General features: G+C 38.8%; 1 protein-coding gene across 6 annotated transcripts; it reads left to right on the top strand.

The window, feature by feature from the left end:
- The first annotated feature begins 28,647 nt into the window (after positions 1 to 28,647).
- HERC2 (HECT and RLD domain containing E3 ubiquitin protein ligase 2) lies at positions 28,648 to 139,052 on the top strand. Of its 6 annotated transcripts, none has more exons than XM_084303368.1 (93): positions 28,648 to 28,704; positions 29,109 to 29,219; positions 39,500 to 39,614; positions 46,660 to 46,797; positions 55,319 to 55,538; positions 56,909 to 57,009; positions 58,508 to 58,649; positions 59,459 to 59,569; positions 59,878 to 60,049; positions 60,653 to 60,826; positions 61,494 to 61,682; positions 62,284 to 62,435; positions 64,205 to 64,362; positions 64,804 to 64,917; positions 66,253 to 66,504; positions 67,346 to 67,539; positions 67,990 to 68,190; positions 68,916 to 69,144; positions 69,229 to 69,353; positions 70,628 to 70,806; positions 71,593 to 71,777; positions 72,135 to 72,290; positions 72,559 to 72,744; positions 73,855 to 74,025; positions 74,131 to 74,234; positions 74,345 to 74,495; positions 75,101 to 75,315; positions 75,904 to 76,036; positions 76,146 to 76,273; positions 76,397 to 76,592; positions 77,177 to 77,313; positions 77,783 to 77,956; positions 78,035 to 78,171; positions 78,261 to 78,412; positions 78,845 to 79,036; positions 79,805 to 79,992; positions 80,489 to 80,681; positions 81,325 to 81,507; positions 82,066 to 82,250; positions 83,917 to 84,064; positions 84,159 to 84,355; positions 84,577 to 84,807; positions 85,491 to 85,626; positions 86,194 to 86,337; positions 88,306 to 88,448; positions 88,648 to 88,915; positions 89,071 to 89,213; positions 90,320 to 90,418; positions 90,513 to 90,681; positions 90,799 to 90,924; positions 91,847 to 91,955; positions 92,105 to 92,244; positions 93,828 to 94,018; positions 94,780 to 94,885; positions 95,051 to 95,142; positions 95,721 to 95,896; positions 96,385 to 96,496; positions 98,260 to 98,341; positions 98,444 to 98,587; positions 99,145 to 99,235; positions 100,308 to 100,485; positions 101,286 to 101,367; positions 101,450 to 101,621; positions 103,434 to 103,578; positions 104,254 to 104,479; positions 105,545 to 105,716; positions 106,293 to 106,479; positions 107,269 to 107,409; positions 107,763 to 107,954; positions 109,469 to 109,622; positions 110,880 to 110,987; positions 112,072 to 112,203; positions 112,999 to 113,157; positions 113,248 to 113,366; positions 113,757 to 113,882; positions 114,836 to 114,991; positions 115,140 to 115,255; positions 115,384 to 115,582; positions 118,076 to 118,290; positions 119,008 to 119,185; positions 120,312 to 120,473; positions 122,106 to 122,197; positions 122,609 to 122,748; positions 123,590 to 123,777; positions 124,392 to 124,589; positions 126,488 to 126,571; positions 132,477 to 132,618; positions 133,456 to 133,650; positions 133,751 to 133,863; positions 134,713 to 134,903; positions 136,745 to 136,850; positions 137,552 to 137,764; positions 138,060 to 139,052. In XM_084303368.1, the coding sequence occupies exons 2-93, from the start codon at positions 29,148 to 29,150 to the stop codon at positions 138,330 to 138,332; spliced, it is 14,505 nt and encodes a 4,834-aa protein (XP_084159494.1). In that variant the 5' UTR covers positions 28,648 to 28,704; positions 29,109 to 29,147; the 3' UTR covers positions 138,333 to 139,052. The 6 variants fall into 6 exon arrangements, with proteins under 6 accessions (XP_084159494.1, XP_084159492.1, XP_084159495.1 ...); XM_084303366.1 differs by having other exon boundaries at positions 58,508 to 58,664; XM_084303367.1 differs by having other exon boundaries at positions 28,683 to 28,704; positions 29,112 to 29,219; positions 58,508 to 58,664.
- Positions 139,053 to 141,970: the final 2,918 nt, after the last annotated feature.

Genomic DNA, 141,970 nt, shown 5'->3' with positions numbered 1-141,970 from the left:
GGTTACCATGAGGAAGGCAGCCCTTGCTGTCAGCACTGGCTGTCTTCCAGGGCAGAACAACAGGCTGCAAATAAGCACAACCTGCTGTGGTCTGAAATTAGGTGGAAAAGCGAGGACGGGATATTTCCTTTGATCCTTTGTCCAAAGTTCATGCTGCGGCGCTGCTATCAGTGTGCAACAAAGTCTGGACTGAATGAGTAACAGAATTTTTTGCTTTCTCTTTCGCCTATGGAAAATAAATTCTCAGCTAAATGGCAGCTGCCTTCCCAGAGAGATGGTGCAAGACTGATGGCAGGTTATTGACAGAGGAAGCACGGCAGGCGTACTGCAGATAGATCGGGCACTTTCAGCTCTCCTGCAGGGAAACAGGTCTCTTCAGAGGAAATCTGTCTGTTGTGCAGCCAGCAGAAGCTAGGCAGCTAGTTCTGATGTATGTTCATTAACAGGCTGCAGAGAACCCAATTTAATTAACACCATGTCTGCTCCCACATGCTGTACAGAAATCAATTCTAGATCCCCTGTGACTGGGGAACACAGGAAAAAAGCACAGATTTTCCAGTTAATCTTGCAGCAGATGGTATAGTCCACCTACATTAGTTGCAAAGTCTGACTGGGGCATGGTCTCTGATGCTGACTTTCCACTAACGTAATGCATATAGTATATGTATATATGGCTCTTCGTGTATTAGAATGATGGTGAAAGTCTGGTATGTGTTAGCATTTTGGCATGAACATTTAGAACAAGTCTTCCAATGAAGGTATGATAATCACAATTATTAGAAAAGCAGGCTCTATCAAAGTCTTGGGTGCAAAGAAGCTGCCTGACTTTCCCATACCTTGGCTGTTAATTGGAGTTAACAGTTGGGAGTTCTGGACCGTGTTTCAGACTTATATATGTTGTTGTCAGCTTTGATGTGGTGACCTATACCACCACTTCATCAGCTGCATACCAAACTAGCATGTTATAATCGCTGAATTCCCTATAGTGATGATCTCTTCCTTTTAAACAGGTCAGCTGCAGAATTGAGCAAGTGGAGACCAAGTTTCAGGGTATACCTTGGAGAGTTGGGCAATTCAAATTCTCTCACAAGTGAAGAACCTCAGAGGCATTCCTCTCACTAACCAAGTAAACTCTGTCATAAGATTTGGTGAGTAGTTCCAACAGTATGCATCTGAATTTTCTACTACATTGCTGCTCAGAGAATCATCTTTTCTAGCAGACACCTCAGGGAACGTAACAGTCAACCGCCTGCTTGGAGATCAGTCTTTGTAAGGTAGAGTTCATCCTCCCTTGTAATCCTGCACTCCAAAGCCTGAATTTCACTGTTAAGTTTATTTTTATGTAGACGTTTTTGAACGGGATTTCAAGGCCATGTTGTTGCATGGCCACATATGCACTGCAACGTGTCAGAACTGGAATTTTTGGTTACCCAGCTAAACAATGGGGAACCAATTTCAATGAGAGAGTAAGGCTTGTATCCTAAACTACTTTCCACTTGAAGCTTGACTTTCAACCAACCATGCCTTTGCAAACTGTAAGCCACTGAGCTTGCAGTACCTATCTGGGACCCTGGGATTTAATTCCAGGTGTTTACCTAGGTGTTTATGCCACCATTCTAGTAAGACATTTTATCTACTAAATACCTGCCTTCTAAGCAGCAAAGCTGCATCTCCAAGTTCACTCACCATTGTCACCAGAGAAGGTCCCCCAGACCCTTATCTCCTCTGGGAGAACAGTACCCAGAAGCTGGGGTGCCCAGCTGATGGACTTGAGCAGGGTCTTAGCAGAAGAAAAGGTAAATAGCTGATGGGAGCTGTTTCCGCGGAGAATCTACCAAAACCATCACGGTGCAAGAAGGCTTTCCATGAAATTACTCTGCCCCAAACTGGAGCAGCTGCAGTGCCAGCTACTTTGATATTTAAAACTTTGTTTAATATTTAAAACAGAGCTGGTTTGAGAGTTGTAATGGAAGGTGGTTGTGGTTTCTACTTATCTAAGTTGGAAGGAAACCAGTTGGCATGAAGTTAGTCTCACTGTATTTGTCAGATGTTCAGTGCTATCACACAATCATCACACCTGCTGATTTGCACCTTTTAATAAGACAAGGCTATATTTATACTAAGTGTAACTTTTAAGATTTTAGGCAATGTCAGAAAGTCATTGTTACCTTCTAGGGAAATTCATTCGTCTTCTATAAATCCTGTTTATGTCTACACTGAAAAGTCATTTTTCTTAGTAGTCAAAGTGCCTATTATATGATAGATTGAGATTAATCCCCTGTTGTATGTCATGGTTCCTAACATAAAGTGAGTTTTAGTAATGACTAACATGCTTGGGATGAATTTGGTCTGAATGCACACAAAGCAGCAGAAAGGAGTGCTAGCTAACTTAAGTTAAATTGGAAGTCTTGTTTCATGTTCTTAGCAGATGAGGTAGCAGGGATGCAGGACAATTATTAGACTCACTGAGTTTCTTCTTACTTCAGCTATTCCACTTCTGTATTTTACATACACCTGTCTTACAGATTTCTCTGATGTTGCCTGCCCTTCAAATACTTAATTCAAAGGGGTCAGTCCCTTTTGTGATTCTACTACTAGCTGGCCCAGTGTTATGCTTGTAGTGGATATGTGAAGATGTATAACAATTGACCTGCACACACAATGTTTTAGAGTCACTACACTGTCAGAATGAGGTCTGAGAACAGGAATCCCTGTGTTTGGCTGTCACTGACTTGAAAGTACCTAAAAAGATTTACTGGCTACACATGATATCCAACAAATATTGTAGATTACGTCAACCTGCAGGGCAAGTCTTCCTGTGTACAGACTGCAGGCAGACTGCAGTTTTTGATGTACATCATGCTATCTCTAGTTTTAATGATAAAGACCATTTTAATGATGATTTTAGTGATAACCACGACTGAAATGAGATCTTGTGGCTCAGTCATGGCTGACTGTAACAAATAATAGTGTCTCTGGTCTAATGATCTAATCTTAAACTCAATGAAACGATGAGGTTCCTTTGTCAAATAAATGTGACTTAAAAAAAGAAGCAGAACAAAACAACACTTTAAAAAAGGAACCTGCAAACAAAAGAGTATTTTTAAATCTTTTGTCTCAGGATGTCTTTCTTTCAAACGATGCTGACTGCATAATAGCACCGTGCAAGGCAGATATGATAATTGCTACTTCAGCATGTCTAGCAATAGAACAGCAAGAACGTCTTCAGCCTCTTCCTCTCCGTGAGTGAGCAAGTATCTGAAACAGAATCATTCTCTGCCTTAATGTTTCTTTTGGACTCTGTTTGGCTGACTTCAGTTTTGCCAACCCCAAAAATTAATATTTGGGAGGCTTCCCTCCTTTGGCCCTTAAATAAATCATTGGGTTGTCTGTTTGTTTATTTGTCTCCTTTTTAACTTCTTCTGCCCCACTCTGAGCTCACAGAGAACAAGAGGTGTGTAATGCCTAACACAGAGTTAGAGCAGAGAAGGATTTCAACCTCCATGGTCAGAGTTCCCTTCCTCAAAAAGAAAAAAGCAAGCTTGGATCCAAAAAAGAAAAACCCAGCTGGATTTTGAGATGGGCATTGATCACATGCACAGGTGGGATAAAATGCACCAGATGTAGTATAAAGTCAGAAATCTCAGCTCAGGAACCAGAAATACGCTTCACTAATAGTGCACTGGACCCAGAGCTTGCTTTCTGCAGGTTCCTACACCCATGGCATTTCTTCCTCCTATAGGAACAGCTGAGGAGCACTGTGTATACAAGCTGTCCTGATGCGGGTCAAACAAAAATTATCTCATTAACCCTAACCTAATTCCTTCTGTCTTTGCAGTGAGAGTGTAGCCAAGTGGTTGCTGACTGTATAGTGGGGTGTGAAAGTGCTCTTCTCTGTAGAACCTGGGCACTTGTGTTGTAAAAACATAAACTCTTATCAAATGATCTAAGTAATGAGTAGCAGAATCAAAGCCACGGCCTGCTTTCTGCTGGAAGGTAGGCAGGCCACAGCCATGCAGTAGCTCGAGGAAATGGCCACTGTGCTGTGATTCTGAGATGAAGAGGATGAATTTTATTTCTGCTGTCAAGTAAGAACACAGCCTGCCATCTGCATTAGTGCTTAAAGCAAATGCAAGCAAGTGTTTCTTGCACATCTGAACTGTGAAATACACGTTCCATTTAGTCTCTGAGGTTTCCATACTGGGCCTTTCTCAGTATTAATTCTCAGCATATCAAGATTAAGTGTGCGGATCGACTAACATCACTGTGTGGAGCAAGAAGGGGAACACCTAAATGCCACTTGAGTGTCTGGGCTGTGATCCTCCTTTTCCAGTGGTTCACTAGCAACTGGGTGCAGGGTGATGTGTTGCCACACAGGTGGCCAGGCACGTTCGGAAACACTGGGCCTTGCTGCTGCTTGGAGCAGGCTAATCCTCTGTCTTGCTGAGTTCCTGCCTTCTAATCGTCTTTTTTATTTTTATTTTTTATTTTTTTTTTTTCCCCCACAGTTTTATAACTGTCACATTAGTGGTTTTCCCCCGAGGCCTTGATTTGATAACTAATATGAGTCAACAATTTCACTTTTGTGTGTGTTTGCTTTTTTATCTTGCCTGGCTCTCTCACTGCTCAAAACCAAATTTCTTCAGTAAAGCCACATATCTTAATTAATTAACTGGGCCCTGGGCTGTGGGCTACAGCTTATGACCTTCGGAGAGGACGTGGCATTTCAGTACAGCTGCTCTCCAACAGATGATGATTGCTGCATTATGGACCTGGGCAACGCATCTGCTAGCGCGGGGAGGTGGCTGGTCCCTGGGGAGCTGCTGAGGGATGGGGAGGGGAGGGAGGGAAAAAGATGGCCTGGGAATGGAGCCAGGAGATGAAGATGGGATCCTACTAATGTTTACAAGTATCTTAAGTGTGGGAGACTGAGGGATATGGCCAACCTCTTTTCAGTGGTTTGTGGGGATAGGACAAGGGGCAATGGCCACAAAATGGATGACAGGAAGTTCCGCACCAACATGTGAAAGAACTTCTTCATGGTGAGGATGGTGGAGCACTGGGACAGGCTGCCCAGGGAGGTTGTGGAGTCTCCTTCTCTGGAGATACTCAAGGCCCGTCTGGATGCCTACCTGGGCAGCCTGCTCTAGGGAACCTGCTTTGGCAGGGGGGTTGGACCCGATGATCTTTAGAGGTCCCTTACAACCCTTACAGTTCTGTGATTCTGTGATGTGCTTGTAAGGTTCCTTCTGGGTGAGGAGACAGGCAGCACCAAGAAGTATGGCTGAGGCAACCCATGGATTTTGAGAGCTGTTGGGAAAAGCCTTCTTCTCCTGTTGCCTCTGGTGTCCTAGCTGAGGAGCACTGTTTTGGCTCTGTGGCTTGCAGCAGTCACAGACTTCTTCCATTCTCAACCTGGCTGTCAGGAGCTCCTTTGCCCTCTGCATGCCACGTCCCCTGTTGCTCTCCAGTCAGCACTCCCCCTGCACCCATTCAAACCAAAATCATAGAATCATAGAATCATTAAGGTTGGAAAAGACCTTCAAGAGCATCTGGTCCAACCACTACCCTACTGCCAATGTCACCCACTAAACCATGTCTCTCATTACTGCACCTTGCACTGTGATCATCATCATCGAAGGACAAGTGTGGTCTACCACAGAAGCATGAGCATCAGGTAGAACCGAGAAAAGATTACTATAAAAGTTACAAAAAATAAAACAAAATGTGCTGTGCCGCCTGGCTGCAGGGTAACCTCAGCCAGCTCCATGTAGCAGAGGCACCTGCAGCAGCCCCCACCTGGTACTGGCAATTGTGACACCTGGGTGGCCTTGCCTTGATCTAGAAGTGCAGCAACAGGTTCTCATGTGAGCATCCTTTCTGTTTGTTAGTAAAAATGACAAATAGGGTTGTTTTCTTATAAGAAAATTCAGTAATAGCTCATATGAACAAAATGGTGTAACCTTTTCTACGGATGGGTCCTGCATGGTATGCTGCTCATGGTCCGGAGATCTGTTTGATGCTGCACAACTCAGGGTTCATATCATCTAAAGGGATGCAAGATTATCTATACTATTCCCTCTTTTTTTCACAGTATCATAGAATCACAGAATGGTTTGGGTTGGAAGGGACCTTAAAGACTACCCAGTTCTACCCCCTGCCATGGGCAGGGACACCTCCCACCAGACCAGGTCACCCACAGCCCCATCCAGCCTGGCCTTGAGCACCTCCAGGGATGGGGCATCCACAGCTTCTCTGGGCAGCCTGTGCCAGGGACTCACTACCCATACAGTGAAGAATTTCTTCTTAATGTTCCCTCTTTTAGGACCATTCTCCCTTGTTCTATCATTATCTACCGAAGTAGAGAGTCCCAATATGCCTTACCATCACTCTCTCAGGTGGGTGCAGTACCCAAACCATGGCTCTGCTGAACCTGGGGGCTTCTGTAGTTTTGTGCCCTCTGGGATTGTCCAGAATGCCCAGCCCCCTACAGAGCCCCAGCCTATCTAGTGGCAGTCATTGATGGAGAAAGGAAGAGCACCCAAGGTGGGCAGGGTATCAAAAATGAGACATCTTTTTAGAGTAACTGTGCACCTGGACGCCTTCCCATCACTCATGTGCTCTTTCCAGTCATCCTCAGGCTGTCCTGGTTATGGGACCACAACCTTATCATAGACTGGCTTCCTTCTGGGATCCAACTGGGATCCTTCTGCTCCTCCTCAGGAAGGGGACACTTGGAGTCTGAGGGCAAGAGCCAGCACCTGGGGCTGCCACCCCACCACAGGACACAGTATGGGGTGGTTCCCAGATTTCTCTCTGCCTGCCTTTCTGGGACCCCTATGCTTTTCTTCTCAAGAAGGATGGGATCTTAGTCCCAGTGTAAATTACAGGCGTCTATATTGGCATCACTGTGCAGAACTGGTCCCCTCTGTTTCTCCCCCTGAAGCTCTGAATGTCCACAGGAGACTTGCTGGTTCACAAAACTGGAACTGAGAGAGGCATATGGTTTGCTCCAAATCTGGCAGGGGAACAAGTAGGAAAAGCACTCTCTGCACTACATCCAGCCACAGAAAGCATCTTGTGATGCCATTTGATCTCTGTAATGCTCCAGCCACCTTCCAACGTTTTGTAAAAGACATCCTGAATTATTTTATAATTGCATTGTAGGATATATAGAGAGTATTTTTTAATTCTCCTCAATTCAAGACACACATAGACGATTCCTGAGAGGTTTTGAATCACTTGCACAACAACAACTATGCCAAATTCAAGAGATGCTCCTTCCACAGGGTGGAAGCATGGCGTGGAGGTCCTGTGGTGTTTGTAGGTACCCCGACAGATATTGAAACCATTGTGAGTGTAGGGTGGAATGTCTCTCAGGGTTTGCCAACATCATTGATAATTCATAAAAGGTTTTTCCTGGATTGTGGCTCCTGTAATGGCTCCTTGCCTTGCCCACTGAACCTCCACCATTTCATGTTTCCCCTTCACTTTCGTATGTGTCTGAGGAAACAGAATTTCAGGGCAGACAGCTTGCCGTGGAAGAACAACACAGATTTGGAGGCATGTCTTGTGCATGCAGCCCTGCACTCTTTTCACCAAGACACCTCATTCTCAAGCAGAGGTTGAACTTACTGAAGAAGTTCTCCGGGCCACTGCAAATGACCATTCTTGGCACAATGTCATGCTGTGGCGAGCAGCTCCACATCCCATAGGACCCACTGTGCATGCAGGTCCTCCACCAGCATCATGATGCACCTGCAGCTGGACATGGGGCCACTGGAAGACAAAACACCTGATTGCCTGGACCTATTGGTGGTCCATGGTACAGTCAGATGTAGCTGACTATATCTACTCATGTCATACCCGTGCTTATGCCAAACAACCTCTGCAAAGACATCAGCCACTTCCTAATCCCAACCAGCCATGGCAGTTTGGGACCATGGATTTCACAGCAGCCTGTGCCCTTTGCAGGGGAACATGGTTGTCCTAGTAGTGTAAAGTCACCTGGATGGGATGCTCTGTTTCCCTCAGGAAACTGCTTACAGCCCCATGGTCTGTCTGACTCTTTCTTCAGCATTTCTTTCAATTTCAGACAGCATCATTATTGGTCAGGGATCCCAGTCCATTACCAGACTTGGGAAAGAGCTCATGGCCTTCCTCCAAGTGCAAGATCACCACCTCTCTTCCTCCTGCCACCCCCAAGTTAAAGAGCTGTCCTGGTTTCAGTTAGGACAGAGTTAATTTTCTTCCTAGTAGCTGGTAGAATGCTATGTTTTGGCTTCAGATGAGAAGAGTGCTGATAACACCCCGATGTTTTAATTGTTGCAGAGCAGTGCTTATACTAAGCCAAGGACATCTCAGCTTCTTGCTCTGTCCTGCCAGCGGGCAGGCTGGGGGTGCAGCAAGAGCTGGGAGGGGACAGACCCAGGACAGGTGACCCAAACCAGCCAAAGGGGTATTCCATACCATCTGACGTCATGCTAAACAATATATAGGGGTGGCTAGCCGGGGGGAGGGGGCCGGACTGCTCGGGGTTAGGCTGGGCATCGGTCAGCAGGTGGTGAGCAATTGCATTGTGCATCACTTGTTTGTACACACTATTATTAGTAGTACTATAATATTGTTATTATTATAATGACATCATTATTGTTGTTATTATTATTGTTATTATTATTATTGTTATTATTATTTTCCTGTCTTAATAAACTGTCTTTATCTCAGCTCACGGGCTTCACTTTCCCGTTTCTCTCCCCCATCCCAGAGAAGGAGGGGAGAGGGTGAGCGAACGGCTGCGTGGTGTTTAGCTGCCAGCCGGGTTAAACCATGACAAGAGCAAATGAAGGGGGTAAAATTGATGCTGCAACAGCAATTCCAGTGGTACAGTAATTTTCCCCAAGATCCCTGAGTGAGAGGTTGTGAGAAGTGGTACATCTCCAAAATGGTTGGGACTGGAGCATGTGACACACAAAGAAAGGCTGAGAGAACTGTGTCTGTTCAAGACTTAAGAAAAGTCTAAAGGGGAGTTGTTCATGTCTACATCTACCTGATCAGAGGATACAGGGAAGACAGAAGACCTGGTCTGATGAGACCTTCTGTGAGCAGGAGCACAGATAACCTTTAGAGTCCTTTCCTTGTATGTTTCTATGGCCGGTAGGAGTACTAGACTAGATTAAATAGCTGTGAAAGTCATCTGTCTGGTTTGTGAATAGTTTTAAAGGTATCAGCCTTAGAGAATTTAGGGAGAAAATGTAACATTTAATAAAATTTCTCTTTTGTGCAGCCTAAGATGCAAACCTGCCTCGTACAAACCTCTTCTTTTGCTGAAGCCTCATCTTGTTTGTAAGATGCTGCCTCAGCATCTGTTTTTCACCATGTAAGCACACTGTGAAATGACAAGAGATGGGCCAAAGCTGCAGCGTCAGGGTGGGAAGGAAGATGGAAAAGGCTTAACATTTGCTAGGTTTTGATGGAGAACAAGCATGGAAGATTAAAGTTCAGTGAAAAGGGTGATGGCTGCCCTGTCGACTGTAAGGGAACAAGGGGATTGTGAGTAGGAAAAAGGTCACTAGACTGGCAACTGCAAAAGAAGTGAGACTCAAAGCCAGAGAGAAAATCAGAGAGAAAATGCATAGGTCAGCACAGGGTGATAAGAAGGGGCAATTCTGAGATTAAAAAGTGCTCACCATCCAGGGGTGGCAGAATTTGGCCGCAGGAGAACAGCTATCACAGGGAATAGGCTGGCCACTGTCCCTAACAGGGTGGAAGAAATTAGTGTTGCTTTTTTTTTTTTTTTTGCCAGGTACAAAATTGGCACAAGAAAATGTCACCCAATCACTGCACACAAACAAAATGCCACGGTGCTAAGCGACTTCATTTTTAAAGGTTATGGCACCCTGGTTCTCATATCCTGTATTTCAGTTAACTAATAGAAAGTGTCTCCTTTATTACCTTTTCTTTAAAATAAGGGAGGTAAACATGTCCCTTAGAATATGCCACTTCAGATCTTAATGTCTAAAATGGACAGAGGAACTAAACAGATATGAAAATGACAGCATAAAAAATCCTAGTACAAGCACTTTCTAAATAAATCATCACTTCAGTGAGATGAAAACATTTATTAGCTTCAGATTAAGTTGGTTTTTGATGCTGATCTGTGCCTTTGTTTCAAAATATCTAATCTTGCCTTCATTTTAGCTGGGTATCTGGTTAAATACCTGGTTGAACTGAGATCTCTGAATCACTCTCCACACATTTCTGTGCTATGTCTTTCTCTAAGAGCTGACATGCTTGGGAAAAGTGGAGTAAAACAATGTTTTTGCCAAAAGTCTATGCCCTTCAAGAGGTTAGAGCTTTGTTGGACACCCCCGCCATTAGAAAATGATGGGTGAAACAGCAGAGAAAATTTGATGCAATGCTCTGTCTTTTCAGCATGCCTTGGTTTTGTTGCTCATTGTGCACGTTCCTCCCACAACGTGGAGCTCTCTCACCAGGGAAATGGGAGGATGGGCTGCCAAATCCCAGACTTGCACTGAAGAGCAGCACTATGCTAAACTTTTGGGCAGTGGGCCATGGCTTGGGAAGGGAGGGTGGTTAATGAAGAGGAAAGCATCTGTGCTATATTTGATGACTTTGTTTAACGCCTTAAATGATTTTCTCTTCACTTAGTGAAGGAAATCTAATGCTTAAGGTAAGCAATCAGCTGCAAATCATCAGGTGAATATGTCCAGCTTTCAAGTTAGTAGCAGCCCTTCATCTGCGGGGTCTCCTTCCCTTCCTTACACAGCACTGAATGGAGCTTTATCAATATTTATCAATTACTCATGGGCAAGATGTCAGAAAGTTCAGCAGCTCAAAGACACAGGCAGCTCTTGCGAGATATGCAAGAAATAGGTTCCTAGGTGCATAACTGAGAGGAACGGTTCACATTTCTTTATGAAAGATAACTGATTTGAAATCCTTAGGAGCTAAGAACGGACCCCAAATCCTGACAAATCTCATTGTAAACCGTTCAGAATGGCTTTCATATGCCAGCATCTATCTGGGTCTGTACTGTTGTGTGTCTGTTCAATGTACCTGGACAGGCTGGTTACAACAGCATGTAGATTTCTACTCCTCCTTTATGGCAAAGAAGGGGAAATGTATCTGATAGATTTTGGATGTCTTACAAGTCTTGATATATTTTAATCCTGTGCTATGTGGCTACAAAAGTAGAGAATGCTAGTAAGAGTTTGAAGTTTTATCCCCATGACAGAATTATTTTTAACTTGCCATGAGGGGATATTGCACTTTGTAGAACTACTAAAAAGGCATGTCGGTGGGCAGCAGGGAGAAGAGCTGCCTGTTTGCCTTCTCTCCAGCTGCCGAGCTTTGGTGATGCTTATCCTTACAGAAAGGAGAGGGACCACAGTGCCTGAGGAAGGCCCAGCACAAGGTACTTGCTGGCAAAGCACGGAGGAGAGCAGTCAGCAAGAGGGTACAAAGGGGGGAGAAACTCTGGTTGAAACAGGGAACCTGTCTCTGCAGAAAGAAAGCCCACAGCCACATTTCAGAGGCTACATGAAAGAGTTTTCATGATGTCTTCTCTGGGTCCCTCTGTGCTTGATTTACACAAAATGTGACTGTGAATTGCTCCTAGACTTCAGAGGAATGGGGGTCTGCAACACCACTGTGCAAAGGCCACATTTTCAAACCTTTTGAACACGGCTCTCCCAGCAGATCTGAGGCTTCCTCATTTACGGTTTCCTTGCTCTATTATAACACACAAAGTTTGCATGGAAGCCCTTTGGCATGTTTTTACTTCAGGAGAAAGGGAGGAAGGAGGAAAATCCGGTGCTGCTGCTGGCTGAGTCACAGTCCCCTGAGCCATGGAGAAAGGTGTAGCCTCCAAACGGACTGTGCAAGATGCTCATGGTCTAGTCTGTGCTAAAAAAGAAAAAAAAAATCAACTACGCAATCTTTCATACAATTGCTAACATGCATACTAGGTAAGTACTTTTCACATTCTAGTATCTTTGGAATGATGCACTTTGGCTCAAGCCTTTCAATTCTGGTCTCAATACAATGGGGACTCAGTTAGGTCTAGGGGACACATTTTTGAAAACAGATTCCTGTAATGAGAATTTAACAACATGCAACATCACTGTCATGCTTTTTCTGCCTTAGAGAAAACTTAACAGAAGACCTGTATTGTTACAGAGTTAAGGTTCAAAATATTAATACATCAGACAGAAGACAGAAGCAAATACATACACTTCCTCATAGTGTTAACCTAAGTGCAAATACACATGCAGCCTGCTATCGTCTAAGCCTGACAGAAAGTTTTAAAGCAAGGAAGCCTCAGATGGGAATCCCCCCTCTCCAGGCTCCCTATGAGCCCTTCCCTGAAGTCTGGAGCATCATCAGTAGGAAGGAGACTGGAGGCTAAAGGCAGGCAGATGTTCCTAGATGATAATTAATCATCCCTATGCTGCTCAAGGATTCTTGGCTGCCAGTAACTGTAGAAGCTGAATTATTTTCTGGAGCACTCCCTTGCCTGTTGAGGAGCAAGATTTGTGGGAGGTTTGCTTTTAGTAAAGCAGCGGATGTGGCTGAGGCCATCGGACATGTGTTTGAGCAGCAGAGCCTATCTATAGCAGGAGCTAAAAACAGCACGGGCAGGTGAGCCCCTGACAGCACAGCGTGGTGCAGCCGCCCTGCCAGAAGGACAGCCAGCTACGGCCCTCGCTGCTTCTTGTGGGCAGGGAGTAGTCAGAAACGTACATCCCTAATAGCCCTGACTTCCTCGTGATCCCTGGGAAAAGTAAAGCTCGAGGATAATCCCTGTTAGCACAGGCAGGAGTCCTTTCCCTGCCCCTCACAGATACTCTCCCCCCATCCCAGCTCCAGTTTCTGACTGGATTCCAGGTAGAAGAGATGAAGATGAGACCTAGCTGGCCCTGAAGCATAAACTAAAAAGGGAAAATGTTCATATAATTCCTTTTCCCCTCAAATTCCAAGTATAAACAGAAGTTGAATTCTTTTTGCTTCTCTTCTTTTCTGGACCGGAAAAGGAGCTGGTAGTCTCTGAGAACACAGAGGTAAAAATGAACTCATCCCCCAATTTTAGTGAGACTAATGCTGGCAGAGGCACTGCAGCACTTGTTTTCCTGCTCGCAGTGGTATCCTACCTATAAATCAATAATTATAATTCTTGGCTTGATCTCTCTGGTGTGATGAAGTTGGAACGACATCTGATGCTGCTGACAATGTGCCGCATTAAAGCAGCAGCTGTAAAGTCACAGAGCATGAAGTGTGCACGAGATGCACCTGGGGGGCAGCTGGTGGGGAACAAAGGCCAAGTGCTGGCCTCTGCTCTGACCCTTCAAAAAGAAGGAGGCTAAAGCCAATTATCAGTCACAGGCCAGAGAAACAGGCACCTTCCTCCCCTTCTGGGAATAAAGGCTGGTCAGTCAGCTCCAGAGAGTTTGGGGGCAAATGTACACCACGGGTAGAGATGTTATGGTGCTAGTCAGTCAGAGCAGCAGGCACGATCTTGATGGAGCTTTCTGGCTGTTATACCAAAAGTGAATACAGCCATTTCCCCAATCAAAGGTTCAAGATAATTTTGAGTGTTATTAAGAATACTTAATCTACTACAAAACATGGTTTTAGGCTGAGGCTAACAAAGATTAAAACAATATCCAGTGCGAATTTTGCAATCTCAAAGTGCTGTTCCTTTTTGATTAACTCCCGAAGGCTGCTGCAGGAATAGCTGCAGGTAAGAGGCTAGGAAAACACGAACAATAGCTAGATTTAAAATCAGAGAGTGCAGAGCTCCCCAAACAATCCCAAATAAATTCATTCATCTGAAAAGCATGATGGAGAAATAAAAGCAGGAGGACGAGATGGGATATAGCTTAAATTTGCTTCCTTAGAGGGACAGCTGATACTGGCACCCATCCAGACATGTAGTTTAAAGAGGCTGAAAGACAATATTGAAAAATAAATCAGACTGAAGTATAGATGCGTTGGTGTGCTGAGAGTGTGTAAGGGATTCTGATGGGCAGGGGAAATGGGCAGAGCTTCTGACATTATGAAGGAAAAATTAAACCCATTCTTCACTGGCTGTGATTAAGAGTACAAGTCTAAGCTATGCTGGAAGACAAGTGCAGCTGAATCTATTAGCCTTGTCTCTATTCAGTAGGTAAGGCACTTTCCTGCCTATTTATTATGCTAATAAATCTGGGAATACTGTGAAAATTAAAGAAAAAATGGTTGGTGATGTTGGTCTGGCCTTAGGATACCTCACCCACCCTTTTTGGATAATTAGTTTTGTTGGATTGACATTGATCCTGGGCAAAATAATAGGGGGAAAAACTGATACAGCATTACACTACAGAAGTGTTAAAAGGGAAGGGATCAATGTAAGGTTTGGAAAGCTTCCTTGTTAAGCAAAACAGATCTTTGTTTTTGCTGACATGACAAATCTGATAAAGTATATGTTTAATAAACTTAGCTTTCCTAAGATGTTTGACTTTGTTATGACCAGAAAATACTTCTGTACAGCATTAGACAGGTACATACCAGGTAAAAAAACTGTGGTGCAGCTGAGAGATATGAAGATCACTAACGTACACTAATCTAGCTGTCCTTGTGGAGTCACTGAGTAGACGTGCTCCCACCGGGGCTCTGCACTATTCCCACAGGGCAGATAATGAAAGCTCTCACCATTCGGAGAAACCTGCACCATCAGGTAATCTGGGCTCTGTCAAATTTGGCCAAAGAGAAAGGATGGTGAATTACCACTTGGGTGGGAGCTGGGGAAGAAGAGGAAGGGGAAGTAGATCTTCAAAAGCAACTTGCTGTGAGCAGGGTTAGGCACCTTAGTGGGCAAGCACCTGCACGTGCAATCCTGATATGCCAGAGTAAAGAGGAGTTATGGAAGTAGGTAATGGGAGACCAAATAGCATCTCTGTATGAGGCACTGCATATAGCATACTGAAACGGGATGTGCAGTTCTGATCATAATGTTTTAAAAGCATGATGAAAAGCTAGTGATGTAGCTTGTAAATTACCTGAGAGATAAAAGAAAATGTCTAAGAAAGAACAACTTCAATAGCTTAGTTTCCATCTCAGCAGGCAATCAAGGGGTGACTTGTTCAAAACATGCTTTCCCTTCCTTCATGGGAAGGAGGTACTGGGGTTTTTCAGTTCAGTGGGGAAAAAACAAACAAAACAACAAAAACACAGCAAGACTGAGTAGTTCCTAGTTGGAAAGAAGAGCATTTCTTTGATTTTGCTTAGCAGTGGTGATGAACTGCTGAGTGAACTCCCAAGGGCAGTAATGGAAGAGCTGTTCAGGGAGCAGCAGCCATGAACAGCTCCATAAAGGAAAGGGAGCTGGGTGTGCCAGCAGGACAGGCAGGGTGGTCACCTCACTCAAAAGGGGTGCAGTCCCACGTAGGGTGAGCATGACCAGGTTCATCCAACAGTCCAGGTCACTAGACAAGTCCACAGCGGTGAGTCAGGTCTGAGGTCGAGCCTGGAAGTCAAGACAGAAATTCAGGGGGGGTACCTGATCCCATCATGCCAGACACTGTGGAACTGCTGCGAAGCTTAGACTGAAGGTGTCACCTAGAAATCACCTCCTTTGAGGGGTTTCTTACGCTTCTGATTAAAGGCTGAACAGCTGCAATACAGATTAGCCTGAAGCCCAAGCAGACAAATCCCCAGGAACTGAGGGAGGATTTTGATGACTTCACATCTAGGGTTCATATTTTATGGCATCCACATTCAATTCCCAAAGGACAAAATTTTGTGTGCTATATTGAAGAATAGGCTGGGCGATATAATCTGAAATTAAAAAAAAAAAGCAAGGTGAATATTTCAGCTTTTTTTTTTTTTTTTTTGGTTGTTGTTTTTCATGGAGAGGCAGAGAGGCAGAAGAACCCTTATATAAGAAGGGCATTAAATCAATCACTTAAGTGGGGTCCCCATCCCCAGACCTCTTACATGCTTGAAGTTAAGGAAGGCTTTTGTGATTATAGGGGAAACATCCCAATTTCAGCATGATGGGAAACCCCTCAGTGTCCTAGAAATAACAGGCCTTTAGCAGTTTATATTTATTTAATGTATTTGTCTTTTAACTACTGCAATGTAATTCCACCTCTAAATATGTAGGTAAGGTTCTGGAAATAAGAATCTGATTACTTGCAATGTGCCCAGCTGTTGCTGCAGCTCCCAACATCTTTCTTCTGTCCAGCTGTGGCAGAGCGGGCAATAACCACTCTCTCCTGTCCTTGATCTCTGCAATGCCCGGGGTCGAGCAAGTGGACGAGTTCCAAACTACGCAAAGCTGTTAACCCCAGTTGTTGAGCAGTTTCAAATGCAATGGTTGCATAAATCTCTGGCACTTCTCCCGGGCATCGATCCTGTACTCCAATAAGCCTATTTGAGAGCCAGAGAGGGCTTTTTTTTTTCTTTTTTTCTTTTTTTTTTCTTTTTTTTTCAAGTTCATTGAGATCATCTGGGATTTTTCTCATAACATTTTTGCTCACGGAGATAACATGGTGTTCTTAAAACTTCTAGCAGTCCAGATGTGGTCTCAGATTCGGCCATCTGGCTGCTGCAGCTCAGGAATCTTTAATTGATTCTTGTCAAAGTGCTCTGAAGGTCATTCATCTGCTTACGCAGGATACTGTAAATCCTGGCGAATATTTTTAGCGATCTAAGTAATTTATGAGAGGTTCTGTTCAAAATATGCAACGGTGAAACTGTTCCAGACCTAGCCGTGACACAGCAGTACCTGCAGGACGGGAGATGCAGTGTTTGAGTGATGTGATTTGTGAAAGCAAGGTCTGTAAGTATCTCTTCCAAGTAGGTAGTGGTCAAACAGCTGGCTACCACCCAGCTTTTCCTTCAGAAGTTTTGGCCGTGCTGTTTAGTTCCAATTTTCAGTTTTCCTTTGTGCTATTTTGATGGTCACTGCACTGAAACTGCTCTTCTGTACTTTTCTTAACCTTGTAGGTGCTTTCTGGCAATACATTAGCTCCTGAATGTAGTTCAGAATAAATGTTTACATTAATGTTCGTAAAACAAAATAGGGAAAAAAATAGCCACATTCTAGTTTGGAACTGCACCATATTAAATGAAAAAAAAATCTTATAGAAATCGGCTGATAGATTTGAAGTCTACAACAAAGTGTTATACATGATGCTAATAGTAAATAGTGGTGATAATAGTAAAGCTTGTGTGGTCTGCATAGTGTTCAAAAAGACTCAGGGGAAAAACAGAAGATCAGGGCTGCTCAAGAGTTGTGATCTTTAACTAATGGGGGAATCTTGTTATATACTTAAGATGGCTGTGCAAGATGCTTTCGTTATAAATGGTGCTGATCAGTCAAAAAATGGGTTGTTTGCTGCTTTATTTACCCGTTGGCTTGTTAATGGAGATTAACTGTAGACCATTTGTCATTTGTTTTTATGCACAGAGTAGATGTGTCAAGGAAATTCATGGGGTACTGCTGAGAGCTAACTTTGAATGTAATATTTGTGTAACACAGACAAAAATGCCTTACAATGCAAAATCATATTTACTCTGTATCACCGGCACAGTTCTGAAACAAGGCTCTGAAAGCCTAAATAGCAGAGTTGTATTAATACATGCAAAATAATTTTCATTTGCAGACTTAGTTGTTTTGTACTCTTTCCATTCCTATTCTTCTTTATTTTGCTGTTGTACTATTTTGGACATATTAAAATTAGTGAAGTGTTCGTTTTTATTGCTGCTATAGGATGGACATTTAATGCTTTAAGGGTTAATTCTGACTTAATTTAGCCCAGCATCAGCCCTTTCCAGATAAATGAACCTAACAAGACTGTCATTTAGATTTAATATCAGGAGCTATTTGCCAGTGAAGTAAGGCAAAGCATCACTCAGGGTCTATCCAAATTGTCTGTCTTCATGATCACTGTAATCTAAATTACATCCAAATTACTAGAGAATAGTTTAGTAATACAAAAGGAGCTGTAGAAGAACTGGGGCTAAAATTCTCTCTTTTTTGTGTTAGAGCAGTGAAATATTAAAGCTACATCAATGCCCTTGTCACTACTAAAATTTCAGTTGAACAGTGTAATGTCAGCAATCAGCAAACCTTTGCTGGATGCAGAGGCATCAGTGAAGTGTTAGCTGCTGAAATGGTATCTCTTAGTATAAATGCAAATCTTCAGAACTTCTGCCCTTAATTAGTTTTGACCACTCAAAGTATCATCTGTGAAGCCATTTATGCCACTTAGGCTTGTTAGCTGAAGGTCATTGATCTTATAAAGAGCTAAGATGTTGGCTGCTGTTGGCTGCATTGGCCTCTGTCAGGCACAGCAGCTCGCGGCTAAGTGTGTAACTCTTCCACAGGACAGCAAAGGATGCTAAAATCAGATGTAAAATACAAGTTTATTCAAAATGTTGATGATGATTAAAACTTGCACTCATTTCTGAGCCTGCATATTTATGTGCAGCACCTCCTACCTTACTATTCTTATTTTTGGTAGGGGATTGACAGAGAGGTGAGGATATTACTTCAGCATTGTCTCCACTACTCCTGACAATCCGTAAAGGCTGAAAAATCAGGGCATGAGTTGGTCGATGTGCAGCACCATGGGTGTGGATAAGCCTCTTAACTCTTGCCTTTTGCTTCCAGTTCAGTCCATTTGCCTTCACCCCGTGACATCTAAGCTTCATATCAACTTCTCTGAGCTGTGGTGTTTTTTCCCCACTGTGCCGTATGGTGAAGGAACGCCCTGGACTTCACAGCAGGACCTAAGGGGATGTTATCTGCTTGGACTGTGGTCTGAGCAACTCCTGCGTCTGGTACCCAGGAGGACAGATAGCAGGAAATTACTATTAATTTTGCAGTTAATGAATAACACAAATGGACACCAGGCTCTTTGCAGCCTCCTTTTGTATCCAAAGACAGAATGAAGTAAATACATAGAATAACTGCAAGGAACAAGCTGCACTGTTGTGGCTATAGGATTAAAGGATGTGTTTTTTTTTTCCCCAAGAGGATCCCAGATGGAGTGGATAACTGCTTTGTTATCCAGGCTGTCGTCTTATATTTTGGAATTAATTTTTTCTAACTTGCTTTTTAGGTACATATGAAATACCTTACCCTAGCTTGTTATTTTGCTATTAAACAATGAAGACTTACTGTGAGAAGGCACAATGCAATTGTTTTGCTATTTTTGTTGTGGTGGCTTAGGTTAATATATATATTTTTTTAAACTTGGGTAGCATAACTCTCTGCTGGAAAACTATTCTGATGCTTCAGGGAAGATTTACTGACAGTTTTGAGCTAGCATTTTCAGACAAGGAAATTCTACTGTGAAACAAACAAACAAACACATAAAATGTTAACTACGTCCAGTTTGTAATTTCCTGTGAGTAAGCCAGGCCTAACATAATGTAACAGGGCTGGCATAGCTGGAGTGAGTGGAGATGACATTATCACAATTGATTATAGAAATGAGATTGGAGTCCTGTGACCTTCCTTCTTTAAACAAACAAAAAAATGTGTATTTTTTTCTTAAAGATCATTGAGAGAGGCACATCAGGATTTTACTCTCTACACCATTGGTGTAAGTTTGTTCTTTCAGCCTGACACTCTTGCTCCACAACTCACTTTGCCATCTTTCTTTACTGTGGATGAGATGCCTGCACTTCTGAGTGTGATTCCTCCATCTTGCTGAGGGTGGAATGAGTTGCCTTTGAGGTGTTTATTCCTTGCCACTGGCAGCAGATTAGTTCAAAGATCTAGCCTAAAACAGCTGATATTAGCCTCAATCAGTGCTGTATTTTAAAATAGCATAAGTGGGAGGAGTATTGAGGGTCACTAATTATAATAGAGTATGCTCTACAGGGTTGTTTCTGATAGTTTTCTATTTTAGATGTGAAATTCCAGTGACCCCCCCTTTCAATTACACCTAGTATGTACCACTGTAAATCAGTTACATCTGATTTACTTGACATCAAACTTTTTGCTGTTGTATTACCCTGATGAGAAGTAAATGCCACCACAGATTTCAGATGGGACTGAAACTGCCTGTCCTCAAACAGGAAGGAAGCTTGTACGTCTTGGGTAACTCATAAAACTCAAGGGATCTTTTCATCTGCAAAAAGTTATTTATTAATAACATATCTATAAACAACTTCATTAATGTCAGCCTCCGAACTAGCTTGTTATAAACACGCCAGGCTGTAAACTAGATTTACCTTTTGGATCTGGTTTCAAGCATAGTATATTAGCTCCAAAGACAGCTCCCATTTTCTCAGCTCCTCTTGAGGCTATGTTAATAAATACCAATATAAAAGAGAAAAGAGGCTATAGAAGTGAAAAGAATTTAGATGCCATCAGTAATGGAGAAAGGTTGATGGTATGAGTGGCAAAGGCTAAAAACTTTATAAAACATTGGTATCTCAAATGTGTTATGTTGAAAGCTAGAATCCATCTGGGACAGATATAGGAACAAGAATCACACTCTGGGAGTGGTGGTGGGAAGATCTGCATTCATTGTTTTAAAATGCATGTGGGGCCAAAACTACACGCAGATACTAGGGGCTGTTGTATGAGGGGCAGAGATCCTATAGGAGAAGGTCCCTAAACTTTACGATTAAGCTAGAGTCTTACCGTCACAGCACAGACACCGCAGCTTTACATCATAACAGTCAGTCAACTTCAGAGAAAAGGTTTCATAAATATTTATTAAAATCTTATATACCTTCTGAAAATGGACTAGAAATTCAAAATTGGTAGGGAAGAGAAGATTCTTAACAGCTCATTTCCCAGTGTTGCAGTTTTCCTGGCTATAATATTCTTCAAAGTGTTATGAACAAGATAAGATGAAAAAGACTTTCAAGGTCTAATTTTTCAAAAATACTGATCATTGAGATTTTGAAATAACATGGTGTAGAGACAAATCTGCGATCTGGTTGAGAAGTAATGAAAACCTACTGCTCTGAAGAAAGCATTAAGAGCTGGGAACAACCACTACATAAGACTTAGCAGTGTTAATGCTCCCATCCCGAAGCAGAAGAAAACCGGGTGTGAATGCTGTTGGTTGCAACACTTGGTTGTGTTTGCTCCGAACATAAAATACCACAAATGCAACAGAGGTTAGTGTAGGAACAAGCTGAAGCACACACTGTCTTGGTGGACTGTTTTCCTTCCTATTTGAACTTCATTTTAGACCACTCACGCTGTTGGCATCCCCTTAGAGTGCAAACCATGTTAGCGTGTCTGAAATATCGCGTGATTCTCCCTCAAGGATAAAATACTTTCTGAAATTGTAATAAACGGGATGGGATTGGGAAAACAGATGAGAAGGAGCAAAAAGTTCCTGCAAAAAGACTGCTGGTGTTTTGGGTTGGTATTCATTTTACATATTAAGGACAGTCCCAATAAGTTGTTTTGATTCTCTTCCCTCCTGCCCTCCAACCTGGGCTTGTGCTTTGAGCAACCTGTCCTTGACCTTTCTATTTAGCTGTTAATACCTCGCCCAACACCAGGCAGCAAGGACAAAACATGGCATAAGTTCAACTCATTCAAACACTTTTTTAAGTAAGTTTTTTTTTTTCCCTTATGAAGCATTTTTGTATGGAAGGATACCATATGGCTCTAGGTTAACAAACCCTTTATAGAAATACTGCTTCCTTTCCTGTTTAAATGAGTAAAGATTCCCATCAGCATTCATAAAGTGTTTCCCTATACATTAAGCAATGTAAAAAAGCTAAAGTGTTTTGGCCACCTTCCAAGCATTAGGAGAAACTCAATACTTGGTAGTTTCTAAATGGAAAGAATTAAAATTAGCATCATGCTGTCTTCTTATATTGTAGGAGATTTTTCTCATGCTTTGATTATTGGCTAAAGGATACTGTTCCCCTCTCTGTCTAGTAAAATTTCATCCTTCTGCATCCACCTACACTATCTAAAGGGCATAGATTAAAAAAAGTCTAGATCTTTAAGAGATCTAATGCTTTTCTCATTTTGCCAAATAATTTCCATTTTGTTCCTAAGTGCATTCTAATTTGCATTCTAATTTGGGGAGGGAGCAACATTTTTGTTTATCTGCTTAAACTCAAAATTCAAAAGGCACTTGCTGTTCAAAATGAACACTGAACATCCCTCCATCACGTTATGTGATTGTGAAGTATATTGCAATGCCCACTGATAGGTTATTTTCTAAATCTTAACTGGGCAACTAGCCTCCTGTCAAGCAGAATAGGTTCAAATACTGCTAATCTATTTGCATATATAGACTACATATACTGATAAGCTATTCGCATAATGCAGACTCATTCTACCCTCAGTATATAGGTCAGTATAATAGTGAGGATATAATTCAATTTCTAGCTTTTCTAGCATAACTAGCATTATCTTGATGTTTGGGTGGATTTTAAGGTTTTATCTTGATGATTTAAAAATCTAATTTTTGTAGGTGAACTGTTTTATGAGCACAGCTTAGTACTGTAATCTTTAGATCCCATAATAGATGTCATTATTAGCAAATCTTATTTCCTGTATGGAATATTCCTGTAATCGAGAATCCCCTTTAAATTCAAACATATCCTGCTTGGCTTTAAGTCATTAATTGTATTTAATATGAAAATGATAAAGAGCTTATGGAGGTTGCTAATTTTAGTATGTGGAATGCATATATATTTCCTATCTGAATTTCTGACCTGTCCTTTGCTGTATACCAGATACTTTTCATTTCCATAGGTCTGTAATGGATATCTGAGTATTTATGCACTATTTATTTCCAAAGTCTTCTGAAGATCTGCTTAATGAGCATATTCAAGCTGTCATTTCCAAAGCTACTTTGCGAGTCAGAGAACAACATCCTCTCAAATATTTTATGAAATAATTATTTTGAATCTGTAATTTAAAGAAATATAAGGAAAGAATTAATTTATTCTTGGTGTTGAGTTCAGAGATGCAAATCAGATCAGACTGGTTTGGGCTGTAAAGCAAGAGCCTTCCTGGACAGAAAAACTGGGGCTGGCCTGGGGAAGCAAAACAATCCTTTTTCTCTGTAATGGAAACATTACCTGGAGAATGAGCTGTTGGGATAGCATTTTTCTGGGAGATTAGAAACACTCGTGGTTGGTGTTGGATGAGCAAAATAAAGGGTAGGTGAGGCTGAATTTTGAGCTTACTGAAGTCAATGAAAACTTCACTGCTTGCTTTAACAAGGGCAGGATTTACCCTCATTTTAAAAATAATTAACTATGCAAAATGTAATTAACAACGGAGTCTAATTAGCTACCTTTGCAAAGTGTGGCTTTATTGTGACAGGTTTTAGTTGCTCTGTCCTTCATTTTTCTTAACACTGTGAGTTGCTTTTCCAACACCACCTCTGCAATTGAGCTGTGTCAGCTGTACAATGCGCTGTGACTCACAGGTTGAAGACTCTTTCCACAAAGAAAAACTGTCATGAGAGAAGGACTTGTTGAAGCTCTGTGTGTAAGCAATATTCTTCATTTAAGATCAGGGCTAAGTGAAAAGGAGGGGCAGGGTTAATTTAGTTCTGTTTAATATTAGAACAATACAGTTTCCAAACTCAAATGGGTATGTGTCACTGCCTAATCAAGGTAGGAGTGAAATCACCTTGGAAGTGTGGATGAATGTGAAGGCTTGGGGTTAGAATAAAGATATGTAGAGAAAAAGATGAGAAACAGCAGGGCTGTGACCACTGCAGGTGAGAAAGGACCAGAAAGCCATGCATGGAGGCAGGAGATGTTTCATTGTCCTAAAGAGACATAAGGAAAGAAGTTTGGGATTTTGATGGCAAGGAGTTTGGGGTTTTGAATAAAAAAGCTGCTTCCATTGTTTGGTTGTTCTGCTTATGTAAATTTATTTTATTATTATTATTATTATTATTATTTTATTTTTTCCCCTCAGTAATTAAAATGGCTAGTAGAAAGCATCATTATGACTATTTAGAAATACTGGTGTGGGGGGGGGGGGAAGGAGAAGAATCCTTTTATGTCCTTGCTCTGTCCTGTTTTCCCTCTGAAGAAAGCACTGGTGTGGAATAAATGTACTGACCAATGTGAACTGATGGCATTCATTGCAAATAATATAATAAAGAAGTAATGGGCCTCATCATGATCTTTTAATTGCATAAAACTGAAATTTTGGCCAACAGTCCAGTTCAGAGTGTCTTAAAATAACAAAAGCTACTTGTAAAAATTTCTCACTTTCTTTGGGAAAGCTTTCAACACAGAGAATTAGCCAGGAAATTCTTTGTGACCTGTTTTAAACCCAGAGAGGACTGGATTTTGTATTTTGTGGATGATAACACACAAAGACTTCGAAACTCAGTGGGAGAGCTCAACACAAATGGCTCTTGAAAAAAATTACAAACAAAAAAAGCCATTGTCTCGCAGCGAACAGTTGGGCACTGCTCTTACAGAGATGGTTTTGTGTCCCTTTCACACGAGTAACAATTATTGAGAGAAAATGAGAGAAAAGGAATGTCCCACATTCTGCTGCTGATATAACAAGAACGGACTCCCTAGAGCTCACACATTTAAAATAATTATTAATTAGTAAAGATTTGACCGTTATACCTAGAACGCCTGCGGGTAGGGCAGGGTACTTGGTTATATGTAAACATATACTTTAATATTTGAGGTCCTTTATGAATAATAATAAAAACTTCTATTGTTTTGTTCATTGGTTCTTAAGGTTTTGGATTTAGGCACTTGAGAATGCAATTGTCTCATTTTTTTTTGGTGACTGATCCTGTCATTACTTATGATCTCATTTGCACAAGTGAAATAAAAACAAATATTGTGCTACCTAGATTGTTCAGAGACGCTTCTTTTCCTTCTGTCTGTTCTGCTTTAGATTATTAGTATTAGGTTATTAGTATTTAGCATTAGTTTATTCAGTTAGTTTCTGTTCTTTCCTGTCTCCTTAGACCTGTCTGACTGTAACTGCCAGTGCATGGAGGTGAGGGGAGGGCATCATCCATGCTAACAACCCTACGTTTTCCAGCCTTGCGTGTGTACCACTAACCTACTTTTCCTCTACCTCCTGTACTCCAAAAGTGCCTCTTCTCTGGTATGTCTCCTCCTCCACACTTACAGCAAAAGGGAGGTCTCCTGCCCAAAGCCAGGCATTTTTAGAACACACTCTATTGTTTGTAAGTGCTCTAATAAGTGCGACAGAGAATGAGATCCTGTTAGAAAGCATTCTGATATGTTTACTTATTGCTTTAGTCTGTTTTAATAGCGGTTTATACAATATACCTAGAAGCAGCTACATGTAAATGACTGACTTTGTCTGTCCATGGAAATTAGATTTTTTCATGTCCAGCCATTTTGCTGGAGGAAGCAAGAAAGAAGTGCGAGGGTTTTGACAGATTTGCAGTGAAAGCAAAGAGTTTTCGTCCACCTCACTAGCAGCCTGCCCTGCCATCCCGAGGATGTCGGTGTCTCTAAGGCAGGGACATCAGATCCACTTAATGATTTTCTTGGGTGTAAAGTAGGTTACTTGAGCAAGCTGGGCCACAAAGGATGACAGCTGGTGAACCGATTTTCAAGATCATATAATCTTGCTTTAAGGTGGAAATATGCATCAGAAGAGTAGAGTGCAAGAGTGGCTGTGGAGTCGTAGCACTTCACCTGTTTGGCTTGAACTTGCCTTCAGAAATCTGCCAGACATGTACATTACCACCCTCATTACGTTGGTCTGTCAGAAGTAAAACAACACATCATTGTTATTTAAACAACATCAGAATAACATAGTTATTGATGGATTTAATAGTGCGAATACTGTCTATAAAGATGAATTACAGGTTCCAGAGTCTTTGCATTTTCTGCTTATTAATGTAACTGAATTGTTTTTAATAATATCATCAAAATAATAATTTATGTTGTTTTACCAGGTATACTTTTATCTCTGAAAAATTTGGTGGGTACATAGTATTTTTGTAAATGAGAATGCCATTTTAGATTGCATCATGCTATTACAGTGCATTTGAAATGCAAATAAACATTATTCATCAGAAGTGAAATCTAAATCTGGAAAATACAAACTAATCCATAAATTCTTCAGAAGCATCACTATCTGTTGAATTTCCATGGTTACTGCACCCAAATATGTTTTGATTTTTGTGGAAGTGAGTGAGTACAGGAAGTTCCAGCTGAATATGAGAAGGCACTTCTTTACTATGAGCATTGGCACAGGTTGCCCTGAGAGGTTGTGGAGGCTCCTTCTCTGGAGATATTCAAAACCTGCCTGGACGCCATCCTGCACAATGTGCTCTAGGTGATCCTGCTTGGCAGGGGGGGTGGACTAGATGATCTTCAGAGGTCCCTTCCAACCTTGGCCATTCTGGAATTCTGTGGGTACCTGCTAATTGGGCCAATGATTCAAATCTAACAGGTTACCCAGTTATGCACTCTTCAAATTGTTCACATCAAGAGTTAAGAACAGAAGATTACTGCTGCTTGTTATTTAGTAAAAGTAAGAGATTTATCTGAAATAAATGCAAATGACCTTTCTGGAGAGCCAAACAAAAATGGCAAAGAATGCAGCACATGCAAAGCAGCTCTCTGATATCTGACTTGCAAATCAAGATCAATGGGCACCATGGTTTCAACCAAGTTTTACTAATGCCTTCTGGTTTGGACTCCATACATTGCAAAGTGTTTTTTATCACTACTCGCAATATGACAATATGACTACTTTGTTATATTTCCAGTCTACCAGGAAATAGGAGACTAAAACATTTCCCATCCTGGAGTGCTAGTTGCTGCTCAGACATGGACTAGCCAGAGTAGACATGACATGAAATGCATGACAAAACTTTCACTTCCCTGATATATAACATAAAGCTTTTGACATACAGGCATTTGGGCAGATTTTTCAAGGGAAACCACTTTTGTTTTTAAAGGTTCATATTTTGGAGTTTTGGAGAGTAACTTCTGGAAATACATTATTTCTGTATTTATTATATTCTATATTTTATATAAATTTTCAGGCAGATCAGAAACGTACAACTTTTCACTTAAGGTGACTGTGTCTTGATCCCATATTGGTCCATGGTGAGTCACAAGCTGAGCAGCTAGGTCATGGCAGCATTTTTCTGTTACTTGGAAAATGAACACCAAAAAAAAAAAATTCGCTCCACTTTACTGGTAATAATTACGACAATGTTTCTTAGAATCACAGAATGGTTTGGGTTGGAAGGGACCCTAAAGATCATCTAATTCCAGCCCCCTGCCATGGGCAGAGACACCTCCCACCAGATCAAGTTGCTCAAAGCCCCATCCAGCCTGGCCTTGAGCACCTCCAGGGATGGGGCAGCCACAGCTTCTCTGGGCAACCTGTGCCAGTGCCTCACCACCCTCTGAGTGAAGAATTTCCTCCTTATATCTAATCTAAATCTACTCTCTTTTAGTTTAAAGCCGTTAATCCTTGTCCTATCCCTACACTCCCTGACAGAGTCCCTCCCCATCTTTCCTGTAGGTCCCCTTTAGGTACTGGAAGGCCACTGTAAAGTCTCCTTGGAGCCTTCTCTTCTCCAGGCTGAACAACCCCAACTCCCTCAGTTTGTCTTCGTAGGAGAGGTGCTCCAGCCACCTGATCATCCTTGTAGCCCTCTGGATTGCTAAAACAAGTCCATGTCTTTTTTTTTTTTTTTTTTTTTTTTAATTCTTAATCATAATAAAATGATTTGCCTAAGTATGATAACCTTTGCCCAAATGCATGCAAATGGTCTTGGTTCTGTAGGAATTTTGTTGGTGTGCAGCCTGTGGTTGCACATGGGCCAAAACCCATTGTAGTCTCATCTGCCAAGCCCTTCTCCCACCTTTGGGCTCCATGAGTGCTGGAGAACTGCAGTCTACATGCTGCAAGATACTGTAATTTTGATTAATTTGCATTTTGCACTACTGATCCATTTTGTCATCCCCGGCACAGTTTCAGCTTCTCCCTTTGGCAAGGGGCGCGCCGCGTTGGCCTGCAGCCCCCCTCGGCCCCTGCCAATTCCCCACATCACCGCACCATAACAGCGGAACCTGCAGCTAAAATGACTGAAGGAAGTAAAGAGCAGAACAGCACTTTTTTATTTATTTATGTTTCTAAATCGATTTCTGGGTATAGTATGGTTTAGTGGAGGACTTGTTAGTGTTAGGTCAGAGGTTGGACTCGGTGATCTCGGAGGTCTCTTCCAACCTAGAAGATTCTGGGATGACGGAGGGCTGTGTTTTTGCTACTGTCTATTTGATTTTACTTTTTAATTTAATTTTATTTTGTTTTATTTTAAGCCGTGAGGCGGTGTCACACTTCAGGCCTTCACCATGCTGGGGGGGGGGGAGGTTGGGGGTCTGAGGGGGACCCCCTCCCTCTCCGCACTGCCCATCTATCTCCACTGCGCCGCTCCTCTCTATGGTGCGGCCCGCTCGGGGCAGGATGTCCCGCCTCCCTCTCCCCTCCTGATTGGCTGCGAGCCTCTCTGGCGTGCATAGGGGCCGGGCTGAGAAGGGGCCGAGCTCCCCCCCAGCTTCCAGTGTGGAGGGAGGGCGGGCGCGGGGAAGGCAGGGCCCGGCGCTGCCGGCGGACGAAGTGGGGGGGGGGGGGCGGGCGGGCGGGTAGCGGGAAGGAGGGGCGAGGATAACCCGGGGCCGAGCGGGGCGAGGCGAGGCGAGGAGCCGCCGGTGAGTGCGGGCAGCGCCTCCATCGGCTGCTGGGGGGCGGGACACACACACACACACACAGGGACCCCCCCGCACCCAGCCCCGGGATATGGCGGCGGCGGGGCGGGGGCCGTGCCCGGGCCTCCCTCGCTCCCTCCTCGGGCCCCTCTGGGTCCCCTCCCGGTGCCTCCGTCCCCGAGGGGCTCGGGGCCGCCCGGGGAGGCCTTCCTCGGGTGCAGGGGGAGGGGGTGGCCAAGGGTTTCCAACCCCCTGAGGCCCCCCCGGGGGGGTCGCTCGCACCCTAAATTATTCAGGGCCCCGGGGGAGCCGCCCCGAGATACCCCCTGGTTGGCTTTGTGCCGGGCTGTTATTTATTTTTCTGCTCGCTGCGTGCCGGGTTGCTATTTATTTGTCTCCTCCCGCAGCAGGTTGGGTCGCTCGGCCAGGAGGCTGGCGGAGGGAAGATGTCTTCTGAGGCGTTTTGTCTGGCTGCGCAGGCGAGGTTCGACTCCAAATGGTTGAAGACAGACCTACAGGTGAGGCGTTGGGAGACCTTCCAGGTGCTTTGCAGGCTGGGCTGCAAAAGTGAGGTGGCTTGCTGAAAGGAATATGTACCTGGTATCACACTGCACTTCACACACACAGGCGCACAGAATTTCTAGGTTGGAAGAGACCTCAAGATCATCGAGTCCAACCTCTGACCTAACACTAGCAGTCCCCACTAAACCATATCCCTAAGCTCTACATCTAAACGTCTTTTGAAGACTTCCAGGGATGGTGACTCCACCACTTCCCTGGGCAGCCTGTTCCAATGTCTAACAAAACTTGAGGGAACACTAAATTATTTTGAGCTGCAAATCTGTATTGTCAGTCCAGTCTCTTTTGCATAGAAACAAGCTGGACTACACGTGTGTGTTATCCTTGTGCAGTGCCAAAGCACACACCTGTGTACAGAGCGTTACTGCTAGAACAGAGTTCTTTAGGCTGCTGCCAAACTTCTGATCTTCAACCAAGTTCGTGGTTTTAATACACAAGAAAACTGACGTGAAAGACACTAGAAATCAACTTAAATTTTAAAGAGTTCAGATTAGCTGTTACCCCAATTGCTTGGGTAACAGGTGTAGGCTTCCTTTAGGCATCCTTTTCCAAGGGAGTAAATTTTGTATGGAGTCTGTCAAAGAGAGGTGGCTGAAATGGAACTGGTCTTTGTACTGGTATATGGTGAATTTTGCTATAGAGGATGACATGTTTACTTATCAAGATTGTGTGGTAGGGGAATGAGGATATTATCATGTTTGCCCAATTTGAGTTTGAAAGCAAAGAGGAAAATACAGAGAAGTTAGTGTTTTGGGTCAGTTACATTTGTTTTGGATGAAATGGGTAACTAGAGTAAGTCCTTGTGTTGTCTGTCTTCCTTCCTCCAGATGTAGCATAGAGATACCTTACTTTGAATAGGCTTTGCAAGTTCTTGCTCAAATCTCTGAAGTTCTTGTTGGGACAGGCCGGCTGGTGTTATTCCTTTGATAGATTTATTTATTTATTGCATCCTGAGTGACTTTACCCAAAAGTCCATCCTGCATAGGCTGGATGGTAGAGTTCAGCTGTCATTGTGTCTAGACAAAGGCCTGTTCTATGCACTTGTGACCCAAAAGCAAACTTTTTCCAGTATTTTACATCAAACAAGCTAAATCGGATTCTGAAGTGACAAGTTTAGTATGCAACCAACAGGGCTCTACTATACAATGTAAGGGCCATAAAATTACAGGGATCACCCTTGATCTGGCTAGATTAGTTCTGTCTCTTGTTTTTTATCCTTTCCAAAGGCCAAAGTTTCGGTTCAATGTTAGATGTTTTGGCTAAGGAGATGAATACACTTAGTACAAAACAATTGGAAGATGAATATATTAAGAGTTATAAAAATACTGTTTCTAGTCCCTGGATGCTTAGTTCTAGATGGCAAATAAGTTGCTTCGGCTGTTTTAAAATTGTAGCTGAAAAAATGGCCATCTGTCTGGAATGGCTGCTGAATATGGATTGCATACTTTTCTTCCGTATTATACAAGGTGAACAATGTGACTATTCATGTGATTTGTCATATTTTTCCTCTCTGTTGTAATGTTTTTTCTTCTGCATCCCGTTTTTTATGCTTACATGCACTTTTGACAGGAAGGTTTCGATTGCCATCCGTACCTTAAGGATTATTTTCAACTGAGTGCATAAAATGCAGTGAAACACTTGTCTTTTATGGGACAGTTTTATAGCTAATGGGTTATAATAATTCCACTAAATAATAAAAATCTTAATTTGTAACAAATCTCTATGAATAAGTTCTATGAGAGTTGTTTATGAGTAATAAGTTAAACTGTAATTGCCAGGGTTCTCCCTTTGTTTTCTTCTAATCGTGCTCTAGCCAAAATAATGAGATTAATGAAATAAGAGAACAGTAATCGTTTGTGATCTGCTGGACACAAACGTCGCTTCTCTGGAATGTGAAGCGTAGGCAGACCTCCCAGGTATCATACAGTTTTCTTACTAGGTTAGCAATTTTTGGCATTAGGCAGGTCCTCGTCACAGAACTCTGTGTAGATGTATCTGTTGGTTACTTTTTATTAATTAAAAAAAAAAAGGCATGTGGTTCTTGATTTGCTCTTTTTATTGTATTAAATGGCAGATGTCTTCTGTCAAGTAAAGGGGTTTTAGGCTCTGGGGAATTTTTGTATTGCCTGATTGACCAGCATGACCTAGCTACTTGTGAAATCTCTTTGTAGACATAAATCCTGTATCACTTTGTTCTTTTTGTACCAAGCATGCAGATTTCCTGCCTTGTATGTGTTTTTTTTTTTTTACCTGCTTACTGTAGAAGGGCCTTGTCAGTGTTCAAGAGATTATCGACAGAAACAGAAATTATGAGAATAATACCTAGGAGAGATTTGAACAAAGGCACACTGATTTAAGTGAACGAATCGAGCTGACTACATGTTACTGATTAGAATTGACTCTGAAACTCTTCACTTTGCACCTAGATTCATAATTTCTTGCTTTACAGTAGTCAAAGAGCATGTTGGTGGGATTCCTTGGAGAAGGGAAGTTGTACTGGGGAGTTCTTCACCTTAGGAGACATACAGAGATTAACCAGTCTCTAAAAGTAACTTTGTTGTTGTTGTTCTTGAATAACATTCTTTGCTGTTGCCTAATTTGAGGGTTATAGCTGGAAGTGGAAGGGAAGCATTTCTTCTGGTTGATGAGCAGTCTCCAAAGTCTGACTCCTCCGTTTTTCTTGCCTCTGTTGCCAGAGGCTCTTTATTTAGACTTGATGGCTGTGGCAGTCACTGTGGATTAGAGGCACTGAAATGTCTCTGATGATCATTGGATTCTTTTTTGACTTTAGCTCAAGACAATGTTGTGGTAATAATGTAATAAATGATACTCTAATGTTATGTGCATTAATAGCAGTCTGTAACGTAGTGGTATTAATGGAATAAAATCCATGTGTCATTCTTTTCTTAGCATGGATTGTGTTTAATCACCTGTGAGAGCCACTGTTTCAGCTGGCATTCAGGCCAAATTTAAGTATACTTACTGAGTTTTGGGGTGTTGGTGTTAAGAGACAAAGCCAGCATGGTGTAGCATATTATTATTGTTCTTAAGAAAGTATCTGAGCCCTTTGTAGTAACAGCGAGCCTTTAGCCTCCAGGAGCAATTGACGTGGTGTGAAAAGTTGGTGGACACTATATGTCTTGATGACAGAATTTTTGCTTCTGTTAATATTAATTAAATAAGCTTCAGAGAAATTATTATAGGAAGCCAAAATGCTGTAGACTTAGGTGCAGCCCACAACTATGTCAGATCTTTTTTTTACAAACTTTGTAATTAATTGACCCATTATTGTATGTTTAACAGCTGCTAGAAAAGTCTAAAAAAGTTTAGAAAAGTCTAAACACTCATCTTGTAAATTGTGTTTTATTTGTGTTGTTAATGATTGTTGTTAATTTGTGAATTCCTTCTGAACTTGGAGTTGCTTGAAAGGTTGGATTACCACTCATTTGATTTTATACATTTTATATTTTTGGTTTTGTTTTAATGCATATTAAAGCATATACCCATGCATGTCTATTACTAATAGAAACCATCACTTGTGTAACAAAATCTGTAATGGGAGATTGTGTTCTAATGGCTATTCTAACGAAGGCATCCCTCTTAAAAGGAAAACATAACAAACTACAAATGCTAGGGAAGATTAAAATTGTTTACTTAAACCTAGATAAGCAGTTTGCCAAGTCAATATGAGCTTTAAGTAGTTCCATTGAAGTGAAGGTACTGCACCAGTTATTTAGAACCTGGTGCAGAAAAGTTTAATTAGTGATGGCTGAATCATGAAAAAAACAGAATCAGTCAGCTAATGAGATGCATGCGTGTGTCTGGTGCTTATTGGACTGCCCATTCTGGATCCTGCAGAGGACTGTTGTGCTTAATAGCAGGGGATAAGGGAGAAAAGCTTTCATATTCCTGTAGCATGGGGAAAAAAAACCCACAACAAAACTTTAAGCAATAGTGAAAGGTGCAAGGGCTGTCTATGAAAAAGACTAGCATGGATTTTCATCAGTTTTCATTCAATTTATGGTTGGTAGGCTATTTCTGTCTTCTTTTGCCACAGGGATTTGGGAGATCCTTTTAAATTGAAGCAGCCGCCTATTAGAGTTGCATTTGTCTGAAATCTTTTCACCTTCCCCCAAAGTTAAATTTGGCCTCTGTATTTTTGTGGAAGGCCAGCTGTTCTAGCACCTAGGTCAGTATCTTTGCTGATGTAAGTAAAGGATGTCTTGACTGTTAAGAAGTTAGTGAAAGATGTTTTCTTTGTTTTGTTGATTTCCCAGTCGTTTTCTCCTTAGTTTCAGTATGCTGATCAAAAATGAAATGTAAAACTGCAAATGAGAACTCCTACCTTTTTAAATGTGGTGAAATTTGTAATGGAGAATTCTTAGTATCTAAGAAATGAGGTAATTCTCCCTCCAGAATAAAAAGGAAGGGTCCAGAGAAGAGGTGAGGACTGGACTTTACATGGAGTGATAGGCTGGAGAAATTAAGATCAATGTTTGTGTAGGTATTTGGGCTTAGAGCTGCTGTTCCTCAAATAGAGGAAGTTAGAGAACTTCCCTTTGAAGTTTGAGGGTAAGACTTAGTTTTTCTTTGCTTTTGAACTTTAAATGTTAGTAAAATTTTGCAACAAATGGAAGCCTGGTCAACAGGGGGACGTTTCTAGTTTGACCCCAAATCTGTTGAAGTGACACAGGACTGCTGAACTTCATGGTCTTTGTCACCAGAACTTTAGAGCAATATGTTAGACCTAATGATGCTCCTCTGTGCTTTGTATGGGTGTGATTAGCAGCTGGGGTTTGTGGCATGCTTTAACAGGGAAGGAAGGAGGCTAGGACAGAATATTGAAGACAAAAAATGAAACATAAATTGAAGGGATTTAAAACAGTGAAAAGAGTGGAAAGGCTTAGGAAAGCACTTACTGTTTCTCCTGTGATATTCTTCTGTTCATGTGTTGAAAAAATATTTTTCACCTATTTCTAAATAAAAATGTATTTTAATGTATCTTTTAAAATGCAACCTATAGCTAATGCAGAAGTAACTGAGTGGAAGAACAGATTTCTGTCCACATTGCCCCCCCACCCCAAGTGCTGACAATTCTGAGGTGAAGATTATTAAGTAGCTTATATTTTAAATCCATAATGACGTTTTGTGATTATCTTCTATTTCCAACGTAGCTGTATAATCAGGAATCCTACCTGAATCAGACCGTATGGCCTGTTTTTATGTTGTTTTCTTTCACTTGCATCATTTTCCTTGAGCTCTGTTTAAGTTTTACAGAGGCTTCTGTGCTTGTTACAGGACAGTTTATGAATCCACATCAAGAATGCGATCTGCTAGAGCACATGGAATAAGCATTGTCTGATTTTAAATAGTTGTCTTTAGAACCGAATCACAGCTTCTGATGGTTTTTAAAGTAACTTACTGAAAACAAACCTTGTAGTGGTGTTTTGAGGATTCCCAGAAGCTTATCCAGTTGTGGTTGCAATGTTTCATTTTGTAGAAATGTAAGGAAATGCTAATGCCTTGTTCTGTAGAGGTGATGGCAGGAAAGGGATATGTATGGGGGCAGAATTTCACTGCCAGCCCCATTGGAGAATAGGAATAACATATGCTAGCAACCAAACTAGAGATCCCTTTGACTGAATTAAGTCTTGTACTAGACAGAGTAAATTACAGTTTAACTGTAGAGATAAGATTAGCAAAAGATTAGAGTAGGGGCTGCTCAGTTTACAGTACAGTAAAAGTTTGCTTTGAAGTCTGTTTGGGCCCTTGCTTTTTTGACTTGGGTAAGTGATCAGGACTGAGATTTAGGTCTATGTGGGAAGTATAAATTTGGTGAGGTGCGTGCCTTAGAAGTGCAGAGATCAAGAAGATGTGGTCTAGAGATGAGAACGTGTAATAAATGGTGGAAGTAGGTTGTGTTTGTGAAGGTGAGGTGTAAAGGAGATGAAGATGTGTGGTTGTATCTGAAAGGAAGTTAGGAGCTATTATGGGAAAGATGAGGGAGATCTGGGGCATGGGGAATGCCACTTGATACGATGAAATGAGTAGGGAGGTTAAGAACAAGTGCCAGGGCTGTAGGGTACTGGTTAGTGGGGCTGGAGTTATGGCACTGCTGTTGTCTCAGACTTGGGAAGCAAGTGTCTGGGTGGTGGGGCAAGCAGGGACTTGGGGTCCTTGTGGTAAGTTTACAGAGCTTACATCTCTGCAACTGTCAACAGTTGGAAACATTCAGTGAAAACTTATTCTTTGTTAATTTAGTGAGTTTGTCAAATTAATCCCTTTAAACATTCACAAATGAAGTTACTAAATTATTAGAGGGAAAGATGATCGCGTAAATAAATAGTGGGTGGGTGTTAGACTTGTACTCTTGTACTTGCCATCCCAGTATGTCAGAAACAGTGAAGAGACAGTAAGATGTAACATACTCCTGCAGAATATTTGTGAGAAGTCATTGTGAACAGCACCCTCTTTTTTAATAAGTAATTTGCATATTTAAGTAACTGCATGGCACGCAGAGGTCCCACAATACATTGAAAGTACTAAATTCTGCTGGTTAATAATTCATTCGTATTAAAACATACTGGCTTTCCTGATACTATTATTCTGTCATTTTGTGCTTACATGTGCAGTGTGCTAGTTAGGGAATGAGGTGAGAAAACCTACTGATTGACAAGCCGGGAATGCATCACATTTCCTGACAAGTCTTAAAACACTAGAAAGAAAGAAGGCAGGATTGTGTAATCAAAGCAGAAATTTGACTTTTATGCTATAAAGTTGACTTATTGTTATCTTCAGCTGCTAGTTTCGCAGAAAAACAGAGGGGCTGAGGCTGTGGGGGCCCTCTGGAGGCCACCAGGCCCCAGCCCTGCCCCAGCAGGGCCACCCAGCGCAGGCTGCCCAGGCCCATCCCCAGGCGGCTTTTGGAGATCCCCAAGGAGGAGACCCCACAGCCTCTCTGGGCAGCCTGTGCCAGGGCTCCTCACCCGCACAGCACAGAAGTGCTCCTGGGGCTCAGGGGGAGCTTCCTGGGGGCCTGTTTGTGCCCAGGGCCTCTGCTCCTGGCTCTGGGCACCACTGAAGAGAACCTGGCTGTGTTGTCGCTGCGCTCTCCCTTCAGGTGTTTGACATTGATGAGGTCCCCCTGAGCTGCCTCCACTTCAGGATGAACAGCCCCAGTGCGCAGCCTTTCCTCATATACGAGCTACTCCAGTCCCTTAATTGTTTTCATGGTCCTTCACTGGACCCTCTCCAGTTCATGTCCCTCTTGTACTGGGGCCAGAACTGGGCCCAGTGCTCCAGATGTGGCCTCCCCGGTGCTGAGCAGTGGGGGAAAGATCACCTCCCTCAACCACTGTCAGTGCTTCACCTGATGCAGTGCAGGACACCACCAGCTTTCTGTGTGGCAGGGGCACATTGCTGGCTCGTGGTGAACTTTGTGTCCAACAGGACCCTCAGGGCCCTTCCTGCCAATCTGTTTCCCAGCTGGGTGGCCCTCAGCATATGTTGGTGTATGGGGTTGTTCTTCCCCAGGTGCAGCACTTGGCACTTCTTGTTGAACTTCATGAGGCTCCTTTCAGCCCGTCAAGGTCCCTCTGGATGGCAGCATGACCCTCTGGCATATCGGTCACTCCTCCCACTTTCTGTGGGTTAGCTGAAATGTGAAGGGCGTTGGGAAGCTTCTGTTACGGTTCTGGAATTTTTGGATTATGTCAATAAAACTACTTGAACAATTTATCCCTTCAAAATTCACCTTCGCTTCCACTTCTGGCTGTCACAGTGGCACTGTTTAATGTGTTTGCTCTACATCGAGTAGATTAATAGCGACCCTGTTACAGTTGGAATTGAGTTGCCTGCAGTTACGACACGTGAACTGGTTGTATGTACTGCTTCTTCAATGTCCTTTCAGGCGGTTGCTTTGGTTATTGCTGCAAGGAAAGCCCGATAGTCCTTTACGCTCAAACTCGTCCCTTCCCCCCTCTCCCCCAGTGCATATCCCGCTAGCGAAATGTTAACGACAGCATGAATGAAAGCAAGCTTGTTTTTTTGGAGGCTGCTTATAGTGTAAGCTTCCACATGACATATTTGGAGGAGGAGGAGGAGCGCTCTCTGACCTATAATCTCAGTGGCTGCTTTATCTTTGTGCAACATAACAAGAAAATGACTGATAAGAATTTGAACGCCAAACCCCAGGCAGAAGAAATTTTGTTTACTCTTTCAGTTTTGAGCTGCTTGAAGGACATGAGCGAGCTTTGTGCCATGTAAAAAGGTTAGAGGTTAAAATGGAAAAAATCCTTTTAATTCTGCTATAGCAGTGCTTACAAAAGTAGGAAGTTTTCCTCATTAATATAATGTTGCATTATGAAGAATCATGAGTTCAAAGGCCGTAGGTTTTTCAGTGTGTAAGGTTAAGGGCAGTGAGAACTATTTTCCATACCAGGGTGATTTGAGAACATAAAATGGAAAAGATGACAATTTAGTAGGCAGAAGCCTTTATTTTGTGAAAATTTTTTTTGCAAAAGTTATTTCTGCAAATCATCCCAAGGGTTGCCTTCTTTCCTATTTCTCAAGCTTGTGTTTTGCCATAGATTAGCATTGAGCAGGTGAACATCCTAAAATAATTAAACATCTTCTATGCAATAGGAGCCAAAAACAGTGAAAAAGAAAACCTATCATTGACAACTGGGAAAAAATAAATTCTTTAGGTGTTCCAGTAAAGAATATGCCCATGTCTGATGAAGGAGAAAATGAGCGCCTGTGCCTTTGTTGAAATATTTATAGACCTAGAACAATGCAAGAAATTCAGTCAGTGGTGGAAGAGGGTTTTTTGTTTGTTTTTTACTTTGTTGAAGTGTGGCTTTAGTTCAATCTATTCTGTTTTTTTTTTTTTTTTTTTTTTTTAATTTAACCCAAGCATAAAGTTTTTAGGAAAACCCAATCTCTGCAAGAGACCCCTATTCCCTCTAGCCCCAAAGAAAAAGGAATGTCACTTTCTTTAAAATAAGTTCACAAAGTAATTCTGGTGCTGCATAATTGGTAAATTGCAGATGAGTTGAGTGAGGTCTAGGTCAGACTGTGTGATTCTTCTCTTTATTACCTCCCTGAGGAAAGGAAATAGCAAGTGACAAATACATACAATTTGTCAGCCCGTACTTTGAGTAAAAGAAAAGGAAATCATTAATACTTGTTGGAGTGAATTTCTGGCTTATGCAATATGAAGTCAAAAAGCTAATGTGGTGATTTAGTATGCTGCAGTGGTGTCATAATGTGCAACCTGTCTTTAATTTTTCATGTTGCTTAGATTAGCTGGGTCAGCAAATGACCTCCCTGCAGTTGGTTGTGGCTCTTAAAAACTGTGATCTTCAATAAAATATCCTTAGGAAACTGATCAAAAGAAAGTACACGCAGACTTCTGTGGATAAAGGCAAATATTAACAGCAGTTGTGTAACTTCTTTGTGTTATTCCTTCTCACTTAAAACACTTTGGACTTGAATGTTAGTTACATAACCCAAGAGTGCTTCTAAATAAGCTTTCAGCATTTTTCTTGGATGTCTCCGCTGCACGGCTCTGGCATGCTGAAGGAATTCTGTTTGCCAGTTCCATTTACTCCCCTTCTCCCTTCTGCTACGTGGTTGCAAATTATAGCCTGGTTATTAAGGAGTTCGCTTGAGATGTAGACTCCTGTTTTGCGATGTCCTATAGAGCATAGATCACCGGCAGCAGAGGAGAGGTTATCTTGGTCAGTAGGTTTCTTCAAAGGAGATTCAAGGTAGTTTCATGAATTGGTGACCTTTGTGTCATGTACCCTGACTGAGTTCCACGCTCTTCAGTCTCTGGTTTGGAGAGGGGACTGTAGTGACTTCCCCTGTGAAAAAGGGGAAAAGGGATTTACCCAAATTAGTGCATGATGTCATCCTGAAATTGGGTATTTCTGAGGTGACCAAATCATGCTTTTTATGGGAGTTATTCACCAAAAGCAAATTGATCTTGCTGTATTTAAGTCCACACAGTCAGATCAGATAGTTTTTAATCTGAAAATAGCACAGCTAGAGAATCAGAGATCCTGAAGATCATTTAAGTCTCTGTCAAACACACAATGAATTTACCAGTGAGGTGACATATGGTGTTTTTAAAAATTTCTTCCGTGTTGGCTTGAGGGGAAAAATACAACTGTATGTAACTGCATATAACATTGTTTTTTTTTCTTTTTTTTAACAGCTTGCTTTTACACGAGATGGACTCTGTGGCTTATGGAATGAAATGGTAAAAGATGGGGAGATTGTATATCCTGGAACAGAATTAACACAAAGTAGTGAACTACCTCCAAGAAAAGGTATGTTTTTTTTTTCCTTTTTTTGTGGTGAAAGTGGAATTCAGAGTTCATACTGGTTCATACTGGCTTTGGTTTCTTGTCACGTGTCTACACAGTCTGCCAGTGTTCATATTTTGAGTTAAATGCAATTGGAACTGATCTCTTTTAAAGTGTGCAGGAAGGTAATGTCTGAGTCTTCAAATGAGGGCTTAAATCTGTTCCAGTCTCTTTTTAAATTAAACATCATAACCACTCGTGTTATGATGAGCGAGGCTTGGCGGTGTCCTTCTGTTCACTCTCCTTGGTGTGTTTACAGCTGAGGCCTTTGCCTAAAGGAAGTGGGCTGAGGAAGGGGTAAAGGTGATAGTGCTATTTCTAATTTTGTTTATAGTCTTCATGAAGTGACTAAAAGGTCAGCTGAAAACTGTCCGCAATCCAGCTGCACATGTAGTGCTTTTTTTTTTTTTTGTCTTCTAGTTTCCTTTAGGGCAGGTCAAACACTGCAAATCAAATGACTGAGTAAAGTATCTATTCAGATTAATAATCACATTCTTTGATTAGAGACTTGCTCAATATTTTACGAAAGAAATAGAGAATTATTAATATCTGTCATTGGATATTCAATGATTTTCAGCCTTCTGAAATACCTGGATTTGGTGTGCCATTTAGCTTCCCCTTGTAGTGGGTTTACGTGGCAAGGTTTTGGTAGCAGGGAGCCATAGGGGTGGTTTCTGTGAGAAAGATCTAGAAGCTGCCCCATGTTTGGGAAGGGCCCCATTGTTTTCCAGATCCGAGCCAATAAGCGATGTTGTTTTGCGCCTCTGTGAGAGCATATTTAAGACAGGGAAAAAACGCTGCGCCACACAGCAGCCGGGAGAGTCAAGGGAGTGAGAGAACAGCCTTGCACCAAGGTCAGTGTAGAGGGAGGGGGAGAGGTGCTCCAGGCGCCGGAGCAGAAGTCCCCTGTGGCCTGTGGTGAGGACCACGGTGAAGCAGGCTGTCCCCCTGCAGCCCATGGAGTACCACGGTGGAGCAGGGTTCCACGCTGCAGCCCGTGGAGGAGACCACGGTGGAGCAGGTGGCCCTGCACCGACGGAGGCTGCCGCCTGTGGAAGACCCCTGCTGGAGCAGATTCTGGGCCGGACCTGTAGCCCGTGGAGAGGAGCCCACGCAGGAGCAGGTGATCTGGCAGGAGCTGCTGCCCGTAGGGGAGCCAGGTTGGAGCAGTTTTCTCCTGAGGGATGGACCCCGTGGTACGGACCCATATCTGGAGCAGTTCTGGAAGAGCTGCTGCCTGTGGGAAGCCCACGCCGGATCAGTTCATCAGGGACTGCATCCCGTGGGTGGGACCCCACAGCACAGGGGACGAGAGTGACGGAGAAGGAGCGGCAGAGAAGAAGTGCTGTAGACTGACCATAACCCCCATTCCCCCGTTCCCCTGCGCCGCTCGGGGGGAGGAGGTGGAAGAGGGTGGATGGGGGGAAGGTGTTTTTGTTTTTTTTTTTCCTTTGTTTTCTCACTTCTCTCGCTTGTTAGTTGTAGGCAATAAATCTTACTATCTCCTTATGCCGAGTCTGTTTTGCCCGTTACAATAATTATTGCGTGATTTTCTCGTCCTTATCTCAACCCTTGACCCCTTTTCACATATTTTCTCCCCATTCCTCTTTGAGGAGGGGGAGTGAGAGAGCGGCTGTGGTGGAGCTCGGCTGCCCACTCGAGCGGAACCACGACACCCCTTTATCAATAAGGGGGTTTGGGGAAAGCAGCAAAAACTTTCTTAAAAATGTGAGTGTTCAGTTACTATGAATAGCACAAGTAGTCTGCCTTTTTGTTCCTTTGGAGGTGTGAAGTGTAGGTCCAGTAGAGTGGAGGTCATGTCCGTTCTTTTCTACGTACTTCTAAAACACCTATATTTTTTTTTTTTTGGAAGCTACAACAGTTTAGAAATCTTAAGAGTTAAGAGCCTGAGAAGGCTATATTCAGATCAGTGTATGAATTCTCTTTCAGTGTAGTTAGCCGCCTTAAATGCCACCGTGCTGGACTGCAGGGTTTTTAAGATGTAACTGTTTTGTTTACTAGACTTGAACTTTGAAAAGGAAAAGTTAATCAAGGCTATTTCTGGTCAGCGTTGATCAGGTTGTATGTTTGATTTGGTTAGGCGCTAGTGAGTCATGAAACCAGAAAAACTGGTGGTCCTTTTGCAGCTCAAATTGAATTTCATGAAATGAAAATGTGGAATACTTCAGTCTGTTTAGTTAGTAGTTCATTTTTTACATAAATGTTGTACAAATCTATTTCAAGAGGAAGTGGAAAAGTGCATGCCAGTAACCAGACTTACATAAATCCTAGTGTTTTTATATGAAAATCAATATATTCAAATATCAATATTCGGATTATGCTGCTCTATCGACTAATTTGGAGATGAGAGGTTGCTGTAGTCCTTTTTATTTAGTCTGTTGTAAGAAGTTTTGATTTATACTCATATGTTCTAATCCTTTTACTTCACTAGTGCTGTATCGTTCTCTGCTAATGCTGGCTGGGCTGCTGGGCAGAGGTGCTTCATTCTTGCAGCGGGTGATCAGCAGAGGCAGTAGATTGGAAAACCACGTTATTGATAGTGAAAAGGATTCCTTCTCTTCTCTAGAAAGTGCAAATACTGCATTTGTTTTCCTTTTAGCAGAAACATTTGGTTAGGAATAACCCCTTTGTTTTTTCTTCATGACACTTTCAGAAAAACATGTGTGATTAATGCATCCAGGGAAATGAGTTTGCTTGTTTCCAAGTATCACCGAAGGGCACAGCTGTGACAGTAGTGATGTTCAAATTCAGGTGCGCTTGCGGTATGGCATGTACTTAAAAGGTAGTCGGGCTGCCATCAGGAAAATTGGATCAGTTTAATGTCTGAAAATATTAAAAAGTATTAATATTTTTTCCCTATTAAACTTTTAAGTTAGGAAGCCATTACTGTACATTTTGAAGATGTCAGTTGATGACACAAGTCCTTTTTTTGTTTCCACAAACTTGTGTGTAAATGGAATTCCTGTTTCAATTAGCTACATTAAATAGGGTAAAATTATAAAATAATCAACTTCATGCCTCTGTCCTGTCACTGGTAAGCACAGTGGGTTTCCTCTCCTCTTGTTGCCTCTTCTCTTCTGTTGTGCCCCTTATCGGGAAGTTGGACCTTTGTCAGCCTGGTGCTGTTGAATGCATGCACCTCACTCAGCATTGTGTCTGCAAACAGATGATCAAGTCCAAATGCCCAAGTGGTTGCAGAGAGGCTGGCACAGCCCAAACCTTTGTAATGAGAATAACAGTATGTGGGAAGTGGTTATGCTGGCTACCCTTCAGACAACATGTATATGAAACTGTAGCAGTGAGCAGGCATGCAGGCTGGCTCCTGCTTTGAGACTCCTTTCACGTTTAAAAAAAGTTCTTGCTTACATGGGAAAAGTGCCTCTCTTTTTCTTGCTCTTTGCTGTGTCCTGCAAGCTAGTTACATTGGCTGTACTCAGTGTCTTAATCATTCAGTACTCAGCTGTGGATTACCAGACTCTTTGCAGAACGGGGAAATCCAAAGTCATCCTGTTGGACAGTTTGACTTCATAACTACAAAATGCTTTATTGCATGTTCAACAGATTTTTTTAAAAAATCATTTAAAAAGTAGTATACCCCAGAAGACAAACTTTATTTCTGGTTAGGGCTAGGAGATTCGAATTTTCTGTCATCTGGACTTCTACACCTTGGAGGCTGTGTAAATATGATTTATAAATGGTTAGGCATGCATCCTTCCTTTACAAATAGCAATCAACATTTATGTATATTTACGTAGTCTATATCATGTAAAACACTTAGCATTTGGGCTTTTCAGTGAATCTTCCTCATCCCATGTAGCAAGGTATAGTCATTGTTATCCATCCCCTCATCTTTTCCTTTGCAGAAGTCAGGAAGAAGCTGGACTTGAAAATGTGTGTGTCCAGTGTCAGTGATCAGGTCTGGGGGAAGTTTTCACAAACACGTTGCTTGCAGATGCTGCAGATCTCAAGTTGCTGATCCTCTGAAGGGTTGGTGGTTATGGGAAAAGGAACTGGAAGAGATGGCTTGGATGTTTAGGGCTTCATATGTTAATGCTGTTATCTCCTAGCCGGCTCTTTGGTGGAGAGAACTGGTTATTTGTTACTGGTATTGAAATATTTCCTCGATCTCAGATTACCAAATACTATTTTAGAGTAATTGTGAAACGCAGCCTGCCCTTAAAGCACACTGTGTAACTTGTGAGCGGCAAGGTATTTGTGGCAACATCTGCTGGGAAATGGTTGCAGGCTTTTTTCTTCTGCTGAGGAATTCCTGACCTGATCAGTTGTTGGAACCAGGAGCAGCACAAGATCTTTCTGTAGTAGGTGCTTGAGGCAATTACATTTCATGTTCAGTGAAGAAAATAAGGCCCACTTCTAGCTGTTTCCTTTCTCTCCCCTCTTTATGCTTTGGGAGCTAACTTCTAGCTGTGGATGACTACTTCAGTTGCTCGGTTTTCACTCTCTGAGCATACCTACCTCATCCTGGAGGCTTATGATTATAAACCAAAATCCAGTTAAGAGAAAGTTGATTTGGGGAACTGTAACATAGGTGTTTTCCCCTGCTACATTCCTCAGTGTTCACACTTAAATTTGAGAAAAATGATGTTAAAATAGGCTGCCACACTGCCACCTTTTTTTTTGTGTGTGTGTTCTTTTGAAAACTGCCTTATTGTTTGTTATTTTGGTCTGTGCAGGCTTTTCTCAAGTTTTCTTCCTTCCAGCCCCCATTTTCTTTGGGGTTCCCTTTCCACAATCCCTTTCTTTAAGCATAACTGAGCTGCCATGAATATGAAGACCGTGGTGCTGCTTTTAATTTAGACTGATACCAGCATTGTCCCTACAGAGAAAGTGGTTTTGTGTAAGCATAGAGAAGTCTTTGAGAAACAATTTGTCATGGGATTTTAATGTGGTTTTCTGTTTTTTTTTTTTTCTCTTTTAGCTGAGCTCCCTCCTTTTTCCCCCTACCTTCCTTTTCTGCTCATATAAGAAAGTAAAGAAACTCCTCCTAGTGGATTTGTGTTATGTTTAATGTCAAGGTTATTTGTGTACGACACAGTGCTGAAGTTCCAGCCTGGGCTGGGACCTCGTCTCCTTGCAGCGAGGGACTAAGTTCGTAGCCCTTTGTTGTCATCCTTTGCCAAGGATCTGTTAAAAAGCATAACAAGCTCTCTCGCAGCTCTCTGCAAAACATAGTGCCTTGGCACAGCACCCTTCTGCCCACTGCCTGAAATCCCAGCAGCTCCTGTGGAGCGTGTCTTTAGGTGTGTGGGTGAGTGGGGGAACAGCGAGAGCATGGTGTTACTGTGGGAATAGTCTGAGCTGCTCTGGCTAAACAGGGTGCTTGCTTTAACTCCATGATGGGATTTGTGCCTTCGAATGCTACTTCTGCCTTGGAGTAAAACCAGCTGAATTCAGTCATCTTTTGGACACGTTTTATTATGCTGATGACTGCTGGACTGGTGGATGCTCCTTGGTATTTGGGAGAGATGGTCGCACTTGGTATAGTCTCCACTTGAAAGTGGAGTATCCAGGCTGCTTTTCCTGTGCTCAGGTGAGCTGTGCTATCCTTTCCTTAGCCCACAATCTTTTCTGTAGCACTAACTGTGCAATTGTCTGTTTTTTCCCTCTTTGCCTTGTCTTCAGGTGCCACCTCCTGAGTGCTGCTGCATGTTGCGGGTTATGAAACGTTGGCTTTAATTTAAAACTTGTATGATTAAGGCAGCTGAAAAAAGCTTATTTTGGGAGGTGCTATTGTCTGCAGCCGAGGAAGTGTTTAGCAAATAGTCAATCACAGATCCAGTTACAACCAGATCAGACATTCATTTTTTTCTTCAAGCCAGATGGAGGAAATGGTTGAATGTTTTTGGAAATTGCAGTGCTTTGCGTGCTCTGAAGTAATGCGAGCCTTTGATACCCAAGTGGGATAGGTGTAATCAGCTGCGTTGTATCTGGCTACAGCTGTAAACTTCTTGCTTACTATCATCTCCTGGAATGTGCTGGTGCAAATGTTTGTATTTGGTGATGGGGGGTGAGACGGGAGGAAAGACAAAACTGTGGTTGTGGTCAGGGTTTCTGGGAAGGAGTCTGTAGCCTGGCTTGGCAGATAGGAGCTGAGGACCAGTAATTTTTAAGAGCCTGGTAAAAATGTCTGGGTCTAATCTCTTCATGGATAGGTTGCAAATGCTAGTATTGAGAAATCTGGGGGGGGATATTTTTAGAAATGAGGGTTGTAGTGGGAAATGCAGTTGCCTGCGAGGCCCTGAATTGCAAGGCAGTCTTGCATGTTGAACTGGCTGGAGGTAAGGATATGGAAATCCATACGAGTAAGGAGAGAGACTTCCAGCTGTCTGGTTCCTCTGTGTTTAGCAAATTGGGGCTTTCATGCAGTCTTTGATTACAGAGATAAGTGACTAATGTCTGTTTTCTGTCTTCATGAAAGTAATCTTAAAAGGATTGCAAATGCTTTTTTATTGCTTGGGTAGAAAGTGGTGGTATTATTGCTTGCTGGTAATTACTAAGATGCTAGATATGTTAGAAATGTTGATACACTGCATAAAATTAGCATAAATGTCAATGTATAGCTCTCCTTGATTTTGAAAGTAAGCCAATTGCTGTATTTTACATGTTGGAATATGAAAACAAGTAAATGAAACAAGTGGAGGTAGCTGAGAACAAAGTCTGACTTAAAGTGCATTTATTGCAATGCTGACTTTGTTAGTGTGGCTTTTAGTCAGATTACCTAGGAGGTTGTGGCAGTGACTTCAGCATTTTGAAGTCACTGTCTTATGAAATGTAACATGAGACCTATCACCTGTGGCAGTTAACATGGTGCACACCACTGTATTTTCCCTTCTTTGTTCTATTAATGATAGACAATATGGCTGTAAAAATTTGGGCTATGAGCTTTACCTTTCTAATCTAGATCTGAATTAAAGGAGGAAGTAGCTTAACTGGTCTTTCTTTTTTTTTTTTTTTTTTTCTCCTTTAGATGATAGCACTGAATGCCAAACTGCATCAAAGAAAGAAGAGCAAAATGACAAAGAAAAGAAAGATGAAGAAGAGGCTCCGCTGCCCACTGACAGGGCCAAATCGATTGTTGAGAGTTGGGTGTGGGGCAAACAACCAGGTATTGTGGCTGTTTTGATGATTCTCACCGAAGCATTACTTTGTTCTATATTGATCACTGCTTTTGTAGCATCAGGAAGTAATTGGATCAAATGTAGTTGTTGACAGGTGCATCTGTTAGGTTAGTGGAATAAGTTTGGTAAGTGGTTAACTGTGATTCAAGATAAACATTTGCCATAACTACTTTCGGGTTTAATTACGCTCACGACTTGGAGAGTCAATTTGCACCTTTCGTTCTACTTGAGGGAATGATAAATTGGCTTGGAACAAATGCAGTTATGCAGCGAAATGTTAAGATGCCTTTAGATTTCTGTTCAGTTACAGACACACACAAAATGCTTGGTTTCTGAAGCCTGAATTTTCTGCAGGCAATAAAGGTTTAATGGGTGATTTTTTTTCTTTTTGGATTAGTGGTCTGGTATGAAGGAGTTTGAGTGAATTATGGGAGGAATGTTGAAAGGGTTTGTTCAATTAACTGTCCTGACCTTTACTGACAGTAACATCACCTGTGATGTCAGGGGGAAAACAGTCTGTGTTCACATCTTCAACTTTGGCTCTATAAAATACTGATCCTGATACTGAAGCCAGTTGAAGTTTGTAGCTCCTTATTGCTGCAGAGCAGCAACACATTGTCTGAAATGATCCAACTTTGAAAGCAATGTTACAAAAGAAGCTTCACTTCAGTGGTTTGTTTTGTACTTCTGGTGCCTGATACTACCTGATTCAGATACTGGAATGTACAAACTTCAGAGACATCTGTTGTGCACCTGTCCCCTCACCCCGAATCACTTGAGGATCCCTGGCAAGAAGCATCGTCTCTTCAGTGCTAGAATCTGGATCTGCGTAGCTGTCTTCGCTTGGGAAGCCCTGTAACTTGCTTCTGTTGAGCCACAGGTCAGCTGCCAGTCTGCTGTCCTCTGCTCTGTGCCAGCCAGCTTTTTCCCCTTTCTTAAGGACAGAAGGGCAGATGGGCTTGATGTCACTCTAGAAGTAGGACAGAATTTTGCAGTGTAGGAGGAATGAAAAGAATTGCCATTACAGTGGAAGGGGGAGGGAGTGTTAAAGGAGGGAGACTGTGTTGAAGAAACGCAAGTTAAAGGTCATGTTATTTTTGTTTTATATTTGTATTTAATGCTTGTTGCTGAAGAAGAAAATAAACCTATTGTAAAAAATGGTAATCTAAATGCTAACTATCCTACCAAATTTCTCTCAACTGACCAGGGTGTTTGGGATAAGAGCTGGCCTTTAAATTTACTCTCCAATTATTTATTTAAAATTTAAAAAAAAAAAAAAATATTAAAACCTGTTTAGAAAAGGTGTTTGTGTGTATGGAGATTTCAGGAAAAAAAGTTAACTTCTTGCATTAACTTTCAGTGCTTATATATGGTATGGCTCATTATTGTTGAACATGTAATTTCTAGGGTAAATAACTATGAAGATTTAATGTACTAAATTTGTATTCCTTGGTTTCAGTTACCTTTTGTGCTGGAAGTTCACATCACCTTGATTGGATTTAACTGTCTGGGACAGATAAATCCTGAAACAATACTATAAACATACTTGTATTTTATTTATATAAATGTAACAGGTGGCTTTCACTCATGATTGTAGGTAGCTTTTTGTTTTCTATTTGTAAGAAATAGAGTTAACAGCTGCTTTTTGCACCATGCTAGTTTTTGTGGCTTGGTAATTCATTTTGGAAAAAAAAATACTGAGAATTAATTCAGTCTTGGTGCTTTGCATCTGTCTCATAAAACAAGCAAAACTATTTTAAGCTTGTCTTCTGTCATCCTTCCGAAAAAATAAAATTGATCCTTCAGTATTTGTCAAAAGCATGAAGGAGGTTTTGAAAACGAGAATTGTTTTTTTAAAGATATTCCTACTGATCCAGTAAGAATGGAAAAACTTACCATGTTTTCACTTGTTTTATGTTCCTTCACGAGTAAGGTCTGTGTTTTGGGTTAATACTCTGAGCTATATTTACTGAATTTAATGATTTATATTATGAAAGTCTTATGTTATGGAAGTTGTACCTAGGCATTAGATAGTGGATTATCTATGTTTTAGAAGTGCTGTAATACAGTCTTACTTTGCCAAGAAGTCTGGAGGATCATGCTATTGAACTTCAGCAGGCTAATCCAGGTCGCTGGGCCTTGTGACATCCCTCCCCCATGAGAACTGAGGGATTTGGAGAAAGCACAAAAAAAGCTCTTCATAAAATGTGTTGAGAAGCAGTGCTTTTTGTCTTCCACTCTGTTTTGTGATCCGGGCACAAGTTCAGTGAAGCAAAATGCTTTTCCTCAGTTCTAATTTATGCTGAGATCACTGCCAAAACAGGGTGAAGATGTCATACTTGTGGTGTTTTTTTTTTTTTTTTTTTGAGTGGCCTTACTATGCTAAGTTCTGTAAAAAGGAATTAAAAAAATGCGTAAAATAGTAATAAAAACATGGGTAGTTTATTATTTGACTTAAGTTGTTTTTCTTCTCTCTGGCTTCAGTGTTCATTTCATATTCAGCTCTTACTTGATGCCAGATTCGAGCCTCACTTATATAAGTGCTTATCTTCCCTTCGTCCTGTCCCCACAAGACTGTGCATTCATTTGCTAGTCCTTCTGATTTTTCTTAAAAATCTTGTTTTATTAATTTCATCCTTTTTCTTGGGTAGTCGGACCTGATTTAGCAGTCCGTTTTAGCAATGAATTAAACCACTATGCTGGTAAATCACTGTCGTGGCACAGCACTTCTGGGGGCTCCTCAAAGAGGAGCTGTTTATAGATAATGCTGCCTCTTGTTTCCTTGGTAATGTTAGTATAGCTAAGTGCACTGAGAAGTGGTTCAGAGGCAATGCCTAAGGGAGGGGAAGTGAAAACCACCCTTGTGAATTCAGTGAGATACACACGAGAAACATGTCACTGGCAACAGCAGTTGAATCTTCGTCTCCTGTAAGAAAGGGAGAGACACGCTGAAGCTTTGTTCTGTAGGAGCTATTACGTGAGTCAGGTTTGTATTGTGTACAGAAGTAACAAAAGCATTGGTGGCATTGAAAAATCTTTTTTTAAAACAACAGATTAAAAGTTAGTGACACATTTCCACTTTGATTTAAAAAAATAAAATTCTTGATTGAATGCTTTTAATTTCAGCTTTAGAAAAGCTGATAAAAAGAATGGTTCAGTGAGAGGATGACATTTGCCCAAGGCCTACCCTCCTGTTTTACATCTCACAGAACTTCTGCCTCCCTGTTTTTTTTTTTTTTTTTTTTTTCCATTTTCTTACCACTTCAAACAGTTTTTAAATCCCCCCACACCCTGAACTTGAAAGTTATTGTCTGGCTCCAAGCATCTTTTTGATTTTGAATGCTGAATCTTTCAACACCTCACTAAACACCTCACTAAATATGAATAGGGTTAGGCGTGCTGATGGGTGTCCTTTGGACAGGGGGAGTGAAGAGAAGGAAGCAAAAAGCTAACCACCCATTAGGAATTTGTTTTTTTCACAGCACCCCAGAGGGGCTGAGGCTGTCTGGGCCCTCCGGAGGCCACCAGGCCCCAGCCCTGCCCCAGCAGGGCCGCCCAGTGCAGGCTGCCCAGGCCCATCTCCAGGCGGCTTTTGGAGATCCCCAAGGAGGAGACCCCACAGCCTCTCTGGGCAGCCTGTGCCAGGGCTCCTCACCCGCACAGCACAGGAGTGCTCCTGGGGCTCAGAGAACCTCCTGTGTTCTTAATATAAAACAATTACAGGAGTATATTTAGCCATGTCTCTGAAGGAAATCAGGTGGATGTGATGGTGTTTTTGTTTTTTCCTCTAGCTTTTGAATCCACTGTGCATTCTGTGGCATTGGCTTGCTGGCCTAGCAGATGCATGTTAAGCTGGGCTGACCGCATCCTCTGGCTGCTCTTAGTCCAGTGGAAGTACTGTGTAGTAGGAGGGGAAAGAGACGAGACAAAACATAAAAAGCTGTAGGAAATTAGAGCACATTAGCCCTGCTGCTGACAGGAAATGTGTGCTCTTTATAGTAGTACATTCTTGCCAAATTGTTTGAAACATGTTTTGAATTTTCAGGTCTGAACTCTCTTTAGACCGTCTCATCTGTATTTGCCTTTTGCTAAAGCTCGTGTCTCGTTGGAAGGGCATATTTCATGATCCTTATTTGCCACTTAGAAGCCTGCAGAGTTCTCTACGAGAGCTACTGACACAAATGTTAAGAAACCATTTAGTATGTTACTTTTTTTTAAAGTTGATAAGGGAGCAAATGTGCCCTTAACAGGCTACCTGCCTTAGACTTGTGTCGGATTAGTGTATTGGCGGTGGCTGAGGTGATTTAAGAAGTTACTGCCTTCAGCTGCTTGTTCTGCCCCCTCAGAGTTGCTGACGGAACTAGGGAACGCATCACTGCTTAACCCTGTTCTGCCAAACGATCTAGGTTAAACACTACTGGTATTTTTCCTTCTAATGCAGGGAATTTCTGGCAGGATGAATTAAGAAGTGAAGACATGTAGTTATGTTAGCTGCCGTGGGGAGGCAGGGATGTGATAAATTTTAACAGAAGATGGTAAAACCCTTACCTGTCTCCGCTGCAGCCAGGAACATATCTGACTGTAGTTCTCACTTAAAAAGCATTCTGTGAATGATAGCTAGAGAATTTAAACTTGTGTGTTATGACATCAACTCTGACATTGTAGGTGTAGATTAGATAAATAATTTGTCTCCAGCCTTCAGAAAATAGCTGACAAAGCAGAATGTTGCAAGGGACATCTGTTATCAAGGACTGGCATAAACAGTTTTGTTTCAAGAGTTCGCTGTAACCTTCTCAGATGAAACTCGAATCGTTGCTATTAATAACCTATTCTCTCAGTAGTCTGTTTAGACACTGGGTAATATATGTTGCTCGGGCTTGACCGATTTCACTTGGTCAGTTCCCCAATGTATTGAAAACTTTCTGAAGAGGAACTAAATTTTCATCAAGGCTAATTTACTTATGGAAGAAGAGAAGATTTAAATATGGGAAATGTGTAGATAACAGCTCACTTAAAAAAAAAAACAACACAACATAAATCCAAAGACATCCAGACACCCTTTTCCCCCAACAGTGTTACTTCTAACAAAACAATGCAGTCCTTGGTTCAGTTTTGAGGCACATCTGAGTTGTAGGATTACCATAGCGAACATTGTCTGGAATAGCTGTTCCAGCCTTTACCTACACTTTGCGTATGAAATTTCTTCTGGATTATTGAAATAATCAAGTACGTATAAAGTACTTTAAGAAAGGAATTACTTAATTTTGGGAGAAAGCCTCCTAAAATTGTCGCCATTTCAGATTGTGAAAGCAAAGTGAGAGGAGTAAAGGAAAAGAATTTTACCACAACTCAAGTCAGAAAACTTACATTAATGGTTCATACGTGTTTGTTGACTTAGACAGGAAAGAAAAATAACTTTTGAAATGAAATATCCCTTGCTTTAAAAAGTGCTATCATGAAGTTCTCGTTTTGTGAAACTTTGTGTATTTAATAGGACTCAACTCCAATCATCTTGAAGTATTATGTAGATCTTCTGTATTAAACAGAATTGAACCTTTGAGGTACTTAAAAGCTACAGTAATGTTATTTTTTGTCAGATGAGCCAGTTGTCACATCAGATCATTGACTATCATGTTGAGTGTCTTTCAGGCAGTCCCCAGTATGTATTGTGCTAGGACTTAATTTTGTAGGTGCTGCAGGTGAAACATAGTGCTTTTTTTTTTTTTTTTTCCTGTACAGACATGGTATTGTGTGCACACAATGGTCAGCTTGAAAACTGCTACTGCTTGACTTGCATACATTGTATGTGCTTTTGTAGGATTTTTTTTTTCATTCAGAGTTTGTATGGTGTCTCCTATTGCATCAGAGTGGATGGGATTTTCATAACAGCAGTAACGTGCCTGATTGGAGCTGGCTCTGAAAGTATTCAGTTGTGGTCTTTTAGGGAAACTTCCTCATAACGAATTACGTCTAATGTAGGTAGCCTCTGCCCATCCTGATTCTTTCCCTGTGTCATATGTTTATTAAGTGTATTACTTTGAAAGGAAGGGCTCTGTCACCAGAAAACATGTTGTTCCTTAACTCTCAGAAAGAATCTGAGGGGCTGTTCACCTGCAGATAACTTGTCAGCCAGGAGGGGATTATGAAAACTGTAGCTCTCTGTTAGTTTATAGACTCAGTGGAGTCTGGCACCTAGTGCTTAGTATCTCTATCACCAAGCATACACTCTATCATTTTCCCCAAACACAGATGCTAATGAAAGTGCCATTTTTTTCCATCAACTGTTTATTTACTTTTCCTGTGGATACATGAGTGTGTAATATGGGGAATGAACCTGCAGAGTGAAATTGGTTGACAAATAGGTGTGTCAATAGTGACCATATTCTGTTACAGTACTTTGAAGCTGAGTAATGCTAACACTTTTCAACTGATTTTTTTCCTTTGAAATTATGGTATTCATTTGGAGGTATGCTGGAGCTTCGGGCTGGGGACTCATCCAGTCACCCATGAAAACTTCCTAGTAAACTTACATCATGTTAAAGGACATAAACATAGAATTAGAATCAGTAAGGTTGGAAAAGCCCTCCAAGACCATCTGGTCCAACCATCCCCCTACCACCAATGTCACCCACCAAACCATGTCCCAAAGCACCAGGTTCAACCTTTCCTTAAACACCCCCAGGGATGGTGACCCCACCACCTCTTCCAATGCCTGACTGCTCTTTCTGAGAAGAAATATCTCCAGATTCCCAACCTGAACCTTCCCTGGTGCAAATCATTCCCTCTTGTCCTATCCAAAGCCAAACCAAACATGCCTTTATCAGGCATTTGTTTTATTTATGTTTAGTTTACAGAGTGATCTGGCGTGGCTCTGTTCAGCTATGACTGACAGCTGTGTTACAGATGTCTTTGTAGGGAATTTTATGGGGCAAAAATTAAGGATATTGTGGCTTTTTTGGTCACATTTCCTGTTGTTGAGCCAAAGCATGGACGTGTATAATAGCTGCTATTATTTCTGTCTGATTTCTTAAGGTCTAGGCTGTAAGGAACACTTACTGTTCTTACTCACTAAAAAAGTCAGTTGTTCGTCATACGCAGGAAAAATGCAAATGGCCTCAGGGAAAGGAATCTAACACATGAAATAGTGAAATGTGAGTAGCAGTGTTGAAAGCAGGCTGGGGTGATGGGTGACAACGAGCTGTGTGTGACTGGGCAATGTGATATGGTGGCAGAGAAGGCTGCTTGAATTCTCTGCTGGCCACACAGAGATTTATTACAGAGGAAACAGAACTTTGAAATACTTTAGAGAGTTACATTTACAAAAGAATAAAAAGCCTCCTGCCTCATTAGATACAATTTTCAACTCCAGATGCTACCATCAGAGTGTCTGAATTTCTATAGCTTGGAGGCTGCTATTCCATTTGTTTTCTTTTCTCGAAGGCTTTTGCCATCTTTTCACAAACACGGGTACATATTTGCAGGTAGGTTTTTTTTTTTTTTTTCATAGCCCTTAGTCAGGCATCAGTTGAAACAAAGTCACTTCTGTGTGGCAGCCAGGCAGCAAATGCTGGTGGTTGGCTTCGGGACGAGGGCTGTAGTGAAGAGAAAAGCAGAGTGGGGTGGCCCAGTGATCAGACTGTTAATAAAGGGAGAGGAAAGAAACCCTTCCAAGACAAAAAAACAAAACCAAAAACTTTGTTGCTGTCTATCCGAAGAATTAAAGCTACAGAGAATGTTTAAAAAAAAAAAAAAAAAAAGGTGGGGTGGGGGAGGAAAGCACCCCCCCAACCAAATAGAAAACATTACTCCAAAATTCCTGTTTTCAAGTGTTTTGAGACTGTCTTTGTCATGTGTCATTAGATAATTTGGACTTCAGGCTATTGAATGTTTTTTTCTGGTTAGCAAAGAATTCTCTGGTGGTGTCGGTACGTAGGTCACATCTTTTATTTGCTGGTTTTTACTTGTGGGTGTCTTAAATTTCTGACAGCTTGTTTCAGAAGCTAACCAGCTCTTGGCAGTGACCCTGGAGCTTCTGAGAGTAGCTTTATAACTTCTGAGAAACTTAAGATAATGTGTATCAGTGCAAAATGAAAGCATGTTTTCCTAGATACTTGCAAGGTTGTTGCTTGTACTTAGGAGAAGTCTGGCTCTGAGGTCTGCTGTTGATAAGAATTTGCTGTATAACTTGTTTTGAACACTTGCATAAATATTTTCTATGGCATTTTAATCTCAGACACGAAATATGAAGGTTAAGATGTATTCACACCAAACTAACTTTAATGATAACCATAGTCTTTGTGTAAACACCTGTTAAATATGACTTGTAATTGTGTAATACATACTGCTAATTAGAAATGTGCACATTAAATACGGAAACAGTGAATTTCACTAGGTTTTGAGATTGAGGCTTCTAGTCAGCTCATAGTTGTTAATTGTTCTTGACTTTTCCTGGTAATGTATGTAAGAAAGTTGAACGCCACTAAAATTATATCTTTCTCTGATTCTTAGATGTGAACGAATTGAAAGAGTGCCTTCATGTACTAGTGAAGGAACAGCAAACTCTGGCCACACAAACTGCTACAACAGCTCTTTCAGCTATGAGGCTAAAGCAGAGGCTCGTTATCCTGGAACGATACTTCATTGCATTGAACAGAACAGTTCTTCAGGAGAATGTCAAAGTTAAGTGGAAAAGCAATAGTATTCCTCTGCCTACGGTGGATAAGAAAAGGTAATGACAAGTTGTATGGATAAGTTAATATATTAGCAACATCATAGAAGGGTTATCAACCTCTGCGTGACAGCTTAATGGGATTTCTTTCTCCTCATGAAGCATTACCAGTAAAGACAGTCTTCTTATTTAAGATGGTTTTAGGTGGTGCTATCTACCACACAGTTTTTTATCCTTGGGTGATGCTTACTTATGCTGACTGTTCATATTGGCTGTCTTTTATTATAATATGCTTCAGTAGATGTTATTCTTTGAGCGATAAATCAGACATTTCATCTGAAAATGTTTCAGGAGAACTATCTGAATAAGAAATTATCTTGTTACTTTCTATATCTAGGTAGTTTATTGACCTAAGAATAGAAAAAAAGTATTAATTGAGGCATTAAAGAAGCTTGTCAGTAGTTAACTAGTTGCAGTTGGACAGAACAAGCAATTTAACCAGGGAAAATTTTATTTTAGATTAGCTCTAGCTTCAAAAATTAAAGAGACAGTAAACAAATATGGTGGATGAGTTACCATCTGTGGGATTGTTCTGATGGGGATGTCTTTCTCTGAATAATCTGTTCTTTGAAGAATAATTTTTTTCAGTTCTGATTAAAAAAGAACACTGGTATGTTTAAATTATCAGAGTGCTTAAAAAGAAAAGCCAGATTAAATTTTCCCTTGCTTGAAAAAGTCTTGAAAGTTCACTTTCATTGTGATGTGAGATTAAAACCAGGTTTGTGATGGTTTGCATAAAAAACAAAGGTAATAAAAATGTTTGGGAGTCCAGTGAATGCCAACAAAAATTCAAGTTCTCTCTCTTCTGTACACAAACCAATACAGAAGCTGCAAAGAGATTTGTAATACTGACACTTGAGTGAAAAGATAGGCAATGACAAAATGGATGAAATTTGTTATCAGTAATTGAATAGAAGATTTATACAAAATTTAAAATTCTAGGTAATGCAGTCCAAATACACTAGAAGTATGAACAGCCCAGATAAAAATGAGTACGTGAAACATTATACACTTGTGTATTTTTAGTATGCAATCATAACTTCACTCTAAGTAATTTAGGAGCCTTTCCTATGGCAATTATGCCAGTCTGGTTTATTTTTTCTCTGTTAAGCTTTTTGTTGTCACACATTGGGTTAGCTGGGTTTTAGAACAGCTGAAGTTGCATTTTGGTTGTCGTTTTGGTGTTGACCACCGTCATTCTCAAGAGGAACTTACAACTATTTATATTAAAAAAAAAAAAAAAAAAGTAATTGTATCTGCATGCATATAAATAAAGTGGAAAACTGTAAAATACATATATTACTAATATTTTTTATAATGTAATTGTTACATAAACTGTATAGAGACAATGCGAATATGATTTTTTTTAGCCCAAGACCTGTAGGGAAAGGTGTAGAAGGACTTGCACGAGTTGGATCCCGAGCAGCACTTTCATTTGCATTTGCGTTCCTTCGTAGAGCATGGAGGTCAGGTAGGTCTATTCTGTAGCATACTGTGTATATTTTTGATTTCTGAAGACAATTTTTTCATAAAAGCACGTGCATGTATTAAAGATATAGCTCTATGCAAATACTTATAAATATTTGACTACCATAATTGTATCTTACTTTTATGTGGTATTATGTCCAACAGTGTTGTTGTCGATCAAAGCCATCGGAGACAGTCATTGCTATTCAAGCCAGTCCAGCTGCTGTATTGTGCTGGGCTACTTCTGTGCTTAGCTATACAAACTGGGATTTCACAAAGAGAACGCGTCTTAATGCCAGGTTTCAGAGAAGTTAGATTTATTTTTCAGAAAAGATGTATCACTATACTACTGCAGCACAGCAGTCTTTCTTCATTCCTCTCAGGCTACGGGATGCAGCTTCCTCCCCACCTGTGTGGAGGATCAGTAGCGGGTAGTAGTCTGTCGAGCACACCAGTTTGGGGAGTGTCCTGGTGATATCTGTGATCTGGGGATTCAGGTAGACTGCAGACTTCCCTATGATGAGGTTCAACTCTGCATACTGAGCCCTCTGCTTCTCTCAGAAAGGAATTGCCTACTACAATTACCCATCTTTCTTTCTTATTGGAGTCAGTCTTGAGGCATGGTGTCACTCCTCCTATGTGTAACCTTGTAGTTGGGCCATCCACCACACCCTCTCCTACCTCTCATTCAAGATTGAGGGCCTTAAGCCTATTCTGGAGGGGCCCCTTGGGGAAGTGAGGTGGGTAGGTAGGGGGGTTGCCTGTGACACTGAACTGGGACTCGCTTCCAACCCTCATCTTCTTTTTGGTCCCCTCCCTCTGCCCAAGAGTGACAGGGCAGGGGCTCCACCACCCTTTGGGGGGGCATCCCCTGGTGCCGTTCTCTCTGGTATGCCAAAGAGTTACTCCACCAAGCAGTCTCCAGCTCACATGCTCCTTAGTCTCTCCTTAGTCTTTCCACCTGCTCCTTGATTTCTGTCACCGTGGCCAGCACACCTTGCACCTGAGAACAGGCAGTCTCCCCGCTGCCCTCTCCCGGCAGCAGCAGGCTCAGGCATTCCCTGCAGCTTGAGGCCTGAGCAGCCGTGTCTCTGGGCAGACCACAGTCTTTTTGAAGTGAATTCTCTGCCTAGTGGACACCATGGTAGGTTTGTTGTCTCACAGACTTACCTAAATATTTGTCTCAGTCTGTGCTATTTGTTTAGATTGCAGTTATTTGGCTCTTCATCCGGGCTAGTTCTTTTCCCAGTTGCCTCAGCAGATGCATAGCAGGGCAAGGTGTTTTAAGACTTGCTGCCTTTCCAAATGCATTTTTTTTGTGAAGCAGATTGTTCTTCAGAAGTCTTGCAGTCAAAATGTTTGTATGAATATTGAGAACTCATGTACATATTAAGTAACTCGTAACAGTGAGATTAAAAAAATAAAAATCCACAGTGTTGTAAAGAACATCTGTATGCCTTCTGTGAAGGTGTGGGTGTAACTAGTGTTACTGTGATCCTTAGGTGAAGATGCAGACCTGTGCAGTGAGCTGTTACAGGAGTCACTTGATGCGCTACGAGCTCTGCCAGAGGCATCCCTTTTTGATGAAGGGACTGTATCTTCTGTATGGCTGGAAGTTGTGGAAAGAGCTACTAAATTCCTAAGGTCTGTTGTGACTGGGTAAGTTTCTTCTTTAGAGTATTGCTGAAGTATCTGTTACATGGCAAACTTAAATCTCCTACCAACTGACGGCCTGAGCAGAAATAGTTTAGAAAAGAAAAACAGTTGTTTTCCATAATGTTACATCAAGCAAACAAATGGTACATAAATTGTTGAAATGACGCTCCTCAAGCATGGTTTAATTCCTTTAACTATTTAAGAAGAACCTAAACTTGAGTATTCTGAATCACCCTGTATAGACTTACCCTAAAAATACTATATCACTGTTGTAAGCTGTACCCATATGAAGAGTTTTTAGTAATGCAATGTATGTGTATGCTTTACTGAGCCTTTCCACTACAGCAATATAATACAGACTGTGCATAGGGGGACAAAATAAAGATACTTACTCTGGACTTGGAGCACTCCCTTACTTTTCCCTGTTGTTTAATAACTCTTGAGCTTACCCTTTTATGATTGTTAAATTATCTTTTGAATACTGGAACTGCATCCTTATGGTGAATATCATAAAGAATATTTAAATTATACATGTGAAAAATGTGTTTTTCATGTTCTTACCATATTTAAGAGAGCTAAGGAACAGATAGTGAAGCTTTGGGCAGTTTTAAAGCTTAGTTGCCACTTTAAAAATAACCTTTTGTGGAACGTGTCAGCTTTTGTTACGTGCTTTCATTGCCAATTTTATATTCTTTAAGTTTAGTGGTTCTCGGTGTTTTGTAGATGCTTTTGTTAAGCAAATATCTATTGTTTCCAGTTATTTCTTAGCTAATGGATATTGTTTGATTTTTAAATAGAGATGTGCATGGAGCTCCCAGTACCAAAGGCCCAGGGAACATTCCATTACAAGACCAGCACTTGGCACTTGCCATATTGCTAGAACTGGCAGTGCAGAGGGGCACGTTAAGGTGAGGAGCATGAACACTGATTTTTAACCACTGCTATTGGTTTGAATGATCAGAGCAGTGCCTGTCTTCAGTTTTCATTAGTTTTGTATAATGATTGTGGTTCAAAACATGTGGACCTTTACTGTAATGCAGTGGAGATCAAACTCTCATGTTAACTAGATTGTAAAATCCATTTTTGATATTCTGACATCTACTTAAAATGTAAGGCTGTGACATCTGGTTAAAAATAGAAAGTGAGTTGTATGGATAACCTAAAATGGTTTCCCTAAAAATGCTTATTAATGTAAGACATAATCTTCCTCTTTCAGCCAAATGTTGTCTGCAGTTATGTTGTTGCTTCAACTTTGGGATAACGGAACGAGGGAAACGGATAATGAGCGATCTGCACAGGGAACAAGTGCACCCCTTCTACCTTTGTTACAAAGGTTTCAGAGTATAATATGTAATAAAGACGTGCCCAATACTGAGGAAGAGATTCAGGTACTTACATTTGACTTAGTTGGAAGAGGCATTATCTTGGTATCAAACTTGATTTTGCTGACTAAATTAGCTACAAAATTATCCAAACAAAATTTGGATTTACTTTAGCAGTAGTATTTTCCTGATGACATATATACACGCACCATTGTTGTTTGATTTTTTTTGGCGTACATTTGAGTTCCTTGAGCTAGGAGGAGGAATTTCATAGTATGATTATAGATAAACATTGTATTCAGAGCTAATGCTTTTGTGTTAAGTTACAAATGTGACCAGTTAACTTTTCTGCACATTTGGATTGTTTTTATTTAATTTTGTAAGAAGTTAATTGAATTACAACTCTTAGTGAATATTACTGGGGTTGATAAAACACAGCAAATGAGTGTTAATGCACTTACAACTTCCTGTTCACAATATGGCTGAATTTTCTCAACGTAAGTGTTCGGGATTTTCCTTTACTATAAGAAAAAACATGTGCCTGTTTAAATAAGCTTCTCTTAAACTTGTGCAGATACTCAGCATATCTATAGTGTATTCTGTATCTGTATGTGTAGTGGCATGGAAATATGTTGAATATTCTTCTGACTGTTCTTTTTTCCTTTTTAGCTGCTGACTTATCCTCTGAGTCCAAATGAAAGTTTTCTAAGGTATCTGACTTTACCACAGGACAATGAGCTAGCAATTGATCTGAGGCAAACTGCAGTTGTGATCATGGCCCACTTGGATCGTCTAGCCACCCCATGTATGCCTCCACAGTGTAGCTCTCCTACATCTCATAAGGTAGCTATTTGCAGAATCAAGTTTAGTAAGATACATTTCCTAAAAGTGTAACTAGTTTTCAGTTTGGAAGAATAATGACTTTTAAGATTGTTTTGTTTTCCTTTTGATTTTCACATGGTAGCTTTGAGTTGCTTAAATTTGTCTTTGGTATCTTGTACGACATTCAGAAATCTTTCAGTCAGCCTTGGAGTACAATTCTATGGTTTGGGAACAATTCTTTCGTATCACAATATTATGGCTAATTCTGCCATGTTTTGGACTGTTCCTGTTGTTTATCAGAGAAAATTCTCAAGACCAGACTTACTAAATGTTGGCTGTCTGGCTTACTTAAAAACCAACAACAGGACAAACCAACAATCAAAAAAAAACCCACCAAAAAACAAAGAAACCTCTTTATATGTTAAACTTCCCATCTTGAAAGTCTACACTTCCTGTAGGTATTTATAGCCTATTCAGTAAAAGACTGAATGTGATGCATGCAAGTTTTTATTTTTGATATCCTGCTAATAGACAAGACTTTTTGACCATTGACAGTAATGACTGTCAAAGATGTGAGTATATTTAGCATAGAAAAGCTTAAAAAATACAAAACCAAAAATGTTGCTGCATCTTTTTAAATTAAGTTGCATATTTCAAAACTGTACTTACAGAATTTCTTATTTTCTAGGGATCTTTGCAAGAGGTCATTGCTTGGGGTTTAATAGGTTGGAAATACTATGCTAATGTGAGTGGTCCAATTCAGTGTGAAGGACTTGCCAATCTTGGTGTTGTGCAGATTGCCTGTGCAGAGAAACGTTTTTTAATATTATCTAGGAATGGACGAGTTTATACGCAAGCATACAACAGTGATACACTGGTGAGTTTTTTGTGTATTTTTGAAAATGTATTCTATATTATTTCATTATTTCATGCAATAGGTCTGCTTTTATAATATCTTGGAAGAGTAGATGAAGACATGCTGATTTTTCTGAGCTTCTTTGTTGTTGTTTTTGAGCTTTCAGAAGTTAAACATATCTCATTCCTGTAATTTCTGTCAGGCTAGAGGTTATGAGTATTATAATACTTGATTTCATTGCTATTCTGGCCTTGGTAACAGCTGTAGAAATCAGCAGATGTGAAAGGAATTTTAGTTCAGTGCAGCATGCTCAGACTGTGTAGTTTGTCAAGCAAAACTGCACCGTAACAAACATTTGTTGCTAAGATCTTGTTTAAAATAAACACTGTTTTCGTATATACTAAAGAAGTATAAGGATGGGAACAGAATAATTGCAGAGCATCATTTTTATCAGATTTAAATAGCAATTTGGCCTTTCCTCTACTTGTATCTTTGCTTCATTAACTTAATAGATTTGACAGGTTTGATAGGCCTTGGGAAAAGTGTTCCTAGTTATTCTCTATATAGGCAAGTGATGGAAAACATAAGTGATTTTAATAACTCTATTACTTTTGGTTCACAGGGACCACAGCTGGTGCAGAGTTTAGCTTCCAGAAATATCGTGAAGATTGCAGCACATTCGGATGGGCATCACTATCTTGCTTTGTCAGCAAATGGTGAAGTTTTCTCTTGGGGCTGTGGAGATGGTGGCAGACTAGGCCATGGAGATACAGTGTATGTAATAAAAAAAAAAAAAAAAAAGTAACATTTGTCAGTGTTCTGAATTCATAGTAGAAACTATTTAGTTGTGTGTACAAACACCCATAAGAAATATTATTGAAATGTGGCATGCTACACTGAGACCATGCGTAAAAGGTGTAATATACCCTGATCATGATTTATTAAAGGGTGCCTGTACTTTTCAATCATTGTCTGACAAATCAGGCAAGTAGGAAATGTTGTTAATAACCATATTTCTGATACTGTCCGAGCTGGTAGTTCTGACTTGTTCAGCAAGTAAACTGGCTGTTAATGCTGGCATAGTAACTGACCGTTCCTGTGTATGTAGTGTTCTATGTGTTGTCATTGTGGCAAGCAATTCTTGATAATGAAATTGTCATAAAGCCCATTGCTTTGGAAGTTAATGTGTTTCTGCAAAATCCTGGTGCATGGTCTCCATACCTCAGACAGTCCCATTAACAAGCAAGCGTTTTTTAAGTAGGCAGCTAAAGATTCATAACCTCAAATATTCTATTGCTATACAAAACAATACAAAATATAACGGATAATCCATTTTTAAAAATAATTTGATTTGATAATCTATTAAGTATTTCACATTTACCGTAAGCATTCCCTATTCAACTCTGTTACCAAACAAATTATGTTCTCTCTGCATATATTGTCTTTTTAATATTCCTATTTCTGCACTGATGCTGTCTGAAACACTAGTGAGTAGACAGCGTAGTAGTAGTTGCACTATTACCAGGCCTTTTGTTTGTGGTTTTATGAATCCATAGTGTATTTTCTCTAGGAACATTGATTCAGATGTCAGTGGGGTCGTCTTTACAAATGCGGTCGTGTTGCTTACATCATTCATTTTGCCCTCTGACACCCCTTATTAAACAATAACATTATTGTCCTGCTTTTATGTAGGAGCATTTTTTTTTACAGGGGTCCGGTGGAGGGCTATGAAGATGATTAGGGGTCTGGAGGTCCTTTTTTAAGAGGAGAGGCTGAGAGAGCTGGGGCAGGGCAGCCTGGAGAAGAGAAGACAGAGGATCTTAACAGTGTATATAAAAATCTTAAGGAAGTGTGTCAAGACAATGGGGCTGGGCTCTTTTCATTGGAGCCCAGAAAACAGGACGAGGAGCAGAGGGCACAAACTGAAACACAGGAAGTTCCTTGTGAATATGCGGAAAAACTGTCTTTACTGGGAGGGTGACAGAGCTCTGGCCCCCAGAGGTTGTGAAGTCTCCTCCTCTGCAGATACTTAAAACCTTCCTGGATGCCATCCTGTGCAACCTACTCTAGGTGACCATTCTTGGCAGGGGAGGTTGGACTAGATGACCTCCAGAGGTTCATTCCAACCTCAACCATTCTGCAGGAGCGCGTATCAATATATTTTAGGTTGTTTCTTCCCCCTGTGTTGAATTCCTGATAAGCAAGGCAGTTACTACACAAGGGTTAGAACTGTAGATGCTACATCTGAACAAATAATGTTATAAAAGATAACATTTTTGTAGTAGGCTTAAATATTTCTGAAAACCACATCATTGATTTAATTGGAAACAGAAATCATAGTTGTCAGACATCTCTGTTGCTTTGTATGTTGTTGAACAATCTGAATTTTATTTTTGACTTACAACTCTATTTTGATACCTCAGGCTACTAATACGATTTGCAGGTAGAACTGCATCAGTTATTTTCTAACAAATATGGCACACCTTTTATTACCTACTTGTCAGATCACCCTTTGTAAAATATGTCACCTTCTCTTTAAACAGCCCTCTGGAGGAACCGAAGTTGATATCTGCTCTGTCTGGAAAGCAAGCTGGGAAACATGTTGTTCATATAGCATGTGGAAGCACTTACAGTGCAGCCATTACTGCTGAAGGAGAGCTATATACATGGGGACGAGGAAACTATGGCAGGCTTGGTCATGGTATGTTATTTGACGTCTTAAAATCAGTTGTTTCTCAATTAGTTGTTTAGTGTTTATCTCAATCTTTTATCCAACCTACCCATAGCTGATTTGAGAAGCATACATTATGAGAGGGATTGTCTTTCAAATCCACTAAGTCTCAGCTCTGTAAAAATAGGCATCTGGATGGAGAAGAATCATAGGGAATCTGCATTGTCCTGTTCCCTTCCTTGTGAAGCAAAGACAAGTGGGTGAAAATCCGCTTTTCTTGTGGGTGAAATCCATATTAGATACCTAAGAAACCATATTGGAGCTCAGTCATAATACTCAAATCTGAAAAGAAAACAGAACAACCCCCTCCACCCCAAAACAATGAAACACCCAAAACCAACCAGCCAAAACCAGAAAAACCCACCAAGCCTTCTTGGTTTTGCTGCTCACGTTATCTACTTTATATTGAAGGTTCCAGTGAAGATCAGACCATCCCAATGCTGGTCACAGGGCTGAAAGGACTCAAAGTTATTGATGTGTCATGTGGAAGTGGAGATGCTCAGACTCTTGCAGTTACTGAAAATGGTTAGTAGCAAAATATAACAGTTAAGCTTGACTTTTCTTGCTTTCATTCTAAAGATATGTATTTATATTGCAAATACCATGCTTATTTTTAGTGGCTTTAACTCTTTAAGAATTTGAAGCTGAAATTTCATTTGGGGAAATATATATGTGCATTTATTTTGCATGTTATGTGCATGGATAACATTTCTATGTATATGTATGCAATATACTCATTTTGAATATACGTATTTGTATTACCATTTGTTTGATATACATTAAAAAAAATGACAAATCTATAATAGATACACAAAACATTAAATATATATACATCTGTATTTACATTTTATGCATCGTATAATTAAATAAACTCATGTCACAACAGCAAGATTTTTGAGGAGGGATGTTGTCTATGTTAACCCATGGGAACTGACAAAGAGAAGCTCCTTCTGGAATCCAGCTTCCTGGCATCCCTGAGCTAGATTCCCAATGCGAGAGATTCAAAACCTGAATTTCAGTGTATGAGGTTAGGCACTAAAGTCATCATTTGGAAATCAGGTATCTCTTGGAAGCGAATTATTCTATTAAAATGTAGCTGGTTATGGTGATATGCACAATTAAAAACCTGAAAGATTTCCTCATACAGGAGTTTAAAACTGAGATTTCCTAATTATTTTATTCCTTGGTCCTGTTCTTGCTTATCAGAGTACCTTTGGGAATAGCTTATGAAAGGATGGAATGTAAGTGCTCTAGAATGTAAGACAAAACTTGGAGATGCTCATTCTTGAACTATTATTAAATGAAGATGCAGAATGACTTCATGATTTTTGATATTATAGGGCTTAGATTAAGTAGTGAATATCGAAAGGCAGTGATAACAGACAATGGCAGTTTTCACTTCATTTAGTGAGATGATTTGAGTGACAAGAACTGAAAACAGAGATCAGCTTTCACAGACAATTTGACCATTCAGTGTGGAAATAGTATTGCAAGTTCTTAATAACTAAAGATCAAACTAGAGGCTTGATTTGTGGCATATTCTCTACTACATATGCTTTTAAGAAGGACTTTTTGCACAGTAATGAACTTTTGTGCATGTTATACATGTATTTCTATGCTAGTTTGGTCAACATGAGAACTTTACAGATTAAGAACCACTGTTCAGAACTTTCTCATCCTTCATATGTATTTCATGAACTATTGAAAATGCATTAATAACTGATATTCCTAATTTACAATTTCAAAATTGTGCTAATTATAGAATCTCAGATTTTTTAAAAATTTGCTTGTTAGAACAGATAACTTTATTACATGAAAAAGCAGTGCAATATTTCTGTTTTTCTTTCTCTTCTTTTAAAGGCCAAGTATGGTCTTGGGGTGATGGCGATTACGGAAAGCTAGGAAGGGGAGGCAGTGATGGTTGCAAGACTCCCAAGCTGATAGAAAAACTTCAAGACCTGGACATTGTGAAAGTACGCTGTGGAAGTCAGTTCTCTATTGCTTTGACCAAAGATGGTCAGGTGTACACCTGGGGAAAAGGTGACAATCAGAGACTTGGGCATGGAACGGAAGAGCATGTTCGTTATCCCAAACTTCTGGAAGGTTTGAAAGGTAATTAGCTGGAAATACTCAAAAGCTTTTTGTTGTTTTGGGAACCTTTAGCTAGGAAGTGATGATCTCAACTATACAAATGACAATACCATGTACTCTGGTGTCATATTCTATACCGTTTTCATTGTAAAAGGTAATTGTGCACATTTCCCATCATTTCTGCCTTTTCTGCCTTTAAAATTTCAGCAGACGTAGAGCTACTATGGTAAGATTACTTTAAATGCTGCTTGTCCTAGTGTTCTACTTATTCATACTGTTTTTCTCCTGTTAGGTTTGCAGGAATGCTTATTTAAAGACATGTTTTTGCATTGTCAGGAAAATATTTTTGACTAGTTTGTAACAGTGAGGGTTACTTCTTCAATGTGATAGAAACTTGAGGTTCTGGAGGGGAGGATGAGGAGAAAAACTTTCATTTCACTGTCTTTCCTAAAACAGTTGTTCATATATAAGGAATGCTCTAATAGAAAGTAACTTCTGAACTAAGGAGTATAATGTAACTTTGCAGTCCCAGTTCATGGGTGGGGAGATCTTTTAATAACCCTTTCCTGAAAAGTGATACAAGTGGAAGGGATACAAAATAGAAACTGTTTGTTTTGAACTTGTAGACTTTCATGTTTCTCTCTTAAGAATCTTTAAATATTTCCTTGATTTTTCTTTTACTGTACTCTTCCAATCCACTAGTAAAGCAAAGGTAAGACTGTTGATGTCCATAACATGTTTACAGTTAAGTAAGAACACAGTTATAGCTAAGTATAAGCACAGTTTTCTTTCCCTCTGATACTTTTCTCTGTTAATAATTACAGTCCTTAAGTTATTTTTGATATTTTACTTTTTTACTCAGGAAAAAAAGTGATAGATGTGGCAGCTGGATCCACACATTGTTTGGCACTGACCGAAGATAGTGAAGTGCATAGCTGGGGGAGCAATGATCAGTGTCAACATTTTGACACTTTGCGGATCACCAAACCAGAGCCTACAGCTCTCCCAGGATTGGACACAAAACATATTGTTGGAATTGCCTGCGGGCCTGCTCAGGTGAGTTTTTAATCTTTGAATTGTTAACTGCAATTTGTCTCTATATGAGACTAGTTCTGTACACTAATCGCAGTCCCTTTTTCTGTGCTTGTATGAATTCTTTTATTCCTTATTCTGAACAGATGAAGGCTTGTAAAAAAAAACAAATTTCATGCAATTGTTTTGCCAAAAAGAGATGACTAGCTTTCCCTCTGAGTATTCTGAGTAGCTATATCCTCCCCACTTGCAGAGCACTTGAAGAGTTGTTTAGCTGAATGTTTACTGCAGCAAAGATAGTGAGGTATCTGGATTGGCATAATAGCACTTTGGAAGATGTGATAATGAAGTTCTTTTCTGGGATTGGTAGGGTTTTGTGTATGTTTACAGGAATGCAGGCAGAGAGTTCTCTTTTGCAGATGTGCAGATACTGCTGAAACCCATTGAATTTTGCATTTTTTTTTCTATTTATAGAGTTTTGCTTGGTCATCATGTTCCGAGTGGTCAATAGGCTTGCGTGTGCCTTTTGTGGTGGATGTTTGCCCCATGACCTTTGAGCAGCTGGACCTTCTACTGAGACAAGTGACAGAGGGAATGGATGGCTCTTCTGACTGGCCTCCTCCTCAGGAAAAGGAGTGTATGGCTGTGGCAACGTTAAACCTTCTAAGACTTCAGGTACCCTAAGTTTCTTACACATTGAGTAGTCAGTGAGATAAATGTTTCAGTAAATTGCTTAGGTGAAAATAATGGACTTAGGGCGTTTAAAAACATTTTAGTTGATAAGAAAGTGAAATAAGTAGAATATCACTTCCTACTCCCTGAAATTTTGCAGCTAATGGTTGTTTTAACTTTGGCTTTCCTTACTTTAAAGCTCAGAAATATTATATTCCCCTCCCCCAAAGCTCTTTTCTTCTCTTGACTGTATTTGAATATCATTAAATATGTAAATGGTGTAGGCCTTGCATACTCACTCACTCAGTAAATCCATGCTCCTAGGGATTGTAAGTATTTCTCAGAATTTTAAACAGCATTTCCAAGAGTGTGTCCTCTTCAGACTGTATCTGACACATGGTGAAGATATGTTGCTTTACCTAGCATAGTATAGGGGTGTAGAAACAGTTACTTATTCTTTAGGATAATTGAGAATTTTAGTTGAGAATTTCAGAGGATATGTTAGTAAGTTAGTTGATAATATTTGACTGTTAATTTAAATTCAGTTTATTTCAGCAAGCCAGCATTTTCCTTTATTTTTTACAAATTTACAGGTAAAATGTTTATATCTAGGTCAGTGAATTTAGTTGCTCTAGGACTGCCTTTTTTTATTTTATTTTGTTTTTTCAGTTTTGTATGTTCTCTTAATTCAAATTTCCCATTTTTTTTCCCTCTTTCTTGTCTTTCAGCTTCATGCTGCCATTAGTCATCAGGTGGATCCCGAATGTCTTGGCTTAGGTTTGGGCGGCATGCTGCTCAATAGCCTGAAGCAGACAGTCGTGACGTTAGCAAGCAACGCTGGTGTTCTTAACACAGTGCAGTCGGCCGCGCAAGCAGTGCTGCAGAGTGGGTGGTCTGTGTTGCTGCCAACAGCAGAGGAGCGGGCTAGGGCTCTGTCAGCGCTCTTGCCCAGTGCAGGTTGGTTCTAAGATGAAAAAAACTCTTTGGTGCTTGCTTTTCTAGTTCATTAATAGTTTTTTTTTTTTTTTTTCCTATTTTTAGTTTCAGGAAATGAGATGAATGTAAGTCCAGGCCGTAGATTTATGATTGACCTCTTGGTGGGCAGCTTGATGGCTGATGGAGGCTTAGAGTCTGCACTAAATGCTGCTATTACTGCAGAAATTCAGGTACGTTTTAACAGCTTTGCGGTTCTATATAAACAGAGGAAGGAGATGTATCAAGTGTCTTCTGAAGTTTGTGGAGCGATGTTATCCTCTGTTGACCTGAAACTTGAAGCCTCAGCTGGTGTTTGTATGGAAGTATGAATCATGTTCTCCTTTTTAGACAAGTGTTTCTTATTGTTGCCTGGAGTAATGACTTTAGCAACTGTAACAAATGTTTTTATAAAGCTCTGTAATAGCATAATTTTACAAACTGCTTTGTAACTTTCTGTGGGATTCTTAAGTTCTTCACCTCCCTGATTACACCCACACTTTTCCAGCAGAAATTTCATCTGTTTTACTTAGAATTCATTCATCTTGAATTCCTTTGCAACATCCCAAATTTCTGTAGGCTCGGTTTCAGACTGGTTCAAATGTTCATCACAGAGGATAAAAAACATTTTGTATATATTGCCTTCTTCAATACCCTCAGAGGTACAACATCCTCTTTACAGACTATTTGAAATTACTGTATTTATGTATGGCTGAGAAAGCACTAATGTGCTTTTTCCTTGTGCACTTTAATTCTTCCTAATATATTTTCTTTTTGGTTACTCTCCACTGTTGGTATATTGTGAAGTATTTGATACAGAGGAAATAGTTAATGTATTAAGTTTTGCTTTATGCATTAGTGTTAGTAATTAGTATTTTTTGTTGCATTTAAAGACATGCAAGATGTATTCTCAGCCAACTCTACTATGGTATGTCTACACTATAGTGTAGGTCTGAGATGCCTGAGCTGGCTTTAGATACATGCTGAAAGTGATCTATTTGATAGCATACAGCACTGCAAAGGGTAACTTCAGTTCCCTAAAAACAAGGTGAATTAGTCATAGAGAACTCCTACGGAGTCTATAGTTCCGTAGCAAATCAAACCCAGCTTCTGCAGCGGACTGGATTCATTACTTTTATAAATACAGAGTAAACACACCTTCGCTTGTAAACTGTGCAGTAGCTTCTGCCATGTTAAAGCAAATAGAAATAAATTGTTAACTTGGTTTGGTGGAAGCAGAATTTGGAGTTTGTCTTGCTTTGTTTCTCCCTCTGCCCTTTCTTTGTACATTATAATTATTAAAAAAATAAACAAATCCCACATAGTCCTTTTGGAATATACAGTATGTATTTCTATATAGGTAAAAGTAACTATTTTGTTTTCATGAAAACTTATTTTACCTTAGCAAAATATTTCATCATGACAGTGGAAGTCTGTGCATTTTCTTAAACTTGTTCTGCATTTTTAGGATATTGAAGCAAAAAAAGAGGCACAGAAAGAAAAAGAAATTGATGAGCAAGAAGCAAATGCATCAACGCTTCATAGGAGTAGAACTCCATTGGACAAAGACCTTATTAATACTGGAATCTATGAATCTGCAGGAAAACAAAGTTTACCATTAGTTCAGTTAATTCAGCAGTTACTAAGGTAATTACATCAAATTTCATTTATTTTTGCATGGAAAATCTGTTAGAGAAATATTTTACAAACCAGTCAGATAAAGGATGGCTAATTTTAGTTAGCAAATGCAGTCTTCATTCTAGAATTCTAGCTCCACAGAATTCAAAGCATTGAACATTTTTCTGGTTTATATTTACCTTTATATTTACCTTGGTTTTTTATGTGGGTAAAGTTCTCTAGCTAATTACCTGATTTTAGGAAGATTTATTACTTTAGCAGGAACGTCAGTGCAAATTTATTTAGAACTAAATGTTCTGCATCAGGGAGACCAATACTCTTTAAGTGGGGAAGACACCTGAATTTTAGATTCTTGACACTGAGAAAGCTGCGAATACATGATTAATAAGGTGCTGAGAACAAAGCTTCTTTATGCCAGCTACAGCAGTTTAACGTATGGTAGGAAGAAATGATGAGCTTACTAAGAAACTTAATGTGCTTTTTCAATTAAGTGTGATGCTTACCACGTAATATAATCAGTACTGAGAGTCTTCTGAACTAGATAGTGTCATGACTGTTAAAATAGTCAGGTTATGTTTTTGTAGTGAGCGATGACAAAGATTGGTGTATTTTAAATACCTCCACAAAGGAAGCCTGACTTTTTGGGTACTATGATGCAAACAAAGTAACAACGTCCTACAAGGAAACTTTGCATAGGTTTGTGAGAAGTTCCAGCAGAAGCTTAACTTGTGTTTCTTTGGCCTGTCTTCACTGTGAACTCTTTTAAATTCTTCACAATGTTTGTATACCAATTAGGAACATCGCTTCACAGACGATAGCCAAACTAAAAGATGTCTCTCGTCGCATTTCTTCTTGCATGGACCATGAGCTTTATAGCAAAGAGAGATCTGCTTCTCTGGACCTGTTGCTCCGTTTTCAGCGTCTACTTGTTAGTAAACTTTATCCTGGAGATTGTGTTGGGCAGGTCCCTAATACATACAGTAAGTTATCCTAAAAAATATGTTCCCCCTCCCCAAAGCACTTCTGTAACACATCTTTTGCAAGATTGTAGTTTCATGTTTTAATTTATCTTCTTTCATTTGTCAGTCTAGTTGTTGACTTCTGAGAAGTGTTTGGAAGTAGTTTCTTTAAATTGCTTTCTGTAAAAGAAAATGCGTCTTTGGAAGGCAGTAGGATCTAGATCATACAGTTTTAAAACTCTTGAGAGTTTTAGAAAAATATTTCTTTATTCAGTGTTAATACTGAGTGGCTGTGTTTCAGAAGAGTTTGACAGCTTTTGAAGACTTCCTTAAACATGACTGTGATGGTTTTCTGTGCTTTTCCTGCTTTTTATACAGGTCCTGACCTCTTAGGTGTTGGCTCTTTACTGAAGAAATACACTGCTCTTCTGTGCACGCACATCAGTGATATACTTCCTGTGGCAACCAGCATCGCTTCTGCTAGTCATAGGCATTTTGCAGAGGTATCTCATGTTGTAGATGGAGATTTAACAGGTAGGTTTTTATTTATTGTCCCCCTGTCGTTCCCTTCCACAAACCAATAAAATGTTCTTGGAAGTGTTAAATGAGTGAAATAGAATCTACTTAATATTTTGGTTGGTGTGAGAGAGAGGGGACAAAGTTGATGTAGAGAAGAAAAGAGCTTTGTACTGAAGAAGTAATGGAAAGTAGAATGTGTTGCTTGGTGATTTACTTCTGTGAAGCTATTACCCCAAGTCTTTAATTAAATCTGAATATTGGCTCTGTTTTTTTTGTGTTTTAGGCATTCTTCTTCCAGAACTGGTGGTTTCTATAGTGCTGCTACTCAGTAAAAATGCTGGATTAATGCAGGAAGCTGGTGCTATCCCTCTGCTGGCTGGCTTGCTAGAACATCTAGATAGGTTTAACCATTTAGCCCCTGGGAAGGAAAGAGATGACAACGAGGATCTAGCATGGCCAGGAATAATGGGTATGTGCCTGAAGCATCTGTACCAACTTATTTATATTTTCATAAAGTAGCTATGTAAAAACAATGACTATTCGTATGAACACTTCTTGGGAAGGGAATTGTGTTTTACAGGACAAATTTTTATTAACCAGTATACAGAATTTACTAGCAGAAATACTGCTGTATTTCTTAAGGAAGTAAATTCTTAAGGAAGTTACTTGTAAAGGTAGGATTAAGCAGAGTATAAATGCAGCTTTTCAGAGAAGTAGTGCACTTTATGTAGTGTTTTGCATAAGTTGCAACATCCATTTAATTTTTCCATTTTGAGAGTTTAAAGTTACAGTGAATACACGAGTACTACTTCTATGCATTTTGTTACTAATTCTGTTGGCATTTCATAACAGGCTGTCTCTGGGGTGAGAAGAGAAGCAGAAAACATGCATTTCTAACTGAGCTTTTTACTGGTGGAGGGAGGAATGAAACACATGGTCAGCATAACCAAACAGAGTGAAATGTTTGGTTAGTGTGTTGGGGAGAACAAAAGCTATATGAAAATTCAGTTAGTGGTCTAAAAGAACAAAGTGAGATGGAGATGCCCACGTGAAAACCTTACTTTGATCTTTCTTGCCTAAATGAAATTACATTTGTTTTGAAATAGTGTATTGATATGTAGATTGGAAGACTTTCCGCATGTGTAAGTAACTGCCTTTTTAAATAAAAACGTGGACTTAAACTGAAATTAAATAAAAATCCAATGTCTTGCAGGCAAGCATGTAGTAAAACTGAAGTAATTTTAAGGGAGAACCAAACAGCAGTAGTCTGCTAGAATAGTTGTACTGTTCTACCTCCAAACAAAACAGCTGTGTAGTTGGGTAATGTCAGGTCTATTGCAAGGTGACATTGAAGATTACTGCATAAAAGAATACAGCATTTAGACAACGGAATTGCATGCTGTGTATAAAGGGAAACATCGATATTGAAATCAATTTTAACTTCTAAGCATGTCAAAAGGCAAAGAGCCTTTGAATAGAAGTGAAGAGTTCAGTTATGTGACTGTTAAAAGGATGTCCAGAGAAACTTTGCTTTCTCTATTTCTGTTAATAAATTCTCTATTCTTTTTTATACCTGTAGGTTCATTTTTTACTGGCCAGAGTTGCAGAAATAATGAGGAGGTGACGCTTATACGTAAAGCCGATCTAGAGAACCACAACAAAGATGGAGGATTTTGGACAGTAATCGATGGGAAAGTGTATGATATAAAGGACTTTCAGACCCAGTCTTTAACTGGCAATAGTATACTTGGTGAGAATTAGCATCTGAATTAAATGCACAAATTACTTCTGTTTAAAAATAGATGGCATAAACAGGCTTTTAGATGCTATTCTGACTACCTCATTCTCTCATTAGCTCAGTTTGCAGGTGAGGACCCAGTTGTTGCTTTGGAAGCTGCTTTGCAGTTTGAAGACACAAGGGAGTCAATGCATGCCTTCTGTGTTGGCCAGTATATGGAGGTAAAAATGTTATAATAGATGCACGCTCTCTTAAGTAAAGTACTGCTTTCTTTCCAAAATCCTTGTTGGAGCTCAAATTCTAGCTTTCAACTCATCTTTCTTTTTCCCAGCCTGACCAGGAAGTGATTACAACACCAGATCTCAGTACTTTGTCATCACCTCTAATCGACACAGAAAGAAATTTGGGTCTTCTCCTTGGACTGCATGCTTCCTACCTGGCAATGAGTACACCACTTTCTCCTCTGGAAGTTGAATGTGCCAGTAAGCAAAACTTCATGTTGCATTTGTCAAAGCACACCAGAAAAGGCCAAACTAACAGAACATCTTCAGTTCTTCAGAGGACAGTAAAACTGAAGTTCTGTATTCCTGATGTTAATTACCACACTCAACGAGGCCAAAGAATTTAGCAAGATTTAGATAGGAATTATAATATAATTTTGAACAATTGCATATTCAGAATTTTGTAATATACAAGGTATAGAGAATTTTCAAAGAGAAGGATATCTAACTGGTAACTATATAGCACAGTTAACTCACAGTGGAGTACTCCAGTAAGAGTGCCTGAAGTATCTGGTGCTGGATTCTTCCATGTTGAATACCATTATTTTGTGAATAGAGGATATGATTCCATGTTAATCCCAGAAAAATGGCTAAGGCCTTCTCATCTGTAAACAGGTGGTGACTGCCCTGTTACTTGATTGTTTCTTAGTTGTAGATTCCTTTTTCAGTTGAAAAATGTTCCAGCAAATGGAAGAGTTGCTGAAACTTCTGTTTGGAGCTGTGTATGCATTTCGTTTCCAGGATTTGTTGAGTCTCAATAGCTTAAGCTTTCATCAGAATATAGATTTGTGTCTTCTTTATTTTAGAATGGTTGAAGTCATCTATCTTTTCTGGAGGCTTGCAAACTAGTCAGATTCACTACAGTTACAACGAGGAAAAAGATGAAGACCACTGCAGTTCACCCGGGAACACAACCCCAAACAAATCAAAACTATATTCACATCGATTAACTCTGAGTGACCATTCACAACCCTTTCTCCAAGCTATTGCAGATAATAATATTCAGGATCATACTGTGAAGGTAAGCCCTCAATTGTTCTGTTTAAAAAAATAAAATAAAATTGCTGAAGACATAGTGGTGGCATGAAGCAGTTTCGTTGGTGCAGATCCTCTAAAAGTTACAGCAGAGCAATTCTGAAATAACTTTTTCTATTGTCTCTGTGAAAGGAATGATTGAATACTATTAATGGATAAGAATTAACTTGATATCGTAACAGTACAGTTTTTTCTTTTGAATTTTTGAGTGTAGAACTAAGTATTTTAAGTGTATTCTTACAGAACAAATAAAAAATGCATTACTTGTGATATCAGGCTTCAGTAGTATTGACAGACTGTGCTCACTTCCAGTTATCCAGAGATAACAGTAGCTTCATTACCTGTAGCTGTGTCAGTCTTTTTACAAGATGAATGATACAAAGTGTTTTTTGTAGTATTGGGTTGTAATTACCATGTATTAAGTAGTTGTGTACTGTGTGGTGTCTCTGATTTCTGAGTACTATCTAGGTCAGGTTGTGTAAACCAGTTATTTAAATGCTGGCTGGAGTATTTTGAATCCTTTTGATTGTATTTAAAAACAAAGCTAAATAGTGGCCTTTTTGTGTTTTTGTAGGACTTCTTGTGTCAAATAGAGAGATATTGTAAACAGTGTCACTTAACAACACCAATCACATTCCCTCCTGAACATCCTGTGGAAGAAGTAGGACGTTTGTTATTATGTTGTCTTCTGAAGCATGAAGATTTGGGTAGGTAGGCTTGTGGTGTAGCTGTTCCAGAATACGTTTTGTACTGGTTTAAACTCTACTACTCATGATTTTGGAAATGCATGTTCAGAAATTGTCTTTTCCCATTAAGGTCACGTGGCATTGTCTCTTGTTCATCCTGGTGCCCTTGGAGTTGACCAGGTAAAACATAAAACCTTACCGAAATCCGTAGTGGATGTGTGTCGTGTTGTCTACCAAGCAAAATGCTCACTGATTAAGGTAAGTCTCTTACGTACTGACATTTGGATTATTTGAATTGTTTTATTTAAAAAGTTGCTTATTCTTTTTTTTTTTTTTAATTGTATACCTCATAGTGATTTAATCTTTCAATGTCTTTTATAGACCCATCAAGAACAAGGGCGTTCCTACAAGGAAGTTTGTGCTCCTGTCATTGAGCGTTTGAGATTCTTATTCAATGAGCTACGTCCTGCAGTTTGCAATGATCTCTCTATAATGTCTAAATTTAAACTTCTGAGCTCCTTGCCCCGATGGCGGAGAGTAGTTCAGAAAATAATTAGAGAAAAAAGGAAAAAGAGAGGTAAGGCAACGTTAATACTGTATTTTATTTGAAAGAGAGCAAATTAAGCTCATTCCAAAGCTTACTGCTCTTTTGTTAGCTAAAACATCAAAACCTTGCTTCCTGTTACATTTCCATGATTTCAAAACCAACAGTTATACATCAGTTCCCAGGGCAAAGGCAGGCAGATGACAAAGACAAGTTTAAATGAGGCATGCTTCTTTGAGTTCTGGCATATTAAAATTATCAGTCCTGAACTGGTTTTACTGCAGCTTAACCAGAAGTGATATCTTATGAAAAATCATGTTGTATTAAAGCAATGTGGTCAAGCATTCAACTGTTCAACTGGAAAGCAATTATGTGATGAACACTCAGGTGCTTTTGAAGTTTGCCTTAAAGATATAAGCATATTGAAGATACTGCTAGAGCTAATTTTGTAGTAGCTACACCTGAAGTTTATCTGAAGTACCCTTCCATTTTATCCCTGGCAGATCTTAAATGTTCTGTATGCTCAGGTTGTCTTGCAAACCTAAAAATATCAAGCCTAAAAATATGATACTGTAAATGTTACCAGGTTACACAAAGGAGTAACTTTTTATTTTTAGTGCCAAAAAAATCTGAATCTGCTGATGTAGAAGAATCCAAAATTGGAAATGAGGAGAGTGATTTAGAAGAAACCTGTGTTGTACCTCACAGTCCTGTACCTATAGATAAAAGGCCCATACCAATCAAATCACCTAAGGTAGGATATCAGATAAATCAACCTTATAAATAAAAAGAAGAAGAGAAAGAAATATTAGTTAAAGCGATGATTGCAATAAATTGACAATATTCTAATAGTGTTGTTTGGGATATGTGACTAAGTATGGCACACTGATTTAGTGAAACTTAGAATAATTCATAAAAATAATCTGTTGTATTATACTACATGCATATTTAGCATATGTAAAGACATACCTTCTCAAATTATAAGATTATTGATAACTTAGTGTTCAAATAAGGCTTCATTTCAGCATAAAATTATGATGACTTACTACTTTTTTGAATAGTAATGCATTTGAAATTGTATGTAGCAATTGTAAACAAGATAATAAATTAGAAATAACGTTAAATTCTTCACTGTCTTTGAAGACTTTTTTTCCGGGTTTATGTGAAATAACTTGTTTTCAGTAATTTAACTTGGTTTAACATGCTGCTTTCCTGTTTTACAGGATAAGTGGCAGCCAATTTTGAGTACAGTTACAGGTGTCCACAAGTACAAATGGCTGAAACAAAATGTCCAAGGCTTGTATCCGCAGTCTGCCCTCCTTAACACCATTGTTGAATTTGCACTTAAAGAAGAGCCGGTAGATGTTGAAAAAATGAGGAAATGTTTATTAAAGCAGGTAAAGTGGATGAAAATGGGCAGTGACATGTTAGCAATTTACATAAGTATTTACATTTTTTTTTTTTACCTTTTGCAGCTGGAAAGAGCAGAAGTTCGTCTGGAGGGAATAGATACTATTCTGAAATTGGCAGCAAAGAATTTTTTGCTCCCATCTGTGCAGTATGCTATGTTCTGTGGATGGCAGAGGCTTATTCCAGAAGGAGCTAATATAGGGTAAAACTTTATTTTTAATTTTCCTTTCACAATTCTATATTGAGGGGAAAAAATACTTACCTTTTGCTTGTTGTTTTTGTTATGTGAAGGGAACCTCTTACCGACTGCTTGAAGGATGTTGATCTCATCCCACCTTTTAACAGAATGCTCCTAGAAGTAACTTTTGGAAAGTTATATGCATGGGCTATTCAGAACGTCCGGAACATCTTGTTAGATGCCAATGCGAAATTTAAGGAATTAGGTGAATACTTTTTTCTTCTTGCTGTTGGCTGGGGAGAAAGGTGTTTTAAACTAACATCATTACATTCTTTGAAGTTCCCAGTAATTGGAATTCTAAAATTAATTCCCTTGCTTTGTGCTAAGAAATATTTTGACCTTCTTTCTCTGTATTGTCTGTTGTCTCCTCACCTCCAACTCACTCTTCAGTGTTTGAGAATGTTGCTGGTTTTCCAGCAACAGGTGATTTGATTATTCGTTAGTGACATTTTAACATTAAAATCTAAGATGTAAGAAGTTCTTGGAAGTTTGGCTTGTAAATTCTTAAAGCCAAGTGTGGAATCAAGACATATTTTAAGCCAACATTCAAATAAATTTGTACTTTATTGTTGCTTATATTTTACTGTAGCTTCCTAAGTGTCAACTGACTTTGTTACTTATATTCCTTCTGAATTAGGTGTGCAGCCTGTTCCTCTGCAAACAATTACTAATGAGAATCCAGCAGGACCAAGTCTTGGAACTATTCCACAAGCACGTTTCCTGCTGGTTATGCTCAACATGTTGACATTGCAGCATGGTGCTAATAACTTGAGCCTGCTCCTCAACTCTGGCATGCTAGCATTGACACAAACGGCACTGCGGCTGATAGGTACGAAGTCTGAGTCTGGTTCTGTTTTGTTGGGAAGAAACCAAATTTACATGTTGGTGTACCCAAATTACAGAATGACTTTGCTACTTAAAAGTAGTACTTTAAGCTATTCACCTTTAATCCTACTACCCCCCTCCCTCCACCCTCGAAAGAAAAGAAAAGAAAAAAGAAAATGAACTGTAAATATGATTGAGAGGGAAGTCAGTTTGATTACGACCTGTATTCAGTTGTGATTTTTTTCCGTAAGCTTTTGCCTTGGTCCTTATTTGCAATACTTTGGAAGTGACAATACACCCAATACATTGTTACATCTGCTCTACTTATTAAAACCCTTCCCAGTCTGTATATTTAAGCTGGAAGCTTCCCTTGTTAAATTTTTTACAAAAAAACAAATGTGGTCTTTTGACCTGATTCTTTTTCCTGCTTTTTTAAAATTGGTTTTCCTAGACAATATGAAATACTCATTATTTTACTTAACTTGAGTTTTCATATGAAGTTTTTCCCAAAAAAGTTCTGTTTGTACAATGACTTAGCTATTGGCCTCATCATTATAACATCACTTACTTTTTCAACATGAATCATTGTGCATTTAAAATCATTACATCCCAGTTCTCTAAAAAGCTCAGGTGTGTTTCCTATTTATTATTTCATGCTACAAACCTGATGTGCTGCAAGGTTTAAGTGTGACAGAGGTACTTATAAAAAAAAAAAAAAATGAAGCTGTTATTAATTTTTGTGTGGCATCTGTTTTTCTTTTTTTAATTTTAGGGCCTAGTTCTGATAACATTGAAGAAGATATGATTGCTTCTTCTCATGGAGCTTCTGCCACGGTCCTAGAAGAGTCAAGAAAAGAAACTACACCAGTTCAGCTCCCTGTTTCTGGACCAGAGCTGGCAGCCATGATGAAAATTGGTACCAGAGTGGTGAGAGGGGTAGACTGGAAATGGGGTGATCAGGTACAACTTATTCCATACAGGTTTGAGTGTGTTAAAATCTAAAGTTTGTGATTTTTTAATTTTTAAATGTTAAAGGTAATTTTATGTTTTCAAGACTTGGAGAGTTAACATAAAATAGATTAAGTATTTGTTTAATTTTGGTTTTGGAGATGAAAATTCTTTTTCTAGTGAGAATGTTCTGATTTGTGATTTAGAATGAAGTTGGATCAAATTTGCTACAAGATTATGCAATTCCAACTAGGTGTGTGTTACTTACATAGTATGTTTTTGAATAGATTAAAGATTAAAACATTAATGTTGCTGGAGTTGACTGGGATAATTTCTCTAGAAGACTGTGAAATGTTTTCCAACTCTATGCTGAATTTTAAAATGTTATTGAATGTTTACTACCTGTACATTAGGTTAGCAGCAAAAAAGAGCAATAGAGTTATTACTTTATGAACTTTGAGTCTGAAATAATGTTGATTGTATAACTTGAGGCTCTCTCTTTTGTCAGGATGGGCCTCCTCCAGGTTTGGGTCGTGTAATTGGAGAACTGGGAGAAGATGGCTGGATTAGAGTACAGTGGGACACGGGAAGCACAAATTCTTACAGAATGGGGAAGGAGGGAAAATATGATCTCAAACTAGCTGAGCCACCACCGGCAGCACAGCCCGCAACAGAGGATTCAGACACTGAAGATGATTCTGGTAAAATAAATAAATAAATAAATAAATAAATCAAAACAAAACAAAACAAAATGAAGGCAGGGTGTTAATTGAATTCCAATACTGACATCTTATAATATGAAAAAAGGCTGCTTTCACGAGAAAATGCTAGATCAAAAAGGCTAATTTAATACGTCTAGATTTCTGGCTAGAATCTTTCTTACAATATATTTATCATGAGAAAGGTGGATAGAAAGCTTAGTATCATATTTGTTGCATATTTATGAGCTGAATAAATCGTGATTACCCAAGTGAAATAGTTTGTTACTGGTCTCAGGAGGTATACGTTTGAACTTATTCTAATGCTATTCTAAAGTTTGCATTTTACGTGGCCTAATTATATGGTCTAGTCACTTTCTTACCTGCTGTCAGCACTGCATTCTGAATTTCTTCTAAATAGTTTACTGCCAGAGAATAAATTGTAATATTTGTAACTAATTTGTAATAATTGTAAATATTTGCACAAAATGCCTGGTTTATACTTAATCCCTTACCTTCTTCATGTCAAATCATCTAAAGAAAATATTTACCATGAATTTCTAGCATCTTGTTTGTTGCAGAATTTTTTATGAAATAGATTGACTTGGTATGATTGTATCTCTTTGCCTTTTGTGTCTCCCTTCAGAAGGAGAACAAGTTGAAAGAAATCTTCACCCTACTGCCATGATGCTGACAAGTACCGTGAACCTCTTGCAGACACTGTGCCTCTCTGCTGGTGTCCACGCGGAAGTCATGCAAAGTGATGCTACTAGGACCTTGTGTGGCCTACTCCGTATGCTTGTGGAGAGTGGAACAATAGATAAATCAGGTATTTTAAATGAACACAGTCTGATTCAGCTGTGTGCTTCTCTTTTGTGTTTTGTTCTTAGAACTTTGTAAATCTTTTGTTACTAGTTTTTATTCTTCTAATAGAAAATGCATTTTTGGACCTTAAAAACTTGAATTGTTACCAAAAACAACAAATGATCTTGAGCTTTCATAGAACATTAGCAGAAGTAGCAGGAGAAGTTTGTGAGATACTGAGGATTGGGATATATGTGTAATTGTTTTAGGTAATGAATTTCTTAGCAGTTGTCTTCTGTTTGGGGGAAGCAGTGTGACTGGGTATATCGTATTCATTTCCTAGCTTTGTAATTTCAGGAGTAATGCTGTTAACTACTTGAAATGAGGAAGCAATATAAAGATGAGAATTGTTTTGGAGGCGTATTTAAGAAAATTAGTCTGTAAAATTAAAGTTCCTAGCTCCTATAATGAGTTTAATAACTCAGTGTTATGCTTTGTCCAAAAATCCCAAGCCTATAGTATACACAGAATTATGTAGCTGGTAGCAAAGTCAACTGTTATATGTATGTCTTTCTATTTTCAGCTTCCTTGCCAAATAAATTAGTTTATAAAGAACAGCATAGAAGCTGGTGCACACTGGGATTCATTCGAAGTATAGCGCTCATGCCTCAGATGTGCAGCACTCTCAGTACCTCTCAGTGGATAACTTTGCTAATGAAAATTGTTGAGGGGCATGAATCTTTCACTGCTGCTTCACTACAAAGACAGGTAACGTGTGCATTTCCAAATGACTTTGATAGGCCATGAATTCAGTAGATTTTAGTTGTCTTAAAAAAAAAAATGCATGAAAAAAGAAACAACGTGGGAAATGTACTTAACAAGTTTCTGATTAATTGGAAAAAAAAATGTTAACTTTTTATATTTAGGGTTCATTGTTTAAACATTGTAAAATATCTGTAAAGATTTTGAATGTTCAGGGTAGTTAAGGCTCTCTTGTTCTACTGAAAGCCTTAAAATTTTGTGCAGTTGTGAGGTCAAAACAGAGTTCCAAAAACATTCTCCGGAGAGCCCATACAACATTTCCTAGAAGTTGAATAAAGAGAAGAGAGAAAAATGATTAGGAAAAAGGTGCAATTTCATTGTAAAGGTATCAAGTTAGGTATTATCTACTGTCCTTCCTTCCATGCTAAACTATTGTTACTGTTTTAATTACAGTCTTAAAAAAGCTGCATCTTTGCATCTAATTTTGGCATATTTTTGTCTTTTTTCCTATTTTTTTCTTAATATCTTTTAATGCTTTTTTCATGAGATAGAAAAGACACCTTTATTATGGAATAACTCTTCCAAGTTTTAAGACTTGGGGATCAACAAATCTTAATCTTTTCCTTGACTGAGATATCAGAGCTTTTTTTTAACTTAAATTCGGTATCATAAAGGCCTGTACACTTGTTTGTGCAAGCTTCCAGTGATTTCTTGACAGTGTTTTTCATCTAGTGAGCCTTCTCTCATCATCCAGGACTTAGAGCATTATAGTTATCTGTGCTGCTCAGGGAATACTTGAGAGAAATGAACATTCCTCACATGCCAGCATTTAGCTTATTAGTAACAAGGAAAAGATGAGACCTTCAAGTTTTAAAAAGTTGTAGTATTGAAAGAGGTTTGCAACAAGAGATTCTTCTCTTCACTGCTGTTGGTCAGTTGTATTTGTCTTCTGGGCAGAATAAACTTTTTCAGCTTGAAACCTGAAATGCTCCTGCTCAGACTGTGCAACCCCATCTTCTCTGGTACTGCATACCTGTGCAGTTCCTTGCCAGGACAGTTCCTGTCCATGTTCCTTGTCAGGGCTGAATTGTCTAGATTTTAGAGAGGTAGCCTGTACTTATTACACTATTTCAGAGGCTTTAGTTACATAGTAAATACTCTTGGGTGTCACTTTGATTGTTTTTACCTTCTTGTATCGTTAGGCTTTACATTTCACATTTTTTTAAATTATCATACCTTCATTGCAGAACACTTGGAAACTTTCATTCTGAAATACATGTTAGTGCTAAGTTCCAATTCTGTGATCAGAACAGTTCCCATTCTTTTTCTGTTTTTCTTAATGTGATTTTCTTTAATATAATTTAGTCTGTCACATTGTTTTCCAGTGTGTGTTTGTGTCTTAAATACTGCAGAGGCTGGATTCACTTATAAAGTGTGACGGTAGAACTGTTCTTGACTTCAAACTGGCATAATTTAACAAGTTTCTTAGCAAAATGAACAGAAAATCAGTAGCTCTGTAACTTCTTTAGCCAGAGAGAAATTGGTATGGTAGGAAAAAAAACAAAAACAAAGGAAGGCTAACTTTTTCAGTGTTCTTCTGTATGTAATGTTTGAGAATTTTCATAATATTTGGGGACTTAGAATGGAATAACAACTTTGTTCTCTTTTTTAGATTCTTGCTGTACATTTATTGAAAGCAGTACTTCCATCCTGGGATAAAAATGAACGAGCAAGAGACATGAAATTTCTTGTGGAAAAACTGTTTGGTTTTTTAGGCAGCCTGCTTAGTACTTGTTCTTCAGATATCCCACTACTCAGAGGTAGAGGAATTTTCCCCAATGGCTTTTTTTTTTTTTTTCATAGGAATTGCATGCCTTAAACTGATAACTCTGTGCAATTGCTTTATCTTTTCAGAATCTACTCTGAGAAGGAGAAAGGCCAGGCCCCAAGCATCTCTAACTGCAACTCACAGTAGTACTTTAGCAGAAGAGATAGTGGCACTGCTGAGGACACTCCATTCGCTAAGCCAGTGGAATGGACTCATAAACAAGTACATCAACTCTCAGCTAACCTCCATCACCCACATCTTTGCAGGAAAACAGTCAGAAGGGGTAGTTTCCACGTTTTAAAATAAGCTCATTTTTTATAGCAATATTTATTTTGAAATAATAAATGTAAACAATATTAAGCTTAACTTTGAAACCATTTTTTAATTTATATATATGTATTTGTGTTGTAATCTTTAAATTAAAGTATGTTTAATTGACCTCGTGTTTTAAAGCAGAAGGAAGCCTGTTTTCACCCTACAGTTAATTTTATTGTTCTTTCTTAGGCTCTTTTGGATGACTACTTCCCTGACACCGAGAATCCAGAGGTGGGAGGCCTAATGGCAGTGCTAGCCGTGATCGGTGGCATAGACAGTCGCTTGAGACTTGGTGGGCAAGTGGTTCATGACGAATTTGGAGAAGGCACGGTGACACGCATCACCCCGAAAGGGAAAATCACCGTGCAGTTCTATGACATGCGAACGTGTAGAGTGTGCCCACTGAACCAACTAAAACCAGTAAGTGAGTTTTATTGAGGCTTTAATACAGGGAAGAGTATAGCTTTGTGAAATTAGGCTTTCATTTGGTGCAAAGAATATCTTTTCATTGGGTTAAATACATTGACATTCAAGACCTGCAATGCTCTGAATGCTAATCTAAGATGATACTGATGCAAGCCTCTATCGGGTCTTTAATGCCTTCATTTGTTGGGGAGGTGAGGAGAGGGTATTTGAGCTGAAGTTTTTTGACTTGCAAAATTCCAAGTCCTGACAACATGATTTATATCTCTTACATGAGAAGAGCTTTCTTATTTGTCTTTCATTTTATTTGCTAACTAATGTAGAGACTCTCAACATGTTCTCACTTGAATCTTAATCTCAGACTGGTTAACAAGACTTGACAGAAAGCACAGCCAAGGTGCCTGGTCTGCTTCAGGGATTGTAGTTCTTCCTTGCTTTAACTGTGTCTTGCCTCTTCACTAAGTATAGCTGGGATTATGTGGTACAGATACAAGTTTAGGAGCTTGGTAGGGAATAGAAATCCTCTCCAGTTCTTTGTTTTATTGTTCTTGACCAGGTACTACTTCTTTCTCTTCCTCAGTTAACAATAATACAAACATCTGAATGACTTTGTCGAATTTTGTAAAATGCTTACCAGTATTTTTTTTGTTTGTTTTTGTCTTTCTTCTCCATCTCTGCAGCTTCCAGTTGTGGCTTTTAATGTAAACAACTTGCCTTTCACTGAACCTATGCTATCCATTTGGGCTCAACTAGTAAATCTGGCTGGAAGTAAAATAGAAAAACACAGAATGAAGTCTCCCAATCAGGGTCTTTCAGGTACAAGTTTCTTTTTTCTTTTTTCTTTTTTTTTTCTTTTGTTTTCTTTGCTTTTGTTTTCTTCTTAAAGGGCTCAATATTCTCAGGGAAAAATACTGTTAACAGCAAACATATATTAAAAAAAAATCTGTAACCTTAACTTTCTTCTTAATTGACATTGAATAATATGCACTTATGAGACTAGTTAAGCTAGGAGAAAAATTTCCCTGCACTGCAGGTGGAATACTGTTCCTAATTAGGTGAGAAAATGTAAATATGGTTTGGGGCTGGTCTTCTTATGTTGAATTGGTTTAACTGTTGCCTACATATAGCATCTTAACTGCACTTACTGTACCATATATGAGCTGTATTGTTGTCCGAGGTGTGAAAAGCAGGAAGGTGGTGTTTTTAATATCATACATCACAGAATGCCTGCAAACTTCTTATCCAGGTACAGTTCAAAGTAACTCATACTTCAGTAGCATTTCACAAGTTTTCATACGGAGTTAAGATGTAAACTGATTTTTGGACTGAGGTTGTATGAATATAGCCATCATAGTGTTAATGGCTGCTTGATGTTTCTGATAGGTCAAGTGGATTTGGATCTGCTGAGATGCCAGCAATTAAAGCTGTACATACTGAAAGCAGGCCGAGCTCTGCTCTCTCATCAGGATACACTACGGCAGATCTTATCTCAGCCAGCTGTTCAGGAGTGTGCGTTAAATCCTGCAGGTATTTGGAAATGCAATCTGTGTGTGTCACTGTTTGCTTAGGTGTTAGAGCACAGTGATTGTAACCCTTGCTAATGGCAGTTGTAGGTTAGAAATAGGTTTGCCCTCTAAAGACTCAAATATTAGAATTCAGGAATGATTTAACAATATATATTAAAATTTGTCACAGGAGATATTCAACACTTAATACAGTTTGAGTGGTATGGCAGCAATTTGGTTTATTGATGGGAAGTCACAGTGATTAGTCTACTGCATGTTTGAGTTGCTCAATCTTAATATAAATTGGGTACCTTCTAAAGATTAAAGTTTCATTCACCATCAAGCATCTCTTGACCTTGAGGAGTAACCTTGAGAGGCATCCCTGCCCGAGGGGAGATCTCTGCCATGCAGCCTGCTGCTTCAGCAAGGAGAGCTCAAATTAAGCTTTCTCTGACTGCTGTATTTATAGGATAAAGTGAGTGGGTCATAGTCATACTTAGTCTTACTGCATTGTTTTTGACCTGTCAATGTAATTCTTTATTTCTTTGTAAGGGTTTTCAATTGGTTATCTGTTTTAGGGCTTGTACCCCTTTTGATGGTGGTCAAGGCTGTGTGCGTTTGCCAGGTGCTTTATTATTAATGAGCTGTCCACTTTAGGGAATAGTCACATTGAGGCCTACTGTGATTAATAAGCTAGAGCAAGACTTGTGTTACGTGCAGGAGTTGAGTGTGTCCATCGCAAATACACTTTGACTTTTTAACTTTGGCTTTGCAGAATAAGTGGGTCAAGTGTTTGAAGTTTAAATATTGGAGTTAGCTAAATTTGTAGGTTTTCTATAATTAGTACCAGGCCACATTTTTTTATTAAAAAAAAAAAAAAGTATTGTTGTTTTTGCAATGCTTGCTTTTTCTGATTCAAAGCTTAAAGTATGAAATGTCATTTAGTTATTTCGTTGAATTAAAATGCTTTACAATTTCCAGAGCAACAGGTACCAAGAAATAACATGTTAAACAGAACCTCAAGAGGAATTTAAGGAACTGTAGTTTTAATTAATTTGAATTAATTACCTGCATGCATTCATTCTACACATAAAAATAAAAGAAATAGCTTTGCCATCTTCCAGTGTAGTTATTGATGCCATTCTAGTTCATATTTACTCTTTGGGAACTTCTGAAGCATATAATGTCTTTAAATAAATGTTTGTTCAGCTTGTATGTTTTGTTTTACTTTCAGTTACCAAATTCTAATTATCAGTTTTCTTACAGAAATTGAACAGATTTTACTTTTACCATTGGATTTTTAGGGCAGGAAGAAAAAGCTTTAAAAAACAAACAAGCAAAGACAGCATTAAGTGCATGATGAGTATAGCTACTCTGCTATTGTTTCAAATATGAAAACTTTTTTGGGAATTAAGAAAAGCGTTCTCACTTTTCACTTAAGTATCACAGTAAAGATCTAGGAAACATGAATGTTTATGCCAACAAGAATATAAAATATAACAATGGTGGAATCGAGAGGCAGTTGATTCAAAAATGGTTTATTCTTGTGAACGGGCAATGAATACTTATTCGGAGCTCTTCCCGTGAGGTGTATTAGAGAGGGAGGTGACTTAGTCCAGAAAGTAGGTACCATGATTTTGGGAATAATGAAAGGAGGTTGTTAGCTATCTTAAAGTAGTTTATTGTGGACCTCTGTATAATCAAGTTGTAACAAGGTCGGTTCACAAGTTGCTTGAGCAGTTTCTGCTAGACATGTTCTAGTGAATTTCTGTAAAATTAGCATTCATGATCTACAAATTTCTCATTCGCTTTTTGTACGGAAGTGTAGCAAACATGGTTTAATCTTAAACACGTGCTTCCTGTGGAGAAGAGATATGTGAGAAGTAACAATATGTTTGATCTACTGATATGATTTATTCTGGCTTCAAAATAAGTCCTCTGATGGACCGGTGTTACACGGTTTTGGTTAAAATAATGTTTTTGTTTCAAGAGGATGGAGCAGCTGCCTCTCCTGACATAGGAGATATGTCTCCTGAAGGACCTCAGCCTCCGATGATACTTTTACAGCAACTTCTGACAGCTGCTACGCAACCATCACCTGTGAAAGCAATATTTGACAAACAAGAGCTTGAGGTAGAGTCTGTCTTTTCTGCTAAAAAGTATCTTAATAAATAACCCTTTCTAAGTCACATTCCTATTGAAACTCTTTAAGCTATACGTTAAAAAGTGGCACTGAACCCTTTTTAGTAAATAACGTTTAATTTCACATGCACACACAAACTGTACTAAGTATGCTTGTTTTACTTAGACTAATGAGTTTGTTGTCATTTAGGCTGCTGCTTTGGCAGTGTGTCAGTATCTGGCGGTAGAGTCTACGCATCCATCAACTCCAGTGTTTGAAGACTGTAGCTCTAGTGAGGCTACAACACCCATCACAGTGCAGCACATTCGGCCCACGAAAGTGAAGAAACGCAAGCAATCTCCAATTCCACCCCTTCCCATTGTAGTTCAACTTATGGAAATGGGATTTCCTAGGAAAAACATTGAATTTGCATTAAAATCTCTGTCTGGAACATCTGGAAGTGCGTCTGGGTTACCAGGTATTTAATTTAGTTAATTTAATGATGTTAGAAGGAAATTTTGCTAGCAGATTAAAATGCTACTTAACAAGGGAACAACTGTTCTCTATTTGGATATAATCCTAAGAATGCTAGAGAATCCCTCAGTAACAGACTATATTTGTTTTCTGTATTAGGAGTGGAAGCCCTGGTTGGCTGGTTGTTGGATCACCCTGATGTTCAAATTACTGATCTCTCTGATGCTGATACTATCTCCGATGAATATTCAGATGAGGAAATAACAGAAGAGGTCGAAGAAGCTGAAGCTGCTTGCCCTGTGGTAAGTACCAGGTTACTAAAAAGTAAGTAAGGCTAGCAGACTGTAAATTGTAATTCTTTCCTTTTATGAACTTGGTTAGATTTCAAGAACATTGTGCTGACCCAGGCTTTCAAGACTAAAAGAAGACCACATTGGCCCTAAGTTTCTAAAATAGACCATAAAAGATCTCAAGAATAATCTGTGAATGTATGTATGATTAGCACAGAAGGAGGAGTGGAATGCAGGTTTATCTTTCACTATCAGTAACTCTAGGTATCCCATACAGTTAGTCTCAGTTTCACGTAAACTAGTCTGTGCTATAGAGTAGTATTTGTAAAGGACTCCTTTAGTTTATTTTTTTCTTCCTTTGGCTGAAAATAAAAGTAAAATGTTAGCAATAAAGCATAACTAATGAATTAGTGAATAAATGGCAAAAAAGATGCCAGTGAAATAACTTCCTTTTCCTTATAACAACTGTTTTCAGTGATTGGCAAAAAAAAAAAAAAAAAGCCTTTTGAGTGTGACGGCTTTAATGTAACACATTTTTCTAAACATGCGTACTAAAACAGGAATCCAGTAATTCTCAATCTTTATAAAAAATACATCTTGAAAGGAATGATATTCCATCTCGTCAGCTTGTTTTTGTAAGGGAACACTTAAAATCTGATTGTTATATAACAACAACAACAAAAAAGTAATGTAGTCTAAGTAAGAGACTACTATTCACACGCTTTTGGTTTTTTCCTCGGCAATCACACAACCTAAGGAGTGGAATGTGAATGTGTATGTGTAAGGCTAAGTAGATTACTCACAAATCCTTTTTGCACTAATACTCTTTGGCAAGCAGATTTCATACAAGCAACTTAGAGATTTTTTTTCCACAAATCTTGAAAATTTACAGCTTGACAAGTCATTCTGGAAACTAAGCTTTAAGGTAGATCATAAACAATAGCCCTATAAAGAGTTGACTCATCGAAGATTTTTCCCATGAAGAATTGGCATGTAACTTAGATATGATACTGTTTTTTTTTATCGGATTATCTTCATTTTCTGCTAACAATCCTATTTATCTGAATTTTAAACAATTTTTTTAACTGTTATGTGTTTATCTTGGATTTTTTTTCCAGTCAAATGGTGCTGTTGTAACAGAAAGCCAGACCTATAAGAAACGAGCTGATTTCTTAAGTAATGATGATTATGCTGTGTATGTGAGAGAGAATATTCAGGTAAGTATTTTCCATATAGCTTTCATCACCATGCTTTCCTTCTGGTACAAACATCTCTGCAGAGCTCTGACATTTTATCGTTCTTTTTCTGTAGGTGGGGATGATGGTTAGGTGCTGCAGATCCTATGAGGAGGTTTGTGAAGGAGATGTTGGCAAAGTTATTAAATTGGATCGAGACGGCTTGCATGACCTCAATGTACAGTGTGATTGGCAGCAAAAAGGTGGTACTTACTGGGTCAGATATATCCATGTTGAGCTTTTAGGTAAGTTGGTTGCTAACTTTTTTTTTGAATAAAAAGCTTAAATGATATATTAAGGGAGATGAATTTTGGGGGTGAAAAAAAAAGTACTTACCATGCATTTATTCTTGTGACTGCTAGGTTTCCCACCACAGAGTTCTGCCTCCCATATCAAGATAGGTGACAAAGTGCGAGTGAAAACCTCTGTTACCACACCCAAATACAAATGGGGCTCTGTTACTCACCGGAGTGTGGGAGTTGTCAAAGGTAATGTATATTCAAAATGGGGCATGGGAGATAAAATGGGAAAACACACAGACTTTCTGCAGTGTTTAAGGACAGAATCTTTTAGACACACTAAGAAATCATACTGTTGTGATTTCTCTCTTACTGATGATAAGAATAGAATGTGTGTGATGTCCGTGATGGGTTTAGAGACATGCCCAGGGAAGTGGTTGAGTCACCATCCCTGGGGGTGTTCAAGGGAAGGTTGGACCTGGTGCACAGGGACTTGGTTTAGTGGGTGACATTGGTAGTGGGATGATGGTTGGACCAGATGATCTTGAAGGTCTTTTCCAACCTTAATTTTTTTATGATTCTATGCACTCTGTACCTACCCAGTACTTTTTTGAGCTGCTGTGTTCACGTCTAGTAAAGAGATCTTAAGAATTTGTGCAGTTTCCTGCACAGTTGTAGTTCTCCTGTATACTTTGTCTGGATGAACCGCAAAGGTTTATTATGGTTTCCCTTTAAGAAGTAAACATGACTTGAAGACTCTGTATGAAAGTGAGCTAAAAGTGAGGTACACTAATGGCAACCTGTAATTGATGTTACAGAAGTAATCTTTGGGGTATTGATTTTTTTAAGAGGTACAGATTTTGGTCATTCTATTTATGCTTAGAAATGCTCTCTCCCTTTGTAATATGAAGTCAGGGAATTTTAATATATTTTTATCTATATTCTATTTAAACATATATTCTACTTATAGAATTCTTTCGTACTCCTTTTCTCTCTGCACCTTCCCAGACTATCTGACTAGGTTAATACGTAGTTCCATTAAAACAAAAGATTGCTTATGAAAGAGACTTCTGTTTTTTTTTTCTTGTCCGATGTTGACTGTAGCACTGGACTCTGCTGCATTTCATAGAGATTTGTAACACGTTTTATTTTCTGTTTGTTTTTGTTACAGCTTTTAGTGCCAATGGGAAAGATGTCATTGTAGACTTTCCTCAGCAATCTCACTGGACTGGATTGTTGTCAGAAATGGAACTGGTCCCCAGCATTCATCCTGGAGTCACGTGAGTGATGAATTATGTCTTGTTTAATGTATATAGTTTATTATTTGGCCTTATTGTCTTGATTCCATTATCTTGACTGCTGGTATAATTAGCTTCTGTAATGAAAACTGCTAGAAGTGTATTTATATTTTCTCCTTTTGTGAAATCAGGTGTGATGGCTGTCAGATGTTTCCTATCAATGGGCCTAGATTCAAATGCAGAAACTGTGATGATTTTGACTTTTGTGAAACCTGTTTTAAAACTAGGAAGCACAATACCCGACATACTTTTGGCAGAATAAATGAACCAGGTAAGTTTCAGAATTCACGTGCTTCCAGGATTTACTCAAAATGAATTTGTTGTAAAAAGTTTTAAAACTCAGCATCGTATCATAATGAAATTAATGGTTGGACTCACCCTCTAGACAACAAAACATTTTTAACACCTCACAGTGCTGTAGCAATTGCTTGTGATGAACTACACCAAAATGCCAACCCTTAAGCTTTTGTTCTAGTGTTAAATAAGTTTAAAAAAGGCTGCCTGACAACTAACTCTTTGTTAGAACTGAGCTATACCAAGAACCAAAATAGTGTAATTCTTTAATCTTCCTGCCTTTTGCTGTCAGTTTAACTGTAGGTGAATGGATCTTCATGACAGCAGTTAAAACTTTAAATATCTCCTCTAAGATTCATTTTTAGAGATCTATTGCTCTGTAATAGTGTTGCCTAGCAATGTGTGATGACTGTTGTCTCACTTCCTCCATGATTTGGAGACTCTAGATGAATTTGTAAGAATGGCCTGTTACAAGAATGGGAAACCTTTTGAAATACTCATCAGAATTCTTTACTTTCTAAGACGAGAACAGTTGAACCCATTTTAACTTCAAAACTCCTGGGTTTTGCATCATCATTAATACCTGAAATAGGCTTTTGTTTATTTTGTTTATTTTCCCACCCAGCTAAAAGTCAGTCTCACATCAAGCTTTTGCAAGGTGATGCTGGCTTTTGAACTAAGCTTCATATTTACACATAGCCAGTCTGATTAGTTTGGAAAATATATAAATACTTCCTACTAGAGATCTTGAACATACACTGTATTTATATCATGGTCTCTTGAAAGGGCGAGAAAGACTTCCCATTAAGAAATCAGTTAGTATGGTTGTGTATTGGTAATCCTGCCCATTGCACTGGGTGTAGATTAGAGAAGTTGTAATATTTTTGTCAGGCTTACTAGAAGCTACAAACATCAGTAAAGGGCTTGTGCAAGGAGGAAGACCTCAGCTCTCTAACCTTTCTTGTTCTTGACTAAGGTTCAGAATTTTTGAGTGATGAAATTTAGATGCATATTCTCCTGTAAAAGATTTCTCTTGAGGGTTGGCTGAATATTTTTCATGTTCTGTGGTGGTGTACAAAGCTCACGTGCTGTGGGCCTACGTTTTGAAGTGTATGTACCATCGAACTTTGATTGATATTTCAAAAGGAAGGGACATTTTTCAGAATTACTCTTAGTGTTATACATTCCTAGAGATATTAGAGCAATTTTCCTTAATTTGTTGATAATCAATTTTTATGAAATCATGGATGGTTTCTTGGTAGAAATCAATCCTAAGAATAGAAGGTGTGACATCCTGAATGACAGGCATGAGAACTTGTCATCAGATACAGTGCTTGGAACTCATAAAAAGGAATAAATTTCAAGCTATGCCCTTTAAACATGAATAATATTACCATATATATGGCATGCTTTCTTCATGCTTATGTGTCGCGTGTTCTACTTTCAGATCACATGTCTGAAGTCTTTGATTTCTTCTGTTTCCTTTCATGTTGCTTATGGATTTATGTAAAACAACTTTCCCTGAGAGGTGCATGCTTATGATTTCATTTAACCACGCAGGTCAGTCTCCAGTGTTTTGTGGGCGTTCTGGAAAACAGCTGAAGAGACGGCATAGTAGCCAGCGGGGAATGCTACTGGACGATTGGTCAAGAATAGTGAAGAATTTGAACGTCTCGTCCTCTGTGAATCAGGCTTCACGACTTATTGATGGTAGTGAGCAGTGCTGGCAGTCTTCTGGCTCACAAGGAAAGGTAACTTGAAACCGTAACTGGTTTATTCTGGCATCCTTTCTTCTCAAGAGGATAACTGTTTACCTTACTTTGCTAATATATTTGTTTGTTACCTTCATGTAAGATAAAAAAAGTAGTAAAAACAGACATCTGAAGTACAAAGCTATGTTTCTTCGTAGTAAATATGCCTGTTTTTAAAGCTGTGCTTCATTACAATTATTTCTTGTAAATTATAAGGAACTTTTGTGAGTTTTGAGATACAAGGTAATTATTTTACTCTGTGGTTGATGATATGATTGCAATAGCCTTTTCAGTGTAGTAACTGACATTTTTTATCATGTTGATTATATTTTACTTAAGTGAGTTTATTGCAAGAGGAAAAGCACCGATGTTCCTACTAAATACAACTCTTCTGGCTGCTTCTCACTTGCACTCCTTCTTAGTCTATTGGCCCACAGAGCTGCGTTGTGGCCAGTGTAGGCTTCATTTGCACCTAGGCTTCTTTCAAAGATTTATGTCGTCCCATTTCTTGACCACCAAGGGTATTGTGTTTTCTCAGTCTTCTAGATGGTGTTGCTCTTGAGTGAAATCAATTGCTTGCTGCAATTGTTTCTCTTGACATGGGGGTTGGACTGCCCAGATTCCATGCGTTACAGATGTGTGCCAGTGTACCATTGGAGAATGTTTTTTCACTCTTTATAGAAAAACACATTTACTCTTCTTAAGTCATATAGTGATTCTACAAATACCATCTGAAAATTATTTTTTTTTCTTTTCCTTAGCACTGGATTCGCTTGGAGATTTTTCCAGATGTTCTTGTTCACAGACTAAAGATGGTAGTGGACCCTGCAGACAGCAGTTACATGCCCTCTTTAGTTGTAGTTTCAGGTATGTGAATGCACTCTGAGAAGCTTGAAAAATACGTTTTTGTATATCCAAGAGTAGGTATTTATCTGGCTTCAGTCAGTATAGCCATGTATTCAACATGTGTTCCTGTTCATGACACAAACTCCTTATTTTAATGTGTTTTTTTTTCAATGTTTTGTTTTCTAGGGGGGAATTCCTTAAATAACCTTATAGAGCTGAAGACAATCAACATAAATCCTACAGATACCACAGTGCCTCTTCTCAGCGATTGTACTGAAGTAAGTGAACTTTGTGTTCAGAAAATTATTCCTGTATGCGAATAAAAAAAAAATTTTGTTGAAAGAGATGGATCAGAAGAAGTGCTGTTATTATTAAAGCATGGTATTTTACTTTTCCTCTCTATGAGAAGCATTTCCGGCAGTGGTAAAGTTATTTATCCTGGTAAGTTTTACTGTAACCACAGTGCAACTCTGTAATAGCTTTAGCAGACATATATATTATTTTTTGTGTGTGATGTAAATCAATATACTTATGAACCAAGGTGGCCTCCCAATAAACTTAAATCTGGGGATCACTTTGGTAGGTGATTTTATTTTGCATGGTAGTTCTGATCATTTTCAGCAACAAGAAAGAATGAGTACTGAATATTTTAGATTGGAAGTGAAATCATCAAACTAATGAGGCCACATGTTTATCTTAGAGTACAAATTATTTTGTGCTGAAAAGCCAAATAATTGAAATTACAAATTCATTTAGTTAATGGTTACAAAAATCAAGCAAAAGTTCTAAGTCTTTCCTAAGTTTTGTAAAGCTATAGAGGATGCAGAAGACGGCAATTTTTTTTTTTTCTTCTTAGTATCACAGGTATATTGAGATTGCAATCAAGCAGTGCAGGAGCTCTGGAATTGATTGCAAAATACATGGCCTCAGCATACTGGGACGTATACGTGCAGAGGATGAGGATTTGGCTGCAGTCCCTTTCCTTGCTTCTGATAATGAGGAAGAAGATGATGATAAAGCTAACACTGGGAGGTAGGTAACTGTAGGTGGGGGCAAAAAATTATAGAGACTTAGCATCTATATATTCCATTCAGGAGATTACTTGTAAGCAATGCAATTTAATTAGGTTGAATGGCAGAAAAAGAAATCAGTATCTTTGTCAGAATTGTAGGTAGGCCATTTGTTAATTAAATATATTTTGTAAGATTATCACACTGGTAAGATGGTAGCATTTTGTATATCACCTACTGTTCTCAACCTGGAGTTGAAATCCTAGCTGAAAACTTGATAAATTCATACTTGGTATATATTTACCACTGCTCAAGAGAATACACACTCTGGGTTTTGTGATGTTTGTTTTTCGTAGCTACCTCTCAGCTGGGATGATATAGTTTGGATACCAAAACTATTCCAGTATTACAAAATCAGTAGATAAAGTAAAAAAAGTTTATATGCTATAGCATGAAGGTTGCTTAGACTAACTTTTTCCCTTTTTTTTTCCTACTCCTAAATATCCTCAGTCTTGTTAGAAAGAAGGCAGCTGGGCTGGAATCGGCAGCTACAATAAGAACCAAAGTTTTTGTTTGGGGACTGAATGACAAAGATCAGTTGGGAGGACTAAAAGGTTCTAAGGTATGTTTGTGGTTTTAGTACTTCAGTATGAGATGGAAGCAGCTAAAAATAAAATATGCAAGTTTCACACAACTCAAATTTAATTCTAACATGATCAGAATTTTAAAGTTCATTACCAGAATGTATTACGGGTAGATTTTCATGGGTTTCTGATGTTAAGAAGTGTAGATATATGCTAGATGGAAAGTTTAGAGCAAATGTGCATTTTGGTTGTTACTCTGAAATCTAGTTTTTTTTTTTTTTAGCAACCACTTAACTGTTTGGTTTAGATGATAACAAACTAATTGTCTTAAAAATCTGTAGTGCACTCTGTTTTATTCCTTTTGAGTTTATTATATACATTAAATGTAGATAATAGTGAACTTCTCTATGTATTACCTGTAAGCGGAGCTGGTTCAGTAATCAGAAAAAGAAGTTTAATTCTAATTTTTTCATTAGTGTAACTTGATTACATTTTAGTGCATTTGAAAGGAATTTCAGGTCTGTTTGCAACTGCTTATGCATAATTTTTGATATGATGCAAGATGGGAGATGCATGGTGAATATTGAATCAGTTTGAGATTTTAATCTGACAAGTATGCTAAGGGCATTAATTTCTAAATGAAATGTGTACTGTTGTGTCTGTGGAGTGCCTTTCACAAAAAAAAAAACCCACAAAGTTAAGCACCCTCAGTAAGTTTGCAAGTGACACTTAGTTGGGCGTGGGTGTTGATTTGCTTGAGGGTAGAAGGGCTCTGCAGAGGGCTCTGGGTAGGCTGGATCGGTGGTCTGAGGCAAACTGTGTATGAGGTTCCACAAGGCTAAGGGCTGGGTTCCGAGCTTGGGGCACAACAACCCCAAGCAGCGCTACAGGCTGGGGGCAGAGTGGCTGGAAAGCTGCCTGGTGGAAAGGGACCTGGGGGTATTGGTCAATAGCTCCCTGAATGTGAGCCAGCCGTGTGCTCAGGTGGTCAAGAAGGCCAACAGCATCCTGGCTTAAATCAAAAATTAGCATGGCCAGCAGGACTATGGAAGTGATTGTCCCTCTATATTCATCTGGACAGTGATGTCAATATTAGCTTACAAAAGGCCTATGGAAAGTTTTTTTCCCTATATACTGCAATAAAGAAGTCTGCTGGAAACTGTTTTTTTATCTGCATAAAAATAAATAACTGATATCTGCCCTTCTTATAAAAGTGGATATGCCAGGTTTGAATATGTTAATTTAAAACACTTGAAAAGGGAGTAGTATTAGTATCTATCCATAAATATTCAGCTTGATCAAAGACTCCTTTGTAGCAATGAGGAAAACAGGTTGCTTGTTTGTTTCTCTTCTTGACTTTATCTCTAATCCAGATAGCTAAAGTGTTTTGCTATTGAAAAACTTAGTTGTGCTCCAGTTCCTGCATGCTGATTAGAAGTGTGTTGGTCAACTTGTGTTTGTTTCAACTTGGTTTATTTTGCTTTTTGCCTTTCTTCAGAACTGAGTTAGATTTTCTCAAGAGAACTATACTTAAAAAAAAATCCTTGTTTTTATCCCATTTCATTTTCTCTCAGGCTTCTTGTTTATTATGGTTTCAGTATTGTGTGCCTTTTCTTGGTTTCTGTCTTTTGCCTAATGTATATTAACAGATGTGTGAACTGTCTGAATAATACAGGGAATTTTCATGTATCTTAAATGTAGCTGTCAGATTAAGTGGATGATCACTTCAGAATAGCTCTTCTATTAAAAGTATAAAACTTTAAAATGTATTGTAATAATTTCTGTTTCCTGTCTTCTCTAGATAAAGGTTCCTTCCTTTTCTGAAACCCTATCTGCCTTGAATGTTGTACAAGTAGCTGGAGGGTCCAAAAGCCTTTTTGCAGGTAATACAAGTTTAAAATATGTATTGGGTATTTAAGAGCAGAAATAAATTTCCAGTTTCAAAGCGTTAATGGTATTACAAAATGTTTTTTTCCCCATTTTAGTGACTGTAGAGGGTAAAGTATATGCCTGTGGAGAAGCTACAAATGGAAGGCTGGGTTTAGGAATATCTAGTGGAACCGTGCCTATTCCTCGCCAGATTACAGCTCTCAGTAACTATGTTGTAAAGAAGGTGGCTGTTCACTCAGGTACTAGCTATTGCTATGCTTACATACATAAACAAAACATATTAAGCCTAAAAATAGAAGTTGTTTTGCAGTTTCTTGGGTACAGTGATGCCCCAGCATGCTTCTTTTTTTTTTTATATATATTTTTTTTATTTTTTAGAAGTAGAGTGTTAAGTACTGGAGGTCTTATGGTAAAATCTGTGAATTTTGAACATTCTTAATTTCTTAATTTGAACACTCTTAATTGCTGGAAAAGTTTTCGCAGTCTGATCCAGAGAAAGTATTTTCATTTTTTTTTAATACTGCTAAATTGTATGTGTGATACTGTTTTTTATTTTCCTTGCAGCATTAAAAATAAATTAAGTGATTATTTTTTTCTTTTAAATGTGCCAGGAAGTCTACATTCACAATTGTTTTGTGTTTTAAATTAAATCACATAAAAGCTGTTTAGAATGTGACTAATGTGTTGGGTAGAAAGGCTCATACAAATAAGTTGCAGAAACAAAACAGTATCAAATTTCTGAGATTTCTGCTAGACCTCTGCCTGTTTCAATGTTTAAATTTGTTTTTACTTTCAGGTGGCCGGCATGCTATGGCATTAACTGTTGATGGAAAGATATTTTCATGGGGTGAAGGAGATGATGGAAAACTTGGTCACTTCAGTCGAATGTAAGGATACCAATTTTATCTGTGTTTCAGTAAGAGAGAGCATTGCTATTGTGTGTCATAGCACAGCTAACCACCACGTTTGACAATTACAGGGTTCTTAATTTAATAGGAATAAAAAATTGTGTCCAAAAAGACTTTCTCAACAAAAACTCTGGAACAGAGTTTTGAAAGAAAAAAGATATAGATATAACCAGAAATCTTTGTTTTTCGTTCTGGTATATTATGAGATGTTGCTCAGAATACATAGAAAATGAAAGTACTCAAATCAGATATTTAATATATGATGATACATAAATATTAGGGGGGTGTGTGTCACTCAAATCTATGAAAATGGAAGTCCAGATTAGAGCAGTATTATCATTTCCTTGTTCAACTGCCTCATGTTTTCTGTAATGTATTAACAGAGAGACTTAGAATTCTTATCATGGGCATTTATTGGGAGCTAACTTTCCAAAAGTCACACGTATATTTATAAAACATGAATAGTGGCTCTGATATAGTCAATATTAGAAAACCCTTTTGAGTTGAAACTCTTCCCTATATTCAAAGTATATTGTTATGATGTGAATAGTAAATGTTTCCAGTACTCTCACAGAAACCTGACAATAAATTCCAGTTCTGATTTCTCTTATTAACAAGCAAAATTGGGATGGAAATGTCAACTTTTAATCTTATTGTCTGCTCTTTGTCATCACGGTGGAAAAATAGTTATACCTAACAAATCACTCAACCTTGGGTAATGATAGGATATCAGTTTTCACTTTATATATATGCTTTTTAATTAATTCATAATTTTGATTTTGATATTTTAGTTTTGTCACCTAAATTTTGCAGTGTAGATGCTTAAAAAAATTAAAATCCGAACAAAACCTTTGGAGTACGTTAGAACAGTATAAATTTAAAATGTATGGTGCTACTACAGGATACGTCTTAGAATTGTAAGCTGCATTTTATTTTATCTTCAGGATACTGTTAGTTTTACACAAATATTTTTTTAGGTTATAGAGGTTGATGTATTGTGTAACTCTTTCAGAAGTGATGCAATGATATATTCTTTACTCACTGTCTTTAGGAACTGTGATAAACCCAGACTGATAGAAGCATTGAAAACCAAACGGATCCGTGATATTGCTTGTGGCAGTTCCCACAGTGCTGCCATTACCTCTAGTGGTGAACTGTATACATGGGGTCTTGGAGAATATGGAAGGCTAGGACATGGAGATAATACTACACAGCTGAAACCTAAGATGGTAAAGTAAATGTTTCTCATCTCTGATGAAATGCGAGTGTTTAGTGACTGATAAAGTAAAGCAAAGCCGAAACTGTAAAAGCAGTATGAAGACATCATTTTGGAGCAATCTGATGAGGTTTTGGTACACACACCTCTTTATTAGGTATGCAAGGTATTTCAGAAAGGCCAAGAAACACAGAATGATTTGGACTGGAAGGGACCTTAAAGATCATCGAATTCAAACTGCTGTGGGCAAAGACTCCTTGCTCAAAGCCTCATCCAACTTGGCCTTGAACGCTTCCAGGGATAGGGCGTCCACAGCTTCTCTGGGCAACCTATTCCTGTGCCTCACCACCCTCTGAGTGAAGAATGTACTCCTAATATCTCATCTAAATCTCCCCTCTTTTAAATTACCCCTTGTCCTATCACTCCACTACCTGACAAAGAGTTCCTCCCCAGCTTTCCTGTAGGCCCCCTTTAGGTACTAGAAAGCCACTGTATTGTCTCCCTGGAGCCTTCTCTTCCCCAGGCTGAAAATCCTGATACAGTTTCTCTTGCTTTGTCATGGAAAATGATTCAGAGCAGCTAGTGCTGTTCTGAATATCCATGTCATGCATCTGCTTTGACACATAGCTGGAAGCTACTGTTGTCACTGAGCAGTGTTGGATATTGACTAAGTGGGGCTTGATTAAAACTTTCCTAAATAGCATGCTCAGGCTGGACATAAAGAACAAGATTAATTGTAAGAGCTTGGAAACGTTTGTAAAACTTTTAAAATATAATGAATCTCTTTGAAACATCTTTTTTTCTGTTTTGTAGGTTAAAGTGCTCCTTGGCCACAGAGTAATTCAGGTTGCTTGTGGAAGCAGAGATGCTCAGACTCTCGCTTTGACAGATGAAGGTAGGAATGTCTTGTTCCAGAAGCTTTCTGGCATGTAGGACTACTGTGATTGTTGTTTGACCTGCAGTTTGGTGTTTGTTAGGTTTGGTGTTTTCTTGGGGTGATGGTGATTTTGGAAAACTGGGCCGAGGAGGAAGTGAAGGATGCAACATTCCTCAGAACATTGAAAGACTAAACGGCCAAGGCGTTTGTCAGATTGAGTGTGGTGCACAGTTCTCGTTGGCACTGACCAAGTCAGGAGTGGTATGGACATGGTACGTTAAATATGCTGGAAAATATTAACAAAGCAATTGCTAAGTATGTGTTGTATTTGCTGCTCTTTGTTCATCTTAACCCCATCTGTGCCTTCTCTGTGTGCAGACTTCGTCTTTTAGATTGGAATCTCTTTGAGACAAGCTGTGATCTGTTCGGTTACTGTCTTGTAGCATGCCGAGTTGTCTGTTGTACTTTGTTAGGATGCCTGGGTCTCACTGAATCAGTGGAGGAAGTAGAAGATCATTCCCTCTTAGGAACAATAAAGCATGCAAAGAAATGTTAATTTTAGACTTTGGAGCAGACTGTGAAAGAGAACATGAGAATTGTATCATGGAGTATGTAGCCTACAGTTAAAATAGAGACAGAGTAAGGATGTAATAAAGTAAGGACTCATCTAGTATTGAGAGGAGATGGAAAGGACTGCACTGGAAACACATGGGACATTGCAGAGTTCATTGCTGCTCAGAAAGCCACTGAATTGTCAGTAATGATCCTTTTTCTTCTCTCTATCTGTTCACTTCTGCTTTGTTATGAACACAAACTGGCTTTTTAAGTTTATAAACCTTTCCTAAAATTTTTGAGTTTCCTGAGTGGCAGATCAACCTCAGAGCCCTACCCATCTTTGTGTAATATGACTGTGAGCTGTTTGACATATATTAAAGCTAAGAAGATGTAAAGTGATCCTTTTTGTTTTATAAAGCAGCAATTGATGAATAATACGTAGAGAAATTGACAAAACTTCTATTTTTATAAGTTTCTTCTCTTCTTAAAAGGGAGAATTGCTTTTAGGAGAGTTGTCATTTCTGAGTGGCTACTGGAAGCTGTATTTGTCTCTCACTTTTCCCCATATTTTAAGTTACTGTGGTGACGAAAGGAGTAAGAGGAAAGGGAATTTGGCAGTCTTTAAGGATGCTTTGCAGAATTCTTGTTCATTCTCTCCTTCCCCCTCTTTGTCTTAATACTTACTTTTAGTCATAAAATCTACATCTATTTCATGACATTTCATGACAGGATTACAATGAGATTTTTTGTCTTCCTGCTGTACATGTCTGTACTTTAGGGTGGCAGAGTTCCTTCTCACTTTTCTTATCTTTATGAGTTTGTACTGATTTGAGGGCAAAATCGTAACTTCTGTGTTGTGTCCTTAGGTAGGCAATAATACACTGGAGGCAAATGTGATGTACAGTAACATCTTTTCTTGAGGCATTGGAATTGGTAGTACTGAGCTGCAGAACTGAGTGAATGGTTACTAAAAACACAGTGGAAGAAGTCTGTTGTCTTCGTCTTCACTGATGTTATTAGAGAGATTTTAAGCTGTCTGTTACTTTTTGTCTATTGTATATTTTCAGTGCCGTTTTAACTTCTGTATGACAAGACTAGATAGACTGTGGAGGCTTGAGAGCCTATACTGAGGCTTGCAGTAGTGTGAAAAATGTCACTTCTGCCAACATGGTAGTTTTTGTATTATTTTTTTTCAAGTGAGTGGACACGGCAAGTGGTCTGTTATTTTTAGGTGTATCTTCAATAGTATAAGCTCGTCCAAACAGACTTGAATGAATTTTGTAAGTATACAAATTCAGCTGCAATATATACAAAAAGTAGTCATAAATGATGCCTGTTCTATACTGAGGTGAAAAGAAATAGGGTGTTAGTATTAGAGTTCCATTTTGTATCCTTTGTATATGTGATGAGTATATATCATTTACGCAATGATAACTGAAGGGTGTTGATTTTGGAAGCTGCATTGACAAAGGAATGTGCAAACAGTGTAATTGTCCTGAATTTTGCTTTTATTTTTCTATCTGTTTTAGGGGTAAGGGAGATTACTTCAGGCTAGGCCATGGTACTGATGTGCATGTCAGAAAGCCGCAAGTAGTGGAAGGATTGAGGGGTAAAAAGATCGTGCATGTGGCAGTAGGTGCGCTCCATTGCCTGGCCGTTACTGACACTGGACAGGTATGCTTCCCTTTATCCTTGATCCAGAAAGAAACAAACTGTTGAAGAAGACTGTAATAGCATCAGTGCTGATTAAATAGAAGAAAATTTTCTCACTATATTTATTTGCTTTTTGAAGTACCGAACAAATATGTGCATTTATTATAATTTGAAATCCATTAGCCTCCATATTACTGTTGGACTTCAAGTGTAGTTGTTTTAGTATTTTTTGTTGTATTTTCTTAATTTGTGGATTATTCACATGATCTGTTTCTGGCTTCCCACTCTTAAAATGAAATAGTAGTCATAGTATTTGGATAGCCGCTTCTGCTGTGGTCCAGCATTGTTACTGTCATAGTATTGAGATCTCCAGTGTAATTACTGTGCAACTGATTCTTTTAATTTAATTGTTCACTGTGAACATTGAATAATTTATGTATCAACCAATGATTTATGAATCTACAGTAATTTTTGAGTCACCTGATAAAGGACTGCTTTGATTTTTTAATGTATGGTAATTCCTGCATTATTTAAAAATAATAATAATAAAAAAAAATAAGTCATGGCAATAAGTTTTCTGAATTATCTTGGCTTAATAATACAAATCACTAAAGCTTCTCTGCAGAAATTTTAAAGAAAACAATTATATGAGGCAATCAGTGAGACAAAGTAATAAACAGAAATGTTTACTGGCAGGTTTACGCTTGGGGTGACAATGACCACGGACAACAAGGCAACGGAACGACTACAGTCAATAGAAAGCCCACTCTTGTACAGGGCTTGGAAGGCCAGAAAATCACCCGGGTTGCTTGTGGATCTTCCCACAGCGTAGCTTGGACAACAGTGGATGTAGCTACACCATCTGTTCACGAACCAGTACTTTTCCAGACAGCGAGGGACCCTTTAGGTGCTTCTTATCTTGGTTGGTATTCTTCGCCTTATGTTTTCTTTATGCCACTGCAGAGCTCGTTGTGTTTGTGGTTTAACAGTTGATAAAAGAGTGCAAAAAGAAAAGTGTCTTTCAAAAAAAACCCAAAAAAACCCCAAAAAAAAGACATAGAGGAAAAAAAAATGAACAAAAAACATTCCTGACCCAAAAAGCAAAATCTCTTCTTGAAAATGGAAGATAAAAAGGATTTGCTCAGAAGAAACATTAGTTTGAATGTTTGTTTATCTTCAGGCAATTAAAATGCAGCATAATTTATCAAATGCCCCAAATTCTTTGTCTTTATTCTGTGATAGAGCTTTATGAAGATAATAGTAGATGGATGCTACTGTCTTCTTACATTGTCTTTTACTTAATTTCTGTTTTTTTTTTTTTTTTTTTTTTGCTAAAGTAAGTGACTAAGAATTAGGGAGGCAAGAAAGCGATGTTTTTGTGTTGAATATAAACGGGCCACCATTTTGCTAATTATTTTCTTTCAAAACATGGGTATTTAAAACAAGATCAAAAACTACATAATAGAATATTTGTTTAGAATTGCAAGGGTACCTAATAAATATTAATGCTGTTTGGGAAATTTCTGTTTAAGAAAAACTTGTTTTAGATTCCAATAGAGAAAGTATTTATCTGTATCACACCATTGTTCGTGACTAAGTAACAAGGTGGAACACTTCATTTTATGAAAAGCACTTGCTGAAAAGCCTCAGTATTGGCTTTAATATTGCAGCTGTAGGAACTGCAGTTTAAAAATCTCCTGTAGACTTAGATTTACAGTCGTCTTTACTGTGTGACAGAGCCCTGGCACAGGCTGCCCAGAGAGGCTGTGGGGTCTCCTCCTTGGGGATCTCCAAAAGCCGCCTGGAGATGGGCCTGGGCAGCCTGCGCTGGGTGGCCCTGCTGGGGCAGGGCTGGGGCCTGGTGGCCTCCAGAGGGCCCCCACAGCCTCAGCCACACTGTGATATGTGATCTTTAAAGATTTACAAAAAAAATAATAAAAGAACATAAAAATAAATACTTGCTTTCTCTTTTTTCTCCTTACTTCAGGTGTTCCTTCAGATGCAGATTCTTCTGCTGCCAGTAACAAAATCAGTGGTGCAAACAGTTCGAAGCCGAATCGCCCTTCCCTTGCAAAGATTCTCTTATCACTTGATGGGAATGTTGCCAAACAGCAGGCACTGTCTCATATTCTGATGGCATTACAAATTATGTATGCCAGGTAGGCATGCAAGTGTTCTTGTGTCTTAAGGAGTGAATGATGATATAGCTGGCTTTCTTTTAGTGCCTGTTGAGTCAAATATAAAAGGTTTTACCAATTTGGAATCCTCAGGATGGGGCCAAGCCTCACTGGAATTATCTTTTGATGTTCCTGTTAACTTTTATGATGTTGTGGTTTCTTCAGAATGAGGAAATTTCCAGTACCTGAGGAAAAACAATTGTTTATTCAAGAACGCTCAAGTAAACCATGTAAAAGGAGCATAAGTAATTTGTGATAGGTGAAGTGGAAGAAGCAGTGGGGGACAGGGTGAAAAGAATAATAAAACTTTGCTGTGCCCTCCTTGTAGGTAGAGAAGTGAGTATATTTGTGCTAAAATTTATAAAGATGAACTTATGTAAAATAGTGTGGCCTTAAGAAACAGCATTAACCATCTGACTTGAAGGATGGAGATAAACTACTCTGTAAATTCCAGAGTTTGGAAACCTTTGGTTATTTTATTAAGACAGGCTCATATTTTCTCTAGTTCAACAAGGGAGTATAATTAGGTTTATGTTCATCTGTCTTAAATGATTTCAGGGATGCAGTTGTTGGAGCGTTGATGCCTGCAAGTATGATTGCACCGGTAGAATGTCCCTCTTCATCGCCAGCCCCCCCGTCAGATGCCACGTCTACAGGAAGCCCCGCAAATGGAGATGAATGTATGCTTGTAGGAGATATAGAAGAGAGGCTGAGCCCAAATCCATGGCAGGACAGGAGAGGGGAGGTAGTATCAAATGAATTTTCCGACATCATTTAACAGTGAAGCTGAAAAATACTGCTCAGTGCTTAGTTTGATAGAGAGATTGAACAGTTCTTTTGTACTATAATCTCTGGAGTGGGTATGCTGTGTGCATCAGATTTGGAAAAACTAAGATTTTAGTCTGAAAGCAATTGAGAACTGAGAATGTAGTATGTCATTAAAAGGCAATTATGATTTTTTGTAGTATTTTAAAGTTGATTTAATATATTTTAAATTAATATATTTTAAAATATTAATTATTTGATTAGATATCTAAGTAACTTTAGAGGAGTGATGTTAAACAAAAAAGTCTGGATTAAGGGAATCTTCAAGAATTACTTAATGGAACATAACTTGTAAACTTATGTTAACTAATGTAGACAGGAGAGCTTGAATGAAATTTTACTCTCTTGATGCCCAACTGCAAAGAGAAGCAGATAAAAGGAAAGGCTTGCTACTGAAGATCTTTCTTTCCCAGGCTTTTAACGTGCAGTGTTTGGGGTTGTCTTCTGCACTGCAGACTCCTGTGCAGGCACTCATGCTTTATTGTGTCTTTGTAGCAGCTGGCATTTGTAGGGGTCAAGGCTGGTTTGCCATGATAAGAATATAAAATAGAAGCCAGAAAAACAGGGAGTGAATCTGTTGTATTTGAATTTGTATGTTTTTGAATTGCTGCTGACTTTGAACGTAAACCCTTCAAACAAATAATTAGACTCCTAAAGGATTTACAGTATCCTATTGCAGCCTTTGTTAATGACTGTTCATTTTGGCTAGGTTGTTTCCTCAGAAGATGCTGTGACGCCGTCTGCTGTAACTCCCTCAGCTGCTGCTGCTTCTTCCCGTCCTTTCATTCCAGTCACAGATGATCCTGGAGCTGCCAGTATCATTGCAGAAACCATGACGAAAACCAAAGAAGTAATGTTGTCAATGCATTCCTTAAGTTCTTCTAGTGTTTTTATTGATCACTTGTGCTGTTTTAGTACTTCTAGTTATTCTATATATGACTGCATTTTTGAAGTATATTTAAAGACAGTGTGATTATTATTACTTCCTTTTCCAAAGCTGAACAAGGTTAGTTTTAGAAAAGCCTTTCCACTTGAGAAACAAGTTTAACAGTAGACTAATTCTGCGCCCATGTAAACCCAGAATTACTAATTGTCTTGAACTACCTTCAGACTTCTTCAGACAAATTACTGTGTTTAGGTTTGGTGAGATGCCTCTTTCTTCTTCGCACTGTCAATCTTTCTGCAATCTTTCTTGTTTTGTAGGACGTAGAAAGCCAAAGTAAAGTATCTGGCCCGGAACCTCAGTACTTGGATGAATTTACTAGTCTCTTAGTACCAGATGACACACGAGTCATGGTTGACCTGCTAAAGCTTGCTGTGTCCAACCGAGCAGGTGAAAAGGGAAGAGATGTTCTCTCAGCTGTTCTGTCTGGCATGGGCACAGCTTACCCACAGGTCAGGTTTTGTTTATCTTGCAGTTTAACTGTCATTTTTACTCTTAGCTTATTAGAAATTTGTCTTGTATTTGAAATATAGTTTGATTTACTGAGAAGCTTATTACGTATGAAAATTAGAGTTGAACGTCATGTATGTAGGCCTTAATGTTTTTAATAGAAATATGATATGAACATATGTATTTGCAATAAATGTCAGTATATTTCCTTGGTTTGTCATGCTGGCAAACCATGAAGCTGAATTAACCAAACCCTATTTGATGAATCTCTGGAACGTTAGTTTAAAAAGTTTCATGTTGGTTTTGTTTTACACTTAACTTTATTTCTCAAATTGGTGCAGTCATTATTGCTAGCTAAAATGTCAGTGTTGTTAAGAATATATAGTTCTTGATTTTTAAGGTTTATATTTGATGCATTGAAGCTTATAACTCTTTACAAAGTATCTATGGATGTGGGTTCCCTTGGGAAAACTAACAAATAATTAATAGATGTTCTAACCCTGGATGCTAACAGCTATACAAAAGAATAGGACAAATCACAGATGTTTTATATAATGTCTGCTAATAGGAATGAACTGAAAGTTGTTTAACATTTTCCAGCTTTACCCTTTAAATATCTCCGTAATGAGCATGATGCGTTTGTTTTAAGATTCTTATGTGATGTAGTTCATTTATGGCTTTGCGTTGCTTAAAGACTGCTTTGAAACATTGGAAATGATGCAAAGCTGGTGTTTGTGTTCCTTTTTAAAACTTGGATCACTATCCAAAAAGATAAATAATGATTCTAATAAAGATTGTATATTGAATTCAGAGTTTTTAAAAATAAATGAAATAAACGACAAGACAGCTACACTTAAAAAATTAAAAATAAAAATGTCTATCTGTCCTAGTAAACCCGGATTGTGTGAGACCCTATCTGATGTGATTAGTATAGGAGTAATAAAGTGACATTTTTGGAGCTGTTTTTTTCCAGTTTTTAAATTCCTTATTATGATCAGTTCTTTGTGTACTCCTGTTCTGGATTTGAGATAGTTATTTCCCTCCCACTCCAGTGAAATGCAAAGTATATGCACTAGCATATCAGCATTTTCCCTTCTAGCATTAATAGTGAGTGGCTAAACAACTTTTTTTCTTTCCTACTCTTTAAAAAATGAGTACTATTCTCTCTAAATTGTATGTTTTAATGTTACATTTTGGTTAAAAGATTACATCTTTCACTAATCTCTTGGCCTATGATTTAGTTATGCTCTAGTTTAGTTTTTCTGCAAGGGAAAAATATTATTTGTTCTGGCTTTTACTTATTGGAGATTTATGGTGTTTGGCTTCTAGTTTTAAAACTTTTCAAGCTTTAGCAGCATTAAAATTATTTTTTAATGAATACAATAGTTTATGAGTCAGAGAGGATTTTTTTTTTTTTTTTATTCAGGAAGAATGGTAGTTGGCTTTAGATTTCTTGGGCTAACCATACATACTTTTTGTAAACTTGATTTTAGGTTTGTCTCTTTCTTTTTTTTAGGTTGCTGATATGTTGTTGGAGCTATGTGTTACTGAGTTAGAAGATGTGGCAACTGATTCACAAAGTGGTCGCCTTTCTTCGCAACCAGTTGTGGTAGAAAGCAGCCATCCATATACTGATGATACATCTTCTAGTGGCACAGTTAAAATACCAGGTATAGAATTCCTAGAGTTTTGTTACTGAAATCCAGTTACTTGCAAGCCTACATGCATATTTTTTTTCCTCAGCTTACAAAAATATGTGTAGAACTTTTCATAGAACAATTGAATCATGGAACAACTTGGGTTGGAAGGGACCTTAAAGACCATCTAGCTCCAACCCCCCTGCCTTGGGCAGGGATGTCACCCCGTGCACTAGGTTGCCCAGGGCCTCATCTAACCTGGCCTCAAACACCTCCAGGGATGTGGCATCCACAGCTTCCCTGGGCAACCTGTGCCAGTGCCTCACCACCCTCCGAGTGAAGAATTTCCTCCTAACCTCTAATCTAAATCTACCCTCTTTTAGTGTAAAACCATTCCCCCTTGTCTTGTCATTGTCCCCCTTGTCTGCCTGAGCAAAAAATTGTTCCCTGTCTTGTTTATAAGTCCCCTTGAAGTATTGGAGCCTTCTCTTCTGTGGGCTGAACATCCCCAGCTCCCTCAGCCTTTCTTCAGCCCTCTGATCCACTTCATAGCTCTCTTCTGTACCCATTCTACCAGATCAACATTACAATACAAACAACAATACATACAAAGATACAACAGTATAAAAATATTACTTTTAAAGTAATGCTACGTATCCTGTTGCTGTAATAATATATTTCTTAAAACACTTGCATACCACATGAACATCTCAGTCCTGTGAAATATACTTTTACCCACGTTTGGGTTCTCTGTGATGGAATTCTGTATACCATTTCTCTGCAGCTACGTATTACTGCTGTCTTCTGTTCAGTTACAAAGCTGAGAATGATCTGAGTTGTTTTCAGGGTCAGTAACTGAACACCTTTCCTTCAGCCTTGATCATTAGGAAATACTTTTTTCCTTTCTTTACTGTATTTTCATGTAATGCTTCCTTCAGTATGTTATCTGGTACTTAGTTCTCTGTTGCCTGTATCTTTTGATATTTGTCTTAACTGTAAATAGACTTTTTTTTTTTTACTAGGGCAACTTCAGTTGGGACTGTTCTTAATATAGTCTTCTGTCTTCTAGCCCCAGTTCACATGAGCTTTCTACGATGTAAGTCTTTCAAAGAGAAGATGTTAGACAAACAATGTCATGAAACCAAAGCAAGTCCACGTTCTCATTTTTATTAATGAGCACTCTGGCTTCCAAACCATTGCATTCGATTTCATGTGGATTTCTAAAATACTGCATTTGTTTGTGGTATTGATTGCTCTGTAGAAGTGTGTAAATTCTTTGTTGCTGTTTAGGTGCTGAGGGACTGAGAGTAGAATTTGATCGCCAGTGTTCTACAGAGCGGCGTCATGATCCACTCACCATCATGGATGGTGTCAACAGAATTGTTTCCGTCCGATCAGGTGCTCTTCGAAAGTGTCTTGTGTGATTTACTGTTAAACGCTGAATGAAATGTACCACTGTGACATACTCCTTGTCAAAGATATACCAATAACAAAGAGGAAAAACTATGTAAATTGATATTCTATTTTAAAGAAAAAAAAGAAGACAACCACTGTATGATCTACATACAGACATGAAAGATTGCTTTTCCAAAGAGCAGTTGGAGTGTAAAAAATTAATTACTAGCACCCATGGCACCATGTGTGAATTTCTGTATAATCAAAGCATATTTTAACAAATTGGAAAAACAATTGTAAAACGGTATTCTTTAGCTAGGTTTTGTCTTTTTCAAGTAATAATTATAGAGATTTGAGCTTTTTTACAGTCAAGACAAATGCTCTTCTGCTGTTGAATGCCCAAAATATAATCTAGGCTCTCTCTTTCTCTTTTCTGCTCTGATCTATGTAACTAACACTACATAAAATCTCACATCTTTTATCATATCTGTAATTTCATTTTAAAGCACTGTTGATTTTTCAGTAGATGATGGAGGAATATTTTTAATCAAATCTTATATTGACCTACCCATACATTGTGTGCAAGGGTCTAAGTAGTTACTGCCTATGCTTAACACTTCCAAACATTCGTGATGTGGGCTTTTACTGTTCACCACTTTTTCCTCAACCTGCTTCAGTTGCACATGTTCACATGATTCATTATTGAGCTGGCTTTGGTTGGAAAAAGACCTAAGGTTTACAAAGATCTGTTACAACGTACTAAAAGTTAGCATGAAAAGAACTTGAAAATTCTTGCAATTGTCAAACAGAACAAGGGATTCTAATAAGGTCTCATGATTGTCTTTTGAAAGAGGTATTAAAAGCACCGAGAACATATGTTAAAAGTGGTAATTGAACTGTTTAAGAATTAAGTTTTGTTAATGTAGCATCTTTATAGTTATATTCACGTGCTCCATATACCTTTTTCTTTTGTATTGTATTTGTGATGTTTACAAGACATAATCATTGAGGGAAGTTACTGTTGGTGAGTGGCTTGCATTGGCTCAGTCAGTGTATGTGAATATGTTCATATTACCTGGTGTAACAGGTCGAGAGTGGTCAGATTGGTCTAGTGAGTTGCGAATTCCAGGGGATGAACTGAAGTGGAAGTTCATCAGTGACGGCTCTGTAAATGGATGGGGATGGCGATTCACTGTTTACCCTATCATGCCAGCTGCAGGTAAGCTCATCACATTTACATAAGGATGAGAGAGTATATTTACTAGTTTAGTTTCTACAGTTAAATTTATTCCACAATCTAAATATTTACATGCTGTTTAAATATTTAATTAACATTTAAATATTTAAATTTATATTCATAGTATGAGAATTTTTTTTCATACCTGGGAAAAATTTTCAACAAAGTCCTGAGAGGTGTACTTGTACAGGAAGGAGAGAATCAGATATTTTTGTAATTGTTGTAACCTCTCCATCAGTGAAGAGAGGTTACTTCTGAGGCATAATTCATGTGATTTTTTTTCTAATGAGGCTTTGGAATTAGGTGAACTATGTTGTGACTGGTGATAGGATGCAATGGAACGGCTTAAATCTGATTCGGGGGAAGTTCAGACTGGATATTAGGAAAGAGCTCTTCACTGAGAGGAGGGTGGTCAAGTGCTGGAATAAGCACTCGTGGTCATGACCCCAAACCAGTTGTTGAAGCAGTGTTTGGTAATACTCTTAGATACAAGGTTTAACTCCTAAGAGCTGCCCTGTGTGGAGTCACAAGTTGAACTCGATGCTTGTGGGACCCTTCCAACTCAAGACATTCGATGATTCTATGTCATGAAAGTGCGTCTGCCTTCCTGTCCCTTCAAAGGGAGGTGGAATGGACCAACTCAGATGTAGACCAGCACCGTAGACTGCTGCATTTGGTCAGCTAAATCCTGCCCTTGTTCTGTTCTTATGTCAGTTCAAAGGGAAATCTTCTCCACCTTCTATTTTCTTAGTTTGTTTTATTTTTTGTTTCTTGCAGGCCCCAAGGACCTTCTCTCAGATCGTTGCATTCTTTCATGTCCCTCAATGGATTTGGTTACATGTTTGTTGGATTTTCGCTTAAATTTTGCTTCCAACAGGAGTATAGTTCCTCGCTTGGCAGCTTCTCTTGCAGCTTGTGCTCAACTGAGTGCCTTAGGTAGGTGTAAGTCTTAAGTTTGTCTGCTTGTTTGAAGTTAAAATGATTGTTTAAAGTAATTTTGGGTTTTGTGTGCTTATGTTTCCTTAGCTGCTGGCCACCGAATGTGGGCCTTGCAGAGACTACGGAAACTGCTCACAACAGAATTTGGCCAGTCTATTAACATCAACCGGATTCTTGGAGATAATGATGGGGAAACACGAGCTTTGGTAAGCAGGCTGCAATGCTCTTCTCTGACGTTTTTCACATTAAGATATATGCAAAGCATTAAAAATGTTGGCCCTGCTGTAAAAGGCTTTTGTTAACCACAAAACAGGACGTGCACATGAATAGGCTACTTTCACAAGTCTCTAAGTCCCTGTAAAGGGACACCATTTTAGGGGAAAAAAAAAAAAGCTAATTCCAGTTTTATATGTGTGATTTTGGAATTGTCAAAAAAAAAAAAAAAAAAAGAAAAAAGATGCAAATACTTCTGTATTTGGAAACGATTCGTCACAAAACTAACTGTAGTTTGGTAAGTTACTAATTTTTTGTCATAGTTATCTAAATAACTCATTGCAATGCATAGACAAATGTTCTTGTTCTGTGGTTTCTCCTAGAGTTTCACAGGAAGTGCTTTAGCTGCTTTGGTTAAAGGTCTTCCAGAAGCTTTGCAGCGACAGTTTGACTATGAAGACCCTATTGTGAGAGGTGGCAAACAACTGCTCCACAGCCCTTTCTTTAAGGTAATGCAATCAGTAAAGAATTCATTGCACAAGTTATTCTGGATTTTTTTTTTTTTGTGATACTAGCTCACGTGGTAGTGATAGAGAAAATTCTTGTGAAGATTTTATTCTTATCTTAATTAATTGTGAAAAATGGGTCTGAAGTCACAGATGAAATTGCATAAAGATTAATCAGAATGCTGCTTCTAAAAGGGGAACCAAATATGCAAATACAAGATCAGGAGTACCTAGCTAGGCAGAGGTAGGTAGCCTTGAAAGTATAGTAGATTACAGTTGAAGCTGTGTTTTTGACAACTGATTTGAGTTTCCCTAACAGGAGTATTGTATATTTTTATTGGTTTAAATACCCTGAAGATGTTCCTGACCTCTGGTTGGAAGAAATAAAAATGCCTTAAAAGTAAGGCTCTTTAGTTTTGGGTCTTGTACTTCAAAATGCAAAGAGCTGAGGAGGTCTAGGGAAAATCAACAAGAGTAAGAAGGCTGAAAAAGCCTCCCCTGTAGTAAAAGTTAAAATAAGAGGGTTTATCTACCTTAAAGTCTTCCAGTAAAAGGTTTTACAGAGAAGTAATCTATTGTTCACCATCTTCACCAGTAAACTAAATTGATTTCATTAGTGGAAAGATACTTAGTTTAGAAATGGAAGGTAAAAAGTTCAGCATGTGTCATTTGATGTTGAAAAGATAATTAATCTAGGAGTATTTTTCACAGGGGTACTGTGAAAATTGTTGGATTGGAGGAAGAAATTAGATAGCTAACTGTGTGAAATTGTCTGGGTACACTTGATGCTGCCCAGTCAATGAGAGTAATGAAGATGGATAGCTCTTGATGTCCCCTGTACTTTACATTTCTTTGAGACTGTGTTCATGCCCTGCTGGTCTGAGCTGTTCTACTACATCAAATGCGTATTACTCTTTATTACACATTTTTGATGCATCTGTTTCGTTTGTCTGCAGGTGCTTGTGGCTCTCGCTTGTGATCTAGAATTGGACACTCTCCCTTGCTGTGCAGAGACACACAAATGGGCTTGGTTCAGAAGATACTGTATGGCATCCAGGGTTGCTGTGGCTCTTGATAAAAGAACTCCATTACCTCGCCTTTTCCTCGATGAGGTATTGCAGGAATATTTTAAATAGCTCATGGAACATGTGAAAATGTTCCCTTTAAAAGAATATGCTGAGATTTGAAGTGTTTTATGTCAACTACGGTAGGAGTAGCTGATAATTGGAATAACATTGTTTAATCCAAAATATTTTACAGGTGGCAAAGAAAATCCGAGAATTAATGGCAGATAATGAAAATATGGATGTTCTTCATGAGTGCCATGATGTCTTTAAGAGAGAACAGGATGAACAGCTTGTCCAGTGGATGAATAGGTTATTGATTTCAACTGTCACTTGTTTTGTCTTGTGATGCTTAACTCTTATGCAACAAACAACTTTTTTTTTGTGACTTCCTAGAAGCTCTTTTATAACTTTTTTGTTTTGTTTCAAATTTTACGTAGACGACCTGACGATTGGACACTTTCAGCTGGAGGCAGTGGAACTATTTATGGTTGGGGTCACAATCATAGAGGACAACTTGGTGGGATTGAAGGGGCAAAAGTCAAAGTCCCAACTCCGTGTGAAGCTCTTGCTACTCTTAGACCAGTGCAATTAATCGGTGGTGAACAGACTCTGTTTGCAGTGACTGCTGATGGAAAAGTAAGCGTACAATAAATAATTTTTTGTTAAACTCCCTTTAAAAATTTCATCCTGTTATTCAGAATGAGTTAGGCCAAGTCAGTAGTAATATGTGTATCCTATTTAATACATTAAATATATTTTTAAATGAAACTAAACTGTACCAACTCTGCCGTTACAACACAGAAATTCAATGTACAGTTGCATTAAATGCTTGAAACAAGACATGAATACTTTATTTTTCAATTCAGAACTGTGATCAGATTTTGGAAAACAAAGAAAGAATAGAAACAACAGGCTCACAGAGTCCCATAAAACAGTACAGACAGTAAAATGTGAAGGTGATGTTGCCTCCCTGGCAGAAGAGAGTTATAATTGGAATCTGAGATTGTTCAGGGCTAGCTAAATGCCTTTAAATTAGATATTGCAGGATTTAATTTGTAGATGCTTAAATCCTCAGTGGAAAGGAATGCCATGTAAAGATTTAGGGTTAGGTATAAGAGAAAAAAAATAAGTTTGTGAATTTGAAAACAACTTAATTTTGATACAGATGGCAGCTTTGTGTAGAGGATGTGATTGAGATTTTTAGCTAGACTTCTTGTAACACTTTCACTATAGTGTATCACTAGATTAATGTTTCCGTCCTAAGCAGTCAGTATCATCCTTGTTAATGATTCACAAAAGGATAAGGAACGGATTAATTGCTTGACATCATTGTGTTGAGACAAGTACCTTTTGGATAGACAAGAAGAGTAAAAAATTGTACTGTTTAAAAACTGTATGTATGGGATGGAATTGGAAGAAGCAATGTGTTTACATGTGCTTTATTGCAAGGAAGAAAGAAAGCTACAACAGTAATGCTTGAAAGAAACGTGTGGGTGATAGATGATATTGTAATACTATCACACACATTTATGTTTTCTAGATACTTTTACAAAATCAGCATTAAAATTTAAAATAAAATTCATTAGATTAGTGACAGCTCATATTGACTCGAATATAGCCTTATTTTCATTCCTGGCATGAGAGGTACTAAATTTCATTAGTTCTACTTCCAGGTACAAGTAATTGAATGTTTCTTGGGGAAGGAAAATTAAATGCCTAGCAGACTAGAAACTGTGGCTTTCGGCATAGGATTTAGAAACTTTGAAAATACAAAACCTTCTTAAAAAAGTTCTTATTTTAAGGGGAATATGTGCAAACAGGATCACAGAATCACACAATTGAAGGGTTGGAAGGGACCTCAAAAGATCATCGGGTCCAACCCCCCTGCCAAAGCAGGTTCTCTAGAGCAGGCTGCCCAGGTAGGTGTCCAGACAGGTCTTGAATATCTCCAGAGAAGGAGACCCCACAATCTCCCTGGGCAGCCTGTTCCAATGCTCCGTCACCCTCACCATGAAGAAGTTCTTCTGCATGTTGTTGTAGAACTTCCTGGGCTCTATCTTGTGGCCATTACTCCTTGTCCTGCCCCCACAAACCACTGAAAAGAGGTTGGCCAAATCGCTCCTCTTTTCAGAGGAGGGATTTTGAAACCATTTTATCTTTTTTATTATGAAACATGTATTTCCTATAAAGCTTGAAAACCTAGAGCAGAATTTTCTTTGCATAATTATATAATCATATTTCACGGATCAATTTTTTGGCAAAACAGATTGAAACTGGTGACAAGAAATTGCTGTGCTTAGTATTTCCTTGATTAAGGTTAGATTGTATTGCAGTAAAAAGAAGTGTGGAAAATGGTTTTTCAGAATTTGTTTACGTGCACCTGACAGGGAATGTTGGAGCAGGCTAGCATAAATTCCTCTTGTGAAACTGAATAGTTGCATGCTACCTGCAGCTACTGAGTCTGCCTTGTTTGGGTTTGAAAGATAATCTGAATTGCCATGGGAAATGCTCCTGTGAGTGTAGAACAGTTGATTAACAAAATTAAGTCACGGTTGCATATATAGGTAGAATTTTCTCTTTCTTTCTGGACTAGCTTGTAGAATTGGAAAAGTAGATAGTTTCTGGAAATGTAAAACCTTCTTGAGGTCTTAAAGGGAAGCTGAAGGCTTTAAAGCTAAGCACAAACCAAGTGGTTATGAAGAATTTAATTATGTGTCAGGTCATCTCTGAAAGCAAAAGAAGTTAATGTCTATGCAGTAGAGATGACATGAGTAAGAGGCCTTAGATGATAAATATGGTACCTGCAAAGGGGGAGAAGAGGTACACATACTGGAGGAGTTTGTGTTTGTTTGCAGCCAGCTGTTTCTGCTTCAGATTTTATGAAGAATTTGTTGCCCAAAGCCAGCCTACCTTTTCCGTCTATGTTGATCTAGTAAGAAAAAGAATGTAACCTCTGTTTCAACTTTTGTCTTTGTCCTTAGACTAGTATAGAGGCAAGCAAAAAGCTGTTTTTTTCAGGCTTTTCTTTAATTATCTTTTAGTATACATTCAATAAGAATTCTTCTCTACAATTCTAGTGAATGTTCTTCAAGACACAAATGAAATTAAATCGTGTTCTTCATTTTAAAGCTGTATGCCACTGGATACGGAGCAGGTGGTAGGCTTGGAATTGGAGGAACAGAGTCGGTTTCTACTCCAACTTTACTGGAATCCATTCAGCATGTGTTTATAAAGAAAGTCGCAGTGAACTCAGGAGGAAAGCACTGTTTGGCATTGTCTTCTGAGGGAGAAGTTTATTCTTGGGGTGAAGCAGAAGATGGTAAACTTGGTCATGGAAACCGAAGGTAATGCTTTGAGGTGTTATTTTGTTAAACTGCTAATGGGTATTATTACAGTTGCGATGTATTAAGTGTTATATGAGTCTGTATATTGAAATCAGTGTTAAGAAGTGATATGGGAAGGCATTTTTTTAGATTGGAGAACTACAAAATACTTACCAGATAAAGTTACTTGGATTTCTGTGACTAGATCCTGTGTTCTAGCACACCTGTAGATGCCAAAGGCCAGTGGATTTCTTTTGGAATTTATCTTGTGAGTATGTGGAACTTCATGGCACTTTAGGAGGGAGCAGACCTGCCATTCTGCTTTTGATGTTCATATGCATTGTTTCCTATGTTAAAGGAGAAATTCTGTTGTGTTTGAGACAACAATATCCTGAACCAAAAAGAAAAAGGAATGTTTAAGTCCATGGAGAAAAGCAGTCCAATGCAATATACGTTATCAAAATTTCTAGTGTTAAATTGGACTGATCTTCCAGTGTAAATGCTTCTGTAATTTCACTTAACCTGTAATGCTTTAGTATAACATATGGTAAAATAATTCTAGTTTATTAATTAATTCATATTTCTGAATGAATAGTGAAACATCTTGAGGAAGTTAAACTGGCACAAAATTAAATTCTGAGGTAGATTCCCTTGTACTCGTTTTATAAAGCTCTCTGTACATTGATGTGTGTGAATGGTCTATCCTAAAAGTTCTCAAAACAATTATTTTCATTTCAGCCCTTGTGATCGTCCTCGTGTAATCGAATCTCTGAGAGGTATAGAAGTGGTTGACATCGCTGCTGGAGGAGCGCACAGTGCATGCATTACAGCTGCAGGAGACCTTTTTACATGGGGGAAGGGAAGATATGGGCGCCTTGGGCATGGAGATAGTGAGGACCAACTAAAACCTAAACTGGTAAGAAACATTTGGAACTCTGTATGGTTTTAATCCAGTTCTTACCTTCTGATTTGTAACTTCCAATTTCTGTGTATAAAGAATAAAAGGAAGAAGTGGCGGCATACGTTTGTAGGAAACGTACTGTTGCTTTAGAAAACAGGAATGGATTGAAAGAATGAAGTAAAAGTAGAGCTGTAAAGCTCGGCTAGAGATCACCAAACAACTTATTACTAATCTGTTTAACCCTCCCTGTCAAGCAAAACAACATCTCTAGGGTGTGTAAAGGTCACAGCAGTTTACAATTGGTACAGATTTACAAGCTATTGTTGCTTCCAGTTTGGGTGGAGATGGGGGAGTGAAATATCTTAAATGCACTTTAGCTGCCTGCACTCCCTTCACATAAATACTTTGCACCGAAAATAACCAGATGTGCTCATTCCCCTGCTCACAAAAGTAGGGTCTACCCACCTTTGTTATGCATCCTCCCCTTCCTTTCACTCCTACCCCCTCCCCACCCCATTTTCTTGGTTATTATGAAGGTAGCTAGTCTGTAGACGAGTTTGAAGTATGTGAAGTAGTGGATGATGGATTGGGCTACCTCTAATCCCTTATTTCAAGTATGGGTGTGGACTGGGAGGATGCAGTTCGTGTGGATCGGTATCCTTTTACTTTGTGATTCCCAATTCCATACCTCATCACTAGATGGCAGCATTTCAGAAGTTAAGATGTTGATTAAATTCAGATAATGCAAGTGCTAGGAAATCGTAAACTACTAAAAGACTATTGGGAAATAAGTGGTGTATACAGTAGTGAACCATAGAAACTGAAATTATGTGAACAGAACATAGTCTTTGAAAACCTTACATGTTTTGTATGAGTTATTTTCCCTGACTTCTTCAGTAAAAAAATTTAACTTGTCAACCAAGTAAAAAGGATAATCCAGTATTTTAAAATGTGTAGTCAGCTTTCATTTTGTTGGTTTGAAAAGAGCAAAGGCCTTTGACTTGAATTTATTTACATGATCCTGTGGTATTTCAGACCCACAGTTCCAGTGAAGCACCTTTCCAAGCTGGGTTTGTTGTCTTTTATGAAACTAAATGACTGAATCTTTTGTTGTAAACAAGAACTGGTGATTGCTTTACAGGTTGAAGCTCTCCAGGGCTATCGTGTGATTGACATAGCGTGTGGCAGCGGCGATGCACAGACGTTATGCCTTACTGATGATGATACAGTCTGGTCCTGGGGTGATGGAGATTATGGAAAACTTGGGAGAGGAGGCAGTGATGGCTGTAAAGTACCAATGAAGGTATTTGAATATAATTTTTTTCATTGTTTTAGAAGCCATGAGGTTAAAGAGAACAACAAAAATAGATTCATCAACATAAGCAAGCTTCCACCTACCTTGGGACATCAGGCTTCTTCTGTTGTTAATAATGGGATTTGTAGGATACAATGACTGGTCTTCAAGTTTTGTGCTGACTGAAGAAGTTGTACTTTGGTTTTCTTTTTGATAAAATTGCTGGCTCCAGGAATATTTCTTGTTTTAACTGGTTCTTAAGGTTAGATTTTTCCCAAGAAATCTTTATATTTCATAGAATCATAGAATGTTAAGAGTTGGAAGGGACCTTAAAGACCACCCAGTTCCAACCCCCCCTGCCATGGGCAGGGACACCTCCCACCAGACCAGGCTGCCCAAAGCCCCATCCAGCCTGGCCTTGAGCACCTCCAGACATCCACAGCTTCTCTGGGCAGCCTGTGCCAGTGCCTCACCACCCTCTGAGTGAAGAATTTCTTCCTTATACCTAACCTAAACCTACCCTTTTTTAGTTTAAAGCCATTCCCCCTTGTCCTGTCACTACACCCCCTGACAAAGAGTCCCTCCCCATCTTTCCTGTAAGCCCCTTTTAGGTACTGGGAGGCTGCTTATAGCGGAGAAGAGTCTTCTCTTCTCCAGGCTGAACAACCCCAACTTCCTCAGCCTGTCTTCACAAGAGAGGTTCTCCAGCCTCTTGATCATCCTTGTGGCCTTCTTCTGGACTTGTTTTAATAGGTCTGTGGTGTTCTTGTACTGGGGGCCTCGGAACTGAACACAGTGCTCCAGGTGGGGTTTCACAAGAGGGGGAAAATCACCTCCCTTAACCTGCTGGCTGTGCTTCCTTTTGTTAATAAAGTTGTGTAATACTACCTCATGCCATACTTTCTCTGTACGTTATCAATTCAAGTCAATATCAATATTAATTCAAGTATCAGCACTTGAAACAGAGATGAGCACTGTTTGTGTTGGAGAATAATATAAGAGTATGTAAGTGTATACCTGTGCACAGTGGATTTTAGATTCTTAGTCCAGAATCACACCTTTGTATGTAGATACAGCTGTCCACATTCCATTTCTCAAAGGACAAAGCCTACCAGACTATCCCAAATAAGTTTTTTATTGCATGATGCAACACAATATGGAAGTAGCTTGTTTATCTCATAAATCATCAATCCCATAGCATTGATGGTAAAATGACATGAGGACCTACACAGTGAGTAGGAACGGTGTGTTGCAGGTTTAAGTATTTTTTTTTACTGTCAGTAGAATCACATCCAGTGTCAGAGGAGCTAGGGATGATTAATGTTAAGAATTTGGAGACAAAACCCTACCGTTTTTACTAAGGAGCAATTACTGCAGGTAAAACAGTAGATAAGATCTTAAACAATTTTCCAAGTCTGAGCTTCTTTTGAATGTTTAAGTAGTAAATAGTGGAAAGATGAAAGGAGTGGAATTCTACTAAAAGATCTATATGCATATTTTAATTCATAAGCGCATACACAGACACTTTAACACTTACACATCCTATTTGACTTACATGTAAGACATTCCTAAATACAAGGCAGTTGATGAAACCATAGCTTCCTTAATTAATTTTGATTTATTTTGCTATTATTTTTCTAGATTGATTCCCTCACAGGCCTTGGAGTGGTTAAAGTAGAATGTGGATCACAATTTTCTGTGGCTCTTACCAAATCTGGAGCAGTGTATACCTGGTAAATATCTTACATTAGTTACCGTTCCAGTCCCTGACGTCAGTGAACTTACTGTTTTTGCAATTGGATGCTTGCAATGGATCTGTGGCCTGGACACTTTTAGAAGAAACAAAATACACATTGAAATGTGGTGTAAAGACCTGCGCAGAATAAGCAGAAACCATGTAGTGGGGTTTTAAGTATTTTTTTTTCACTCTGTCAGCAGAATCACATCCATGTCATACAAGCGGGGGTTGATTAATGTTGAATAATTGGAGACAGAGTCATATTGTTTCCCCTAAATATCAAATATTTTTGGTTGTTGGACTATTTATAAGTATATCTACAGGCCTAATATCAGACAGAGTCTGTCCTCGTGTTTTTTTCTAAGAATGCCACGGAGTTTTGAAATGTTTTATCTTCTCTGTGCAGGGGCAAAGGAGATTATCATCGGCTAGGCCATGGATCTGATGACCATGTTAGAAGACCACGACAAGTGCAGGGACTGCAAGGAAAGAAAGTCATTGCAATTGCTACAGGGTCTTTACACTGTGTTTGCTGCACTGAAGATGGTATAAAAATCAGATATACTTAGTACTCAGATATTACTTAGTACTGCATTTGGAGGGGGAAAAATATTTTTTTGGTCAGATGTTGGTAGGCTGTCCTTGTTAAAAATACTGGTCCTTTATGTGCCTGGGCATATTTTGTTTGCAGATGTTGCATAAATCTTGAGTAGAAAGTATGTCATTGATTTACAGTGATCACTTAAAAAATAACAGAAGGCTTTTAATTGATAAAAATAACAGTTAAGTTTCATAAATACAGACAGTCAAAGAACAATACAGAGCTCTAAAAGTTACGACAAGTTCATCAAGGAGTTGAATGATTGGATTTAGTGTTTTTACAGGTTTTTTTTTTTACCTGTTGAGGTGTTTTAACCTGGTAAATGAAGCATTGTGCAAACAATACTGCTTTTTATAGAGTAGGTTGAGATACAAGATCTCTTTACAGCAGACTCACTCCCAAATTTAAAGTCTGCACAGTAACTGGGTGTTATAGATGGTAGTGAAATAGGAGATAACTGTAGAAAATGAAACCTTGCTTGGAAACAAGGTTGATATTTTGAAAAGGTTTTTCTCTTCTGGTCTGCCATTTCCTACTGCTCTGCAGCAGGACTTTGTTTTACACACTGTGAAGAAATAGATGCATCTAATACTAGCTGCTGTAGGAACGTAACTGTGTCATTTAATTTTTACCTGCAACAGATAGTGGTTTTCAGGGTGACTACAGTCCTGGAAATCCTAATTACAGTTGAGGGCCTCATTTGGTTAAAATGTTTATAAAATTTTATTTTAAAAATATCAGAATCTTCTATCTTGGCTTCAGAAGTAATTACTTTTATTGGTTTAGGGGAGGTGTATACGTGGGGAGATAATGATGAAGGGCAGCTTGGAGACGGAACAACTAATGCCATCCAAAGACCACGCTTGGTTGCAGCACTTCAGGGCAAAAAGATCAACAGGGTAGCCTGTGGCTCAGCACATACTTTAGCATGGTCAACCAGTAAACCTGCAAATGCTGGCAAGCTCCCTACACAGGTAATATTTTGGCTTACTACATTCAGATTCTAAATGTACTTAGTATTCTTATTGTTCATCTTCTAGCAGACATATTTCTTTTCTAAATCCCTGAATCAGTTTGGCGTGCTTTGATTTATTTTGAGCCATTGTTTAACGTCCTTATTTCCAAAGAAAGATTCAGTTGGTAATCCAATACTGAACAGTAAATTGGAGGGAATTTTAATTCTATATTCTACCAGTGAGGATCTTCCTAGTGGGGTTCATCATTGCTTGCCTCACATTGAGAAGATTGGTTTTGAACATTCAGTTTTTCAGCTGTAATGATGGTGCATAATGCCTGTGTGTAGTGGTAAAGTATGTCTATGGATAAAAATAATTGTGAATTTTGGGATAACATGAATAGTCTGTCATGTTTCTAATACTTGCAGGCAGTTTCAGTCTAGATAATTACTATTAATATGCTATGAATATTTTTTTAGACACAACTGGACTCTGTATTAAGTTTTGACAGGGTGAATAAGCAATACCTGAATTTAATACAGATTCGCCTACAAATCTTAAATTGTTCTGTTTAATAAAATGAAGTATATAATAATTCTAAATTACTTTTGGATATTGTTGCCTTATTGCAGGTTCCTATGGAGTACAATCATCTACAGGAAATACCCATCATTTCATTGAGAAACAGGCTTCTGCTGTTGCATCACATTTCTGAACTCTTCTGTCCTTGCATTCCAATGTTTGATCTTGAAGGAAGATTGGATGAAACTGGCCAAGGACCCTCAGTTGGGTTTGACACACTGCGGGGAATACTGATTTCACAGGGAAAGGTATTTATCAGGATAGTTTTTTAAGGCAGTGATTTGTAACTGTAAGAGAAATGTACTGCTTGAACAGTTTCTGAAGGAAGTAGAATTGTTTATCTCATTTTGTTCTGTATGTTGCATGTCAAATATTTGCATTCCAATTATGCAAATATCTTTCTTCGTGAATGTGTTCCCTTTATTATGTTCCCCCTCTGTTTTTCCTTATGGTTTTACTCTATCTTGTTCTTAAAAATAACTTTATATTGTAAGTCTTTTGTAGTGTAGGCAAATTTCTTTTAGAGTAATCAGTAGGTGCTTATTCGTGGGGGGTGGAACCACAAATTTCAAATGGTCATTGCTTTTGTATTTCAGTTGTTACAAACAGGTGATGCACAGCCTGATCCAAAGCTCCATGCAGGTTTTATGATTTTAGACTAGGGTTAAAAGGAAGACAGTACCTAGGAGTTCAATCTCAAATGGGTAAAGAAGCAGGGAATTTCACAGTGGTAAGGAAGGTTGGTCATGAGAAAGTCTAGATAATTAAGGTTCTTGAAGGATGCAACATTAATTCAAAACTTTAGATGTGGAAAAGGTGACTGGTGTTCAGTATGATCATTGGTTTTGGATCTGTATTTTCTCACTGTCCTAGTAACTCGTCTAATCTAACAAAAAATGATAACAGTATAAAAACAGACAAAATCCAAAATCTGCAGAGGACAAAATCCATTTGAAACTAGAAGCAGTTAATTTTTCTTCTGCAGTACTGTTCTTTGTCAATAAATAAGACACAACCTGTAACTAGACTCCTTAGAATGTATCGTCTTAGTCTCTTTCTCTAGACCCCAATAAAATTGTGAAGTAAAGAAATCTGGTAGAACACATACTTCACATACCAAGAGAAGACCACACATTTTTTTCCATCAAAACCTGGACTGGGGAGGAAGGAAAAAGAAGGGATAGCTATTCTGTTCATGACACTTTTATACCTTAATGCTGTTAACAGGGAGTCTTTAAGTAAATTAAATATGAGAGTCGGTGTGTAGGAAGCATATTTAATGTCATTTACTTTAGAGTGGGTAGAACTGTTGTAGAAAGGCTTCAGATACAAGATGAAATATGGTAAAAGGTGTATTTTTTGTCCAAGGCATTCACTGGGGACAGCAGAAGTTGTGATGTTGTACCTGTATCTAGGTATTTAAGTCAAGCTTACCTTCAGAGATTCTAAAGACTTAAACAAAAAACCCACCTTCAAACTGAGAGTGTAAAATGGTATCCAAGTATCTAGCGAGTTAACCTCAGATATTTAAATTTGCATGAAAAGTTTTCCTTTTATTTTTTTGTTTATTCCTTTCCTTAGCAGGATGGTTTCTTCTTTGGCTTTTTTTTCATTGTTTTTCTCTGACATTAACTGTTTGCCATATACTTATGTTAGTGTGGTATAAATCAATTTATACTCAGTAGTGTGTTGGTTGCCTAGTAATAACTGAAGCTGGATGCAGTACAACTTTTCAAGCCATGATATTGAGTGATTGATGCAGGAGAGACTTTCCTCTTTACTTTTTGGTATCCCACGTGTTTCAGGCTTGAATTCTATTAGCACAAATAACATGCCCTTTAACACTTCACAGCTTCCTCTCCTGTTGCTCTTACTTGTTTGTTTTTGAGTATTTCAAAAGCATTTGATGCCTGTTTCCATGTCTTCTGAAGAGAGACTACGAGGCTTTATGCTTTTTCTAGTGTTTTGTGATACACTTGGAAGAAAACTGCTGAAGGCTGGTAGTACAGGATCAGTTTCTCTGTTCTGTTGAAGTCATTTTTTTCTCTCTAAATTGAAGTGTGTGTGTGTTTATCTGTGTAATATGTGCAGCATTCTTACTGGATAGCAGTTTTGCAACTTCATTTTTTGTATTTTTCTTTTTTAGGAGGCAGCTTTCCGAAAAGTTGTACAAGCAACTATGGTGAGAGATCGTCAGCACGGGCCAGTTGTAGAGCTCAATAGAATACAGGTATCTGAAGCTGAAGTTCTGGTTTTAATATGTATGTTTAGCCACCAGTGCTCTATGTTTGTCAGGTCCCTTTGTGTTTCAGCTGTTTGATGTCCTAGTATACTTGGAGGAGTTGAATTGGAGGATAAAACAATGAAGAAGCAAACGTAGCAAAATCTGCTTGTTTTTTTTTCTTTTTTTTTTTCAATATGTTTTCATGCAGACTGTAGTTGTACAGGGGAAGGAGACACTTCTTGAAATATCAAGTGTGTGATTTGGACTGTAATGAATGAGCAAAGTATGTCCTGCTTGACAAAGGACTGCTTTTTCAAAACTCACTATATTAGATGATTCAAGAGAGTAGTGATTCTGATGCCTTACTTACCTTCCCAAGTGGTCACATGAATTACTCCGCAGTTGCTTTCGTATCATAGAGCATGAAGGGCTGGGGAGGGTGCTGGGAAGGCTCTTCGTTATGATTAAGAATCAGGCTCTTAAACTCTTGTCCTCTGCTGGTCATCACATGTAGTCATATTGATTGCAGAACGGTTTGATACAAAAAGGCTTTTTTTCTTATAATTGATGTTAGAAGATGTAACGTTGTGCCTTAGGCCAGATGTGTCTTTCCTTCCATAGATATTTCCATAACATAGAATAGTAAAACATTGTTTCTTTAAATGGGCTGAAGTCTGGTCTTACGGAATCCTCATGTGTTTCTTTCATTTAGTCATGTTTTTTCTTCCTTTTTTGATATATTAGAAAGTAAGAAAGCTACTCTTCGTAAGGTTAGAACGGAGAATTTGGGAAAATTTTGACTAATCAGCTTTCTCTTAGTGAACTAAAATATGTTCTATTTCTCCTGGACAGTATTTTCTGCTCATTTGGTATGTTTTATTGGCCCATAAAACTTATGGGAATGTGACATGATTAAAATTTGTTATTTTCATATATTATTTGTGAATTTGAAGCTGAAGGGAATGCCAATGATCTTCCCATTACTCTTTTGGGGGAATTCAGAAAGTCTAGCAAGTAGTGCAAATATTTAACTTTAAGCAGGAAACTAATGGTTGGGGTTTGGGCTCATTTCTTAATATCCTTCTACTGTTGAGGTAATTTATAAAGATGAGCTTTCTCTTGTATTCCAGTCCATTACGTGAATCTCTCTTTAAATCTAGAACAGAATTGGTCGCTGTGGGGCTTCTATTTTTCATAGTTTCCATAGGAAATGAAATATTTCTGTAACGCAAGTCTGTCCTAGATTTAGCCAAGTCAAGACTAAAAAAGATGATCATAATCTAGTCTGCTTATACAGTACCAATTAGAAGCCATAAATTCTTTAGTTAGTTCTTGCAGGGAATGGAAATGTGCTTTCTTAAAACTATTTGATTGATCCTTTAAGTAGAGATTCAAAGCTGTCTCAAACAGCTAATCATCAATGGTGGGAATTTTCATCTTAATTGTAGCTGTGAGTCTAACTGCAGCTAGACTCAAAGATCCCATTGCTGTCAAAAGACTTTTTTTACAGTTCATAAATTATATAGTGCAGTCAATTCAGTTCTTCATCTCCCTTGGTATAAAGTAAACAGATGAGGTTTTAATTGCAAGGTTTTTTGCAGATACTGACTTGTTCTTTAAAATGTTTCCTGAAATTTGCTGTTCAGTGGTTTCTTCAAAAATACTGTTAACTGGTCATAACAGCTGTTAACTTCTGTGAAGGCAAGCCAGGCACGACTCTCTTGTCCTGAGGTCAAGTTTTCCATGGACTAGATTCCTTTTAGGGAACTAATTTAGCCTGGATGCCTGCTGGGAGCCTCATGATAGCTAGACACAGCGTTTTGGGGGAGTGTTCTGTTGTTCTTGCTCAAGGTGAGTGAACTGTGAATATGATGGCGACTGTACTGCAAGTCACCAGAGTACGGACCTGGATTTTCTATAACATAAAAAAAATTGAGGGTAGATGTTTTTATGACTTGAGGTATAGCATGAGGGCAAGCTGGAATGCACAGCCATTTTAGGACACCATCAGAGGATTGCGTAGGGTAGAAGAAACCAAAGTAATACAGTTTTGTTGATATTACTTGCTGGGAATGGTCTTTCAGTGAAATGCTTCAGAACAGCACTTGGATCCAGTTCTGAAGTGGCATGATAGAAGTAGTCAAAGACTGAGCTGCAAACTAAACCAAATTATGTTGGTAGATGGCTCCAGAGCTCAAGCTCACTTAGTGACCTGCTAACTAGTAAATAGATTTACCTAGTACTTAGGTACCAGACTAACTAAAGTGGTGTCAAATGTCAGTGGTGTCAAGTGTGGTGTTGAGATCTGTAGGCAAAGATGTTCTTACTGCTGTTAAATCATACCTTGCCTTTGGATGAAAGAGTATCGAAGCAGTTGAAAGGAATTTCCTCCTTTTAAAAGACAAGCAAATTTTAGTTATTAAGGAGAATATGTACTCTCAGGAACACAATATTACAAAGGATCTCCAAAGGAAAGGTTTTTCAATGTCCTCTGCTGTCTTGGGAGCAATGTTGCACTTCTGGATATATTAAATTCTACTTTAAGAATAGTTTCTTCCTCCTTACTAGGACTACTTATTAAATGTGGATTATAGAAATCTCACTAGTATGGCGATTAAAAATTATGGCCTTAAGTTAAGCACAAGATATCAATGAATAGATTATTTGTTCTTTTGCAAGTGTTATTCTTCAGTTTAAAAAGCATCCCTCCTCCTTCCTGGTTGTTGTCTTGTCCCTTATCAAATGTGCTTTTAAAGGATACTCGTTTCATGTCAACCTTCGTTTTCCTAGACTGAACATGCTAAGCTTTTTTGTCTTATTTTTGTAGAATAGCTTTTCTATACTTTTGGTGCTGTATTTTCCTCTGTGCCATTTCAGTTTAAGCATAGATAACTGAAACTTGAAGGCACAGATGATGCATTGTCTGTGCTCTTGGAATTACCACACTATTTTTTTTTCCTCTTCTGGAAATGGATTTCATTACATATCCTCGAATTGTGTTTGTTTTCTTCACAGATGTCTTCTATGTTAACAGTACATTTTTCTTTCTCTGCTGATTCTAACTAATAAGCTGCCATCTTTTTGTAAACGTTTTTATTAGTCTCTAACTGTGCGATCTTTGTCACTTAAAAATGCATTAACCGAATTACAGATTGACTTGAGTGCCTCTCCCCCTTTGTTGCAGTGGTTCTGCTCACAATAAATGACTATTCACTGTTGCTGTATGCTGTTTCTGAGCTGCTGCATTTCTCTGTGGTCCAGAGACCACAGTTTTGCTATTTTCCAGTGAAGAGTCTTACTCTTTGCTAAAAACTTTTTACATTTTAATATGGGCATCTGTCAGCACAGCAATATATTACGGTTCTGGCAGAAGTGTCAATAATCCCTCATGGCATTCTTACGCTGCTTCTTTAAAGTCAAGTCATAACCATTGCTGCATCTAAAGGATCAGGTTAAATGAAAATCCTGCATTGCTAGTGAGTAAGTACTGAATTAAATGTACAATAGCAAATGTGCATACCTTTCTATTCAGTTCAGCCAAGATTGCTTGCCATTTTGTTGTCACTTAATTTGTATTTTCAGTCTGTGGTTTGAAAGTAACTGCTGCATTCACAGACCATCTACTCGTGCATGGTCTTTTCAAGAGAAGATTCACTGATTTCTCAACTTAAATTTCTTTGGTATCAAAATTCCTTAAAAGTCTACTAAACTAAAACAAGTTTGTGTTGATTTAGAACATCCTATACATGAGAAGGACTGGAGTGTGTCAGCCTTTCAGGAAAACCTGAAAGAAACCTGGCAGATCTTTTCTTCACAGCATCCAAAGCATACAGCAGCAGAAGAGCTGGATTTTGAGATGTATTATACCAAATATAGATGAGTGGGATCAGTCTAGGCTATTTCTGCATAAATACTCTCATTGATATTGATGAATTATATGCACCGTAGGATTCCCTTTACAGTCAGGACAGGTAGAGAATATAAAATGCAGAACGCTAAGGGGGGAAAAAACACTTCAGGTTTCTCCTGCCTTCTGTTTATTTTCTTTCCTCTCTGTACTGACGAAATGCTCTTTGTATTCTTAACCATTCTGTGTGCATCTCCTGCAGCAAAATATGTGGGATTACCCTTGCATGGCATTTGTTAGGAATCTTAATCAAATCTTTAAATATGCTACTTTTTTTGGTAGGTGCTTAAGAAAGGCATTACTGTGTGTACACGCAGGTACACACGTTCACTTTTGGTAGTGCTTGCTCATTTTTAGATGCTGCTAGTAAATACCTAAATATTGTCATTAATTAACTTAAGAAAAACCATGTATTCAGTTTTCTGGCCAACAACAGACACCCTGATTTGTTTTGTTTGTGAAAACCTTACCCTGGTTTGACAGTGAATTGTATGAGTAGAAACAGGATGAAATAAGTAAGTGGATTGCAATCCAGGAAAACAAACAAACAAAAACTCTCGAACTATTCGCAGTTTCTTCAGAAACAAAGAGAAAACTTTATTTTTTATTAAGAAACTTTATCAGTGATGACCCACTATCTTTCCATTTGCTTCAAAGATGAACAGATAGAAAGAGATGAACAATGAACCATTTGAAATTAAAGATGAATGAGGTATTGGTGGTTGAGGGAACACAGAGTTTCTTATCTAGGGAAGAAAGCGCACAGGGCTGTCAGCAGAACTGGTAAGAATCATTCAGTCCGACTGCAGTGACTTCCCTTTTGCTTTTGCATTTTACTCTTAACAGCAAAATTACTAAGGTCCAACCAACCTACCTAGAGCAATCATTCAGCAGTCTTAGGTTGATTCAGGATGTGTGCTAGAAGCACATAGATAACCAGATGCTGTGTTTTTGGTCTGTGCCAATTTCTTCTGTTACTTGGCACTGAAGTTTGCACAGTTCATAAATGGTGATCATCACAGTAATCACTCAGTTCAACAGCTCTGTCACAGAGTTAGGAACAACATGCCTGAGTCTGGGGAGGAACAACCCAGGCACCAGGACACTCTGGGGGCTGCCCAGCTAGGAAGCAGCTTGGCAGAAAAGGCCCTTGGGAGCCTAGTAGACACCAAGCTGATAAGCCAGCAATGTGCCCTATCCACAAAGAAAGCTAACAATATTCTTAGCTATATTAGACAAAGCTCTGGCAGCAGGTTGAGCAAGGTGATCCTTCCCCTCTACTCAGCACTGGTGAGGCCGCACCTGGAGCACTGTGTCCAGTTCTGGGCTCCCCAGTACAAGAGAGACTTGGGGCTGCTGGAGAGAGTCCAGCAAAGGGCCATAAAGGTGATGAAGGGGATGGATGGAGTAGCTCTCCTGTGAGGAATAGCTGAGAAAGCTGGGACTGTTTAGCGTGGAAGAGAGAAGGCTTGGAGGAATCTTGTCAGTGTGTATAAATACCCAAAGGGAGGATGCAAAGAGGATGAAGCCAGGCTCTTCTCAGTGGTGCCCAGTGGGAGGACAAGAGACTGCAGGCACAATCTTTGTTGTTTGTTTTTACTGGGAGGCAGGCTGCTCACTGGCACAGGTTGGTTCACAGAAATTGTGGAGTCTCCCTCCCTGGAGATCTTCAGAAGCCATCTGGACCACGTGACCTCCAGAGGTCCCTTCCAAACTCAGCTGTCCTGTGATTTTGTAGTAGTTCTGGGCTCCTATCAGCCTGAAATTAACTGCTTTTGTCTTCCTGGAAAGGGTCAGGATACGTCATAGGAGTCTGTGCTACCTGTACACTGTACATTTGAAACTGGGTTCTTCCTCTGTATATGCTACAAAAATACAGGGTAGACCTCTACGGATGTTTCACTGAACACATTAATGTTTTAAATATGAATCTTATATGCGATCTGCACAGAGATGCTGGCTGAAATTTGTTCTTGCAGTGATTTCTATGCGTTTATTCAACAGGTAAAACGTTCTAGGAGTAAAGGTGGACTGGCTGGGCCTGATGGTACAAAGTCAGTGTTTGGACAGATGTGTGCTAAAATGAGCTCCTTCAGCCCTGACAGCCTTCTCCTTCCTCATCGGGTTTGGAAGGTCAAGTTTGTTGGTAAGAGGATTCCCTCTCTGTCCCCAATTTGCCCCAACTGTTTTGCACTTATCTTTACTGTTTTCTTCTGGTTTAATTTTTTAGAGGACCTGAAGAAAGGAAGGAGTATAGTTAAACAATGTCTGTGTATAGGCAGCATAGCATGTTATTTCCTAACATATAAGATCTTAGGAAATACGAAAACTTTGAAAAATGATTTTATTAATAAACAAAAAACAAAACAACAAAAAAAAACACACCAAAGATGAATGGAAACAGTTCTGTAATTGTCCTCGGACTCCAAAGGCAACTTTCTTACTTTTAATAGGCATTTTGCAAAACCTAAATGTGTTCTTCATCTGTCAGAATCTGTAAATAATCCTGGTTAGCTGCTCTTACTTTGAATTTCTTACAATTTGCATGTCACTTTGAGCTTTAAGATGAAATGCAATTTAGTTTGAAGACCCACTGTACCTAAATGTACCTATTGTATGTAAAATACATACAAAAATCTACTTTAAAATGACACTGAAGAGTCATGTTGCTTAGGCTTTCTTTTACCACCTCTATTGTTCTGTTTTGATTAGTGTTTAAAACAAAAGTGGTTGTTGAACCCTGGCCAAGTCAAGTGTGTTGCTGATGATCGTTCAAAATAATACTGTTTATGAGGAACTGGAAATATACAAATACAAAGGAAAGCATAAGGTGTTTTCAGAAGAATAGATAAGACAGTGTAGCTTTTAGTAAACTTTTGCTTACCCAGTCATCCCTGTGGAAGGAAATTCAGTTTATTTCAAGACTTAATTTAGAAACATTTTTGGAAGAGTGTGTAATTTTAAGCCTGTTTTCTTCTCCAAGGTGAATCTGTGGACGATTGCGGCGGAGGTTACAGTGAATCAATAGCAGAAATGTGTGAGGAGCTTCAGAATGGGCTGACCCCTCTGCTAATTGTGACACCAAATGGAAGAGATGAATCTGGAGCAAACAGAGATTGTTTCCTATTAAATCCTGCTGCCAAGTCTCTCTTACATATGAACATGTTCCGTTTTCTGGGTAATTTCTTACTGACATTGTGACATGCTACTTGAATTACACAATCAGAATATTGGAAATGAAATAAATAATAATTAAAATACTGTGTTTAAACTTACAGGTGTACTTCTGGGCATTGCTATCCGGACTGGCAGCCCTCTGAGCCTCAACCTGGCTGAACCAGTATGGAAGCAGCTTGCAGGAATGAACCTAACAATTGCTGATCTCAGTGAGGTAAGTGTGAAGTTTCTGAGTAGGGTATAGCTTACAGAAGACAAGCAGACTCTAGCATAAGAAATTCTCTGGGGATTTGCTTCCCTGCTGTATGTATTTGTAGCATTTTGACTAATCTTTCATATTTTTGAGCCAGTTTATAAAGATCACTTGTACTCACTGTTAAAACTGTACGTTTGTCTTTCAAGAGTAGCTAAATAACCTATTTGAATTGTAGAACATTCTCAAATGCACTCAGATTTGACTAGATAAATATTTCTGCTTAAACTCCTACTTGCCAGCAAACCTTTCCATAGCTGTTACTGTCTGAAAATGAGTTCAAACTACTACTGAAAATAGTTCACACTGTCATACTGAACATCACAAACTTTCAATTTCTGTTTATTGAACTCAGTAAACGTGGAGTTAAGAGTTAGGTATTTGTTACATAGAAGTGTTCCTTCTCAGCTACTGTCATCTAAAAATATACCTACCGTAAAAGCACCAAGTCAATTACTTGTTGGTAAGGGGATTCCTTTTGTATCAAAACAGCCATCGGATTTTGTAGAGTTAATCATGTTTTTAAGCTTTAAATCTATTTTCTTATATAACAGTTTCTTGGCAAATGCTCCTCAAAAGGATTGAAATCTAGAACACGTGTGCCTTCCAACATCCCAGCATAATGCAATTTTGTATAATATACTGAGCTATTTTACTGCTTTGGAATTCACGTAGGTGGTTACGGTCGTTAGACATTTGACTCAATGCTTTTGGTAGGTGGCACATGATGCAGTGCTTTGGTAGGAAAGAGGCACTCTTGTATAGTGCTAATAAATTGTTCTTAACTTACGGTTATTTATTTTTCAAAAGGTTGATAAAGATTTTATTCCTGGGCTGATGTACATTCGAGACAACGAAGCTACATCAGAAGAGTTTGAAGCCATGAGCCTCCCGTTCACTGTGCCTAATGCAAGTGGTCAAGATATTCAGCTGAGTTCCAAGTACACCCATATCACACTGGATAACAGAGCTGAATATGTGAGGCTGGCAATAAACTACAGGTTTGTTGGATAAGTCATTCATATTATTTAAATGGACAAGCATTTTATTTTAAAAATCTTTAAAAGCTTTTGAACAATATGATTCTTTAACCTCTTATGTACAAATAATGTTTTCATGCGATTTGATTTTCATATTGCTTTTAATCTCTCCAAAGCAAAAAGATTAAACTTAAGTTTTAGGAAATAGCATTTAGGAAACAAAACAAACTATAATGCATGGCTCTAGATTTTAATAGCTGTCCTGACATAGCAGTTCTGTCAGCCAGTTTTGTGTGGAGAAATTCCCCATCCTTCTAGTTCATCCTATGCAATAAAATAGTAGGCTCGAAACTTTATCTTCCATGCAATTTCCCATCTTCATATAGCTCTTTATGAAGGGTGCTTTGGTTTAGTACTACTGCTCTCATGATTTTTCCTATCATCCGTTCAAGTCAAGAGCAGTCCCAGATGAATTGTTCTTCTATTCTCATCTGAGAAAGAACACTCAAAACAAAGTGTTCATACCCCAGACACCATCAAATAAGTGACACCTTCCTGCAGACAAGTAAATTCATCCATAGGTGACAGAAGCTGAACAATGCACTAAAACGTGGGAAATAGTTCAGCGTTTGTGCAAATGGGCCTTTGGTTACTTAGATACCTAATCTAGACAAGTACATTGAAGAAGCAACTGTGGGCATCTTGTTATTTGAAACAGTGAGCCCAGTGCCTGTTGTGCCTATTGAACTGTGGAAATTAGATGATTTTGATGAGAAAATGATTCATAGGTGTTTTATTCTCCTCACCATAGTTACCTATTTTAGAGAACACTTGAGCCAGACTGATCATCACTTATACTTGCTAGTTTGCAGTGCAATGTCTGCCAACAACTACTTGAATTAGTCCTTGTTTTCACGTGTATATACATGCTCCAAATGGATATAGACTAATACTTAATGCTGCTTTTTGACAATAGAGAATATAATTTGCAATGGATAAATGATACATAAAATACCAAATGGATACTAAAAACTTGCATTCACTTGGAGAAATGTTTTTCTTGTCTTGAAAATTCTAGCTGTCATCAAAGGACAACAGTGATTTTGAAGTGTTCTACAGTTAGAAATCTTTTGGGAAAAACATTTTAATAGATTTTTTGTTTCTTAATATATGAAGCCCTTGAGAGAAAAACTAGAACCTGAATAGAAACCATGTGAAAAAGTGGATACGCAAGAAAGACCTTGTCCTGAGATCTTTGTTTATGTTGGTGATGACAAGCCTGAGGACTGGACATGTCAATGATGTGAATGTCTGCTGTTCAGAGCTTAGCATCTTAGAAATTAGCTTAACAGGAGAGGAGGAAAAAAACAAAACACAAATCATGGGTGGCAACAGAAGCACTGAAATGTTACTTATTTATCACTGTCTGAAAACACAGCAAATCCTTTTCCTTAGATGTAATGTTTTAGTTCAGACCCATTTTTCTTTTACTGTAATGTCTTGTCTAGTGTTGGGAATGTTTGAGGGCACAGTCTTAAAGTACAGATGATCTTTGCCCAAGAGAAATTCTTTTCAAATGGGGTATTGGTCTGTTCTTGCCAGGAATAGCACGTGAATAATACTGGAACGAAAATGTTCAAAACAGTGGAAAATACCTCTCCACAGTGAGCTTGCTGTGCAGTATGGAATGCTGTAGAAACTGGTACAAGTCAAGTATCAGGTGTGATAAGCATTAATTTTCTTTGGTGTATAGCTGGAGACTTGAGGAGAACACCTAAAGCTCCCTTGATATTACAATAAGTATTAGTTAAAAATTTTTAGGAGAAGGCATTCACAGAATCCCTTGAAATGTGTCTCTGCAGGCTTCATGAATTTGACGAACAAGTTGCAGCAGTTCGTGAAGGGATGGCCCGTGTTGTTCCAGTTCCTCTGCTTTCGCTCTTTACAGGATATGAACTGGAAACCATGGTATCAATTTCTGTTTTGCTACCTCTGTCAGACTAACTTTTGAGTTGAATTCTTCATTTGTATTTTACTAATCCAAGATTATGGAATAATAAAACCCACATTTAATACTGTTTACAGTGCTTACTCTGATTGCAAACACTTTGCTCAAGGAAGGACTAGAAAATATTTTATTGCTCTCATAGTGTTCAAAAAGTTATTTTGATATAGCTGAGCAGTGAAGCAGTGACGGAATGAATTACTTGCGGAGATTAAAAAAAAACAAAAAAAAAACCCTCCATCAACCCAACAACAATAAAAAGAAAAACCCAACCCACTAAACAAAATCACCAAAAAATCCCAACCAACCAACCAAGAAAAAAAAACAAAACAAAACAAAACATGGTAAGATGTATTGAATTCTGAGAGCAGTTTGGTGGGAGATCAGCCCTGTGTTGTTAGAGGTGAATTGGAGACATTCCTCCTAGGTAAATTATTGAACTCTTTATGTGATTCAGGAAGATGAAAGAAGCGTGTTGTCCCTTGATGGGAAGATGTACATTTAGTATCATTGTAATAGGAGACTGTGTACAGCACTTCAGATACCTGAATTCTCATTTTGTCAGCGTAAAGGCTGATTAAATATTTTAAGAGAGTGGAGGAAACAAATCACCTGCAATTGATTTGATCAGACTTGTAGCTTATCATTATATTCTCTTTTTCAGGTATGTGGAAGCCCAGATATTCCACTTCACCTCCTGAAATCTGTAGCAACTTACAAAGGAATTGAACCAACTGCTTCCTTGATACAGTGGTTCTGGGAAGTGATGGAGTCGTTCTCCAATACCGAGCGATCTCTCTTCCTGCGTTTTGTGTGGGGCAGAACAAGGCTGCCCAGGACTATTGCAGATTTCAGAGGGAGGGACTTCGTTATTCAGGTAAAGTGTGTGGGATGGGGAGCGGGGCTTTTAATTTAAATAGCTAGAAGTGGAGGAGGAGTAGCATGACTGCTGTGGTTTAACCCTGGTAGGCAGCTAAGCACCACAAAGCCACATGCTCACTCCACTTCTGCCAGTGGGATGGGGGAGGAGAATCAAAGGCAAAAGTTTGAAAACTCGTGGGTTGAGATAAAGACAGTTTAATAAGTAGAGTAATAAATTAAAGTATTGTTTCAATATTTATTTGTGGTGTGGGCAGTAAATCAAAAAATACAGTGCTGTTTGTTTTTGACAGGTATTGGATAAATACAATCCTCCAGACCACTTCCTTCCCGAGTCATACACTTGCTTCTTTCTCCTGAAGCTACCCAGATATTCTTGTAAGCAAGTACTAGAGGAAAAACTGAAATATGCCATTCATTTCTGCAAGTCTATAGACACTGATGATTATGCCCGGATAGCGCTGACAGGAGAGCCAGCTGCTGATGACAGTAGTGATGATTCTGATAATGAAGATGCAGATTCTTTTGCTTCAGATTCTACGCAGGACTACTTAACTGGGCATTAAACCAGAAATAAAGTAAGGGATATAGCTGTTACGAGCACTGAGGCAAAATGCCAAAATGATAACGAAGCCAAGGACAGTTTAGGGCTCAGAATGTAGAGTATGTAGTCAGAGGAATCTTCTGAAAGTTGGGAAAGTGTGTTTGCTACTCATGGTAGGAATTAAGGGTTACAGCTTAAACCATCAGCTTAGAATGAATGGCACAGTATACGGGCATTTAACATTTATTTTAAGAGCTGAAAGTGGCCCCCCATAATGCTGCACTACATTTAGAACCTTTGTGTTTACTGAAGTGTTGTAAATGTTTATATAAATAAGGTAGTGCAGCATCCAAAAGGCAGTGAAACCTTTTAATTTGTGGGTGCAGTAGTTTTTTTCATATTAAGTGTTGTGTTCTGTGTATCTTGATTGTATATTGGAAATACTGTGCAACAACTGAATAGTATTATAAATATTTCAATTAACTTTACTAGAAGTTTGTTAAAATTTTTTGAACATTGAATTAACATTATTCCTTGAAATTCTTCTATAGATAATAAAAATGGCCAATAGTTTCACCTTCACCCCTGGTTTGTATATTTTAGCTTATGCATTATTTATCTAAAATTTGATACCTTTCTGTGAACAGCATCATAATTCTTATCATGGAAAGTGTACTGTATATAATTTGTGCCATGTAAATGCAAAAGTTATAATTTCCCTCCAAATAAAATTCTGCCACAGAAAGAAGTGCTCTGTGTGTGTGTGTTTTAATGGCTGTACGGCTGTCACATGGAATGAACATTACTTCTACTCATCCGAGAAGGGTTTCTGCAATTCACAGTTGTTGGTCAAACACTGCTGCTGTTCAAGGAATATGCACCAATAGTAAGGTACGTTGCCATTGACAGAAGGTGAGCTGTAGTAAACTCAGAGCAAGTCTACATGGCACATTAACAGCAGTGGTTATGTGCACCTTGTTTATGCAGTTGTTCCAAATGCTGCTGTTGTCAGTACTGGTGAACTTCATCTCTGGGGAAAAAATCTCCTTTCAGGAAACGTAGGGGACTGATGTCTTCAAGTACCTTCATGCAGAAGAAAATGACAACATACGTAATGACATATGTACAACCTTGTCCCTGAAAACCTTGTTGCTAACAGTATTTTCAGAATTGAGTGGAAAATGATGTTCAGTAATAATTAGGATAGGTATATGCACGTGTTTATTTAAACTCTTACAATTGAGAATTGATTCACTGTGATTTTTTAGTGCTTGTGTGTGACTTCTACTCCAACTTTAAATATTAACTGCGATCATGAAATAATTTTTCCTGAGACGTAATTGGTATTTCGAAATAGTGGTGTAAAAAAAAAAAAGGCAATGACTTTTATCTTTGCTGCTGAATTCAATTTCTTCTGAATATCCTGAGGTAGAGTGGAGAGTCTGGTACAGAAGTGCTCATGTGGTTGTCTGCTGTCCTTTGCCATGGTAACACAGGAGCCATTTAGGCATCAGCTTGATCAAAGAGATTCTGTAGTCAGCTTTTCAGACGTGATGAATGAGTCATGCCCAAATGCCACAAGCCCAAGGACTTGAGACCAAGTTCAATTGCCATTCTTGAATTTCAAAATCAATTTCAGGAGTGTACAAACTACTATAAAACAGTTTTCATGGGGTGTGTCATTGGGGGCAAGGAAGAATGTGACTATCAAGAGTTTTTCTTCAAAAAAAAGCAGAAAGGACCTATTTGTTTTGTACAGTAGCACTTCCCATTGTTAATTTGTGGAGGAATAAAAGAAGGTTTTTAAGCTTCCTTCTTTGCTTTCCCATCCTAACAGAAGAGTCCGGGGTGCCCTATTACAGTGTGAAATGCTTGTCATCTATGGCCTGTCTTAAAATAGTTCTGAGTAGCCAGTTGTTTTTCTTTAATAAATCATTGTTTTGAGTGTTGAAAAAATGGGAATTGCTCTTATTTAGCTTTCAGATGTAGGTTCTTGAGAAGGAAAAGGACTCAGCCTTACAAATGAGTTCATGTGTTAGATCCCTTTAAAAGCAAAGGACCAGATGGTGGTTTGATTTTTATAATAAAGCTTTACAATTGTGAAATTGCAGGATAATAAAAGAAAAATCCCATGTTCAAAATTACTTTGTTTTCTGAGCGAATTCCCCACTCCTCTAAAGCTCCTTAATGGCTGCTGAACAGCTTGACAATATGGACAGGAGGTCATTGGGCCCCTCGCGGAGTGTAGAGGACATGCTCTCTATAACTTTTATAACCATGGTATTTGTTCCTAAACATCGTGTTAGTCAAAGAAATTTTCAGGCCAGTGTTTGTAGGTACCTGTCTCCCCTGAAAGCATCTTTTTCCTGTGCAAAACTAAACTGTGCAGCACTCTTCTAGGAGAAAGGGAAGCAGGAGCTTTCAATGATCTTAATGATAAAATTCAATGATCTTATTGATAAAATGCCTTCTGTTTTCAAAAACATCGTTTAAGGAAAATGTTCAGGTGTGTAGATCCTGTGGAAGATCCTGTAGAAGATCCTGTAGAAGATCCTACTTCCTGCAGAAGTTGCCTTTCAAGGTTAGCCTTCAATTAAATCTTGTAATTAAAAAGTAAGATTTTAAGCAAAACATTGCAGCATGGTGCTGGAATGGGGCTCAGCTGGGCTCAACTTACACTCAGCTGGGGCTTGAGAGTGTAAAATTGGTGGCCAAGTTATTCAATTATCCAGTCATATCCTTACTTGAAGTGAAAACTGCAGTAAAAGCAACTCAGAATGTGACACAAACTGCTCAAATACTTGTAAAAGGGTCTGCTGATTTACCTCTTTGGTTCAAATGCAAATCCTGATGGCAGGTCTGCAAGTTCATCAGTTCTGCGTTTAGTCTTCTGATGGCCAGGGAGCAATACAGTGCAAGGATTTCACAGAAACACAGAATATAATTGTTTCAGTTGTTTCCTGACTCTGGTAATCCCTGACCAGATCTCTGGTGAGAAACTGTTCACACTGGGCAACTGGATACACTCACTACTGATGGCAAGCCTATATAACGAGGGGCTGCAACACTTCTGGAAAATAAAGTATAATCCTATCTTGGGCCTTTCTTATTCAACTGTAACGACTTTATCGGCGTGTGGGCAAAAAGCGCCAGCATGGATTGGTCTCAGTGGCATCTGAGTTCGTTTTCCTGTTTAGCAGCCAAAAAAGCACAAAATTAGGATGCTTGTGACTAGAGCAGGCTGCTCTTCCTTCTCACTCTTGTGAAATGTTTGACCTGGGGCCAAAACATGCCAGTTAATACTTCTGAAACCAGTGTGCCATTGGTCTGAAAGTGAGAAACACAAGGATGACCAAATAGAGAAGGCTGTGACTTGTCTTCCTAGGAGACAGACTTTTAATTAATTTCTCTCTGTTAAGTTTTTCACTGCTATTTGGAGGAAAATATGCTACTTAGCTTCGGAAATGGATCTGTTTTGAGCAAGTTCTTCCCATAATTTCGAAGTGATATTTTTTTCTGACATTTGTTCTGATACGTCTGGCATTTGTGGCATGAGCATGTGATTTGTGAACCACAAATTATGAAACTGTTCTAACACTGCTTCGCCAGTAGGACTGGCCCATTAGTTAACAGATAAGGCAGGTTCACTTCATTATGGCT

This window comes from Netta rufina (genome assembly GCF_964035555.1).
Source record: "Netta rufina genome assembly, chromosome: 1".
Taxonomy (NCBI): domain Eukaryota; kingdom Metazoa; phylum Chordata; class Aves; order Anseriformes; family Anatidae; genus Netta; species Netta rufina.
The sequence above is the reverse complement of the archived record's forward strand: the minus strand, read 5'-3'. Positions and strand labels throughout refer to the sequence as shown.

What these genes read in the sequence shown, in the direction of transcription:
- HERC2 (XM_084303366.1), top strand. Translation starts at nt 29,148, where the DNA reads ATGTCTTCTGAGGCGTTTTGTCTGGCTGCGCAGGCGAGGTTCGACTCC. An exon ending in TGGCACAGTTAAAATACCAG is followed by an intron (nt 109,623 to 110,879) that starts GTATAGAATTCC and finishes GTTGCTGTTTAG; the next exon opens with GTGCTGAGGGACTGAGAGTA. An exon ending in TCCACAGCCCTTTCTTTAAG is followed by an intron (nt 113,883 to 114,835) that starts GTAATGCAATCA and finishes GTTTGTCTGCAG; the next exon opens with GTGCTTGTGGCTCTCGCTTG.